The following is a 125,436-nucleotide window of genomic DNA, read 5'->3' as shown; positions in this document are numbered from 1 at the left end:
TTAAGTGGATAAACGTCTGCGAAAGCGAATTGTGGGGGAGACGCTTTCCAGACAAAGGAGACCTCATCAAAGCAGATGGCGTGGGCGTGTGTCAAATGTCAAATGCAGTCAAACGTTTGACAGGCGAGAGAAAAGAGAAGATCATAAAAGCAATCATCGGCTGGGATCGGGGTTGGTCGGCTCTTGGTTCCACTTCACAGAACGAAAAACCGCCTATCTTTAAGCTAAATATCAAAGGAATACTTTGGAAAATTTAGAACAACCAGGTGCAATCCCTCAGCTATGAAGGGAATGTTCTTTTAAATGAAATCCCCTTAAAAAATATATTATTTTTATCGTATATCAGAACTGGGTTCAAATCCCACCTATGAATAAAAAAACTTTTTTTTCTGTTCCTACTTATCAATTTTTTCAAGTCCTGACTACAAGTTAGGTAGTTATTTCAAAGTCTTGTATTTAATCACAAAATGGATCATATCACATCATCACATTCTTTCTGTGTAGCATAGATCGCCGCAAAAGCTCAGTCTCATCCGTCACTCGTTCTGCAATCTGATCTCGGTTCGGTCTCGGCATTCAGTAGCTCTTCTCCAGCCGCTCAGTTCAGTTCGCAACCCTCGAAAAAGCGCCGCAACACAGCCGTCGTATAATACTATACCTATACTATACCCGCACTATACCTGAACGGAACTGCGCACAAAGATATAGTACACAACGGATCGGGTTTCGTGCGCCTTAGAAAATCCGAATTCCGCGAGAGAGCTCCGCTTCGCTTAGAGCCAATTGACCTGATTTCGGGTTGGGGTTTTTAATTTGATTTTGCGCATTCTGGCAACGCGGAAACATTATGCAAGACACCGCGCGTGAGTGACCGAGTGCAAGTGCAGTACCCACAAGAAGCAAGAAAGTATCTGAATAAAATGCCAGCGAAACGCAGCAGAACACTCCGGCAGAGCGGCTCTTCCGGGTCTTCACTGCTGGCTCTTCTGGGGATTCTTTTCCTAGCGAGCATATCCTGGGCGAGCGGTGCCCGCGATCACAGGCGACAGACCAACCTGGAGGCCAAGGTGGGCTCCCACGTGGTCTTCAACTGCTACATCGACTTTCCCTTCGATGCCCCCATTCCGTACTTGGTGCACTGGAGCAAGGATGTAAGATACTGAGAAAAGCTATGACTTAAAAAGTTTACAAAGCAAATATAGTTCCAAGTTTATTTTTTTAAGTGCTCTGAATTTTCTTCTTTTTAGTTGAAATATTTTAAGTAAACCGATTATTTTAATATAACTATTTACCAAACAAAACGACGCGAAAAATGTAAATATCAGCGAACTTTTGTATCTGTGCTGGCCCACTCACTTATTTATGGCTCACGCCGACGCGCACGCAGTTCTTAAATGAAATTGTCGAAATTATTAATTTATCAGACACGTAGGTGGCCCAGACCCCGACCCCTGGACCCCGGAACCCGGGATTCTACAGAACCCCCCCTCCGGCTGGCTGACTGACTGACCAGGGCCAGTCCGGAATGCTTGGTTAGCCTTAATTGCGTCTGCTGGATGCTGTTGGTGCAGCGCAGCGTGGAACGCGGCTCCCACATTCATTAAAAGGGTCGCACTTTACGACCGCACTGCAAGAATCCCGGTGGCCAAAAAGGGTTATAAGTAAACTAGATACTTATAAGTCCACCTGATTACTCATCACAAAAATAGAGCTGTCCCTCTGGGTTTAATAATAAGGTTCTTTAAGTTTAATGAATGCCAAAGGTGTCAGAAAATATTTTAAGGTTGATTGTCATCTTACTCTTATCAGTCAAGTTCAATGTGTAAGGATATTTTAAGGACTTTTTCAGACTGGCGAATTTTGATTGGTTGTAATCCTTCTCTTATCAGCCAAGTTGAAGCTGTGAGGGTTCACTTTTTAATCCAAAATTTGTTGCGACTTATGAGTTGATCATAAGTAGAGAGAGATAATGAACATTACTATTCTTAGGTGATTTTTCTTTTTCATATATGGTTCGATTTATCAGGTGCAAAATAGATGTATAATATTATCTAACAGCCTTAATGATTATAAAGAAAACGATCTATTATTTTTTCTCAAGCCAAATTAAAGTTCTATAAAATCGTTAGTATTGTCTGTATTTTTTACAAGTGCAGTCAGCCATTGCATCGCAGAAAATGCAATCGCCGTGCCAGTGGGGTGGCTCCCCATCCGCATCATTCCCAACCCCATCCCATCGTCCCCGTCCCCATGGAGCACCACCAAGGTGGTTGTGTTGGTGGTTCGGCGGACTGGTGGGCTGGTGGATCCCCGCCCTTGGCTACTAATTAAAGCGCAACCACATGCAGTCGATCGGGTCGCATCCTGGCTACATCGCTGCATTCCTGGCCGGCTCCTCCTCCTCGCTTCCGCTTCCGCCTCGCCATTCGCCATTTTCCATATAAAATTAAATTTAATTTGACGCGCCGAGGAGTGATTTCAGTATGGCAAACACTTTAAATTACCAACACATCACGTCGGGGCAAAAACAAATCGCGGAAAGCGAAATGCGAAGAGTGTCAGTGTGAAGTGTGACATCAAAGACAGCGGGTTAAGTGAACCAGTTGAAATCAATTTCAATTGGATTCAATCGAATTGAATGGCTGGCATTTTGTTGACAACTGTGAGTAATGCAATTTAATTCAATTGCAAATTCATTGCAATCCTCGCAGACAATCAGAGCGATTTCAGCGATTTTCAGACAGAGCAATATGTTCCGGCGTGCGTTAGTATTTAAATCGAGTGAATTACCATTCATCGCACACGCCCGTCATCAGTGGCCATCAGATGTCCACTCCGGACCCCCTTAACCCCTTAACCCCTATGCTGCCTTTGATTCAGATCACATCGCATTCCCATCGGTAATCGGGGGTCTGTCCCGCTTATGTTTTTACCTATTTAGCTGGCTGCTTAATTTGCTTTTTTCCCGCTGGTCACTCCCCTTTCCCATTGTGTTTCCATGCTTTTTGTCCACTCGGTCAGCGGGTCATGATGTCATTTTGATAGATACACTTTAATTGCGCTCGAAAAAATGGGTTTTTCTCGGCTATAATTAAACAAACTCGTACGCGCGATTTGGAGTCCACGGGCACATGCATAATCTGCCTGATTTATGGCCTTCCCTAATCTATTTTAGTGTTTGTCTGCAAATGTATTCCATGTTCTAGGTATTCTATATTGTAGAGCGACTTTCACGGCCACCGCGAGGCTGGGTTGCAAATTTTCGCGCCACAACGACGGCAAAATTACCGGATAAATCAAGTTACGTTTGTAATTTGTTAGATAATGCTGATAAATGTGTGTGCGGCGGCAGACGACACTTGACACACAGTTGGGTGTACATAATCATAGTTATGGGTTAGGACGGGCGGATCTTGAGTGCACCATAATCTACTCAAGGCGGTTTCGCTTTGGGTTCCATCCAATCCCGTCCCATAAAACGGTGATGCGATGTGGGTGACATTGATGCCGGGCGGTGCATCTTTCCCGATCTCAATTAAAGCACAAACCTAATGTCAATAGATCAACTGACACCCACTGCATCCGATGTAGAAACAGCACACAATTAAACGTATCCCATATACCATATCCGATATCCCATGGCACAGCTGCTTTTTTTGCGGTCGGAGGCTATCAATAACCGGGAAAACAGAATCCCTAGCATGCGGTTTATGGGGTGTGACAGTCCTAGCCCGGCAAATAAAGTGCAGTGTACTATATGGCGAATACTATACTATAGGGTATGGCACATATAGACGAAAGTCAAGTGCGCAAACAAAGCGAGCATAAAAATGTGTGTGCCAGAGCAATTAGAACAGCGGCCAGCGACCGCAGCCGATTCAATTGCATTTAAATAATTTAAGCCTAACGCAGTTTTTTCCGACTCTTTGCCATATGATGCAACGCAAACACATTCTGTTTACCCGCATGCCATTATTATTTTTTCGCTTTTTTCGCCTTTCGGTTTTTCTTGTTTTGCCTATGCACATGTATAATTGCCAGGCCATATATTTAATAAATATTGACAAATATTTTCAGCATTAATTAAAACAAAAATAATTTAATATGCCACCAGGCAGAGAACCGCAAAAACAGCAAAGAAGAAAAAACCGCTTTCGAATTGAATTATTATCCGCCTATAAAGCGATAATCTATTACCCAGATTAGATCTTTTTATGGGCGAGTAAATGTTTTTAGCCTTTGAAAGCCGCAAGCCAAGCCATTTTTGTACGATTTTCTCTGATAGATAGTTGATTGATCTAAAACACAAACGCATTTCAGGGTATCAAATTAATTTATAATTTTCTCTATCACCATTAGTGCGAACGATAAGCACACTAATCAAACTGGACAGTTTAATGCATTTAATGGCTGTCACAATGATATTACAAATCCAGAATGCTACGTTGTCAAAATAATAAATTGAATCATTGTTTCGCCATCAAATTAATTGTTTAAGCTAGCCATCCAAACAGGAAGAGTAACCCATTCGAAAGGGTCATATGTGTATGATAACATAGGTCCCTCTTTCTGTAGACGTTACGCATCTTGGTAACCTAGAATCTCTTTGGCTTGAATAGTGTGGTGCGTCAGAATTTAATTCAAGTCCATTTTCAAAAGTCCACTTATCAAAGTGGACAGTTTATTGCATTTAATGGCCACCACAATGGCATTACAAATCCAGAATGGAACGCTGTCCAAATAATAAATTGAATCATTATTTCCCCATCAACCTAATTATTTAAGGCACCCATTAAAAGGGGAAAAGAAATCCATTCGCTACCATCATAAATATGACGTTACGCATCTTGGTAAACTATATTCTCGTTGGTCTTGAATAGTACGGTTGCGAATTAAACTCAAATCCTATTTCAGGGGCGGGCTAGCATTGAGCACTTCAAGTGCGCCGCGCCACGTGAGCCCATTTAAATTTGTCAACAAAGTAGCGGCATGGGTCCTCACCCCCCAATCACCCTTCCCTGGTTATTGTTATATTCTTGTGGGGTTTTGGGGGCCTTTGAAAGCCGTTGGCCACCGCTGCGCTACGTCACAATCATGGTCGGGCACCCGAAAGGGGGCCTCAAAAAGGGGGGACTGCTGTTGTTGGGCTCAGCGGGAGTTTGCGAAAATTATAATGGCGCATGGGGAGAAATCGGGGGCATAAACAATCGCACACACACGGCTGACACAAACTGTTACACAGCGAGTGTGTGTGGGCGTGTTCTCTATATAGATTCCGCATTGCTCATGATTTATAACTGCAATTGCAGCCCCGAGATGGCGGAGCCAAATCATAACCAAGCAGGGGAAATTTGTATCTAGGTATTTCGTACTCGAGAGTTGCAATTCTCATTGTCATTTCATGGTTCAGCTGGCGTTTACAACAAATATGCACTTAAATGTGTACTTTTCTTGGGAGAGATAAATGTTATTACTCAAAGTTTGGTATGTAACTTAAGGAATCTGGATATGGAAGATTTTAGATTTAATATTTATTAAAAAATATGCATACAGTAAGTATATTTATGGTTGTACTCTACCCACAGAGCAAGAAAATCTTCACCTGGTATGAGCAGGAGACCTCCACCAACGAGCTCTTCAATGGCCGACTGCACCTGGTGGAGAACCATCCGGAGTTCGGAAGAGCCTCCGTCAATCTGACTGCCATCCGCGAATCTGACCAGGGCTGGTACCACTGCCAAGTAAGCTTCCCCAACCGCTCGCCCTCGGTCCGCAACAATGGAACCGCCTACCATCTGGCGGTCCAGGGTGGATCCCTCATCCGAATCCCGCCCGTGAACCAGACCATCCAGGAGGGCCAGACCGCCTTCTTCCACTGCGTGATGAAGTACCCGGATAACTCGCAGGCCTCCTGGTACAAGGACGGAGTGCTGCTGCAGGAGGTCCAGGATCTGGTGAGGAGATCCTACATCGGTCCCGACGGCAGCTTGAGCATCGATCCCACCATGATGAGCGACCTGGGCGAGTACGAGTGCAAGGTGCGCAACCACGACGGCGAACTGCAGACGGCCAAGGCCTTTCTCAACATACAATGTGAGTGGATCTTGATTTTTCTACAAAGTATTATAATCTTTAAGAGCTGTTGAAGAAATAATAACATAATTTCATATCTAAGGAATCAGGATTCTCTAAGGTTTTGAAATCATTAAAAAAGACGTATAGAAGTATGCATTAAAAAAAGAATTCTCTTAAATGCCTGAAATGTATTGTTGCATACTTTTAGACGCCACAGCAAATTCACTCCAAACAAAAAGCACTCTACAGATAGTTTTGGGTTGGTTTTCAAATTCAATCATAAATTGGTAATGACAATATCCACTTCTCTGCCCCAGATAAGGCCAAAGTGATTTACGCCCCGCCGGAGGTTTACCTGCCGTACGGCCAGCCCGCCGTGCTCGACTGCCACTTCCGGGCAAATCCGCCGCTGAAGAATCTGCGCTGGGAGAAGGATGGCCTCCTGTTCGACTCGTACAACGTGCCCGGGGTGTTCTACAAGATGAACGGCAGCCTGTTCTTCGCCAAGGTGGACGAGAACCACGCCGGCAGCTACACGTGCACGCCCTACAACGACCTCGGCACGGACGGACCATCGCCGGTCATCAGCGTGATTGTGCTCCGGCCGCCCATCTTCAGCGTCACGCCCAAGGCCATCTACATCCAGAAGCTGGGCGAGGCGGCTGAGCTGCCCTGCGAAGCCATCGACCGGGACGGAAACAATCGGCCCTCCATTGTCTGGAGCAGGGTGAGTCCATATTGTCCGCATTGTCCGTATTGTCCGTACTGTCTGTTCTGTCCGTATGGTCATTGTCATCTGGGACTGCCTAAAATGGCGAAAGGCAGCTGCCGAATGGTAATGCCAAAAGGGGAGCGCATGCAGTTTCACTTGATTGCATTTTTAATTATGCATACTGGCAGTTCCACCTGACCAGGCACTGCGAGAAAAAACGGTTTCATTTTGATGATGACAGTAACATTTAAACACCGAATAATAAAAAGCTTGAAGTGCCACATAAATTATAAGGAATGTAAAGTTACTAAATTATAAAGCAATTTTAAATATTTTTCTAAACCACTAAATAAGATATTTATATGTGTGGCTAAAAGTATGCAAAGAATAACAAAGAGTGACATTTACTATAAATTGTGACATACTTTTTGACATCTTCATAAAAACCGTGGTTTCATGTGCAAACCGACACTTAGGATCAGTTAATAAACCCTTTCAATCTCTTTTTTATCGGTGTAACTCTGATTTGGGATCCGCTTCCCTGACTCTCGTTCCGCACCCAACCAATTTGCAGAAGGACGGGACGCCACTGCCGGCGGACAGGTTCAGTCTCAGCGGCGGCAACCTGACCATCACGGGTCTGGTGGAGGGGGACCGTGGAATATACGAGTGCTCGGCCACCAACGAGGCGGCCACCATCACGGCGGAGGCCGAGCTGATGATTGAGAACATCGCGCCCCGGGCGCCGTACAATCTCACGGCCAACAGCACGGAGACCTGCATCACCATACGCTGGCAGCCAGGTGAGAAAATGGGTGTAATTGGGTGTGGAAGTGGACGGGGGGCATCTTTCGGGGCTCCGCGCTGAATTCGAAATGCAGTATGGAGGTCTTTCGCTGAAAGGATCAGAGGTGTGCATGAAGCACTAATTTAATGTTCAACCTATGCTCTTATAATACCTCCTATCTTAAAGGGACTTTCACAACGAAATATGTCTGTTTCATATTGTTAGCAGCGGCATTTCACCGGCAGATACTTTTTTAATATATGGTTGGAATATTTTCACTTTAGGATACCTTCGCCCCCACTTGGAGTACACCGTGTGGTACCGACTCATGGAGGCTCCCGAGTGGCGGACCCTTCGCGTGCTGGACAAGAAGGTGATGGAGGCCACTGTACAGCACCTGCAGCCTGGCAAGGAATACGAATTCATGGTGCTCAGCCAAGACAAGTACGGAGACGGGATGTTCAGCAAGCAGTTCCGCTTCCAAACGCAGCGTAAGATTATATACAGCCCACTTACCTGAAAATAAGGATAATAGAAAACCCATATCCCTTGCAGCCTCGCCCATCAGAGCGGAGGACGTTGATGCCCAGCAGCTGCAACATGATCTGGGACAGGTCACTGCTCCCGCTGGGGGACTGGGAGCTCCCTGGAACCTCACTGCCATTAGCAACCAGCAGGGCTGGCTCCTCCACTGGGAGCATCCCACCCAGGGACTGGAGGGCCTGCGACTGTACGCCGTGCGCTGGTGGAAGGAGCCGGAGCACTTCCTCATCGGCCACGCGGAGACCTTCGACAACTACTACCAGCTGCGCCACCTCAAGGAGGACACCCTGTTCAAGGTGCAGGTCCTAGCGGTGGGCACCAACACCCAGCAGTCGGTGCCCAGCCACGAGCTCCTCATAGACGTGCCCTCCCAGCGGAAGGTTCGCGCCCTGATCATCGGCAGTTCCGTGGGGGTGATCTTCCTGCTCTGCGCCCTGTGCGCTTTTTTATACGTGAAGCGGAGCTGCCTACGGCACCTGTTCGCCAAGGATAGCTCCGCTGGCGAAGATGAGGACACCGCCGAGAGCGGCGACTGCGACAGCGACGAGCAGGACCAGCGGGATCGGGACAGCATCAAGATCCGCCAGTCCACCTGAGGATTGCTCCAGATCCGCTGGCGATTTGACAGCAACTAGGTTGGCCAGTGTAACCAAGGGAGGGGTGGAAGGAGGAGGATTAAGATGAAGATGAAGGTGGTTCACCGTGCACCAGTCCGTGGGAATCTGACTTTTAATATACGTCTAGCTGCTATCTGTACAATAAACTCTACTAATTGTAACGCCAAACTAACCGAATTCGAGAATTAAATAAAACAGAAAAGACATTTTTAATGTGTATTTGAATGGGTTTTAAAATAAACCGCAGTAGTTTTTATTATATTTAGTAAGAGGCAAATATACGGAATGGGTCATAGGTGATAGTTTTTTGGCACATGAATATGAGATAGGATTGCACATCTCATGAATTAATATTTTAGACAACTTTGTTTCAACCCAACCAATTCAATTGAAGCGCCTTATGGGCAGCACTTTTCGAACAGAGCTTTTTCGACCTTATTCTCTCGGGCTTGAAAATAATTCCGAGGTAGCTTTCGAGTGGGTGAGCTTTTTCCGTTACGGCTGGGTGCATTTAAATATTAGTCACCAAGTGATTCCAGAGACTGGGTTCTGCAACAGCCCCTGATCACTATTCCACCCACTGACGTCGCGTTCGTTAAGATCCAATTAACCATTACGATCCGAGGCACTCGGCTGTGCACTGACAGTTAGCAATTGTTTTGGGAAGCCACTGCATTGCAGTTCCAGACTTTATGTCCCGAAAAAAACACCTGAAAGTACTTTAAATGCACCCAACTTGGCTTGATTACCCAATGTACCTGGCAGATTCGCATTAAGCAAAGTGCAGCTGCACCTGAAGCGAAATGAAAGGCAAGCCCAGTCCCCGAACTGATAACACTCGATGACACTCCAGCCTAATAGGGCATTCCCATTTGATTCCCGTTCCCATTGAAACCGAAACTGAAATCGAATCTGGCTATCGTCCATACGCACTTCCATTTAACTTCAATTGAATTTTCCGCACAGTTCCACAAGCTATCATAATTATTATTACATAGGTTCGGCCAAGGCTGACGGACAATTTAAATAGCAGCTATAAACAATGTGCGGCTGATATGAAAATAAACTATTATTAAGGTCGATGTGATTAGAAGTACCCCGACTGCGCATTTTCCCCGAGAGTTACAAAGTCGGTTGGAATGGGGGATATAGCTCACGTTTTACCTTTGTTTGAGATATTCAGTCGCTAAGGGGAGAAGTGAGGGGGGATTACTCATACTATTTTCAGTCCCCCTTCTCTATTTACCCCCTCCTGTTTTCTTCAAAGAAATCGCAATTGTTTTTGCTTGGTTTCAGCGCTTTGTTCTGCGATCGTGAGGTTCAAAGTTCGCTATCATTCAGACAAATATTGTAAGTGTGTTTCTCTTCGGGATATCTATTCATTACAGGGGAAGAAATAAAGTTTATCTACTTGTTTAGTATATGCAATACTAATAAACGCAACATAATAATAATACTAATAATGTTCAAGAAACATTATATGGTATACACTTAACCCTTATCAATGGTATATACCGTATGTTACTATTCCATATACCTGCACCCATCTATGCTTTTCCGTCTAGAGTCTGAAAGGGGCAAGTACTGCCACCTGGCCTTTGGGCACCGAAAGTGCCCAATTTAATTACGACATACCCGATTTTTTCGCCGTGTACTCTCGCTCTCTCTCTCTCTGTGTCTTTATCCGCTTCTCTGGGGAGTTTCGCTCCATCAAATCCAAGTGCAGCTGAACCCAAATCGCACTGAATTTCCCACTGGGCCGCCGCTCTTTGTGTGTGTTTACAGTCAGCTGTTTTCAGAGCAGCGGAACCCCCACGCACACTTATGCGCCATGCGCACTACCGCTCACAGACACTCGGGTTAATTTAAGTGTATGCCAGCGTTTGAATTAAACGTCGGACAAGCGAGAGAGCCAAGACTTCCCCATTGACGAAACCCAAATAGTAGCGGAGAGTGCTGAGAAGGTACTCTGTACCCACGTGAGGTAGAAGCTGTGGGTATAAATAGTACCTAGGTCACTTTTTGCGATAACAGAACTCCAAAACATATCAGTACAGCTAAGGAAGAACGGCAAACATACTATTAAATGCCTTCACATACTGATTTTTAAATATTTCGTACCTTTTTCGCAGTTCTTTATCTCTTAGTAGACTTACTTTTTATGTTTTATATACAATCAATGTGTTTTAAAATGTTTTAAAAATACTATATTTCTGGTGTCCTCTCGTTCGCCAAGTTCCATGCCAAATTTTGTAGACCTAATGTTGGAATTTCGCAAAAAGTAGTTTCTGTTATTGTTATTTAAATGCCATTATATTTTACAATTATATATTTAAATATTTTAGTGTACATTAAGACGTTGGGAAGTAAAGATATAACTTATAAGTTATAAGATATAAGTAAGCATTTACATTTGGCTAACTAAAACAGTGTGACATGATGCTAATATGATATGGTTATGATATGTTATTTTAGTATTTCAGAACCCAGAACAATTCCTGTTCTTCCAGATACATACATACAGAATATGTGATATAGCTATGATATATTGTTATAAATTCCAGTATCCAGCTCACTTCTTACTCTCCAAGGTACTTTTATCAAAATCCCTACCTATTGGTAACATTGACGACTTGTACCTATTGTTTACCTTGGTCCACATCTAGGTACAAGAGGCCTAGTCAAGCCCCATCTCTGGTGGTAGCCGAGAGCCTGCTCCGCCTCACACAGATACAGGTACCCAAATACCAGAGTGCCAGACTACCAAAGTATCTGAAGCGGGAGCGAAAGCGCTCTCAGCTGGCAGCTGGTAGCTTAGCAGCCGCCGCAGTCTCGCTTCTCAGTTTCGGTGGCTGTTTCTGTTTCTGGTTCAGTTCAGTCAGTTCGTCGTCGTCCGCGCTGCCTGAATGTTGTTGCTCCTGCGATCGAGCGGGAATCTCCGGGATTTAGGAATCGAGTCCAATCGAAACGGATAGGATCGCGCTGAATAAAACACGTTTTGCCCCGGAACAAGATACACTTTTGCGTATTCCTGGAGTGCCTCGCATACCATCTGGTGTTTCGGTTTCTGGCTCGGCTCTCCCGTAGAAGCGCCATGCCCTTGTGGCGCATTTGAATAGCTGTCGTTGTTTGTTTGTTTGCTGGCTGCCTCAACCATAACAAAAAAAAAGAAATAACAAAGAATTCAAGAGCACGAGTGCGAGTATCTCAGTATCTCGGTGTAAAAAGACCTCTACAAAGTAGAAAAAGTATCTAACGTGCTAGGCAGCGGGACTGCGGACCATCTCTTCTGGCAGCGGCCAAAAAAGATATAATGCTAACAAACCAAAAACACGTTTTAAGCCGTTTGTGTTTTGCTCTTCTCGGAAAAAAGTCTCATCTTAATCGAAATCCAAAGGTGAGCATGAGCACTACTAAAAAACCTTTATGCGAGTGAAGTTATTGCGTCGTTCTGAGGCCTTTTCCTCTGCAGTCTGCAGTCGCAGTTCCACCATCCCGAAGAACTTTCCAACTTCCCAACCGGAGTTACATAGGCATACCTCCCCCTTAGGTAGACCCATATGTATCTTTAATGTTTTTCTGCCTTTTGTATCTGCAAAGAGCGCCTGCGCTCTCTCGGGAAGGTGGAAATTTTGCAATGTTCTCCGGCGGTGGCTGCAGTTTTTCAAATGTTTATGCCCCTCGCGCCATTTGTTAATAGCATATGACACATCTGAAATCTGGCAGGCTATAGTCGGGCCGTTTGCAAAATAATAGAACATGTCGGGCCAGAAGGAAAATAATCTTAGGGGTCGGAGGTTTGAGGGGGTTTCCAAAACTGACCTACTTTTAGGGCTTTGGTTAGGGTAGGACCTCATCTCGGGTCATCCACCCACGAAAACTGCGAGAGAAGTGCGAGTTTGCGAGAACCCAAAAATCGAAACTCCCTTCGTCCGGTGGATTGATTCCCAGATTAGAAATACGCAGCTGTGCGTGGCCAGTTTCGAGTGCCGGTGGCACTTCCACTTCCAAGATAAGAAGTCGATGGTCACCAACAGCTGGCAGCCATATAACTAACTAGTGTGTGACTACGCGCCTTACGTCTTCGGCAATTGCGATTAGCGAAAAGGAAGCCCGCGCCCAGTAGCAGGAAGCCTATCGGCCTGCCCATCTAATCGCTAATCGAACTGCAAACAAATCTTTCATAAAAACTCGTGTGCACTGGGAAAAACTTACTGACTTTGTCAAAACAAAGTGGCGATGCGATAAACATTGTCCGCAAAATGCATGTGTCATCCTCTAAATATAAACACGATATCTGTAAAACCATTTATACTATTAAATAGTAAACTTCCTCTTAAAATGTTTATGGGCTTAATTTATAGATGTGTGGAAACTATGTCCCATCCCATAAGCAAATCAACACAATTGGTGATTCTAAGTATATGACATTGCTTTGGGTTCTTAGAAGACAACTTCTGAATAATCGTCTTATCGAAGATTGAATATATCATCCCTCTATTGTCTGTAAGTTTTGTAGGGAAGACAAAGTTCCTAAAACCCTTCGAACTTTCCTTCGAGTGTACGAGTAAGTCGGAAATCTCATCGCTAAACGGGAAACGTAGAAATCTTATCAGACGGCCACCTGCAAAATCGCTTCCCAGTGCAGGCAAACCCAGCTCGGAACTCCCGATGCAATGGACTTTGCGAGTGTTACGAGCTCTATAGATGAGTGTATCTCTCTGAGGGGGATGGGTATGGCTATGGGTTCGTGTGCCTGGGTACCAGTGCACTGGGCACTGGTTCTTGGCCGGACTGCCACTAACAGCTGTTTATGAAGCCCATTCCCCGAGCCCTCGAGTGTCTGGCATTGAATTCGGCGTTTATCGGGTGTCGTCGTTTCTCAACTGGGTCTGTATTTGTAAATACGAGTCTGGGTCTATGGGCATTGTTCAGTAATTAGAAATTTATGCTGCTAGCTGCCATGGGGCAACCTCCAAGCCGGAGGCCTCGTGAACCACGAGGGGGTTGTGGGTGGTACTTCCTGGGCTGTGATGTAATATATGCTCTGTTCGAGAGTGCTCGATACACTCGTATGTGTATCTGTGCGACTCGTCAAATCAATAGAGGCAACACCTCCATTTAAATTATGCTTAATTTGCATCGCTTTCCCATTTCCCTTTCATTCCAGAGCTGAACTGAGAGGAACCACCTACATTTACATGTACTTCCAATGCAGATGCCAATCCTCAGTGTATTCAATTAAATAGGAGCAAGCGAGGGCCACAAATAAAGATCACAAACCAAATGCTGACGCCATATGCCAATAACAAAGCCAAGAACTAAACGGATTCACAAAGGAAACCCCACAAACTAGAGCCATGAACGAGCTGCAGGCCTCCAGTGTCCCGCTGGTGGACAAGTGCTCCTCCCAAGCCGTCATCCTGCCGGCGGCCAAGAGTCCCAACAAGGTCTCCGATTCGGCAGCCACAACAGCACCCAATGCGGTCCTCTACACGAGCGGGAATATGTCCCTATCTACGCTCTCCACGGGCAGCAATCCGCATCCCAATCCCCGTCAGGAGCCAGTGCCGCTCCTCAGCCAACTTAAGCTGACCAACGACCTCAAGCAGAACAACCACGGGTGAGTCTTTATGAACTGAGAATATTATATAGTCTTATCTTTATGGTGGGTAAATATAATCAATAAGATATACGTGTAAACACCTCTCGTCGAAGTTTCTTTGGAATCGTAAATTCGTATGCATAGCATATTTGAATACTTCTTACTAGTATATTTGGTCATATATGTTGATAAAATTCCTTGTTATAATATTGACAATATTATTAACAGACTTACAATGATATGAGAATCCCTCATCTATTCGTTTCTGCGTAGCATACGATAATTGCATTAGTCGGGATTAGGCTGGAATAGTGGGATAGCTGGGTTTTAGGTTACCCGGGGAACTGTCACTCCAGCTGTGGGGATTATAAGCTGGAATGAATTGAATTATGTCCTCTGACCCTGAACTGCTGTATAGTATTGCATTATTTCCTGCGGACCCTCTGCAATTTCCGCTCGTGGAAGCCAAGGACTAAGGTTTTCCTGTGGGGGCTGTGGGTTTTGCGGCTTAGTGGAAAGGTGGTCGAGTATCAGCTCACTAATCACACTGTCACAAGTCACTTTTCCTCTGAGGCGACACTTCTATTTTTAGCAGCTGCCCGCATAAAGCCATTAAAAAAATCAAAGCAAAGGAGTCGAGTGGGAATTCGAGGGGGAACTATTAATAAGACCGTCGAGTCAAAATTAGCACGCATCTGCAATGCTCGTATCTTCCTTCCGTTTTTGGAACATGCCACCTGCCAGGACATTTGAGGTGTGTCGCGGAACAGGAACAGGAAACGGAAAAGAAAGAGGGAGCAAGTGCCCTGGAAAATCGATGGCTCGACTCCGTCTCACAAATCGCGTGTCGGCCTGGAAATGGTGCCAGCCACGCCCCCTAAATTATGCCTCATTGTGGAAATAAGTTTAAAGCCACTTTCCAAGAACTGAAAACTTTGGCTCTTAGCTTGCATTAGAGTTGCGAAACGTACGACCCGGTCATTTTACCAACCTTGAACTTTTTTCTAGAGACTTAATTAAAATGCAAATTGAAAATCTATTGGTAAAACGCCCACGAACCAATCAATGCAGGTACACCAAACTAATTAAACTTGTGGGCAGGCGGGGCCTTGTTGTAAAGGACAGCCTTTCGAATGCTGCACAATCCTGGCAATCAGGTTGGTGGGGCCCCAGGTCCAAGGATTCGATGGGAAACGAACAGGAAAGCTGCTATAAAGAGCTCCTTAAATGCCAACCTATTCTACGTGTCCTTTCGACCCGGTACGCCCCCTTTTCTCCCGCCCTGTCGGCACTGCCATAAATAATAAGCCACAAACAAACGCACATATGTGCGGAGGAAGAAAGCCAGAGAGAAAAAAACATGTAACACTGAATGAAACGCCGCCAGAAGGCAAAAAGCCGTAAAAGCCATAAGACCAAGCAAAACAATACAAGGCGGGCAGACAAAAGGGGTCCTGCGGCTACTGAAAGTAGCAACGAATGGGGGTTTCCCTTTCTGGGTGATTTATTATAGAAAATAATAGGAAATGCTGTGCGTGTCGCAGGCAGACCACCGGCAGAAAATCAAATTCTGTCCTCATGAGATGGGCGCTTTTTGGAAACTAATCTTGATATCTTAAAAGTAAAAACGCAATAATAACAGTGATTCTAAAGTGTCAATAAAAATATTAAGACATAATGAAAATATACTAAAGTTTTTAGAGGGTTCCTAACTGACAAGAAGGCATATGTAAACTTAACTTGGCAAACTTCTGGCCCTTTTCAATCCTAAAACAACTTGACCCTTGTCCAAGTTGAAAAACATGTCTAAGAATTCATTCATTCACACCATTTCCAACTCAAACGTCTTGGCGTAGCCGATAGACCCCTTTCACAAGGCAGGAGGACAGGGGAGGACCTCGCGGCGCCGCGTGCCTGGAAAAATCGAACAAGCCGCCAAGCTGTCCAAAGTCGTGCCGCAGTCAGCAGTTGGACTCCGTTCGGCTTTTCAGCTTTTTAGTCCTGCGGCAACATCGCGTCTGTGTGCGGCACTCCGTCAGTTGGGTTTTCTTTTTTGAAATATTTATGTGCTTATTAGAAAAAGGCTCCCACAAATAGGGGGAGAAAGTGGAAAACAACCCATGGTGCTCCACGTGGCTGCTATTTACGTGTGATTTTCGGTTTTGGCAAGCGCACAAAAAGACTACGAATACGACGTGTACGCCGGTCGGTTATGTAATGTGAAGTTGCCGCAAACTCAAAAGCGATAAAAGTCCGAGTGCTGTGCCAGACTTGGAGGCGTCATTTCTTCCCAAAGTTTTCCCTAGTCGAGTGACAACCTGTGCATCCTTGAGGCAAAAGTCACCCAGCCAACACACTCGAGGCATGTTGACCTTCTCCCCCGCTTCGAGGGCACAGCGGTCCTGGACAGGACCTTCTCCTACGCTCAGGAGCAGTCCACCTTCACCTTCTCCACCCCCAAGAAAGCCACCCAGCCAACCCACATCCGTTTCCATATTTGATTGGCCTTGCCGCGCGTCCTTAATAGCTAGAATATGCCAGGAATTAAAGCCAGATGATGGTTCTCATGCATAAGGTTTGAATAAATGCGTAGATTTTTAGACTTCTTGGAGGAATAATTGGCACAATACCATTGCTAAGTAATTTTAATTTACTGAGAATGATTCATACATGTACAATATGTTTAATTAAATCCACATGGTGACTCCCAGACAATTACCATGGTCACATATTTAATTGAGTTCTCCCTGACAGCATTTTAAAGTGACTTCTTGGCATTTCAAAGACAGGATCACCATAGTTCAAAGAAATTCTTCTGCAATAGCTTGGAATTCATCAGCCTTAATTGAAGCTTTTTCAAAGGCGACTCTCCTGCACTGTTTAAGATACCATCGTTGGCACACTTGCTTTTATTAATACTTTTATTAATCGCAATGAATTGCACCGCCCCGCTCTTGCTGACATCTATGAATCGCTTAATTGTCGTTAAGCGGGGATGATCTAATGCCAGCTGATATTTCCGGTTGTGCCTAATCAGTGCGAACACAATGTAACTGGTCCCGTGGCCCCAAGGTTCAGAAACTCAGAGCCAGAAAGTCAGAACTAAAAGTGGAAGTATGTAGTTCACTAGTTGGCTGACAGATATATATTGGGTTACCAGCAGCAGCTGCTTTATGACCGGCTATCAATCAATTAAGTAGGGCCCCAATCGAAGCCTTCGAACCTGGCAACAATTACCACGCATTAAGATTGATAAGCATTCGAAGAAACCCGGAAGGGATTGCGTGACCGACTCCATTTGAATCCAATTGAACGGGTGAATTTATAAGAAGACAACGTGGAGTTCATATGCCCCCCTTTTTCCTCTCAAGAGGGGAACTGTCTGTATTCTGAGTGCATTTCGCAAGACAAAGCGAATTAAACTTCGTCGAGTCTTCGTTCAGTTGGGAATGGCATGGCATGAGATACGTAGTGGATACTGAGTACAGGGTTATGCACTCTGGGTGCATGCGCACTTGAAATGTACTCGCTCTGGGTGCTCGTGCACCGAGATATTCGCGGGAAATGATTCGCAATACGAGTTCTCACACAGATACAACGAATACCCGATACTGGGGCCGCAGAGAGCTGTATTTATCGTAACTGAAAGAGGCCAAAGCAAAGCAAAGCAAAAGCACAAAGCAAAACAAAGCAAAGTGTGTCTTGCTGCTTGTCTCCCAATTGTATCTGTATTCACTTAGCATGGCCCACAGCCAACAACAGCTGACTTTCCCCTCCGCCTTGCCACCAATCTTATTTTAATATCTTGCAATTACGCTCGCCTCAAAATTATAGAAATTATATCGAAGCGGAATCCAGAAGGTAATTGGTTACACTGTAATTGGAGAAGTGAACATATGTGGACGGCGAAGTGCGTGCTGAGGGAATGTGGAAAAAAGTACTACATATAGGTAGGAGAAACAAAGGAGACTCTGTGATTTGGTACCTCTTTATGAATTTATAGGCAGCTTTATCTTTAAGTGCAGTAGGTCTATCTGGTGGGTTTAAAACAAACCCCTTTTAGATCATTTACTACTTATAAGATTCTGCAAATCATTCTCTTGAAATTCATTCATAGTTTTTAAACATTTTATAATGTTATATCTTTATAACACTAAAATGGTCCTCTGCATATAGTTCTCTTAAAAAATAGTTGATTTATTTAAAATAACCAACCCCTGGCAACCCTCACTGTACAGCTTTATATTGTCATTCCTGAGTTAACGACACGCCAGTGATAAGTTGTTCAGCTGGATACACTGACCTTTAATCCCTCACGCTGGACTCCCCAGCTACCTACTAATTACTAGCCGCCTTTGCACATTGAGAGGCTTCCCAATCAATCAATTTCGACCAACTAGCTCAACCAACTTGCACCCAAAAAGATGTAATGTTAATTGGCATTTGCCCGCTGCAGTCGGCGTCGGCGGACTTATCAATCGAAGTCGCCACTAATGAAAACGCACTCGGCTCTTTGGCTTTGGCTCCGGGCCAAGGAATGAGGTATGCGACAGAGGTTTCATGAATGAAACAAAAACCAGAGCGAACTTTGGCCTTTCCAGTGTGGGAAGTGGGTGAACGATGGGTGGCGGTGGGCTGACATCTGTGAGTCAATGGAAATCATTGAAGTGGGCACGAAGGGGGCATTAAATGACTGACGCTGCTGATTGATCCATTGATTGACGATTTAGGTCGATTTGGGGGCGGCACCATGAACCGCTAAAGAGTGTGCTTCAGGTTTTTGCAAATAATTATGGAACTGACGCTGACCCGCTGCGTCAGCGCGGAAAGTGGGGGCATTCGGAACTCTAGTTTCGAGATACCTGCATCTCAATCTCAATCACAATCGCAATCCCAGGAGGATGTCAATCGCCGGAGATCCGCCGCCTATGCCGCGGCCTACGCTGAAATGCTGCAGGATGCAGGACGCAGGGAACAGCAGCGCTCCATGTCCTTGGTGCAGACCAAGCTGACTAAGAATGGCTGCTGTATAAGTGCCCTGCAGAAAGAGCCCAAGTAGGAATCGAATAAGCCCCTGGAGATACCCTGCAAATTAACCACAACTAATCCGAATCCCTTCTGCGTTCTTTCAGGTCCCAGAACAACCTTTGCAATGGCGGCTTGGGCGGCAACAACCATGCCTTGGCCCCCAAGGTGGCCAACAACAGCGGCGGAAGTCCCAATGGCCAGAAGAAGGGCACCATCGCCTTGTCCCATCTGCCCCAGAGGCCGCCGGTGGACATTGAGTTCTGTGATATATCCTACTCGGTCACCGACAGCCATCGGCGTGGATTCAAGACCATACTCAAGAGCGTCTCCGGAAAGTTCCGGAATGGCGAGATCACTGCCATCATGGGACCCTCCGGAGCCGGAAAGAGCACGCTGATGAACATCCTGGCGGGCTACAAGTGAGTTACCTTACCTATCTTTAAAGGTTTTAGTTGGTTTTTGTGAAATACGAAGTATAGTTAGAGGAATTTTTGCACGCGACCCATCACGAAGGACCAACGAAGTTAAATAAATTTATAAGGAACCAACGAAACCCATTTCAACTTGTCGGACTCACTGACTAATTTATTTACCTTTCCCAGGACTTCCCAACTGAGTGGATCTGTGCTGATCAACAGCAAGGAGCGGAATCTCCGCCGCTTCCGCAAGCTCTCCTGCTACATCATGCAGGACGATGTGCTGATCGGCAACCTAACCGTTCGCGAGGCCATGATGGTGGCCGCCAACCTCAAGCTGGGCAAGAACATGATCAGCTACGCCAAGGTGGTGGTCGTGGAGGAGATCCTCGAGACGATAGGCCTCAAGGAGTCGGTGAACACGCTGACCTGCAATCTGTCTGGCGGCCAAAGGAAGCGGCTGTCCATTGCCCTGGAACTGGTCAACAATCCCCCCGTGATGTTCTTCGACGAGCCCACCTCGGGACTGGACAGCTCCACCTGCTTCCAGCTCATATCGCTGCTGAGATCGTTGGCCAGAGGAGGGCGCACCATCGTGTGTACGATCCATCAGCCGTCGGCGCGACTCTTCGAGAAGTTCGATCACCTGTATTTGCTGGCCCAGGGACAGTGTGTTTACGAGGGCAGAGTGAGGGGTTTGGTGCCGTACCTCTCTTCGCTGGGCTACGAGTGCCCCTCGTACCACAATCCCGCTGACTACGTGCTCGAGGTGGCCTCGGGGGAGTACGGCGATGCTGTGCCCAAGCTGGTGGAGGCGGTGAAGAGTGGGGCCTGCAAGAAGTACTCGCACAAGGATTACGGACTGGCCCAGAAGGTGGGCAACAACGACATTATCAAAGGCAGCGGCAGTGGGGCGGAGAACACGGCGGCCACCCTGACCCTTGAGGATGAGAAGCCACCATTGGAGGATAAAGGGCAGCTGGAACCCTCGATCCTGGTTGGGGATCCCGCGGAGGAGCTGAAACCACCGAAGACGCTGGAGACGCAGCAGTCCCAAAACTCCGACTGCAGCGTGGTCAATATGCCAACCACTGCCGTGGACGACAGCTGCAGCTTCAGCTCCTCGAAGGGCACCCACAATGCGGTGGGTTCGGGCTCAGGGGGTGCCGTGGTGGGATGCATGACCTCGCTGCTGGACTCCCACGAGAGTGTGGTGACCCTGCCCAACAAAACGGGATTCCCCACCTCCGGCTGGACGCAGTTCTGGATCCTGCTCAAGCGGTCATTCCGCACCATCCTGCGTGACAAGATGCTCACCCACATGCGACTCTTCTCCCATGTCATCGTGGGGGCCATCATCGGGATGATCTACTACGATGTGGGCAACGAGGCCAGCAAGATCATGAGCAACGCAGGGTGCATCTTCTTCGTCTCCCTGTTCACCACCTTCACGGCCATGATGCCGACCATCCTGACCTGTGAGTTGATCGATTTCGAGGTTTTTTGGATCTTTACAATAATCTGGAATCTTTAATTCGCAGTTCCCACCGAAATGTCGGTGTTCGTGAGGGAGCACCTCAACTACTGGTACTCCCTGAAGGCCTTCTACTTTGCCAAGACATTAGCGGACATGCCGTTTCAGGTGAATAATAGTTAGGAAAAATCTTTAAGTTATAACTATTTTTTACCAATTATGAAATCTAGTAGCTTTAAGACCTTTACTTACTTTACCATTATATAATCCTATATACTCTCTTGCAGATCGTCTTCTCCAGCGTCTACGTTCTGGTGGTGTACTATCTAACTTCACAGCCAATGGAATTGGAGCGGGTCTCGATGTTTGTGCTAATCTGCGTGCTGAACTCTCTGGTGGCTCAATCGCTGGGGCTGCTGATCGGGGCGGGGATGAACATCGAAACGGGGGTATTCCTCGGCCCCGTGACGACCATACCCACGATATTATTCTCCGGGTTCTTTGTGAACTTTGACACCATTCCGGGCTACCTGCAGTGGGTCACGTACGTCAGCTATGTGCGCTATGGTTTCGAAGGTGAGTTGGGATCGGATCTCGTTATATATATCATATTATATAATATCATATCTATCATTCTTCCAGGTGCCATGGTGGCCATCTACGGAATGGACCGGCCCAAGATGCACTGCAACCAGATGTACTGTCACTACCGCATGCCCAAGAAGTTCCTCGAGGAGATGTCGATGGATAATGCTCTGTTCTGGGTGGACGCCGTTGCCCTCATCGGAATCTTCTTCGCCCTGCGCATCATCGCGTACTTCGTGCTGCGATGGAAACTGCACATGATCCGCTAAGCGGACACTTCGTGGGATTTATTCATAGTCTAGGGTTATCATTATTACCATACGTTAGAGATCACCTGTACATAGAAAAGGTTGGGGGCTTGTAGGCAAGTAGGAAGAGTGGGATCCCTGGATTGCAGCTAGATGTAGCTTTACCGCATTATCCAACTTCTCCCGTCGGGCTTTTTACGTTTATACAGACATACTCACAGACAGAAAGTAAAAAGCAAGCATTGCATCGGTATCTAGAAGACGATTTTAAGTATATACCCATGGATATATATAGGCACCACCCATACAGTAGCTGTTCTGCATACCAAACATATGGAATTACCTTAGATCTATATATAACTAGGAGTACCCACGTAGAGCCCCACTTCGACACTCACTTAAACTGAGGTATAATTCTTGTGACCAAGCAGAAAAGAGTCTGAACTTAAGTAGGTTGAAACATAACAAATTGTAAACAAGATCAAGATCCTTTGGAGCGGTAGCCGAATCGAAGCGGGATTCAGGACACGACTTTTTCCCAACGTTCTTCACTCCGTCCCTAAGTTGTACTCTCAAACATTCTCTTTCTGCGAGGGAAGAAGTAACCTTCCTCAACTCTCCACTTTTTTGGAAATCAGTTTTGAACCCAGAAAGGATCCAGCGTGCAACGAACGGAAGTTAGGCGAGTGTGGAAAGCGGAAGCGGAAATAGAAATAGAAACCATTCCCTTGTGATAGAAAGCGGTGCAGTCCGGGTTGGGGAATTCATTTCCCGGACAGGGGAGGTAGAAAATCAAGAGGAGAAGGGAACCTGGCCAACTGGTGATATAAAGCAATTACTATTATTACGGTGGGATGCAATCGGATTTGTGTTAGCTACGCGTATTTGTGATTATTACATTTTAATTTAGTACATGTTTAGTTTAATTTTATACGTCTACATTTATCATGCCAAAATAAATGCAATTTTCCTTTAAATCGCACACTTTCCTTCCTTCTGAACTCCCTACCCAATTCCTTTTTAGCTTTCCTTTTGGATTCGGAGTGATATACAGAAACAAAGATTATCTCTGTTTGAAATCAAATCGAAGGCAACACATTAGGGCTCCTTTGAGGAGGACATTGAAGCATTGTAATTTTGGAATAAGAGATCCCCAGGATATATATGTTGTATATGGCGTACTGCATATTTCGGTAGTTCGTAGCGCATGTTGTACATTAAGTTTAAAGAATGGTCATTATTGTACACAAAACCATCTTGATTACTGTCAAAATCTGGTAGAGTATTTTTAATAAAGAGCCCAAATATCATCAAGTCAATAACCGAAGGCAAAATATTTTTTTTTTAACTTTAATGATATTTATATAAGTTAAGAAAATAAAGTCACATTAAATATAAGATCTGCAGAGGTTTTATATTGTTATAAAAAAGGAGAAGAGTTAAGGCCACCCACCCAAAATATCATCTTCACAAAGTGCACAGATCCAGGAGACAAAGTATCTAAATAATACACTTTTTAATTTTATTTCGAATATATTGCTTACATTGATATGTAAATATACATGTATATAACATGTTAATGGTTCTTGCCTCGGACACACCGATGAGACATCTATTGAGGAATTTGCTTTTGAGTAGCAAGGACAAAAACCTCTCGACAGTCTACAGACGGTAAACAGTTTTGTAGATAAAGCATATTTTAGTCTACACTTTTTTACATTTTGTAAAGTAGACTTTATGGTGACCCCGATCATTTTCTTGTTTAATATTACTGATCAGCATGAAATTGAGCATTAAAATGTCAACGCTTTGTCCGAAAAAGGAAAAACTTGTTTAAATATGAAAAAAGGAACCCTTTATTTGCCATAAATCCTTAGTACGAACTTTCCACCAAAAAAATCGGTATTTTGACCAAAAAAAAGAATTTAATTGTTCAAATATGGAATGCCATACCTCGTTAAGTTCGTATTAAAATTCCCTATCGAACGACATCAAAACCTAAAAACCTAATTTTTTGGTGATTTTTGGCAAAAATTGTGATGTTACCCCTTATAAAAAATTTAAAAATGTTGAATTTTTTTTTTTTTAATTTTTTTATGTGGGTGGATTGCTTAGGTTAAAAAGAGCATAAAACTGTGTTCCCATAAGGTTGGGCACCTGTTTTAACTGAATTACGACACGCAAACTAACAAACAACTCCAAAAAACACAAAAAGTTCAATTTTTCGTAAATTCCTAGTTTCAATACTAATGTCCAAATATGGAATTGCATTCAATCCAGAAAAGTGTAATTTTTACGACTTCTTGCCAAAACTATATTTAGCTGCCATTTGACATTTGTTAGGGGGCGGAAAAGGTCAAATAAGCCCACTTGGGAGGGAGGTGGAGCCAAGAGTCAGATGGAACAGATTGGAATGAGGAAATGGAATGGCAGTCGCAATGTCACCGGTCAAACGGAGTGATTTTTATTGGCTTGTTGCTTTTTCGATTCACTGATAAATTGTTAATGTCCCCAACACAGACGAACACAATCATGCAGGTCTAGCCATAGAAACACACTCACACACAAGAGCTGGTAAAATGCAAACGTTGCAAATTTATTATTTATGTCCCGCTAAGCTTTGTGCGCATAGACGTAGAATGCAGAGGGGAAAAGGGGTGTAAAAGGGTATCAGGACTAACACCCCGCGACAATTTCAGCGTTGCAGATGCGCCAGAACAGAAAAAAACATAGAAAGTACATAGAAAAATATTTTTTACCCAGTCGTATAACAATTTTAAAAATGACTAACTGGCTGGATTTTTTTTTTAAAGTCAAGGCAACCTAGAAAAAAAAGGGTGTGTCAGTAAGTCAGAAATATTTCACAGTTAAAGTATAATATTTGGAATGTTCTGTGAAAATTTTTGAAGTGCATTCCCCGCAGGAAAATGATATTATTTCGGGCCAAAAGTTTCGGCGCGCCGTATAAAATTGCATTTTATGTGAGTGTGCATAGAAAATTTGTCCATTTTTGGGAGGAAAGGCAGGGAGATCGGACCCAGCAGCAATTTCAATAAATCAAACAAATCATTTGGGTATATATCTGGCTGGCGGAGGGCAGGGGGTCGAAGGTTGAAACATGTTTACTGCCATGCGCCCGGCAATTAATGCCCGCTGCCAAATCGAGGAGCCCAACAATGAGCAAAGTGCAGTTCGCACTTTAATTAATTAGACATTCATTTGCAGCATTCCCCGAGGCCTGCATATCTGGCTCCCTGTCCCTGCGTCGCTGCAGTTCAGTCGTTATCCTTTGCCGATTTGTAATGTGGCAGTTTCAGCGGCACTCGGTTCCCATCGGCGCAAAATTGCAAGGGGGCGCAAAGGTGGCAGGTGGCAGATGGCAGGAGGCATTATGCTTCGCAGGCGTAATAAATTAGCACAAACATGCCACTAAAATGGCACCACGCCCACCTGCTGCCCCCGAAGGCGCTGCCGAGTGACCCACTCTAAAATGCTGTCAATGCAGTCCGCATGCCAATGCAAAGCCCACACTGAAAACAACGTTGTTGCTCTCTATGTACAAAACTCTCCAAAATGTTTTGAGAATCAATGCAGAGAAAAAAACAGTAGGTTTTAATCTTCCAAACTTTAGGAAAACGTTCTTACCTTAGAGTACATTACTCATAATAAATGATTTTTATATTGCTAATGATAACGATCTAATAAAATAAAACACCATAATCAACAGTATTCAGACCTGTTCAATATATAATGTTTGATTTCCGATTGCCTTCGAAGAAGATAAGGATAACTCTTTAAAGATATACAATCTATAGAAATATCTTTTCTACCTACGAATATCCAGTACTTTTCTATCGGTGCATCCTCATCACTCGCATCCATTTCGATGCAGCCCGGCAGGCAGAATAGCACGTCTGGGATTTGGCTTGGGATTTGCGCACAATGTGTTTAGTGGCAGCAACACCAGCTCTCTGGGTCCGGTTTGGACCAGCACCACCACCTGGAGGTGGAGCCCATCCACCGGTGACGAGGACAACTAAATCAAATGAAATGGATGCAATGCATAGCCAAGTAAAGGGCCAGTTGCCTTTGTTGCTCGGGGAGCATGTATTAATTGCAAAGGCAACTTTAAACTTCCCAGTTATATTACTTTAATACAAGAACAGACAATATTTTGAGGAACAAATATATAGATAATATATTTAATAGATAAACATATAGGATATTAGAAAACTGAAACGTTTTTCGAGGTAGTTTCGATCAGCGATGGAAAATAGCTGGCCACTTCTTTGTCCTGCTTTCTCCTCCGAGATGCAGCTCGCGTTCAAGTTTTCCCCACCACCGCCTCCGACTTCTCGCTGCATTCGGAATTTATGGGTTTTATTGTGTGATTTATGCATCGCTCGCCGAAAGTCCGAGTGGCGGAATGGCGATGGAAACGGGAATATGGCCATTCGACTCCGGAGCACGCAACTTCAAGAGGGAACGGCGCGGAGGATATTTTTACGCCGGAAATGCGCCCATCGACTGCGTGTTAAGTCTCGCACACACTCGCACGCACTGTCATGGTCATCAGTATGTAGGGGGTTTACCAGGGGGTGAAACTTTTTTATTGCCGTCAGTTTTTATTGCTGGCCAGTGCAAGTGAGAAGGAGACCGCTCGTGTTTTACTTATTTAATTTCTCAGCTCTGGATGTCCGTGTCCATGTCGCGGGGTGTTTGGCCAGGAAGAGGGGCGAAGGACTCAGGACCCAGGACCCAGAACCCAGCAGGATCCCACCCAACCCGGTAATTGACAGCGGAAGGAGCACGTGTGAGGTCATTGATATGGCTCTCTCCCCGGCCCGCTAATGTGTCAGCAAAGCCCAATCCCAATCCCAAACCCCGCCAAGAGCACAATGGCCATGCTGGGGAGCCGAGAACGTGCCATAAATCCCAATCAGGAGGTGGCGGTACCAGGCCATTTCCATCTCACTGCCAGTCCAGCAAACAATGTGGCACATTACGCATACGCCCCGTTTGCCAGTCACAGATCATCACAGATCCATCAAGTAGGAACGGCTGTATTGCTAAACCAACTGTAAGGATACATTGTATAAAGTAAATGAAATTAAGTATATTCAAATAAATTTATTTTATTATGGGATCATAGAATTAATGACATAGAATGAAGTTGCAAAAATAAATGTTTGCAAATTCAAAATAACAGAGTTACTAATTTGTTTTATATTCTTGAATAAATTTTTTTAAATATTAAAATAAAAGTTTAAAGTAATTTAGTTAACTATAATAGGTAAATTTAATATTTTTATTTTTTTGCTTATCGTTTTTTTTTTAAACAAATATTTTAAGCTCAGAAAGTATATATTTAAATTAAATGTAAATTTTGTTTTAAGTTTATAATTGTAATAGATGTCTAATCAGCAAAGTTGTTTCTTGTAAATTCGCAAAACCCATTAACTTTTCTCATATGGTAACGACACATTCGTGTGTGCCTTAGAGTCCCTGAAATCGACCCAGGTGCATGGAAATGGGTGTGAAATACAATACACTTGACCCCCGGCCTAGCGGCTTTTTATTGCCCCCGACTTTGAGTTTAAACCCAGAAATAAAAGAAATTTATTGCACTTTTGCAATTATTGCAAACCAAAGCAATAACCCGGCCGAAGTTCCAGTTCCAGTGCCACTTTGAGACCCATGTGCTTGACATTGCCTCGGGGCAAGCGTTTCACGCCTCGCTAACTTGTTGGCCCGCCTCTTCGGGCCTAAAGGCTCGAGTTGCGACTGAAATTCCACTTTTATTGGGCTCGACACTTAACTTTATTAATTTTCCAACCAATGACGATTGCGGGGTGCGTATGGCGTATGCCGCATGCCGCATGGCAGAGCCGTGCTTTAGTAATCCATTACCGCAGGTGCCGTAAAAATGCTTAGTTTACGATTTGCGATTAACGCGAAACAAGTGCGCCATAAAACCCACGGAGTCGAGTCACTCTCACAGCCCGGGAATCCGAACCTTCTGTCCTCCGTTGCTTAGCCCTCTTCGATTCTCCGGCTGGCATCTGGCCATTATTCGATTAATTTCAATAAAACGAATCGAAATTTTAACAGCCAGACACACAGTTGACAGTCTGCAGCTTGGCGGACATAAAAATCCTTGTAGCAGCAACAAATTCCGGCTACGAAAGTGACACTAAATCCCTTCAAGCTCCTTTAATTAAAACTTGCAACTCGTGAGTCAAGTTTTACGAGGGCGCCCCCTGGGGGTCCCTGGCAATCGTGGGAGCTCCTCTGCTCCTCTGACCAAAATTAGGCTGACAAATTATGCAAAAAGCATAAGTGCAAAAAGCGGCCCACTTAATCACTCAACTTCCACTTCCTGGGCCATCTTTTCCCACTGCCGCTCGGCCAAAAGAAATTAAAGTGAAGTATGCCCAAAAAACTTTGGCTGCCTTTCAAATGGCTTCTCCACCGGATGGCGGCCAAAACTAGACGACAACGTTGAATGGCTCCTTCGAAAGCACATAAATTTTAATAATTTATCCCATATTATTCCACTTAAGTCGTTTAGATTTTCATAATAAATTAATAACGACAAGCGCTGCGACCTTGCCGGAACCCATATCCCGCCCCTTCAATTTTTACAGGGAGAGAAAATGTTGTGTATGAACTTTACTTTAGATCACACTAAGCTATATGATACTTTCAGAGTAATACAATTGCTATGCAAATAAGTATCCGGCTTGAAGGACCAACATTCATATTGTGTGCCCGTATCTTATAAGCGTTAGGAATGTATTTTTCAGTGCACTCCAGGGTCCATTTCTAGACCCATTTGAGTCACAGAACGGTGGCCACATCAATTGCCAAAACACAAAGTTCCAAGATTCCGCAGGGGCGGGGCGACTATTAAAATGCCATGGCAACGTGCAGACCAAAAAACAGAAATGATGCCGATGATGATGAGCGAGGCCTTGTCCCAGGAAATCCTGGGATCGGGGCAACCACTGGGCCTCCGGATGTGCGTCGCCCCCTTCGCCCCCTTTTTGCCCACGCCCATGACCACGTGCGCCGGGCGATGTTCGTGGCTTATTTATACGCTTAATTTGCGCCACAATTTTATTTACAGATTGTTGTTGGGACGCACCCAGCGAGCGGCAAGGCCAAGAGTTGTCTTGTGGTCTTGGTCTCTAGGCTGTTTGGTTGTTGGCCCGACTGAGATTTGCGGCATTTCGGTTTATGAGACAAAGGCAAAAATTTATTGTTGCGAGGGGGTTGCGGCCGGAATTTATTGGCTCCCGCCCCAGCGACAAAAACAGCCTGCTGAAGTGGCTTCCGTTCGGAGGTGCAACGCCTCGTTGATTAGCCTTCAGATTTATTTTTAAGCCAAGTAGGAGAAAACAAGGGGCTGCAATGGGAAATCGTTCTATTAACAACTCGTCAGGGCTTTGCCTTTTCCTGCCTTCAAGAAAACCAATGATATCGGATCTACATTTGAAGTTTTACTGTTCAATTTAGTTTTAATTTCCTTGTCCTTTCGAGCCGGATGTTTTTGGTCCTTAAAGCCGTACTATTTGGCATAAGCAATTTTAATGTCGTTGCTATCTAGATTATTTGTAAAATTTTATTTGAAGCTCCATTGTTAAATTTAGTTTTTCTTTCATTGTGAGTATTGGTCCTTCAAGCCGGATGTTTTTTTCATTTAAGCCACATTGTCTTGCATAAGAATTTCAAATATAGCTGTCATCGAGATTCTTTCTAAAATTTATTTATTCCTTTTCTTTTTCCCCACTTTTTTATATTATCCTCAGTGCATCTATTTTCTGCTGTCCACCTATCATAGCTGTTTATCGAATTCCGGCTGTTACAGCTAAAGTTGAAACCGAATTGAGGGACTGGAAAAACACACTAGGCAATCACGAAACGTTTTATTATAAAAGATGTGCTGGCCACTCGAACAGGACGGTCCGGGCCCACTACCACTTGCATATTTACAACATTTATCAGGCTGCCTTCAGCTTTCGAAGTTGACTCAAGCGGTCAACTGGCTGCTTGACATGCCTCCCTCTGTCTGGTGTTTTTCCAGGGGGATAAAGCCATCGAAGCTGTCATTATAGATTTGCTATGATGGAAGGCCCGAACAAAAGTTGTTGATGTGCGTCTGCCTGGTTTTGTCTGCTCCGAAGTCCTGATGGCTGAGCAATACAATTTTCCTTTGCCTTCTGCCAGCTGGACACGAAACCAGAGCGCTCAGCATCAGGTATGTGTGTGGTTTCTGGTTTCCACCTGGCATCTCCATCCGCATCCCCACCACGATCCCCAGGCCAATCCTCTCCAGCCCCCGTGCTGTCATGCACTAAATATTGTGGCTGCCAGTGTCTTCCCCTTTTCATTACGGGCTCTTCTTGTGTGTGTTCATTTGGACCCTCTTAAATTTGAATGGCATGCTGCTCTGTGTGTCGCTATCTCGCATCTATGGCATATGTATCTGTATCTTCGGCAACGCATCTGTGCGGAGAGTGTGTGCCTGGTTTCAAGTACCATTGAATTGATTGATGTTTGATGCACTCAACCACAACGATATGCAGCAAACCGCATCGCTGCTGCGGCAGCTCCTTGCAGTCCCGCCCCCTGCAAATCCCACCCCTTGTCACTGCGCATTTGAGTTGCATACTTTTTGGAGTGCCCCAGGCTGGCGAGCACACAGATAAAAAAACAGCTCATTTTGCTGGAAAAATACGTTCAAAGAGACATCTCACCTGGCAAAGAAAGTCAAAAGGAAAAGGGCTAGATACAAAGTTCGTATACCATTTTACTTGTATTTATAATTTTCCTGTTAAAAAGATTTGCCTAACCTATATTCTTCTCACATCATATTGATATTCTTGTAATTTATCAGCATGCTTCAAACTTTATTTTAAAATTTCAATTGTCGCTTAAATGGTCGCCTAAAAACTTGTTTTCCTTAAAAACTATGTTTCTTATTGCTTTCTATCCAAGCTCAAGACCTATTTAATCCACTATTCGGTTCAAAAAACCTTAAAGAAATCACTTAGTTTCCCCAAAATGATATGGGTTTTATTGCTGTGTAGGCTGCTCTGTCCGCAAATGCGAGAGCAAATGAATTTTGAAGTTGTTCGCCGTCGAAGATGAGAACATCCATGGGTTACACAACGGTCCTGCCCCTCAATTCCGAGTGCAGTAATCTGACCGCACATAAATTCTCGTTTCCCAAGCTTCCTCTACACATTCGCACATAATACTTTATATGTGGCCGAGAGGATGAGAGAAATTGGGGATTTTGCGAGCTGTATCGAATAATAAATGTGCAAAAACGTTTTGATTTACACCACGACTACGCTTTTTTAATCATATTTAAATAAATTAAACATTTATTATAGAAATGCAGCCATAAATAAATTGAGTAAATACACGGAAAACCGAGAAAAACAAAAAGCTGGCTGGAGCAGCAGTAGCACCCGGGTATTCCGGGTATTCCATGGCCAAGTTGTTTGGATGTGGATGCGGAATTGGCCATCAGTGGCCGCTTAGCCGCAGATGCCATGAAATTGAATTGCCGGCAAACAAAATGCAATACGACCTCATGCAGAATGCTCTACAATGGGCCAATTTATCATGAAATATTCGAGAGATTTTTAATCGGGCTATCATATCTTTCAGCTTCATTCTAGGGTATTTAAAATGTATCACTAATGGACTGCGTTTTGTGTACAGTTTTTTCCAGCTCAGTTTATTCAAATGACATTTGGTTAAGCATTAAATTGATTTTCATGACTTGTTTACTCAAGGCTTAATCAGGAGTTACCCCCGCCCACCCGACATTTGCATAATTGCCACCCAGCTGTTGAAATTAACCGCATTTATCACAAATCGCAATGAAGCGTTCGACAAAAAAGCTTCCAAGTTGGCAACTTTTTGCCGCCTTTGTGCCGAGTGCGATGTGCAATGTGCACAACTATTTTCGCATTTTGCACTTCCGCTATAAATTCAGGAATTTATGGTGCGTATCACTCGCCCGAATGTTTTACATGCGATTCTTGGCCTGCCCCGCAACAACTCAACTTGCAACTCCAGTGAACAGCAGACGTGAAACACCCTTAAAAATAAGATTGTAAAAGGTCCTTGGATATCCTTTTCTTATAGATAAAGATGAAGAGTATCTTGAGACCATAAAATAAGAAAGAAAGCGATTGACATGTATTTCATAATATTCCTTAGTATATATTCTTATTCTTATATAAATTAAAGAAGAAAATTTTAAAATTCCATCTGATGAGAACAAAACGTGTGATACCATTTTTCCAAACTGTAAGCCCTTCGAGTGGCTAAATTCCCTTCGGATTTGGGATAGGGCAGCTCAAGAGTTATGCGTCTCCAACTGATGCCGAAAAACTTTAACGTCTTGGAGTTTTTGGCCACAGAAAAAGGGAAAAATCGTAAGGAGCTGTAAAAGGACTCAGAACCGTCTGCTTCTCGATTTAGCGTAGTTCACTCTGCCTGGATAAAATATGAGAGCCCGGCTGGCGTTTTGGCTCCGTTTAATGAGCTCTACGCAGTTGCCTTCAAAAACAGGGGAAGCCTCAGTATCCCAGTAACCCAGCATTCCAATATCCCAGCTTCCCGGTTTCCCAGTTGGGACAAGTTTAAGCCACAGATGGCTTGGCGACGCGTCGCTGCAGCTGACTGCTCCTCAATTCGCTGCCGCATTGCGATTTGCGCTAATTCACGTGTTTCCGCTTGCTCAAGTTCGGGTTGCACTGCCCTTCAAAGTCGGAGCCCTCCTCCACTTTCTGGATCCTTCTGACTTTGGCCACTCCTCTTTGCCACATCACCACACGGAGAGAAATTCGAAATATTTGTGGCATAACTAGCTGGAATATCGAACCCATATCAAATAAAAAGGATCTACATCTTATTTCTCTTATCCTTGAAAACCACATAATACTATATACTATTCAGTTAAATGTTCTTTAAATATGCATGGTTATGAACTTGTCAGTCCGATTAATATTAGTAGTTTAAGGACTTTTTCAAAAGAAAATTCTTTTATAATTACATAAGACAGTGTCATAAAGTGTGTGTGCTTTAATAAATCTATTTAGAAAATGATTTTACTAAAAATACAATTTGTTTATAAACAGGCATATTTTTATGGTGCTTGTGATTGTATTCAACACCCCATTTTCCACCGTGTAGAGGTCCCTTCTCCTGTGGCTCTTGTGGCTGGTCAAGGACTCACTTGCAGAGATGCTGCGGCATTCGGTGCAAATGTAGCCGTGGTCGTGGATTAGCGCTCAGTAACTCCCTTTTTGGCCAGGTGGAAAGTTTAGTGCTGTTGCCACGGTTGTGATTTCAGTCAAGTTGCGATGAATTACCATTAGCCCAACTTGCCAGCGGATTGCAGTTCGCAATGCAGCAGCAGATGGAATCCCGAGTTAATTGTTCCCGGCATTTCAAACACAATTACGAAAACTTTGTGGATTTGCACTGGCTCCGGGTACGAAGGACATTTAACGAGCTGTCTCTGGATTTTGAGTAGCGTATCAATGGCTGTCCGAGTTGCAAAACTTTCCGAGCAGATCGAACTTGCGTCAACTCTGTCCTGAAATGATTCGGAATTCAGAGCCCAGAGAATCCCATTCTGCCGCCTTCCATCTCATTTCCATCTGCATTGGCTCCTCTGCTCGCTCAGCATCATTATTTATCCGAAATTTGCTTACAAGGTGCTTACAATTTTTCCAAATATGCCAGCCAGAACAGACAGAAATAGCCGCACTCAAAGTGTTATTAGTTGGCTAGGAAAAGGAACCAGAGAAGGGGGCACTATTGACAGCCAATGCATCGATAGCAACTCCGAAAGGGGCCAAAATGCACTGAAAACAATTATATTGACATTCCATTTGATGTCCTGATTATTGCCATTTGAATTTTGAATTTCACTTTTACTTAAACTGGGGTTAGGGAATGTTCCTGCATATAAAAACCTTCGTAACTATTAAAATTGACTGCAATATGTTATTTTAGGCGGAAGTGTTACCCAACAGCGTAATAAATTGTATATTATGAGCCACAGTTTATTTTGCAGTGCACCCAAGCGAGGCCATTTGCATGGGAGCATTTGAATCATATAAAAAATGAATTGCCATTGCCTTGCCGGGTCGGGCGGTATCCATTTGATTTCATTTGCCTGTGGCCTGGCACCTGGATGGCCATCGATTTGAGCATCCTGCCCCCTCCCCGCGATCGTGGGATAGATTTTATTCACCCGCCAAGTGGACGTCACTTTAAAGTGGCTTAAAGTCTTCGAGGTATTAGCAATCAGCTCCTGATGAATTGCTGGCGATGCGGGAAATGTCGATGCCCGTACTGCGAATACAGATGCGCAATCGGACGTCGATGCAGCTTCGATATATTGAAATTCCGGCGTGGTCGGAGCTGTCGAGTCCTGCGGTCCAGCAGCTGAAGGATGCGCGCATCCGCTGGATCCGAAAAAGGGAAAGAAAAATAAACAAAATTAACGGCGTTTGCCGCTGCTCCTTTTCCTGTAGTGCCATCGCGTTTTTCGGCCCTAGTCCGGGCCGCTTTTGGTCATTAGAAGTGACGGTGCCGCAAAGCCACGCACTGGGCACCGCCCCTTCTGCAGCACCCCCTCCACGCCACCCATGTCACAGTGAATGGTCAGCGGCCCATTGTCCCCCGTCGGTCATTTGTCGTGCCTCAGTTTTTGGCCTGAGTTCAATTTTCTGGTCATGCACATGGCAGCCGCTGCTGCATCTACGTCGAATTTTGTTCATTAGGCACGCACACACACGGCTGCCGCCCTTCAGCCAGCAGCCACGCCCCCCGCAGGACCAGGATGAGGATGAGGATGAGGATGAGGATGACCTGGCCATGGCGATGGCGATGGTGACTAGAATTGTTCCGCAGGGAGGAGCACAGCCGGGATCCGCAATGTAATCAACGAAATCGCTCGAATCGCCAGAAATCGGCGTTTTGTCTAGGAGGCAGCAGCAACAATGGAAAAACAACGAGGCAGCGGCAGCAGAGGATCCGGATTCGGATCCGGGTCCAAAAGCCCGGACCCGTATCCGCACCCGCCTGAAGCAACACGAGTGGAAAAACACGAGAGGCGGGTTGCAAAGCGGTCTCGACACTGCGCATACCCTAAGGTACACCAAGTTAAAAACTGGGTGTAAACGATGCAGCAGTCACCTAGCAGCAGATCAGAACCTCTTTTCTAAACGTAGTTACCACTATAACTGGTATTCATTATTATAATATATATTCTATAGTATATTGAAGGTATTATGCATAGTAACATAATTCAGTTTTCTGAGAACGCCGTTTACTGAGGATGCATCGTTTACAACACCCCATATACTTGGTGCGGTTTTGCTCTATTGCTCTCTGATTATATTCAATTACTCTTTCATAGTTTTACCTGGGTTAAAGTGAAATAAATGAATAAGGAAAGTACAGAATTGCTATTATATATTTAGGTTATAAAATTCCGCGTGCAGCCGCTTCATCGTTTACAGCTTGCTAAATACTCGTTTATGATCCTAAATGGTCCTTATAAACAGAACTAAATTTTGCTTCCCGAAGTCAAAATCATAATACCCTTTACAAGGATATAAACAATGGGGGGCACTGTTGCTCTTGCAACTGCAACTGCGACCATTAACGGTAATTCCGGCAGCGCTTTTAATTGCGCATACAAAGAGGCAATAGCATGGAAAATGAGTTGCGGCCCAGGATTTTGAACCAGCTATTGCAACGGGCCGAAATCAACAGATTATGATTGCCAACAAAGGAGGTTCTCTTCCTTGAAGTGCTGACAAGGCAAGGTTGAAAATACCATCGAACGACAGGTTTATTAAGACCCGCAGGCCAAATCACACCGAACTAAACAAATTTAATTTAAATCCACTTTTAATAAAAATCAATTTAATTGGTATTGTATAAATATTGATTTAATGCTTAAATTAAAATCTTTTGAACCCGAATTCCTAACAAATTAAAAGCGTTCCAATGCTCAGAGCTCTATAGAGGTATAAAATATTTATTTGTTTGTTGAAAACTAAAATACATAAATCAGTTGTGTAAATTCCATTAAGGCTAATCATGTTCTCCATACATCATGCAGTATTTTTAACAACATTATACTGATATTTCCCACTAATCTCCCGTTCGAAATGCAACAGTGTGAGCCGAAAATTATTCAGTCAGTTCATCAAGGCAGACACTTTCAATAAACTGCAGACTAATTCGTGGAATTACGAATTGGTGGCCTGCCAAGGGACCCGGAACTAAACAAAAATCGCATAACAGTAGGGCTAGATGGTGCGGATACGGAAAGAGGGGCCTCCATTTCCACGATGGCAATGTAATGAAAAACTCATAACCTGTGGCTTTTTGTCATGCGGTCACACGCACAGACAGACAGACAAAATCCATGCCAGGACACGCAATTCTGCCAAGGATGTGGATAAGAAGCCCGAGCATACGGAGAACTTTTCCTTTGGCCTTTTGCCTCTGGCCTCGACTTCGGACTCACATTTCCCCGCGCCTCCGCTACTTTTACTGTTTCTGTTTCACATTTCATTGCCAACTCTGAGGTCCCCAAACGAGTTCACGAGAAATTGAAACCCAGAACCAAGAACCGGGAGCCCAACCACCCCGATTCCCAGCTTGACATACTGAAAACGCAACGAAAACTTCTGTGCCGCGCTGACAACTAAATTCGATATCGATTTGATTTAGTTAAACGCTGAAACGTCTCCTCAACGGCCCGTCGATGGGAAATGGAGGACACACTTTTCCCCGAATCGCCCTGGGCAATGAAATTCCGCATGATTGTCGCCTTATGCTGTGAAAATAAACAAACAAACGGACGCAGGCCCAAAGCAAATAGAAGGACACTCAGATAAGCAACTGCGATTGAAATTGGAACAGGGATTGGGTTGGTTTTGGGATAGCACTGGGGAAAAAGGTGTTGGGAAACAGTTTATATGGGTGTTGAAGCCTTTTTGATATTCCAGTAGGATTCCTAAAAACTATATATTTTATAGGACCAACGTTATCTTGAACTGTTTGGGGTTACTTGGGACTACAGTAACTCTTAGCAGAGATCCACAATCCATAACAAATTTTGGTTAAAAGTCGGGGTGCTTTAGCTTTACTGGCTTGGTCTCTGCCTTGATTCTTCATTTTTAATGATTTGTTTCATATATATAGTATAATACTTATATTTTAACTGTGACCCCGAAATGTTTATATAAGTTACTTCTACTTTCTTTTAAGACAACATGGTCAAATTTATTATTTATAAATTGTTAAGCCATGACTTCCATGGATTTTTTCTAGTGTAGCGTCAATAACTGACATTGGTTTTGGAGTGTGGGACCAATAGACCATCAGCTTAGGCGCGCGAAAATGACTTGAGGGTCGAATGGAGTGGTTCGGAGTGGAGTGGAGTGGAGTGCTGTGGGCCAAGGAGGAGGAGGGGCTCCTTTGATGACCCGCCCGATAGCCGCCGAGCTGAGATAGCAGAGGCAGAGGGCGTGGCTCCGATCCTGGAGCTCCGTGTGCGTCTGTGTGGTCATATGCAAATTAGTGCAGCTCCTGCATGTGGCCACAGGCATTACCATTGCCCGCTGGCTCATGTGAATTTCAAATGTGCGCCATGTTCCGCCCGAGACCGCTTCTTCTGCTGCTCCTTGGGCTTCTGGTTTACTTCTGGGCCAGAATGGATTAAGTTGCCGGCCGCAAAAGATGCGGGGAGGGTGGGGTCATCCTGGACTGCCGAGAGAGATCCCTTTATCTGGCATTTTTATCTACATTTCTTTCACATTTCCACCGACTGCATCATAAACAACAACGAGTGCGAGTGTGTGGCAACAAAGCGAGCATGAACAGAGCCAAAAATTAACATACAACACTATTCCCAGTCCGAGTTCCGAAGGACGAACATGCTGCCACAAACGTTTTGGCCAGGACACAGGGGATGGCCAAGAGGGAGAGGGCCAACAAACGCCATCAAGCGAATTAAAACCAAATCACTTACAAGCGGCCAAAAGTGTTAACGTGTAAATTTCCATTTACCAAGATCGAAGCGCTCTGATAGGACCAGACACTATAAACATGCAGGGGGCGGGCCAGGTGGCAAAAGTGGGTGGGGGAGGGAGAGGGGCTCACCACCCGAGTGGGAGTTAAAAATAAAACTACTGGCCAGGCTCAAAGCGCTTGGCCAAAAGGATATTTAGAGGTGGAAGTAACACGTTGTGTACAGAGAAAGAAAAATTGGTAAATTCTTTTTCAATTATTTATATTCGCACCATAGACCAGAACATAATTTTGTCTTCGAGAAAATAAATGAGAATTGGAAAGACTGTTAAAAAACCTAAGAGATTGCAGTGGTATTCCAGCAAGAGCACAAAAATATAAGTAAATTGTTATTTTGTTTTAGGTATTCAACACAAAAAACTAACACAAAATTAAAAACACAGCAAAAATACCTCTTTTTACACAAGTCCTTGAACCATTTTTTTCACAAAAAATACCTAGTATTTTGATCAAAACAAAGCAACAAATTATCCAAATGTGGAATGTCATACCGCGTTGAATTCGTATTGATATTTCCTATCGATTGGCATTCAAATCTGAAAATTGAATTTTTGAAGTTTTTTTTTGCAAAAAATGTGATGTTACCCCTTATCAAAAACTCAAAAATTTGAAATTTTTAAAAAAAAATTGATTATACCGAAAAATGATGTGGGTCCTTAGCTAGGGTTATAAAAAGCGTAAAGCTGCGATCCCTTTAGCTAGGTCACCCATTTTAACAGAATTACGACAAAACAGGCACAGAAAAAACTGTCTATTTTGCCATAAATCCTAATTTTCACCAATTTTGTCCGTGTTCGTGTTAAAATTTTCCATCCATTGGCATTTAAGCCTACAATCTTAAATTTTTGACAATTTTTGGCCAAATATTGTGATTATAGGAAAAGTGAAAAATTTTGCCAGCTTTTCAGCTGGGGAACCTATTTGAAAAGACAAGTTTTAACAAAAAGAGAAAAGAAAAGTATCTTTTTTGTCAAAAGTCCCTAATCCTAATTTTCAGAATCAAAATAAAGTTGTCCAAATATGGAATGGGCTATCGTATTAAGAGTTCCAAACTTTGAATTGTGCTGTTTTTTTCCGTGTATGAGGCTTTCTCAGAGGGGCAGAGGCGTGGGCGGGATAGGGGAAAAGGGAGCAGTTAAGGCGCACACACACATTTACATGCATAAATAAGCAAGGAGCCCGGACTTCTTAACTCAATGAATTCTCCTGCAATTTCGTAAATTAACACTTTGGACGTGGGAAGGAATCGAGCTGTGAAAATCACACAGGGGCGTTGGCAGCAGGGACTGGGAAGGGGGTTGAGTGGAAATGTGGCATAGACATTCTCGCACTTACTTCCGAGTCATTGGAGCTATCTCGCTCCCTCTCCTTCGGGGCTCTGGGCCCTGTACTCTGTTGCCAAAAAGTCTACAACAGCGGAAACAATCTGTTCGCTGCGCGTCGAGGCAGCAGCCCATAAACAGTGAGCCACCCCCCTGGAAAACCCCCGATTCTTTCCGCTCCGAATTTGCATTTTTGTTGAAATTGATATTTTTATGCTATAGCTTCCATGGCGCAGTATATCGGGTATCCCAAAAGAGGCATTTTCGAAGAGCGTGTAAATTACGGGCGCCTGGGAAATTCGATAGCAAGGAGATTGGCTGAACTGACTGTATGGGAAGTAGTTTTCGATCTGATCTGAATGCATTTGTGGTCTTTCTTTATTTTTATTTTGTCTTAAAAATACAGTCAAGTTGTAAACAAGATGGGATAAGTGGAGTTGTAAGGGTTCTGCCAAAATACACTTTCTTTCAACTAGAAAACGTAAGAAAAAGTAAAAGTATTTTAATCAAAATTTAAAAACATTTAATTATTAAGGACCTAACTGTTATCGTTAAAAAGCAATTTATTCTTTTTTTAGCTATTTGTTATATGTAAATTTTAACATCACTTAATTTTTTAGTAAGGTCTTAATCATAATATACTCCCCCCTATATAAGTATACATAAATGGCCTTTAAAATTAAAAAAAGAGTACTGAGTATTAGCATAATAGAATGTTTAAGCATTAAAAAGAAAAAAATGCCATGTACCTAAATAAAAAAATATTTTTTAATTTAGTGTAAGTGTAATTTTAAATTTTAAACTGTGAAAACCTTAACACCTCACCCAAAATGGCGGTTTCTCTCGTTTGAAAGTGACGAAACCCGCTCATATTGGCACTTCATTGCCGAACCATCACCCCCTTTCCTTTTCGAGGATTCGCATTGAATCCAGAGACCCCTTCCCCCTCCCCTTCGTCCTTGTCGCCTGATATCGAAATCTGTTTTATCAGCCCACGTTATTGCTTTTGTTGCTGTATGACCCCCAACCCCAACCCTTTTTCGGTCCCACTCGTACATAAATTTATTCGCGATTTTGTAATTCCCTTTTTGGTTATAAATTTCGCTACTGTTTCGGTTTCGGTTGAATGCATCGCATGCCACCCCCTCTCAACCCCCATTCCCCGCCCCTGTGTCACATCCCCGTGTGGTTGCAATCAGTTTATCAGTTTATTTGTACACTGGTGTGGGTGAGGGTGAGGGGGTGGCTTGGTGAGTGTGCCTGCGAGTGTGTTTATTTGTTGTATGCAAATAGGGGTGGCCGCCAAAAGGGAGTGGGCGCGAAAGGGGTGGTACTGCACATCCTTGTCACCTCCGAATCCGAAGGGTTTGGGGCAAGGAAGAGGAAGAGCAGCCCTATCCCTGCCACTGTGTGCGCTAAAAATTACGCCAGTCCAAGTCAATTTCGATTTCGGATGGGACTCAAAGTGGGTAAGTCTCAGTCAATAATGGCAAGGTGGGATAATATTCACTTCTTAAATACCCCTTCTTTTAAACTATATTTATTGGAATTATTTTTATTGTACATACAACATCTATATCAAGTAACATCTATAAATCAATGGTCCTTTGATCAACCATGAATAGTTACAAGGAATAATTTCAACTGAAAAATGCGCAGCTAATGCGATAAGCAATGCAATTTGAGCCGCTGGGCCGAGGCCAATTTTCAACGACAATTTATTAAAGTCCCCCTGTTTCCGATTTGGGTGCCCCCTCAACCCCTGCGACCCTCCACAACCACCCACTGCCCGATTTTCACTTTCGCTCAACTCGCCCGAGAAATCTCGACGGGCTCCAAGATATTGTGTTAATTTGCCGCAGTCATGAGCCTCTGAGGTTGCGAGTTGCAACGGCAAATTTGTTGCCGTTTTAATTTTTCTGTCAGCTTGCGCTCGAGCGCCTCCCCTACCGCTGCCCCACCCCCTGACCTCTGACCCCTTCAGCTTTGCATGCCACATGCGAGGACTTTTAATTGTTGCAGCTGCAGCGAGAAGGCAGCCACAACTTAACAAGAACGCGTCCAGTTGAGGAGTCAGTGCATAAATTAGAAATTGGCGACCTGCACGGGCGCGCCTGAAGAGTTTTCCCATCCCTCGACTCCCCGACCCCTCGAATTTTCCGCTTTCCCGCTTGAAGTGCCTCTTTGCATGTGTTGTTGCGTTTTGCCACTCGACGGGCCTTGTGTACACACACAAATTACTGGCAACACAGCAACATACAGAGGAGCCCCTCCCCCTCATTTTCCAGCATTTTCCTCCCGCTTGCATGTCCTGAGTAAGGGTTAACCAAAGAGTAAGCATTGTTAACAGGACTAGGCTTAAATGGCACACTCGGGGAAATCATTAAACATATTTGAAGATCGAATTTGCAGGGAAGAGCTGTGGCTTGAGTTTAGACCACATATTTTATCTCTGAGATGCAGGTCTAGACAGAAAGTTCTTACTGTCAATTTATTATTCTTTTTAATATTGATCAATTATTCATTAATAACATCTTTATACCATCCATAGAAAAAAATCCGTACGGAACCAACTAGGTTATAGCATTATTTGTTTTATTTATTCATAATACATTGGTACTTATCAGTTTTTTTTAAAAGTGAAAATATACAATTTAGTTTACATCCTTAAAGTTAATTAAAGTGTGTGCTTTCTTGCAGTGCACTCACTTTCTCTTTCCCTATTCAGGGAACGGCTTACCTAGTTCGTTTAATTAATAAACACATTTTGATTAGCGTGTCAGCACCCGCCCCCTTCCGCCCAGGCTTAAGCCACCTGCCGCCCCCTTTTGCCATCATTTCCCCCCCTCGCCCACTCCAATCAGACACGACTTGACCTCCTGCCTTCGACCTTCGACCTGACTTACTAACCCGATTCGCTATCCCCTATTATTTTGTTCCGTTTTGTTTGCCATCATCATTAGTCACTCTCTCTCCTTCTTCTCCCACTCACCCACGCTTCTCCTCTCCCAATAAGAATCCCCGTTATTTGTTTTGCTGTCAGATTAGACTCACTTGTTGATGTGCTCTCTTACTTATACATGGATATGTACATTCCAATAGGAATCACTGTTCGTCTCTTTTTTCGCATTTGCTTTGCACTCACCTTCTGTTTCTTATTCTCTTTCTTTTATATTATGATTTTGTACTTAGAGATAAAGATAGAAATATTCTAATTTTGTAGAGTTAGGAATTTTGAAAACGATTTAAATAATCTCGAAAAAAAAATTGATTAAATTGGTTATACTTTAATCTATTTAAAATTAACCTTTTTAAATTGCATATTTTCCCTAATTGCGTTCGTAATCCTTGTTCTCTCGAAAGAATTTGTAATTAGTGGGGATTGTTTCGCTCCATAAATAAGCCTCATTTTGCACTCCTGATTTTGCAGCACATGTGCAAGAGAGCTATTGTAATTGAAATTCCTGCTACATTTTTGGCTTGTAATTTGATTTTAATGTGGGTCAAATGGTTGCCAGAGCCCGCCTTGTTAAACAAAAAACACAAAAAAAAGATAATACACTTAAAAAATCATTTTGAAATAATAATAACATATGTAGGTCTGACAAGCCCCTAAATATTTTTAAAATATGCCTCATTAATTTTTTTTTTGTTTTTATTATAAAACTTTTATTTTATAAAGCCCCCTAAAATTACTAGTATTTTTGAAGTGTTCCCCTGGGAACAGCCGTAACATGTGTGGAATTGGCTAATGGTCCTAAAAGCCGCTCCCCGTTGATTGCAGGGGCGTAGTGCATGGAGGGGGCTAACACACTTTGTGCAATTTAGCTTTTGGCCAAAGTCATTAAGTTTGATGTTAAAGCCACTGCCTTGCCGAATCCCTGGCTGCGCTTCCTGCTCCTGTTTCTCTTCCAGGTCCTCGGATCCGGGTCCTTCTTTCGAGAGACGGTTGCCATGTCAACCGGCGCTGCTCTGCTGCAGGCAGATTTACAGTCAGTTGCTTTTTCACTCCGTCCGTCAGTTATTCCGTAGAACGTCCGTCCGTCTGTCCGTCCGCCGAAAGCGGATGCATTACAAAGGACATCAAGTCGGGATATTGAGTTTTGTGTGCAACAAAGAAAAGCGCATACAAAGCCGGGCGCAAAATAAATGCTTCTTTGTTGGATTGTTTCGGCGGCGGGGGGCAGTGGGCGTGGCTGGTCGGTAGATGGCAGCGGGAAAAAATTGAATTACATGCGAGCCAGCAGCTTCTATGCCCCCCCTCCGCCGCCTTTGAATCCGTATCCGTCCGAGTTTACCGCAGGCGCAAAACTACTGTGATTGCGTGGCGAACACTGCGAGAAAATTCATTCAAAAAGGATAATATTTATTTTGGAAATGAAAATGTTTTTATGACTGAGGAACCAAACAAATTGTGGGGGAAAAGTCCTTAAAACACACTTAGCACTAAGAAAATTAGACATGTCTCACACATTTAAAATAAGATCTATTATATGTATGTTTAAATTCTTAAGTTTCGTTTTAATAATTTTTATTAAACAGTCAAAATTACTTATAAATTTCAAGTTAGAAGTAATAAAGATATTTTTAAATCGGTATAATTAAATTGTCTAAGCTTCAAAGATATAATTGAAGCTCATACTTTGTTTTTTCACATGAATAAAATACCTTACTATATTATTTATTAAATAGTTATATTATATATTATAATTTGTATTCTCTGCTAAAACTACTTTCTTAAAACCCTTTGAACGCCTATTTCTCCCAGTGCAGGGGCTTGTGGGCGTGGTCGCGAACTGAGGCGGATATGATGAAGCAGCGGCATAAAAATAAGTACAAAAGCAACGCAGCAAAAGGAAAATGCTTTCTCCTCGACTGCCGGTGATGCCTCATCCCGTGCCCCCGCCCACGCCCACTTTTCCAGCGCCTCCTTCTTCGGCTGCCTGCTTTTTTGTAGCTTCATAAAAAATTTCCCAAGCGGAAATGCAATTTAATTAAAAATGTCCTGCTGCTGGCGAAGGAGTCTTCTGCAGTCCGCACTCCTTTTGAGCCCCCAGACCCGTCGGAACTGAAAATTCAGCTGGAGCGCCACGCTTTCTCCACATTTTGCTGCGTTTGTCTGCGGAGCAACTACTTGGACACTGAGTTGTAGGCAAACATGATGAATCTCTTCTACAGATTTCCCGCTGGACTCGCGCCCTTTTCCCTTTAGCCTCGCCCTACCCCACCTTCCCCTCGCTTTTCCGCTTTCCCTGCCAACAAAATCGTTTAAGATTAACAGCTAGCGATAAACAGGCGGCCACTGAAAATGCAGCAAAATTAAATGGCCAGGCTGACCGAAGACCTCGATCCCGGATTTTCCCTTCTCCGGCTTTGGTTAAGTGAATTACCATACTCAATTAACGTTATGCTTATTACGCCCTAGCTTCTAATCCAATTCGACTCTGAATGCAGTGGAAATAGTTGGGCAGCTGGTGGGGGGGAAAATGGAGGCCTTGGGGACGGAAAAGCGAGCCATTGGACTCCACGGAGGCTGAAAGACGGCATTCACCGAATGCGAAGGCCCAGCCAGGGGCATTTTCCGAATGCCAAACAAAATTAGCCCACCATTTATGGCGACAGAACAATGCACGAATGAATGGCCGGCTGCGACTCAAACCTCGGCTAATCTTTGAAAATTCCTGTTTCAATGGGTCCAAATCACGCAGAAAGGCAGGCTGCCATTGAGAACGAATTCCTTTCTTCTCCATCTGGGTCTTACATAATTCTTAAGGTTCCCAATGAACTGAAATAACTTTAAGGGCTGTATATATCTTTATAATATTTGCAAACATTCTGTATTATCGAACCTTAGTTTTATAAAATTGATGAAAATACTACAATGAGCAGCTTGTGGATAGTTTTCGTTTAGTTTTAATTTTTCCAAAACTACTTTAGAATTTGAAGTGCAATAAATTACAGTTGCAAAGTAAGCATTCTTTAAGTTTAATGGCAATTTTGTTATTAGCAATCCTTTGGTATCTGATAGTTTGATTAATTTAGCCCTCTTTGTGGCTAAACCTCTACCAAAATCTGTGGGAAAAACCTTTCCCTCCCAAAGTTAGTCTCTATTTCAGTGGCAATTTTTCAACCGTCACCTGTGGCGTCCATGTAAATTCGCATGTTTACAATGAAGTTTTACACGCTGCTGGTTGCCAACCGAGTTTTGGATAAATATTTTTTAGCTGTACCAGCTGCGGTGTCTGTGCTGCAAAATCAACAGCAACAACAACAACAGCATAAGCCACAAAGTGACATTGGCAGTGCCACGCCCACAACGGCTGCTTGCGGTTGCGCCCTAAACCGAGGATTCTCCGCAGAATCGGAATTTATCTTTTGCCAACCGAGGTCCTCGGTAGCTGTTTGCTGTCAATTAAATTATGCCATTACTTTGGGGTCAAGTGTGGCCAGCTGCCGTCAGCCACGCCCCCTTTGCGACAGCCACCGCCCACTCGAAGTTTATTTGTTTGCACAGTTTTCGTTGATTGTTAATCGAATTAGGACGCCCGGACGAACGGAAGGACCCGCAGAAGGACACTTCGTTCGATCTCCGCAGCGAGTCCTCCTGACTTTAATTAAATTTAGGCCTGTGCCATGGTTTCAGATTTGCACAGAGAATAAGAATCTAGAACAACATTTTAGGAACAAGTAATATTTATTTGAAAAATTAAATTCCTATCAAAAATATTGGAGACGGTTTAAAAAAACCTTTTCTTCATATTCTTTCATTCTTAACTATAACACTAAAAGGGGACCAAGCTTAAATATTGTAGTTATCCTTATACTTGTAGGCTTAAATTTTTTTTATAATGTTGTAGTATTACTTTTATAACTAAATATATTTTATATTCTTTTATAAATCAGCATAATGTGGTTCAGCTTTTTTCTTCCAATACACCATTTCGCACATCTGTGCGTTCGCGACGGCATATGGCGCTCATTATGCAGCTGGATCGTGTAAATGAGGCAGCCATGAGCCCGACTGGCCACGCCCACCTACAGCCTCCGTCCACGAACCCTCTCCCCGCCCCCTGCCCCTTCCTCATCGCTATCTGCGGCTGCCGCAAGCGCACTTTCGTTAATTACGCAACAACAACGGCGGCCAAGAACAAGAGCATCGGAAAGAGGCAACTTACAAATCCTCCGCGCCATGCTCCATCAACGGATGCGTTGCATCACTTTATTGAACTTAATTGCATGCAATAAACCGGGCGCAGAGGATTCGAGGTGTCCGGGAGGATCTAGAGATGGCCCCGTGAGGGGTGGTGCATCCTGGAGACCTGTGCGATAGTTGAGATAACTAGATGAAAACGTGAGGTTCTAAAGAATTCACGTTTTCTCGTTTTGTTAGAAAAAGCATAAGCTGGAAAGCTCAAAATATCGTCTGTTTCCCGAGGCTGTAGAGACCTCCACATAAAAGAAAAGTAAGGGACTGAAGAATTCGCGTTTTATCAATTTAGGTAGAAAGTACATAATAAGCTAAAAACTGCCACCAACGATTTGGTATAGAAGATACTTCCTTCTTAGACCTCTTAGATATAGTTTTCAACAAAATAAAAACGCGAATTCTTCAGTTCCTTATATTTTACTATATTGTGTTTAGCAGAAATGAAAGCCCACAACTAAGTTGCATTTATCAATGTTAATTGAAAATGCCCAATTTGAAGATCCAGCTTTAAGAAGATACTCACGCTGGCCTCACTATTCGATGGTGTACATTCAATTACTTGGCTATTTTGGCTGCATTTCATTTGCATTCAAAGGTTTTTTACGTGACTTTCGTGCGATGCAACTGCACCGCTGCAAATTGAATTACCACCCTGCTTTCCTCCATTAATAGATATACGTATATGTATAAATTTATACATATGGAGTTGCAATTGTAATTTAAGTGGGCGGCAGGGGCGGGCTATCATTCATCAGCCATTCATGGATGATCACCATTTCGGGTAGAGGGAGGGTGGAAAAGTATCGGGTTGGAGGCACTCATTTGTTGCGCTGCTTTGTCCTCGACTTTTGTGCGTTGGCAGTGCGACGTTTCCGTTTCCGGCCTTTGTCCGGACCTCATTGTTGTCCGTCCGGAAGATCGAGCGGCCAGCACGTGCCCGTCTCGAGCGGCTTTTTGTCGTCACGGGCCATATTTTATTATAGCATTTATGATATACATTTGAATTATCGCATTAAATGCACTTTGATTCGCAGTCGTGCTGGATTATTAAAACTTTTGTGTAAAATTTAATCAACTTGGGAGTTCCGCGCTCTCTGCCATTTTCGCCTGCAGCTAGTAACTAAATTATGGACTATTTTTGTTGCATTATTAAATGCAATTTTCGACTATAAATGCAATTTGCAATATTCACAGGTTTTTTTATGACTCTCTCAGCGGTCTTTGTTTTTGTTTTAATTGCATTAAAAATGCGCCAACGTTGCGGAACAAAATCAACAGCAACAATCGCGATAGCGATAACGCCAACGAAAAATCAAATCAATTTGCAAAGTTGAAAAGGTGAAACATTTAATAGATAAGAGAGAAAACATTTTTAGACACTTAAACTATTGACAATTGCAAATTGATTTTTTGATTTAAAAACATTTAGAAGTGTGGTATATTTTATCCAGTATCCGGCTTGAAGGACCATTTACCTATCCTATATTGTCTACTGCTACTGTTATACACCTTATTTTTTTTGGTTTGCAGGCACACCATACCAGAAAGTCACCTTATATTATTATTGTCATTTGCTGACAGAATTAATTGCCATTCGATATTCTGGACAATCGATTGGCAGACAAATGCAGCCAAGGGAGCAGAGCCCATCAATTTATATGAAAATTGCGTCAGCACACATGGCTCAGAAGTCAGGAGTTGGATGTGGATGAGGACGAGGATGAGGATGCTGATGGAGTTGGAGAGGAGGAGCAGGGCCAAATGTCAAAGGGAAATGAGGACAACAACATGGGTTCGGAGGCCTTTATGGATATATGGCGAGCTTCAATGCAATTTCCGTAATATGGAGGAGCTGGGATCACGGCTGGAGGACGAGATTGAATGAGATGCAAGCGGCAGCGCATGAATTTAATTACCAGGCGCAAGGAGCCAGCGAGCTGTTGCCGTCCCGCTTCCGCCCCACTGTCTCTATCCCCGTCCCTGTCTCTGCCCGGGCGTCATGTTCGTGTTGTTGTCACTCCTGGCTGCAATGTTAATCAACTTCATTACCACAAATTGCTATTAGCATATGTTAGTGTGTTCCTTCCCAGGAGCGAGCAGGAAGTGCCGTACAAGCACTGCGAATTTCTGGATTCAAAAGTCAAGAAGGAGAGATTTTAAAAGACTGAATGATCCGATACAATTGCTTTTTAATGGGGTTTCTTTTGATTATACTGGAATAACCTTCTTAATTGATGAGCTGCACACTTAGACTTATTTATTGTGATTTTTCTGGCTTAGAAAACTGTTTCGTTGCGCTATTTTTCTCTCAGTGGATGAAATGCTGCGGAAACACACACGCAGACACTGGGACAAATGCACTTGTCTCGGCTGTCAAGGCGGCAGCCCAGCAAACAACATCAAATGATGCAATTATTGCGACAGGCAGATGGAACAGAAAGGGATATTAGGCGGCATGGTCTGCAAGTCACGTGGTGGCGGCTCATTGCCCCCAATTTTCGCCATCCTCGGACGCACAAAATCGGAATCGACCGCCGCTAATATAATTAAAAAGCCATTAAGCGCCAAACAGACAACCTTGAGACGACGGAGGAGGGGTCTTAACTTGGTGTACCCCAACCGAAGGAATCAATCATGGCAGCTTGCAGCTCGGGATAATCGAATCAAAATTAAAGTCCCCTTTTTATTTTTCGCTAATAGAATGTGGGGTGCATCCCTTTAAATTACGTTTTTTTCAGGCCAGAGTGTCTGTAACTCTGTCCACTGGCCTTGGAGCTCTTTTTATACTTTTTGTGCACCAAATGACGGCAATGGGGATGACTCCTTGGTGGGGGAAACTTCAGACATCGCCTGCCATCGCCATAAATTATAAGTCATTGGCTGGACTCGTCGGAAAATGCGGATAGGGATGAATGCGGGCGTGGCGGATGTGGACGGGCATTAATATCCCCAACATGACTATGACTTTGAGTGAATGCCTCAAATTAAAAAGAAATTTACCATTTACCGCAGTCGGGACTTGGATTAAAGGCAGCGCAGCCACAGCCATGACCATGGCGTATACGTAATGTATCAAAAGTTGAGCGCGTGTGTTGAAGGTCTCTTTGGTCCTTCGAGCAGCAACAAAATGATTACAGCCAACTAATGACGCTGTCTAAAATGATTTATCTCGTTATGGCCATAAGAGGGCGGGTGGTTTTGGCTCTGTTTGGGTCCAAGCTCTGGTTGAGTGGGAGTTTGAGCAAGAGGCATCGGCATCTCTTAGCAAAAGTCATATAAAAAAGCGGCCATAACTCAAACGTGTTTATGATGTACACAGCCGATTTGGTGCGTACATAAGCTACGCAGGAATTGCGACACAAATCCCGAAAAGAACAAGAAATAGCTGGGCCAATCCGCGTTTCAGGACAACTATGAATGGAGTATGGTCTGTGGTACATAGAGTACAATTCTCAACGGTTTAGTGCCAGTCGAGCACTGTTTAATGCGAAATTCGGAGAACTGCTGGCCAGGAAAACCGTATTAACATGCTGGCCAAATAGCACAAATGCTTGCCTCATACAAATCCAAGCTCCCTACAAGACATGGGTGTATCCTGACAGGTATCTGTTTTGCTACACTATTTTACCATACTTTTTTACAGGAATAAAAAATATTTCGTGTGCTTAGCCATAGCAAAAATGTAATCTAGAATTTGGGCGAAATATAAGTTAGTTCTTTAAGTGCAGGTCCCTTAACCGTATCACTATGAAATGTTTAACAGTTTTCTATTTTCAAAAAGTGATTAATGAGAAGAAAAAAATTACCAGAGTTTTGAAAATATTTTTTAAGGTAATCAAAAGTATGCTACAATAAATTTTATATTCTGAAATCAGAAAGACGACATTCCCTTTTTAGTGCATACTTTTCGGCACCTTTACAATAGATTTCAGTAACCCCTATATTTCAAGAACATTTCCCAGAACATTTTTAAGATAGTGCATCTCAGTCTCCTCCTGGCGAGAATTCCTCTCTGTTCTTCCAGTTTTCTCATATGCATGGGTATTTGTTGTGCTCAAATCGTACATATAAACGATGGCATCGTGCATAGATGCCATTTGAATGTGGATCTACAAATGGTACGGAGACTGGGACTCCGAGTGGAACTCAGACTGAGACTGGGACTCTGGTAGTGGCAGTAGCATCTGTTACTAATGGATAGTAGCAGAAAACAAATGGACAAGCGCACAGATTCGCATACACTCAGATACACACCCACACTTTTAGAAGGACGTCAACAGCTCGTGCAAACATCTTTGTAGATTTTATTTCTAAATCTCATTACCAAATGGTGTCCCTTTGGGGGCCAAGAGGGGGCGGGGGGCTTTACGTGCGTGGGTGCCAGTGTGTGTGTGAAGGACTTACTTACCCACACAGACGCACGGCTATAAATGCAATAAACTGTAAGTGTGTTACGGCTTTCCGTCCTGCGAATTGTTCTTGTTCTCGGACTCGGGACAACTTCAGCTTTCCGAACTAAATTTCGTTGCTTTTCTGTGTGTGAGCACCCGGTACACCCATCAATTTGAGCAGATATCAGCTGTTGCAAATGTTTTTATAATCGCAACAAAAGCGAGACGATATAAATTGTCTCAAAGTTCCCTAAGTGCTCGGCCAAAATACGGCTAAAGTTGAATGGAAATTCTGGCTCGAAATTAAACTAAGAACTTAGGTTTTTCCTTAACTAAATGATAGCTTTGTTTTGCTGAATTCTGGTGTTCTAGTATTTCAATTCAAGATTTCCAAATTCTGGGACCCATTTCTAAGTTTTCCTTCTAGTTTCCTCAGCTTCTTATCGTCAATTAAAAAATTAGCAATTTAATAGAAAATTAATTCTTATGTCCCTCCCTGGAAAACAACTAGAAACGAACACAACATCTAGAAATAGCTGCAAAAACACAAACAGAAAACGAAAAATTGTTTCAAAAACACACGACAAAAACTTAATCGCTCGTGTAATGACTACATTCGACTTTTGTAATTAGCAGCCCGTCGCTGGGCAGGCACTTTTCTCTATTTTCCTGCATCCCCCATTTTCCATGTTGCCCCGTTTGCCAGAGAATAAATATTAATTTGCCAGGGCCCCAATTTCGCCCATCTGCCCCCCTTTTCCCAGCCAATGCAGCACGAAATTTATGTGCAACGTACAACAAATTTTCACTTATTGCCACACGGAAAAACAAGCAATGACTGCTAAATTGAAAGCAAATGGATTTTGATTCACTATTAACTAAAATATTATAAATGAAAAGGACCTTTATTCTAAAAGATATTTAGGCGTTCTTTTGATATTGAAAATTCCTTCCTGACATTAAGTTCTGTTTTTTTTTCTCAGTGCAGATCCGGGGGACGAAAGGAACGGAACGGAATGGAATGTGTCGTGGCACGGATCCGGAAGCGGGTCTAACTGTACTTTGCAGTGGGTTGTTTGTCCGGCGCTGCTGCTCCGTGACAAGAACCCGCGCGAATGCAATAAATTGTGTATTTAATTTTCAATTCGTTTTGCTTTCATTTGGAGTCCTCCGGTCCCGGAGACCTCGAGTCCTCGAGTTCTCGAGTCGTTTTGGCCGGACGCCAGCTCTCACGGAGCGTGGCTGTAACTTCCGGTCGGAGGACGGAGGAGTCCGCAGCCCCAGAGTCCGGGTGCTATCGTTTTTAATGGTGCACGTCCAATTTGATTACGACTGTCATCTGTTCGGGCAAGTGCGAGGCACGGCCAGGAATTGGCCAAAAAAGGGCAAAACACAAACGGAGCCACCGTCTAATGAAGTAATTTCAATTAGAGGCCGGCGGGGGGTGACCATGCCCGAAAATAACAACCACTTAGGGGTGACCAGAAACCACTAGAAAATCTATTAAATTCATTGTCCAACGTTTTTTATAGCTTTCAAGGAAATAAATAACAAAAATGCTAGGACTAACTGTAATTCTTTGATATCTTGTAAAAATATGCTTGCTTTTCTTTCCTGAATCAAATTAAGAATCTTGAATTTAAATACCTTAGGATGACTTTAAAAGACCTTTCCGGCATGTTGCCCCATTAACTCAAATGACTTACATAAGTTGACCCAAATCAAGGGGATTCCCAGCTTGGCAGCTGCGTTTCCTTTGACCACGCCCCCTGGCAGTTCCTAATTATGCTAATTCTCCCGCAGAATCGGAACTCGTTAGGGAAACAAGTCGGTCTTTCGTTTTGGTTTATGAGAAGGTGTCGCCAGCTAATTTCTGCACACCCCATCGATTCCACAGATCCAGCCAAGCCTTCTTTTCGTTATAAGCAGCTAAATGCATTTATCAGCACTTATCTTTCTGACTTCCAGCCAAAGCCAAAGTCAGAGAAGGCAGCCACCGAAAGCCAAAAGTGAAAATTTGCTTTTATCACGCAAACAGCAGCCATTCCCCAGCACCAGCAACAGTTTAAGAGTTTGTGTGGGAAATATATATTTTTGCCAGTTTGGAAATTGGTGTGGGTGAAGACCGAGGAGAAAAATCTATCCACGGGGGCACAACGACAAAACGCAGTCAACTTCATTAAAGACGGATGAGCGACAAAAGTCCAAGGATCGACTGCAGAAATGAGCAAAGAGACCTAAAAACTGAGAGCCGAGCAGGGAAATGGAGAACAAGGAACAAGGAAAGCCAGCGGTGGGCGAAAAGTTTACATGAAGGATTTAAGGAGCTTAGCGAGTCAAAGACGAGCTCCAAAGTCTGCACATCGAAAAAATTCGAAAAACTTTTGAATAGTTCCATTACCAAGACATTAAATCTACAGGAGCTTAAGGTCATCGATAAGGATGAGTAACGCACCATAAAAAAAAAACAATAAATCGTATCCATAGTTGATTTAATTATAGAATTTAAGGCCATACAATGGTATTTTCTATGGGCAATCATAATTTCTATATATATATTTTTACACACTTTCTATCCTGTTCAAAATACTCCCATAGTTTATCCTCAGTGTCGCATTCCCAAGCTCTATTTCTCCCATTCTCCAGCTACTTTACTCCGGCTTTCTACGACAGCAATCGAGGTAAAAGTTTTGTCGCTGGCTTAAAAACGTTTTCTCCAAAAGTACTTGGGAACATATTTGCTATCAGTTGGCGTCCAGTTGCTGCCTCAGTATCCCAGTATCCCAGTGCCCCTGCCCCACCTTTGTTCGCGACTCCCTCTGTTTGTCTCCCTCTCTATCTGCCTGTCTGTTTGTTTGTTTGTCTGTCTGTTTGTTTGTTGCCACTTTCGGCAAGTTTTTCCAGCAATTTTTCAGCCACGTCGTGTCTGGCTATAATTTTGTGCTGCCTGCGTCTACGCACAGTGGGTGGAAGGGTCCTTATAAGTATCACAACTAGTAAACTGGGAATCCTTTGTGGTAAATAATATTATACCAATTTTTCTTCTTATTTTAATCTTTTACAGTTTTCGAAATAAAGCAAACAATTTGATTTAAACAATTTTAAAGTTGATATACATACTTGACCATCCAAAACTGAAGAATTCGCGTTTTAAATATGCTTTAAAAGCAAAATCTCTTCAAATGAACACCAAAATCCTTAAATCACACGAAAAATAACTACTCTCCACCTTTGTGAGAATTATTTCGGTGCTCTGGAGATAAATAAAAAAGGAATCCTAATGGTCAGTGTGCGGAGGGTTCGACGTCGTCGTGCGGTTGGCAGCGCTGCCAAGTGTTGCATCCGTTTCCTGTTGATAGTCAGTGGCGTGTAAATAGAATGTTCTCGTACTTGAATTTATTTGCCCCACATCTGCCACCCTCTGTGCGGGGTTCACGTTTCGGTCCCCTTTCGCTTTGGCTCCACTCGATCTTTCTGTTTAACAAAGTCAAACAATTTCATGCAATTAAAACCGTTTTTCATTAAAAATGCAAATTTCAAATGCAAAACGAACTCGAGTCACGTCAAGCATCAACATTCGCCCCCAAACCAGCCCCCAACCACCCTCCATCCACCAAGTGTTTGTACTCATGCAAGTTGGCTTGGATCCTGGGCCCAGGTACTTAACTTGATGTCACCAAACAAAAGCACTTTGTTTCAACATGTGCCTGACACTCCACCCCCTTTTGGCCACCCCTGCTTGGGGTTAGAGGTTGCAATGCAGCGTGCTTAAAAGCCGCTTGTCTTGTAAACAATCATAAAAAATAATAAAATGCCATAAAGTCGAGAATGTGGGAGGGTTGTGGATTGGTGGGTTGGTGGGTGGTCGAGTCCTGTCTCTAGAAGTGTGACGATTTAATTTAAACACGTCTCGGGTCCTTTTGCACGGAGGAAAATATAATCAGGGCTTGATTTAATATTTCAGAAGAGAATTTGAACCTTATGGAGAAATAAAAAGAGAAAACCTTGCCATTCCCATTTAAGTAGGATTTCTTAACAACAAAGTTACGATAAATTCTTCTGAGAAAGTAAACTTGTTGGATATCTAAACTGAAATAAGTTTAAGTTCGTACTCCATTTTTATTTAAAGTGTAATACCCCTTCCCCGTGTCTCTGGATCCAAGGATCATTGTCTTTCTGCTCTTTGGCTGAGTCTGGAGTAAAAGGGAAGTTTCTTTGTTTTCGCCGAGTGCTTTGAATTTCCATACACCCCCACTCACATGTCTGCTGCAGATGACAGTGTCATGCTTTTGGATTCTTGCATTGTTGTTCGCTAATGTCCTCCCCAAACCCTATTACCCCATCAGCCCATCATGCCCCATCCCATCGTCACGTAGGACATTGTTACATTTGACAATTTTAAGCGGATTTTGGACAAGGGAATGCAACGATAGGAAAGGGATGTCTGGTCAGCTGACAAAGGGCGGTTTTAGGTCTTTATCAATATTAAATAATTGAGTTTAATTTCTGACATTAAATACTTAAGTTTTATTCTCCATTTCCATGTGTATATTATAAGAATGCATATATATTTTGTTTATCTCTATGATGTAGCTAAATGATCTTCCCATCTTCACAGACAATTGAATCTCCTTCAGAACCATTGACTTTCCTCGTTCTTATCGGATCAATACTACCTCTCTTAAAGAGGACACCCATGCACCCCCTACTTTCCTTCCCTTCTGAGCTATTTCGTTGACACTCGCTTCATTTTGAGCAGTTTAGCTTGTTTGTAAAGTGGCTTATGAACTGTGTGTGCCATCTGCCTCTTTCTCTGTGCTTAAGCCTTACTTGCCATTTAGCCCGGCTCCCGAAGAGGAGCCAAAGTTTCTGCCAAGGTAAGCCCTGGAGTTTTTTGGCCAATTGGAGGCGCTTGTTATGAGTGGGTGGGAAAACTTCACCTGGCCCACGCTTCATTGGAAAGCGTTTAGGAAAGTTTCTCAACGCAACAAGGCAACTTTAATAAACGCCTCGCAGAGGATGCGTCGTGAATTTAATTTTCAACTTGTCTGACATTCCGTAATTGAAAGCACAGACATTGACACTTGACACAAACACCCGGAGCAGTCAGTCGATGGGTTGAAAGGACGAAAGGACGAGAGGGCCGGGTTTTTGGACTGCGTCTGCAGCGATGCTGCGTATGGCGCATTACTAATACGCAGTGTGTGACAACCACAAGAGACAATTTGGCAGCTGCCAAAGGGTTGGCGGCAGAAACACAGGCTGCCACACACAGACACACGAGGGGGTGGCCAAGGGGGCACAAAAAGGGAAAGCTGAACATAGGCGGCAACCGGAAAGGCTGCTGCCGTTGCAGTTAAACATTCTGCACTGTCAGACACACACGCACTATGGGGTCAATGCCCAATTCATTTTCTAAAACTTTCTGAAAACAAAATTAACGGAAAAACTATAACAAAAGGGGTAAAATTAAGACCAGCAGAGTCCAACGAAAGTATGGAACAAAGAAGGATTTTAAATTAATGCTTTTAAGGTATCATTTTTAAAAGCATCAACAAATATCTGGGATAAAGTGGTCCGTACCGAACGATTTAAACACTAGAGGATTATTAACCAAAGTTAAAAATGGTTTTAATTCAATATCCTTACTGGTTCCATAGTACAATGGCTGCGCTAAATCGAGCAAAGTCACGCACACATGGATACGAGATGAGGGCGTGACGGGCTCTGGGTTCCATATCTTTTCTCTGGGGATAACACCAATATTTATACGCTTATATGCTTTTGGCCAAACTAAGCAGAAAGAAATCAACCAACAAATATTTCTTATAAGATGTTAAATGTTTATTTTGATAAAGTTAAGTTGTCAGATACTAATTATTATTAGAAGGGTTGTACACTTCTTCAAACATGTAACATGATTAAAATGTCTAAAGTTGATCAAGATTAGTTAAGTATTAAATACTTTAGGGCCTTATATTCTGCAGAAAATTGCTGAAATCCATTAGGTTTCACTTCATATATCCCATTGAAAATCCAGATAGCCCATTTCAGTAGGTGCGTTTCCACTCACGCTGCCATCTCTTAGGCAGATCCAAATCCAGATCCAGCGGCATCCACAGGCGCGCAGGCATTGTGGCTGTCTCGAAAAACCGAAAATCGTGAGGATTTGGCTGCTGTGGGCGGGAGTGGGTGGAGTGGGCAGCACAGTGGGCGGATGGGAGGGCAGTGGGAGGTGGTAGCTGGTGTGGCCTTCCTTTCCTGGCCGTCCATTCGCTCGCCCGATGCTCGAGTGGCCGCAGGGCAATTGGATATAATTTCTAATTACACGCTTGGACGGACTTTTTACTGTCAGCTTAGTTTACTGATGTCTCTATATTTTGCTCCTTGTGCGCTCCACACACACACATTCGGGTGTGCAAGGATGTGTGTCCGTGTGTGCTGTGTAATTTGGTGAATGTACAAGTGTAATTTGGCATTTTGATTTTTAATTGTTTGCCCATACAGCTGGCAGGCATGGAAAAATAATTTCCACAACAAGTTTCTCGGTTCTTTAATTAAGACAGGACAGTTGCTGCGCAGGGTAATTGTGGAACAATTACAAAACCCACACATGAAATTTGCATATTATAATTCCGGATGTAGTTGCTGTGTAGTTGCAAAGTGCAGCTGGAATAGTGCAATGTACATCCAGTGACAGACGACCCTCATCTTGTCCTGCTTCTTGGCCATAAATTGCTGCTGCAATTGCAATTGTCGTAGCTTTCCTGCTTTTTCTGCTGGCGATGTCAACACTTGAACACGCGCGCGCAAAAGCCACACAGCAAAAAAGCTGAAAAAAGCTGAAAAAGCTGAAATTATGCAACAGATTCGGAAATTTTTGGCTCACAAGCCGGGGGAGTTTATTTTTGCGCAATTACAAAAAGCGGCAAAAGAGTAAAAAACTGACATCGCCAGCTTCAACTGTCAACTGTCGCAGACATTTTTCAGTCCTGCGAGTGGCGTCCTTTTTGTCCCTGTTTCTGCTGCTGCTGCTGTTGCTTTTGCTTTTGCTGTTGCTGTGTATCTCAGATGTTGCTGTTTCACGCCATTATATTGCAATATGATTATTATGCGAGCGCCAGAGTGTTGACGTTGTCACGTTTTTCCAGCATGTCAAGTGCAACTTTTCGCGGTGCGGGGGCCCAGATTCGAGGCTTACGAAAGTGTTGCGTACTTTCGCTAATTAGCCCATTTCCCTTTGCACAGGCTGCACATCAAAAGTCGCAATTGTCTCGTATTTCAAAGCTGGGCAGAAAATGAGAATTATTAAAATATCTGTAGAGATGGCCTAGGGTATTGTAGAGATTATGTTTCCAGGTTTCAAAAAAAATTATGGCATTTGGAATATGCTTTTTATAATCAAGTATATATAAGTACACCAGTATTTATCGAATTAGATTCCATTAGGTGCCAGTCATAATATAGCAATTTAGAGGAATTCTCATATGCACATATCTTTTGTAGAGTAAATTTGTGTGAAAACTTCCCAACTTGGAGCACACATGCTGTATGAGCCACTACTGAAACTCTGGCCTTGGGCTGCACCAGCATTGTCCGCTCCCCACAATAGTTAAACTTTTGGAGTTGACCGAAGTGGTCAGGCGGGAGCATTTGCAGGTCTCCCTGCGAACCCCTGACCTTCCTCGCCTGACCCCCCGCAACCACCCCCTGCCTATTCTATCCTGTATTCCCATGGCGACCCTCATCAAAAACGATTTAGAAGCTAGAGCGGCCGGCAAAGTTTTTCCTACTTTTGGCAAATGTGCAAATAACAAATGATTTCGGATCTGCCATCACCCACTTGTAAATAAAAGTGCTCCTCCTCCTCGCAACACCACCACCACCCGTATGTTTGTTTGCCTTTGTTTTTTGCGCCTGTCATGGCCGTTGTGTTTTGTGAGCATTTGCCCTTTGGCCAAATCAAACGTAAGCCACAATTAAAACATAAAAATACCAAAGCGACTTTGCTTTTGTTGTCCAGTGGGAGCGGCATGACCACTCCCCCATCTTTACACATATCAAACATTGTGTAAGTTTTTTTGTCGGCTGTCGTCTTCAGTTCACACAGCCCCAGGCCATAATTAGCTCGAATTAGCTGCGTCTGTTACTGCACTTGGCAGGTGGGGTCCCTCTGTCCTTTTCCCCTCGGCAGCCCACACTCCTGAGATCCTAAGCAACCTTTTTCTCCATAAAACAGGTCCAAGCCATTGTCCAGCAAAGCCTTTAATTACCCTGTAGCTATATTAAAGAAGGGCATTTGGAGAAAAAGAGGATTTACTGAAATATCACTTAATAACTATTGAACTCGGTGTTGGTTTTTAGAACAGAAATGATTCAGTTTTAATAACAACCAAGTAATGAAGATTTGAAAATATATGTTCCGAAATCGGCATTTTTATACTACATAGCTTAGCTCATCAGATCCTGATCTTAACTTTTTATAACTCTACAGTTTCCTTACTTTTTTTTATTAAAAAAGTACAAGTTGGATAATAAGAAAGGTTTTTGAAAGGTGTCCATGCAGGGTAGGACCTTGTCGGGAACTGGTCACTGCTTAAGCAGTCTGGTCGATGCCCACTCAGACGTAACCTAACCGGCAATGCCTGGGATCTGGTACATTCTCTGGCCTAAGTGGCCAGTGGAGCCATCGACGCTGACGATGTCTTGTCATAAATCCGAGCACTCGCCGCCGAGGCTGTCAGTAATTAGCGCACTGAACGCCAGTTCTTGCCACCCAGCTAACGAGTCACTTTGTAAGAAGCCCAGATGATAGGTGCTGACTGGAGAAGGAGGGACGGAGAAGGAGGAGGAGGAGGAGGGAACTGGAGCAGTCGGAGGCGTCTGCAATTAGTGAGCAGCTCTCAGGAACGAGCGCATTTAGTGGCAGTAGTAGTCGTCCCCCTGCAACAAAGTGGCTCCGGCAACATGACACTCTTTTGGAGGAGGATGCTTCGTCCTCGTTACCCACAGGAGTGACGGGTTGACGGTTTGACGGGCAACTGACTGGGTGACGGACAAAGTGACTCCGACTGTCTGATACATTCATTTATTCGCTCTTGGGCACGTTCTGCGCCCGCCAGCGGCAACAAGCCGCCACTCGACTTGCCAAACCAATTGGTGGTGCTCTCTGAAGTGCACTTGCTCCTCCCGGATGTCAAAAGTCATCACCTTTATCGGTCGGCAGCATCTCGCAGGGCGGGCCGGAGGAATTCGAATCCGGACTGCTTGCCAAGCCGGCCATTTAAACGTGGCATTAGCTGTGGCAATATTATGACTGCAGCAAGGAGCACTCGGGTATATTGTAATTCATAATCCTGCGATTTGCTTGCCAGAAGACACAGCGCCTTACTTCCTGTTGTGGTTGCCCACGGCTTAAGTGGCGCCCTTGCCGTCTTCGTCTTCGACTTGGGTCGAAAATTCTGACATTGATTGTGTTTGTACTTGGGCTCATCTCGGAGAAGGACCAGTCGAGTAGATGGGGACAGTAGGATGCAGCGGGGAGAAGTTGGATCTAAGCCGTTGAGCACTGAAAATATTTCCCTTGGCTGCTTAAATGTCCTGCAAGTGGAGCTTAGCTAGAGTGCATTGGCCAAAGCGGTTGTAATTATGGAAGGAATGTGCCACTGAGCAGGCTTACGGGTTATGACTCCTCCGGAATTTATATAACTTACACCTCCCAAGCCCAGTAAAATCTTCACTTTAATCATTTCACTTCAATTCATTTGGTTTTATTATATATATTCTCCTTGCCATATCTTTATACAATCCATACATTTCTTTATTGGTATCTTTATTTGCTTAACTAAAATGTACACACAACGGACAAAACAATCTCGAGAAGCCAAGTCATATCGTATATATATAGTCAATAATATGACCCAAGCACTTGCCGTGCGGGTGCCTCGTATTTACAGTAATTTACACGGATATTTTTAAGCACATTACGAGTAGTTACCCAATCATCGTTCCCACGGATCCAACCTGCTTCTATAGCTGTACAGTAACTCGTTCCCTTAACAGTTAGATATTTTAATTATTGTTCTCTCTGTCGCTTCTCCACTGATTCCATCTGTATCTGTAGCTCAATCTTTGTCTGCTCCGTTTCGGTATCTCGGTATCTCTATCTATATTTTGTGACATTCTTTGGTCGCTGCTTGGATATTTACACGGCTGCCAGCTGCTAAATGATATACATATGTATCGAAGTCCTTTGTATAAATTCTGTAGAGTTATCTAACGCCTTGTTCAGCCCCGGTTTCCTATATAAAAATATCTCTGCTCTGTGGCTTATTAACTTAATCATTAGCTGGTTGGCTATAGTGACCACTACAATTGCTAGACATTCGTAACGCCCAGCTTGGCCAGATTGCCCAGCGTGATGGCATCTCCGGGCTGAAGTCGCAGGGCCGCCTTATAACTGGCAGCCGCATGATTCGTCCGTCCCAGCAGATGCAGAATGGCCCCCAGATTGGTGTGAGCATGGGCATCGTCCGGTCGCAGAGCCACAGCCTGGAATGTACAAACATTTGGCTTAAAAAACAGTTCTTTTGGGAAGTGTTTTTTCGATCAGTAGACGTACCTTTCTGTACCAAAGCTCCGCCTCCACTTTCCTGTCCAACAGTCGCATAGCGGTGGCAGCTGCCACCACCAGGGCATAGTCGTTGGGCGCCAATTCAGCGGCTCTTCTATGGTAGATGGCGGACTCATGATGTCGCGACTGCAGCGACAGGAATTCGGCTAAAAATAGGGGTGAAAACCATTAATGCTTGAATTTAAAATTAAAGCTTATATATGGTTATGTAAAATGTTCGTCCGATCCTTTGTTTTGGTCAAAAGGGTAAATAAAAAGAAACCGCGAATTCTTCAGAAATATGTTTTTTGGTTATATGGTTAGGGTTCTTTTGTACACAATAGAGCAAGAATGCGACTATTGTTGGAAATGGCAAATGACAAATAAACGTTACTTTGGTGACTTATCTCTTGGTTAATAATGTGCTTTCAAATATTATAAGTTCTATAAAATATTCAGTGCTCACCATAATGATGGTAGACGCTGGCCTGCTCGGGCGCCAGTTGCAAGGCTCGCTTGAACCACATCTCTGCCTCCGAGGCTCGGCTGCTCTGCAAGGATAAAGGATACGAGGTTAGAAAAACTCCCTAGTAGTTCGTAGCTCATAGACGGTACACCTACATTTCTGGCCAGTGTGATGCCGTAGGAGAGATGGGCGGCCACCTGGTTGGGCTGCAATTCGAGGGCTGCTCGATGGTGCCGCTCCGCTTCGTCCCACTGCTGCAGGCGGCCAAGGACATCCCCGATTCGCTGGTAAAGGACCTCCCGCTGCTGCGGCAACCCTGGCAGCGAGGACAGGGCCTCCCGATAGATGGCCAGAGCTCGCTGCAGTTTTCCCTGCTCCACGTAGAGCGCGCCCAACTGCAAGTAGGCCGAGCTGCGGGCCTGATCATGGGCACCTCGATCTCTAACCGAGGCCCCATCCAAATTGGAGCCCGCCTGCAGAATTTCAATGGCCTGCTGGCGTTTTCCCAGCGCTATGAATGATATGCCCAGGTTGAGGTAGGCCACTACAGGGTGGGTAATATCATCAGTAAGCCACGCCACTGCCAAAGGGACAAACTCGAAAACTCACCTGCCAGATTTGGTCGAAACTTGATGGCGCGCTGAAAGCACTCGACAGCTGCGGGATAGACCTGCTGATTCTGGTGCAGGATGCCCCTGAAGCGAGAGTGAAAGTGTTGACATTAATAGACTGAACTTGTCCGGCCCTCATGGTCTAATTAGAGCGCCTAAATCGGAGAGACTGGCCCCTTTTGGATTCCCCGGGGCCTGACAAGTCGAGTGCCTGGGGGGTTGAAGGGTTGCTACTCAGGCGAGCAACTACTATTTCACTGAACAAAATTGTAACATTTTATAACAGGCTTTAACCTCTAGAAATATTTAGTTTAAAAGGCAACTCTACTGTAAGTTCGCTGAGTTATTAAATAGTTCGACTTTAAGTTCAGTATATGCATACAAAACTTATACACTACTTTCACCACCTTTTCCTTAGGTGCACTTGGATTTATGTAATTAGTTTGCCACTGCCAAGCAGCTGGCTCTTAAAGCAGCAACTACCTTGCACTTTTCGCAACCAATCCGAGGGTGAAAGGAAAGCACAGAGAATCCTTTTCACTTTTCCCATTCGAATGCGAACCACAACAAGTGCAGCAACAAGACCAAACCAACAATAAAATCACGAATGTTTGACGTTGGGTAAAGTAAAAAATCAAATTATACAGCTCAGTGATTTGCTGGTATCGGTGTTTGCCGGTTCTGGAGGACATGTGGGAATGTGTGGGGACTCGGGACTTTGGGGAGATGGCAATCAGTCAAGCAAGCGACAGCGCCGCGAGCATTGCAATTGATGATTTGATCGCAGTAAATAATGTATGTACGGGGATGTATATCCGCAGGATTGCTGCGAAAACTGGGGGAAACTGGCTGCTGCGGTTGAGGCCGCCAACATTGATTTTCGATTAGCGCTTCGGTTCGCAGGCAGCCTGTTGAAGGGTTTCCACACAGGATACAGAACACAGGACACACATAATGGCAGCCTTAGCAGTTGTGACCTGGTTCTGAACCATTGACTTGAGGACCGTGGCATTAGCCTGGGCGAAAGGAGTTGGCAATCGGGGTTAGTACAAGCAATAATCTGGCTTGCGACAAGCCGCCTGACGTTGACAGACAGGCGGTAAAAAGGAAAACCCGAAATGACGCACTGAATATTCAAAGCGCAACTCCGCGCTCACTTTTCTTTCCTCGCTCGCTTTTTTCCCAGCTTTGTGTTTTGTATTTCCGCTTTTCCACTCCTGCTTCTGGCTTTTCCTTCTGTTCTGTCCCGTTTTATGTCGCATCGCGTCGCTTCTGTGAAATATGCGCAATGAGCAAAAATGCAATGCGAACAGACAACAGACAAAACACAGAGTACTATACCAAACAGGGGGATCTGAGGAGAACAGAGCACGCTTACAGACTTTGTCAGACGTTGACAGAGGGACGGAAGGACGGACAATCGGACGGAGAGAGTGTGAAAGCTAAGGACTTTTGTCGAGCATCCTGGATGATACACAAGAAACAACATATTAAACTTAATATACATCAAGGTCAATTTAAAGTTCATAGAAATGATATATACATTTACGTATCATGATTATCTTTCAATAAGCTTATATTCTTCGAATCCGGAAAAGATGTTTTTATTGCCATAAAAAAGTTAAATTCATAAAGCATTTTATCATAATACCTTATGATTATGTTGTATCGCTGTACCTAAAACCTTTTATAGCCAATTTATCCATCTCAAAACACCTTCTTTCCTTTCTCCCAGTGCATGCATCACGAAATGCGCATAGTTTCTGCAGCGGCACGCAAATGCCCTGAGCAGGATATAAATGGGAAAACGAGACGAAGGATGCAGTCGCATGGCGACTTGGAGGATTGGTGCGTGTCTCGGGTAGCGCGAAAGGGAAAAAAGGGAAATGGGCTTCATTTGACAGCTTGTTCGGCATTGTATTGCCATCTCGGGGACGGAGTCTCATAACTGGGATGCTGCGCTGCATAAAATGGCCGTGCTAAATGCGCACCCAACCGAAGGGTTTTCAGGGGGCTGGGGACATAGTGCCTGCTGAGGGTGGTGAACGCATGGAAAGATAATGAAAATGGCTGCCATTTATCGCATCGCTTTTGCCTGTCACATGTGGGTGGGCAACATAATGAGGCCAGTTCCGGTTTACACTTTAGCAAAAAGTCACCCTAACAGTTTTATGAGAATCGAGAAACACGCATTACACTACTTTAATACAGGTTTGTCTTCTAAATTTTATTTTAAAGTTTTAAATCAAATAATAATTTAAGAAAAAGCAACTTCATGGCAAATAGGGATTCTTATTTGCCTTCCCCAAAAGCGCCTATTTCTACTGACCCTATAAAAAGGCACTCTAACTGTTCACAAAATGGTCGCTAAGTGCTCCAAGCTATGTGTTATTGGTTACTCACAGATTAAAGTGCACATCCGCCATGTTGGGCCTGTACCGAATGGCCTCCTGCAGGACCTGTTTGGCCTCCTCATATCGCCCCTGCGAGCTGAGTACGCTGCCCAGATTGCCCAACGCTAAAAAGCCAAATGAAATTAGCTGGGGATTCGGCTGGAAGGGATTTAGTAGGAGCACTTACCCTTTGGCGGATTGATGGCAATGGCGCTACGGTACAGGCTCTCCTCGTCCCGCCAATCGGCATTCCTTCTCAAGGTCCGCAGGCTCATGGCGGCCAAAAGGACACTGAAGCTCAGTAGTAGGGTAATGCGGGTTCTCCGATTGCTGGCCATCAGTTTTGAGACCCCATAGCCCACCAGTAGACAAAATCCCACGCTGGGAAGGTATAGAAGTCGTTCCGCGACAACAAATCCCACGTAGAACAGAAGATTACTGGCAGGCAGGAAGGGCAGGGCCAGGAAGCTAAGCGACATGATGAGCACGCAGGCATGCCGATTTCCTGGTGACATCCCCTCCAGCGCGTAATCTTTTGAGGAGCACCGAAAGCTGCCACTCGAACTGGAACTACTAGAACTCGAACTGGAGGAGGAACTCGAGCTGGAACTGGAGCTATTTGTGCTATTGCTGCAACTGCTGCTGCTGCGGGAGCCGCGGAAGGCGGAAGACACGAGGTGAGGGCCTTGGGTTGGGGTTTGGTTCGAAACGGGGGAGCTCCCCTCGTAGACATAGCCACTGCTATTATTGTTATTGCAATCGCGACATGGAAGCGATCCATCCTGCTGATGGTGATAGGCTGCCTCAAAGGCTTGGTACTTGCTGCTATTGTTGGCCATTCGCTTGCGCTTGGAGCGGGACTTGCGACTGGCCACCTTTTGGATGTGGTACTGCGGAAAGGAGGACACTCCACTGGTGGTAACCTCCTTGCTTGGCCCGCTTAGCAGTTGCCTACAGCTACGCCACGCCACGCCCACCAACACCGAGTAGAAACAGCCTGACTGGGCATTACGGCGATCCCACAGAGAAGTGACCCTGGGCAGGGCATCCATGCCCCAGTCGAAACTAAGCACATTCGGCTGGAGCAGCAGGCGCAGATTGAAGACGGGCAGGTAGAGGAAGGTCAGCAATCTCGTCCAGGCGGAGGGAGTCCTCGCGATCGGGTTGTCCGCACTGGAGAAGGCCGTTTGCGGTCCTGGAACAATTACCAGGCGGCAGTAGGCCCCGCAGCACAGAGCTCCAATCACTATGCACACGGATCGTAGGCGTTGCTGTAGAAGAAGAATCACCAATTTAGGAAACTCATTAAACACATGCAAAATGTTAAGGGGTTACAGCCTTTATATGGAAAAAATTTTATAAACAATGGAACTAGTAAAGTCGCTTCTGATACTACTAAAAATAAAAATGGTAACTCACCTTGTCCACCGTTCCGCTGAGTCCGCGCATCACGTCAAAGAGGGCGCAGACCAGGAGCGCCGTGATAGCTGTCTCCTTGCAGAGTAGACCGGCCAGGGCCAGGAGCAAGGTGGCTCCCAGGGCCAGCCACTGGCGCGGATCCCCGGACTCGCGCCACCTCATGTGTCGCAGGTAGCTGAGGTACGTGAGCAGGTAGCAGACGCAGGCAGCCACGTCCGCCCTACCCACCACTCCGGCCACCGCTTCCGTGTGAATTGGGTGGGCGGCGAAGAGGGCGCCGGCGGCCAGAACCGCCCACACGGAGGCCAGAAGCGTTCGGGCCACTCGCACCACCAAGGCGGTGGCCACACAATGGAGCAGATTGTTGACCAGGTGGAAGCCCCACGGCGCGAATCCCCCGCCGATGAGATAGTTCAGCCGGAAGCTGAGCACGCACAGCGGTCGCCACGAGCCGTGGGATCCGCTGTCCGTCAGCGGAGTGCCCCAGAAGTCGTTCGAGAAGCTCCGCTGCCAGGGAGTTCCGCCGGCGACATCCGCATTCGCCAGGATGGCGCGTCTGCAAAGGGAAAGGAGATTTAAGGAACTCAGTACAGACCAACAGACAATATCCGGTCAAATGGACGCTCTTCTGTGCTTGGCTTGAGGACTAAGTTCTTTAGTCAAAAAATGTCATCTATGCTTTTTAGGATACATTCCTCTTCAGCACTTCGCGATTTTTCAATCTTAAAGTTCAATTACTACAATTAAAAGCGAACTCGCACAACTTAAAGTAGGAACTTTTGCGGGACCTTTTTGCAAAGTGAAAATAAAGCTGAAGTGAAAGTCTTTTGCCCAGCAACTTTTGTTCAGTCATTAAGGCTTTTACCCACAACTGCCCATGCATTTATTTTGCACATTTTGTGCCGAAGTCGAGCCAAGGTAAAGCCAAACGGGCTGCGTCTCGATGTTGTCATTGATGGCATCATCGGCATCCGCACACAAGGCATCTGGAAATGCACTACTCAAAAACCCCAAGTCCCCTTAAAAATATAAAAAATGATCTACCTGCCACTTTTCTTCTAAAGAATTCGCGTTTTCATTGACTCCCCAGTTCAACGCATTTAAAATCTTTCAATGTAATATGGACGCCTAAAGAATCTGCGTTTTATTTTAACATTAGAATTGAATCCTTTTTTTGTAATCAAACTTCTTTGCCTTTTTTAAAGTTCCCAGTGCATGAGAATAGAGGCAGCTAGCGTTCTGAGAACGACTTCTACTACATTGCCAACATCATCGAGTGGTATCCTGTTGGCTTTTCCCACACCAACACACTTTGCCTCGTACCAGGACTTGCATTTTGCTCTTTGGCGGGAGTCCTGCTCCGCTGGAGCCCCTGCTCCTCCATTGCTCCTCCGGTATTTCTACTCCAACACCTGTGCACTCTCTACACGCACGGCAGGCGGACTTTTGTAGGATTTTGGCCGGGTGTTCGTGACAACGGCGACGGCGGTGCCAGCAGCTCGTATATCATGGCAAAGGCCGATGAGGCGCCACCGAACCACCCCAAAGCCGCCTGTCCCGCCTTTCCACCTGTCCCACCGCCAGTGGTTCACATAAACAAATGCCACTCTAATGCCGCATAAAGTCGGTGGAGCAGCCTGGTCTCTGTGTGTGTGTGTGGGCTGAAATTCGATTTTAAGCACCACTGGAATTCCATTGCAGCATCAAGGCATGCCGCAGGCAACTTTCCCCCGCCCACTTTCCCTCTTCCTCCCCCTAGTTTTTTGTAATGTAACGCAATTCAGGGTATGCTATCGCAACTTTAATAAATTTGCCTGGAAGGTTGAACGTTTTCCTCCCCGATTTCTCAGGCATAATGACTCTTACCTGTCGTCGTAGACGAAGCCAGCGTTCAGGGTGTTCAGATATAGGACGAAGGCCAGGCTGCAGCAGAACAGACACGTGAAGTCCATGCTGGAATTGTAAAAGAAGGGGAGAGGCTATCGATTAGTTTTCCGCTTATCCATAAGCTATTACGGAAACTATCTTAAAATAAAGAGCTTTGGCCAACTCAAGGTCTTATCGGTTGGCTTACAAATTAGGTTTGTTTCGACCCAAGTATATAATATTACAAAGAAAGGAAGCTGGGGAGTTGGAAACTAAAGAGGCATAAGGATTATATTTACTCTCCTAGTTAGGGTGTTCTAATCTTAGGTAATCCTTTATAAACATCGAGCTTAGAGTAGAAGACTCAAGAATTCACGTTTGAGATATTTTCAGTGCTAGAGAGTTGTTAGCCTTGATAAATAAACGAGACCCGCGAGGTAAAGATATAACACACAAGAATTCGAATTTTATTATCTACCGATTTTTATCAAAAACACACAAACATTTCTTTTTAGTGTATGTCTGGTATAATGAGCTCGGGGACGAGCAAAAGTTGTGACATTCATCCGAGATCCTTTCGCAGCCATGTTCTGCAACTCTGGATCATATTTCCCATTACGGGTATTCGTTGCCGGCCTTTGTTGTTGCCACTGCTGCTGCCAGCGGCAGTAAGTAACTGCTGGCAGCAGCTTTTCCTCTGCTTTTCCTTTGCTTTCCGCTGGCTTTTCATTCCTTTCGGAATCGGGCGGCAACGTGCAGGTAGATTGCATTCATGACTTCCTCCTTTTTGGCGCATTGTTGTCATTTCGGACTCCCTGACAGCAGTTGTTGTCGTTGTTGCTGCTGTTGTGCCGCCTTTGTTGTTGTTTACTGGCCGTTGATGATGTTGCAACAGCCATTACACATAATGAGAGCCAGCAGTCTGTTGCTGTTGCATTTGCTTATCCCGCCCGCCTCCTTGCAGCCACCCCCAGCTGCTGACTCTATGCACATTTGTTGCTGCGGTTGCCAACGTCAACAAGCCGGACCCCCTCCCCTTGGAGGCCAGGCCCCCAACCTGAGTTGCCAACCCCTTTTCCACACCGAACATCGTTGACATTAAGAGTCGCAGCAGTTGCAGACAATAAAGGCTATCAACAAGCCTCGACGGCGATGTTTGTCCGTAAGCCAGCTTGTGCGTGGGTACCAGGAGTCCTTCTTCTCCACCGAATAATGGACACACGAGATCCTGGAAACCGCAGCCCCATTACGCCATTCCCAATCCCTTGCATGTCCTGCTGTATCCTAAATGTGTTACCATGTGGCATCTTACGTGCACAAATTTCAATGTGGACTAATAGAAAACATCACCGGTTCAACAAATTTTAGGAATTGTAACTAGTTTTAATTAAGCTCCATATTATATTCCATTAACTTTTCATTATTACATTTTCCATATCATCACCAAGCACATATATCATTCAAAATCTTATATTTAGATAGCCCCAATCCTCTGTATATAACCCCATTCTGATTTGTGTTGTCAATTATCAGAATGAACTAGTTCAGAACAGTCGTACCAAATTGCGCAACTCCGGCACTTTTCCTGGCCCTTTCCCATTTTCGACCCAAAATCTTGTACATGCGAGCAATAAGCAGTTGGCTTTGGCTTCGCTAAGTCTTATAGAGGGGATGGCCAAGTGGGCGGCATAGTTTTGTCGACGTTGACACACTGAGAGATTTGGCTTTATGCACGAGGTCCGGGCCTTGAGCGGCTTATGGCCAAATTAGCAGCATTCAATATGCGAGTAAGCCGCAAAGGGAAAATGCGAGAAAAGCGAAAACGGGGGCCTCAGAACATTTACTACACACACCCGCTAAAATTGCTTTGCTAATGAGCCATAATGATGAGCTCGGCCCCGAGTTCTTTTCCTTTTCCTTTGTTTGGGTGTTTGCCTGATTGATTTGCCTGCAGTTTGTTTCCGAGCCATTGACTTGGGGCCATCTCATCTCAGGACTATCATTCGCAACTTGTCAACTCATTTGGCGAGCGACTCGCATACCAATTATCCACAAATAATAGCCCACAACTCGAAGACCTCTTTATGAGGAAGAAGGCCCTTTGTTTGCCGCTCCATACATTTCCTCTTCTTGCTTCCGCTCAATCTAGCTTTTCCCAAAACTCCACCCACAGACACACATCATTTGGCTCGTTTGGGCCATAAATCATGTTTTATTTTCGTAATTAGCCCGGCCACCGCATAAATAACGGGCTTTCATTGTCTCAATTTTCGTGGGCCCCTGTGTTTGCCCATTTAACAGTTTCAGGTTTATTGTTGATTAAATTTCCACTTTGTCTTATTACTTGCCACCATCGTCGCACTTTAAACTGTTTGCACACAAGTTCGAGTCTCTGGCACTTGCCATTTTCCTTGCCTTTCCACTTGGCTCATGCCAGTTGGCACTTTTGTTTTTATTGCCCTGCCACCTGCCATCCTTTGCTGCTGACCTAGTAAATTGTGTCGTCTAATGGTTTTTTCTTTTTCTTTTTTTTGCCTGCCACCACTCCCCCATGCTCTCGGCGTTTTTTCATCGCTGCGTTTGTTTGTTGTGCCTTTGACAGTTTCCGCTTCCGTTCGGGCAGGTGTTTCTCAGGCCCCGCCAAAGGTGCCCCCTAATGTTCAGCCACCGAAGGTCGCTTAACCCTTGGTTTTCCCCGGATGCAGGTGGAATTCGAGCCGCCCTTTTAAAGTAAGAATCGATCTTCATGGAGTGGCATGTGCACTGTGCGAAACAGTAGTTGATTTGTTGAAAGGCAAGTGATTTTCGAAAGTCCCACCCCAATACGGCGAGTTTATGCCGGAATTTCATCGCTCTCAAAATGAATAGAAAAGTGTAAAATACATTATGAACTCATAACTAAAATATCGCCTTTTTCATCGGTGTAGTGTAGTCGAAGGTCCCACCAGGCCAGGGTCACTCTGCAGCCCACAATTAGCCAGCAGCGGCGACTTTGGGTATTAAAATTCTAAATTAATTGCCCGGCGAGTGGCGTTGGAGGGCCCAAATGCCGAAATGCCAAAAACAGCAGCAGCAGTATGGAAATTAGAAAATGGCGTAGGTCTCCGGAGACTAATAGACGTGAAATTTAAGCGCATTGAATTAATTTCCCCGCTTTCCACACACACATACACCGAGCAGCGAACACCGAACGCCGAACACGAATAAAGTTATTTAGGGCTGGCAGCAAAAACTATAATTAATAGGCGTTTTTATTTCACTTTGCTTGATTATGCATAAAATTAATTATATGCCGACACCTGCGGCCGGCGTTGACCCTCCTTTGCAAAGGGGTTAAAGCCACCCACAGATACTTAACCGCCCTTTTTTTACTTAACTTTTTTACTCCCCAGAGAGGCAAGCAATCATTTGCCGCTCAAACTGCTGTCGAATAAAGCTGAAAAAGGCAGACTACAGTTGAGTAAGCCTGCCAAAAGTGAAAGTTTATTATTATGCGGTATGCAGCGTTGCCTTGTGAGCCCCACACACATTGCATTTTAAATAGGCAGCAGTAGTTTTCGGGGGCCATCCACTCTCTCCCGCCCAACCGGACATCAAAATAGTGAACGGAAAGGCAGCCATTTTGGGAAAGTACCGTAAAAATGCCGAAAACGTTTTAAAAATGAAACGATTACACCATTGCGGCTTGCAAACGACCAAGTTATGATAATGTTTGGCCAACTAAACTCGTTTAGCTTGCCAAATACGAATGCCCAAAACCCTTTTTCCTCTATTTCCACCAAAAAAAATACCACACCCATGTGTGAGTGCGGATGTGCAAGGTAAGCCTCACAGCAAGTGCGCAACACATGCAAACAAGTCGAAATCCGAGTGGAGAGGTTGGAGTCAGGAGTCAGGAGTCGGGAGTACGGAGTTCGGAGTTCGGAGTCCGGAGCTCTTGTCCGGAGTCCCAAGTCCGGGCCATTGGGCACATTGTGGATGCAGCCGGTCTGACTTTCCGGTCAGTTTTCGTTGGGAACGGACTGGCCCTGCTACTGCCAATATTTTTTGAGGTATTTAGCAGCCGAGCTGAGCTCAGTGGGTGTCTTTGGGAGCAGAGTGCAAGTATAAATGTTTATTGGCTCTGAATGCACTGACAGAAAATAAAAGATTTATCAAAAATAAGCATGTTTAATAAACAAATCGTATTACCAACAGATCTAGAAACGAGAGTTTTTATCAAAGAAAACATGGGGCTTTATATTTTTAAGTTTGGAGGAAAACAGTGGTTAAGTACTGGTTAAGAGCAAGTCATTTTAACTGTTAAGAATAAAATGAAAATGGAATATATATGGGGTCTTTGTTATTTGTAACTTCGATCTAAAGAAGCTTTGCGGTTAAATTAAACAGTTAAGTACTGGTTTAGTGCAAGTCAATTTAGCTGTTAAAAATAAAATATACCTTTCCAAAAACAAATGTAATATTTCTCCAAGTGTATGAGTCGGATTTCAACCAAAGCCAGCGACAGACTCAGACTTTTTGGCAGTTTTATGCTAATCACAAAAAGGCAGATTTCCCGCCCCCACACACACACATGCACACGTGCATACCATCGCCTTTCGGGGGCGTGGCTGTTTGAAGGAAAACTTTTCATATTTTGGCCCTGCAGTAAAGTTTTCGTTCGCTTTTGGGGGTTTCCTCGAGTTTCGGTTTTATAACTCGTTGAACATTTGCCCAACGGTTCGTACAATTGCAACAGCACCCCCATTTTCCTGTGAAAACCTGTCTGAGCGGCTTTTGGCGAATTATGGAAGTGCCGCAGTTCCGCTTCGAGGCTTAAATTGTGACGAAATTTGAATACCAATATGGCTTCGATCGAAGGATTTTCAAGGCAATTCGAAAATACCAGATATTCGTTAGAAAAGTCTGACGTTTTCAGTAATAGATTAAGATTGAGATTGAGATACTATTTTTCAAGAGAATTAATAATCAACCTACTCTTAGGATCACGCCTACAACTCTTGGTTATTTTGCTGTGTACCATGACATATTTATTTCGATTTCCCAATTAATTTAGTTTTCTTTATTTGATATAAGTGCCTGGAAAACACCACTATTTAAGGCTTTCCCGACAGACAGCTCCTTCAGCCGCACATAAATAATAATTAGGTAATAATTAGCATCTGTCAATTAACAGAGCTCGATACGCTCTCGAGTTTCGCTGGGCACTTTCCCCACTTTCCCACTTTCCCCGCTCAACACTTCACAGCCATAATTTAATTTAAATGCCCAAAACTGTGAATCGTTTAATTATGTATTCGCTGGCGAGCACACATACTGAATGGGTGGGAAAACACTTAATGGAGGGCGTTCGGCGAGGAAGGATGCTACGGATTTACTATGCCAAAATGTTTTGGCGCCCCGAAAAACAACGCCAGGGCCCAAAAAGCGGAATCCGAAGAGTCTCGATAATCGCGCGTTGGGCTGGGAAATTGGGGGGCGCTTGGGAAAATGCGGCGGAAAATGAGAAGCTGCGGCCTAGTTACGAATTGTATTATAGTGTGCGTAAGTGAGCGTGTGTATTTGAGCTGCGTTAATTGAATGCGCAACTGTCGTGCGTGGCCCCCTCCCACTCCCCCTCACCGCCCACTAAGCCCCCTCCCCTTCATTTGCGTAAGCCTGTTGAACAATTATAACTGGGATGTCCAAATGCCAAGTGCCTTGAAATTGAGTCCGACGACCAACGTGGCGTATGCGTGTTGCTCTATATGCTAATTAAAATGACATGTGTCCGTGTGTGTGTGCGTTTCCCTCTGTCTGTGTGTCTGTCTCCCTGTGTGTTTGTCTGTGTGTGTGCGCTTTGTGCTGTTTGCATTACATAATTATAATTACGCATACGCCATGTTGGCGCGCATTTGATTTGACCGCTTTTCTTCACTTACGAAAAGGTTGGCAAGCTTTGAAAACAAAATATATTATTTTTGGAAAATAGCTTGTATTAAACTGATATACTACTAGTACAAACTAGATCTAGTACATTACTAAAACTGTCAGTCTAGAAAATGTTATCAATAGATCTCAAAAATATTTTGAACAAGCCCCAGCAATTTTCTCAGTGTACGAGTGCAGAATTTTTACATTTCTTCCTACTGTATGTATGCGGTAAATATTTACGATACTGTTGCATTTGCACCACCAGTTTCCAACCGGGCTCCCATTTTTTTCGTAACATTTAAATAGTCGGCATGGAATATTTAACGTTTTGACGCGTTGGCCAAACAACCCGGAGGAAGCGCTCTGAATGGATTGCAAAAAAAACTGCGCAAATCGAAACATTAACTGGTTGAAAAATATGTATATTTGCACATATAGTATATGGCATGATTCGTATGAAATAATTAAGCGGCATCCCGTGTTTGTGCCCATCAGGTGTCCTGTGCGTCCTGTGGATTCCCCTGTGTGTATGGGCTGGGGGTCCAGGAAAGAAATCCAATTGCTAACCGCAAACATAATTAAAAACTTTGCGCAACCACAATCGATGGCGAATGCGATTGGGTTCCGATTTTCGGACATTACACAAGTCACGTGGATGTGGGAGTGTGGGCCAAAACGGAGTTGCAGCTGCAATAAAATTGAGCGGAAATGCTCACGAACTGCAATTTTCCCTACTTTCCCACGGATCGTACGTGGGCATAAATCCAATTAAATCACAATTTACGCAATGTGATAAGTCACGTTGTTTATTGTTTCAGCGCACACGGTGCCAGGGTGGGGAATATGGGGCACTCGTACACCGCAATTTATGCACAACCGACAGGCAAACACAACGGAGCAAACAAACAACTCACGCGCCGGCAAAATAAAATAAAATAAAATAAAAAACCCCAAAAGAACAGCAGCCACACGCTCAAATGAAGCCCCATAAAATACTGCACAACTAAACGCAGTCTGCGGATTTGGCAAACGTATATCAGCCGCGAACACGCAGAAACCGCGATGCAATACTAGTAGTTCCCATAAATGGATAATCCCCTGAAATAAATGATCCCAAGCTGAACTAATGCGGCAGTTAATATGTCTTGGGTATTAAAGTGAATTAAAGGGTTACTTAATTTAAGGAGCCTTTACAACGTCATTACTATCTGGAGGGAGGCTTAAAGTCTCTTTTAAGGGTGCCTGAAAGTAAGCACCAAAATCTATTGAATTCATTTTCAATTTCACTGCATACTTTTAGACTGCTTTGAATGTAATAATGAAAATATCATGTCCAATTAATGCAGCTGGAAAATCCTCGAAAAGTGCCTTTTTTCTAAATAATTTTTCTAAAAGATTTTGGACTTAAAAGTTTGGGCTTCACATAAAACTAATGACGCTTACGTGATCCTAGTTAGACCATAAAAAAGCTTTATTTTCTAGTTTAAAAAGTCGAACTCGTTTGCCCAATAAAATCCATGTCAGTCATTAAGTTCAACTTCAACGAATCTCCTTCGATTTTTTGTTGGTCTTTAATAAGAGTCCCTCCATCCACTGCTCCCAAGTCGACCAACCAGTTTGCAGGTTGACCAACTTCACATTTCCAATCCCCAAAACCTTGCGGTTTGTATCTTACTCATTATTTACTTTTGGACAACTCTCTTTCAGGTCCAAGGAGCGGCCAGAAAAAAGGCTCGAATACGGGAGAAATATGAGCTGAAAGGAGGGAACTGCCAAACAATTTTTGAAGTGCGTTTTGGAGCACATTGAAGTTTTTGTGTGGCTTTCAGCGCGCCGCTGTGCAAACTTGATTATTTCTGGTGTGCGGAATCGGAGTCCCAAAAGGTAAGCTGGCCCCAGGTTTATTGAAGCATCAATTTTTTCTGCTGGCCAAATTATTTATTAAGTCCCCGAAAAGGGCCAGCCGCAGATTCGAGAAGAGGACCGCAAGAAAAGGGTTTTCCCCGAGCAAACTTTTAATGCCCTGCAAGAAAGTGGAAATGGGAGTGGTTAGGGAAGGAAAGGCAAAGGCGAAAGCAGCTTTAAGGCAGCCCCACATCAAAGTCGCGATTCCTTTTATGGTTTTTTAATGCTGCAGCATTATTAGGTGGCTTCTATGTTGCGCCATTCGCCTTCCGGCGGCATAAAACCAAAACGAGCGGCGCGTCGGAGCGTTAAAATTTGTCACGCGCTCCTCCGCACATGGGGCGTATGTGTAATTTTTTCGCAACTCCGCCCAAGGCGAACTGCCATTCCACATCGATCGATGTGCGCTGCCAGTGAGCCAGCTGGCAAATGTATACGGCAAACATTTCTATCAATCATTCAAAGCGATTGATTCGCAATGCAAACGGAGCGGGCTTCTGACCTCACTGCACTGCAGAAATATCTTTTTTTAACTTATATGACCATTTTTGGTAGGGCCAAGAGTCTAGATTTGTTATACAAACTTTTATTGAAATAGAAATATTTTATTTCAATACATATTATTTAACTTTGGGCTTAAAAATTACATTAGCAATTTAAGTTTCTTAAAAAAAGTACTTTAAGCTTGCAGAACTATCACAAGTTTTTGTTTTGAGTGTACAGAATGTGCACAGCACCTGCAGCTGCCGGTTTCCACTGCCAAAATAATGCACATTGCAATATCGTCCTAGCTCACACACTTGCAAATTGACAACCGACAGATTTTTAGCCATTGTGCAAAAATGCTCGTCATGTGCGGGCTAAACCAGGACAGAGATACGGATGCAGATTCAGATTCAGATACAGATACATGTGGCGCAGGGCGGTCGAATAAACAGGAATGGCTGAGGGGAGGAGCAGCTGCCAAATGCTGGTAGCCAGCAGTTTGCTGTTGCAAATTTGTATCTGCTATGAAATGTAAGAATGTAATTGATGTGCCATTTGCGGCGAAGTGGTGATCGAGGAGGCTGCATTCGCCGAAACCCCTTCGAATGCATTGCAGGTGGTGGTGACCCCGACATTTTGCAAGATATAAAAGGCTGCATGGTCGATGCACTGAAAAGTAATACGTATTTGCATTTCCGGGTTATATGTATACTATTTACATAGCAAACAATTTAGAACGATGAGATTAAATTAGCATATTTGTTTGCACTGCATTTGCAAATGTGGCTGATAATTAGGTTTAGCCACGCATGGGTGTTTGCAAATATAAATATACAACTTTTTCTCTGTGTGTAATTTCTTTCGGTTGCTGGATGCCAAACACAGCATTTTAAGTGAATGAAATGAAAACAAATATTGCAAATTTACACAATATAGAGCGCACACACACAAGTGCACTGGGGCCTGCGATTGTTGTGCGCGTGTGTATCTGTGTGTCTGTGGGGATGGATTGGCATATCTGTGGTGGTCCTGCGGTTGTGGCCAACTGTCCATTATGCGGCTGCATCACTCGCGGATCCAGGGCTCTTATTTGAGTTGGGCTGCATTTGCGCTCCCTAACGTTATTTAATCGATGATTTAACCAGTCGAAAGCGGCAGGGAATCGAAAATATCAATCTGTTTTTACAGGGGTGCCCTGTAATCCCAACGAAAGCAAATTCCAATCCAAACTTTAACTTTTGTTCCTTAAAAATTACTGCAGTTTTGAAGTCATTTATAAAGGCGTCTACAAGTATGCAGTATAAAACAAAAAGTCGTCTTGTATTCATACAAAATATGATTGCATACTTTTAGGCAAACTAATTCGAGATTTTATATCTTTCAAAGCACAGATGAATTTCAATCACGAAAATCTTTAGACTTTTCCAGAAAACCCCCACTAATTGCCGATTGACCAGCCACTCCGACTCCCACTTTTCCCCTTGCTCACCGGCTTCTTCCCCTCGATTTTCCTGACCATGTTTGAGCTGGGCAAATACAACTTACTGATTTTATTGCAAATTGATTTTATGTGCACCTGCCACGCCCACAAGCCCAAACGCCCACATGGCGTACCTACAGCCATCCTTTTGCTGACTGACTGCCAGCAGTTTAATTCAAACAAATTTTTCATGTTTACATTGTAGGGCGATAGTGGAAACTTTTTAATCAAAGTTAATTGGAAAGTTTTGCTTTGTCATTGCACACACACACATGCAGGGACACGCAGACAGAGACAGATGGCTCTATAGTCTGGCCAGCACACACACACACACACACACACACGTGCATAAAAAGGCAAACTAAAAACTGAAAAGTAAAATGTAGGTTATCCTTCAGCGCACACAAAATGGTTCTCGATTCTCTGTGGGTTACTCCCCTCTCGCTCCATCTGTCTATCTGTCTCTATCTCTGACCTATCCCCGTCCCTTTCGCCCCACCACCCACCTATCTCTATTTCTATCCATATACCTGTCTCTATCTCTGGCCGTTGTTGGCCCACCTTTGATGATAAAATGTCATTTTGCTCGTTTACGTGTTCGTCCTGTGTTCGGCCTTCTCTGCTTCTTCTGCTGCCATTGCCAGGGCTGACATTCAACGCTCTTGATTAAATTTTATGCAGTTTAACTATTTCTTTTTCGGCCCAGAGACAGAGGGGGAAAGAGATGGAGCAGTCTCTGCACCGCTCTTTTTATTACGTTTGAAGGCTGACGGACGCATTCAACACTTGAGCGTGCACGGAGAGAAAAAATCACCAGGGTTTCATATGGTGTCTAAAAGTATGCAACAATAAAGTTTGGATGCAGAATCACTGCATAGTTTTAGGCATTCTATTAATTGTTTGGTTATTCTGCATAACAATCTGAATTAGTTAGGAATCTCTGAATGAATTCATTGGGTCTCAAAACTTTATATTTTTCTTAACCTTTCGATTAAATAGAAGATTTAAGAGCAGGCTTAATTTAATGTATTACTGATATAATATTATTATTATATTACATCAAAAATCAATCAACCATTTAAAATCAAACTGATATCAAGCTGCTTGTCGCCGTGTAGTCCTTCCGTATCCTTTCATGCCCTTCTGTGTCTTCTCTGTAAGCTTCAGTTTATGCTGCAACCGGAAAATTAATCCTAATGAGTGCTGACACACACACACGCAAGCAGGGCAGGGAGGAGAGGAAAAGCCGGTGGAAAAGCGGTGGAAAAGGGCAAGAGGAAACGATGCAGGCAGTTTGTTTGCGCATGTGAAGCGATTTATGCTTTTTATGCCCTTTCTTTCCTGAGAGGTATATTCCTGGTTCCTGGATAAATCGCTAAAGGCTCTTCAAGTATCTATTATATCCTGGGTAGAACTTTAAACGGGGTTTTCGTGCCTTCTTTTTGGATTCTGATTTTGTTTTAGATTCGGCAGATTCAGCAAACGAATTCTGCTCAACACTTGTATAGATTTAAAAGACACCCTTAGATATGTCTTCAAAACGAACTAGTAGGCCCATTTATCTTCTTAAAAATATATTTTAGAATACTCTTAATATTAAAAAAAGGGTATTTTCACCATGGTTTTCCGCTTATCTCTCAGTCCCGGATTTCTCTACCTCTGTTGCTCCGGGCAGAGTTGGTTTTTGTTGGCTCTGTTGTTGCACACGTGCGTCACATGTAAAATGCAATTCCCACACACACACACACTCACAGTCACACACACAGAGTGCCTTTGTGTGAGTGAGAGTGCTGTGTGCGCTTGAAGGGGATTCTCATATAAAACAACATTTTGTAAGCATTTTATAGGGCCATAGTGTGGCTGACTCACAGTGAATGGTTGGCTGGTCAGGTGGTGGAGGTTTGAGGGGGCTGGAAAAATATATGAGCATTGGAGGGGGCAGTAAAAAAGAAGGTTGCCCGCTTCCTTTCAAAAGTGTTAAATGCCGCGTTTTGCATTAACTTGCATTGCAACCCCCTGCGAAAACCCTTGGATGCTGTCTTTTATGGGGCTGCCATTGAAAAGCGACCGTTTGCCGCGGGCTGCAATGAAATCAGTGTCAATGTGGAGGCAGGAAATTCGTTTTGCGATGCGTCAGCTTTAAACCGAAGGCATGGGAAATTAGCTTGGGGCAGGAAGGGATTTATCCGAGCTGAAATTGCACTGCCAAACGATATGCTTCGATTCCAAGGCATTCGTGGGTTTTTCTCCAACCATAAATGCCCCGCGCTGATGTCGCCAAGTCACGTAAAAGTGTATTTAGCCAGGCCATGTGTGGGTGTCCGTGCCTGGCACCCCAGCTAAATCCACCTAGTAGCCCGGCTAACCCACCTGTCCCACCATCGACAACAATGGGCGCAAAGTAAACAAATTAAAATGTATGCACAAGCACTGGCATATGCGCTGGGGTGTCGTCAATTAGGCAGAGGAAACAAAAAAGCGCCGTCGAAAAAAAGATGATTGCATAGCTCGGGGGCAGGAAAGCAGGGGTGCAGGGGTGCCGGGACAGGGGGTTCGTGGACAAATCATTTTGCCAGCGATTTCAGCGATTTTCGAGTGCGCAAATTGTTCCCCCCGTGTGTGTCCTCGATTTTGGCCCACTTGCTCACTTTGCCAGCCAAACGGGCCATCAACAATTGCGGCAGCCCCCCTTTCGACCCCCTCTTACCACACCCCTCCTGGCCAACAGCTCGCATCACATATTTGGTTCATGGCAGATTACGTATACGCCCAGTTTGAAAATCGTTTGCATTGCTTGGGAAAAGGATTGGGTTGGTTTGGACCGGGCCCTACTCGTACTGTGCAGCCTCTGCGTTCCAGTTTCAGTTATTTGGGCGGCTTTTGTGTCGACGATGTTTTGGTAACAAAAGAGCAGCACGTTTCAACTTTTTGTGCCCATTACCTGTACACCCAAAGCTGCCGAAGGAGTGCACATTAATTGCAACGCTAAAACTACATCTTTTCACTAACTTTCATTGAGAAGAAGAACAAAACGTGTATTAAATAATCTTGAGATGGGTTCAGGCTAAGTGAATATCTATAACATTTTAAAAAAAATTAATCTGAATAAAATAATATTTTAATTCCACAAAACTTATTCAGATCCCAATGTCGCTTGTGTTTTTGTGAAGCATGACAATTTCACGAAAAATATATAGGATCTGCATCTGTTTAAAATATACTGTATGGTCCAAAACTAACCTTTTTAATGATATACGATTTTTTGTAAGAAATATTTGAATATATGATGATATATTTAGAAGTTATATTTGAGTAAGAGCAGAGAGATGTAATAGAAATGTTTGTATATAAGATGAGGCTATTTAGACAAATACTTATCGCACTTATTTACTTTATCGTTAGGAATAACCTTTTTTAAATCCAGATTTTCAGAGGTACTAATCCCTTGAGCATACCCCGTACCTTGCAGCATACACACGTGATTGTTTTTTTCGGGTTTTGTTTCTGTTCCTTTTTGCGCATGTTTGACATCAATATAACTTTATTCCATATAGCAACCCCCTCCCCACAAACCTCTGCAAACCCTCGCCCCACCACCCATCTCAATTCACTTGTTCCAAATATGCAAGAGTTGCATTTTTCGTAGGTTCTCCATACGATTCATTCTCGTTTTGTGCTGTTTGCTTTGTTTGCCTATAGTGCTTTGTTGAAATTGTCATTTGTTACTGTTGCTCTTGTTGCTGCAACTTGCAAGCACATATGGTAATGCGTTCTGTTTGTTTCGTCGCTTGTGGCTGGGAAAACATTTTCATGGTTTATTCGACTGCTGGCGAAGATTCGTACTACCCACCCACCCTTGAAGCCCGGAAAACCCTGAAAACCCGCTTGATTCATTCCCATTTCACCCAGCACTTGCAATTTAAACCGCAACCAAAGTTCGCCTGGAGTTGCGTTTAATTATTTATCGTGTTTGAAGTGTGCAAAAAACAATAATCAACAAATTTACTTTTATCTGTCACGCCCATTTCCCCCCCCCGGAGCCCCCTTTTCGCCACCCCTGCCTACCAACTGACTCGTGACATTTGCAAATAAATAGGCAACAGTAACAGTAGCAACAATAACAAACCAAATATAAATAAACCCGTAAAAATGGGAGCAACAACTTTTCACATGCGCGCAATTTATGGTCGAAAATGAAATTGCATTGTGTACATGTGTGTATTTGGTTTGCAGTTTAATTTAAATATTTTACACTCGCACATCGCACTCCCCCTCACGTTTTTTGAAAGCGCTGTGTTTTCCTTTCCCCTTCCTGTGTTCTCTGGGTCTTTAAAGTTTGCCAGTGGCTTTGCCCCACCGCCTTTCTCCAATATTTAAAATATGAAGACCATTAGCTAAATATTGGCTTTGGCACGCTCACGCACACGCCAAAAAAATAAGGAAAGGCGGGGAGAAAGTCGACTAAGAACATCCCAGGAAAGCAGTCAATAATATTAACTCGGAACTGGGAGCGGGAAAGGCAGTGGAATCGGAATCTGCCCCGTGCTGTGCATACTTATTTGGAGCTCAAGGCGCCCAGGGGTGCTGGGTATTCACCATTCGGGGGGGCACTTTGTTTCCTCGGGGGTGTGAGTGCATAAAATAAAAATAAATGTTCACAATGGCAGAAAGGCGCTCGGACTGGATGTTGGAGTTCCTTTCGTTGGCGGTGTCAGGCGGTTTCATGCGGCGCAGCACGAAATGCCGGGAAAACACAGCACAGTACACAAAAAGACAGTGGCGGTCCCTTTCCCCCAGAGGGGTACGCTTTCTCTAAAGACTACCGCACAGGTAAAGAAAAGGTTGAAAAATTTCTAATAGAAAAGAAGCAAAGTCTTCGCTAGACTATCTACGCTTACCAAAAACGCGAGTTCTTCAGGTTCTAAAACTATAACAGAAGTCTACTATGTGGTTATGGTTACTCTAATCCGCTTAGTAGAACCTCACAATCCCATTAATATGGTAACTTTAACATATTCATTCAAGAACCTGAAGACTTCGCGTTTCTGTTAAGGACAGGGTATCTATACCATTACTGCGCCTATAGGCATTCCGATTTTCTTCTACTACCGTTTTTGCAAAGCCTTTTGAAAATCCAAAGTAATCAGACATTACCCCCATCACAAACTTGAGCCTACACCCCTGGGAGAAAAGAGGCGTTTTCAGAGGGCGGCAATTTGTTGTTTCCTCTGCCTGTACTTATGCTAAGTAAAGCGATGATGTAAAAGACAATAACTGGGGAATTAGGAAAGAGGAAAAGCGGCAGAGACCACAAATTCAGCCTCCGTCCGTCTTTCGGGTTCGGTTTGGCATTTCATAAAGTGCGTAACAATTTGTTTACATATACTTCTGTGTGTATATCCGTGATTTCTTATGCAAACAACTGTGGCCAAGTTAATAGCGTTGAATCCAGTTTGTTTCCATTAACTTAAACAGTAATATTACTTTAAAAGCCGTATTTGTTCGCAAATGTATATTTTTAAGAATTCTAGTACTGGTACTGGTAAGGAAAGAATCTTTTAAAACCCCTTACTTTAAGTCATCATCTACTTAAATGCTTATGTTTAATATTGATACACTGCTACTTAAACCGATAAAAGAGACCTAAAATTTTGTCCATTGTTGTACTGCTTTTCCATTTGTATCCTTATATATGCAAATTTATATATGTGTATTTGGCTTACACTTTTGCGGTTCATCCGTTTTGATATTGCTGGCATTTATGTTTTAATACTTTGTTGTCTGGCGAGTCGGGGCAATTTGTTGCCGCCCTGCCGGAGATAACTCCCCTGGATCGCCCCGAATATTCCTGACACTTGCTGAAAGCTCCTGTCCCCACCCCGCCACGCCACGCCCACTGCCGTGCCGCCCCATTTTGGCTCTGGCTCTGCCAGAAGACCTGACCACAGACGCAGTCCCTCCACAATGTCATTAGGCAGCTGTGCGAAAGTTTTTGCTCACCTGTGCGACCACATCGAGCACTGAGATTGAAGGGGAGTGGCAAGTGGAGGGGGCGGGAGGTGGAAAAGTGGATGGAAAAGCGAGTTAGCAGAGGAAACTGAAACAGAAGTGGAAGCAGGTTTGGCCGCTCAGCCTGCAGGCTTTAAAATTAAATAAACTAACACACAGCCGCACACTGCACTGAGAAAAAGCACAATATCAAACAACAAGTTTTGAAAAATCACTTTTACATCTGTCCAAAAGTATGCAACAATATTTTTCAGTCCGGAAGTCATATGGATTCATTCCTATAAACGACATTCTCTTCTTTATTGCATACTTTTAGACACTTTGTGACACTAGTGAATTTTATGACACTCAAATATTTCAATTAAATATTTAAAAACATATCATATTTATCATATGAGTACTTCTTTCTGTGTATATATATAAAGTGAAAGAGCGGAAGAGAAGCACAGACACAAGGACACCCACGGAAATGTAACTAACACACACACACACAGACAGACAGACACAGACTCGCAGAAGGAATCTCTCGCACACACATATATTTTAATGCAAATTGAGCAGAATTAATTTAGTGCTGTCTGTGTTTATCTCTGGTGCGCTTAATATCAAGCCGTCGTCGGTCTCCGTTCGCTATCTCTTTCCCAGCTGCTATCTCTCTTTCTATCTCCCTCTCTTTCTGTCCCTGTCAACCGCTCTAGTGCCCTCTCCCTCTCCGGGCTGGGGCATATGTTAAACGCTTGCCAGACCCTGGCTTTATTTTATTAAAAAGTGGGCTTCTGCTGCTCCGCTTTCTTGGGAGCAGCTTGAGGCTGTCTGTCACTGCTCTATTCCTGTCTCCCTCCCTATCGCCGTCCCCCTCTTATGGCAAAATATGTTGCCTACATTCGGGCATCGCTCATACATTTACTGCGTAGGAACGCAGGACAGACAATTTGACAATTTTGTGGCACACCCAAAGAAATATTTGGGTAATTCCTGAGACTGATAATTCAAGGCTGTCAACTAGATCCCCAGAGAGTTCAAACTGTCTCTTCATAGTGTCTAAAAGTATGCTTTAAAAAATAGAAAACAAAATTTGTTGCATACTTATCAGCACCATTTAAAATTACTTCAAACCTTTAGTGATTTCTGCGCATCGTTCATCTTTTTTCCCCGTGTACATTCATATGTAAAAATTCTTTCTTGTCAGGCTCAATTCCAGGGGCCCCTACCTCCTGCGGTTAGTCGTTCGCCTTTGTTCGGGACTTCCGTTGGCCTCCGTTCGCATTAGACACGCATCATTTGCGCGTTTGTAATCAGGCGAAAGTGTTTCGACTTTCGACTCAGCCCCAGCCCATCCCGCCCCGCCCCCTTTCTCCTTCTCTTTCCCGGCTCTTTTGTCTCAATTGTTCGCCCAAACACACAGGAAAACACAACAATGCGTACGTTTCTAGTTTAAAGTAAAAGTTTTTCAATTTCGAGTTTTATGGGCGACAAGTTCGCAGCGTCCGCTCATCTTGAGCCTTGGGTGTTAGCACCCTGCTCCTTCTCAAAAATATATATTTCTGGAGTGGGTGGAAAATGGGAATTTGCCTTATTTCGTTTTATTTCCCCGGCCGTACGTGCTCACAATTTCTGATGCAGCGAGCCGAGGACTTTAAACACAGCTTCCCCTTGAAAACCACCGTAAAAGCCACGTGTAAAAGGTGAGCAACAAGTTGTCCTGGCCAACAGTTTTGGGCTCCGCTCAGCTGGCCAGGATTCGGGCTCTGATTTCAGTTGGCCATCGTTTAATTTTACGCTTCAGGTGCTGGCCAAAATCGCAGCAGACAATTAAATTCCATTTGAGAGCTCTTGCTGCAACAAATTCGCGCCCCATTCGGTGGCCATTTTCTTTGTTTCCGTCTACTTCTACAGTTATTGCTGAATTTTAGGTGCTCCTCGTTTTGTTTCTCTTGTTGGAACCGTGTCCTTGTCTTATGGAAATTTCAACAAAGTTTGGAGCTGCAACAAATTCAGGTCTTTTCTCAGACGTTTCCATTTTTCCCTCACCCACTTTTTAGTTCTGTTACGTAAACTTATTGTTTAGAAAAATTAGTTATAAAGGTGTTTAAAAGTATGCAGTAAAAAATGAACATAGCATTTCGGATATTATCTGTCGTACTTAAAATATATTGTTGCATACTTTTAAGCACTTTTATGGGGGTTTCAAAACAAAATCCCAAGAAATCCTCTTTTATACTGGTTCTTTCTCAAATTTGCACACTTTTTGGCAACTTAAGGTGGCCAAATAAGCCGAGATTCTAGAGTATCCTCACAATAAATATGCAAGTTCCGATTTCATGTGAAGAATAAATGGGAAAAAGGAACTTTGCAATACTGCTCGGCATTGTTCTGTGCTCGGCATAAGTTTCCTCCTCCGTTTTTCGAACTTTTGCCTGCTCTTGCAGGAAGCAGAAATGCCGAAGGATTTTATGAAAATAGCTGAAATAATTTTCCATTAAATTCTTGCGCATGAAATTATCGCATTAAAACGAAACAAAAGCCGCTTTTTTCGCACTCGAGTGGAACCCCTGCCACGCCCCCTCCTTGGAGCCCCCTAACGCCCCGTAACCCCCTCGTTACACTACGTCCATTGTTTGCTTAAATTTTGTACAGTTCCTCGGCGTCATCATCAGCGTGCTCTTCCCGCTTTCTCCGTAGAACTCTTCTGCTATTTGCCTGGTGTTTTACTGTTTGCATTCATCTTCATTATTTGTTTGCTCTGCCCCAAGTGGGCGTGGCAGTCCTCAGCAGGGGAGAGAGGAGAAAGGGGGCGGCGGGAAGAAAGTTGGCTCTACCGTTGAGCACTTGGCAGCGAAAGTTTTTGACACAGTTGATTTGCATTTGAAATCCTCGCTCGGGAAACCCCCTTCCAGTCAACCCACTCAGCCACCCACCGCCCAACAATCCCATCTCAACTCCGCCGAGAGGGCTGCCCCACGATGATTTATGGATTTTCATCATATTCTGTTGATTCAGGGAATATTTATGATTTGCCAGTACTCCATTTTCTCCTCTTCGCCGTGGCTCGTCCTTGGAAATCTGCTCTCGGTTCTCTCGCATGGTATTCATATTTTTCGGGCAGCGTTTTTGTTATAAATTTTTTGAAAAAAAATTGGTACTTGCTGCGGCAATAGAACAACAAGGACAACAAATGAAAACAAAAATAAAAATAAAAATAAAAACAGAGGCAGAAAACGAAAGAGAAACAAAAGGACAGCGGAAAAATGCTGAATATGCGCAAATTGAATTTGATTTTTAAGCACTGATTGCTTTTATTGTTCTGGTCGCCGGGTCCGGTGCGAGAATCCGGGTTGGACTACGGCGGAATTTAAATAAAATATTCTAAAAAAGATAACCAAAGCCATGGGGAGAGGGAAAGTGGAAGCGGGGATGACCAGTAGCGAGCCTCATCTAGTACCAAATTAGAGACTTTAACTATTCAAGAAAGTCAGAATATAAGACCGATAAATGGGGTTAGCTATCCTGAAAACAACAAAATTTTAGATAACTTAATAAAGTAAAAGTATGCAGTGAAACAACGATTGAATCCATTGTTCTTCTGAATTTACTATATATTGGTGCATACTTTTAGGCAACCATACAAAAATTCAATTTTTAAAATGCTATTTGTATCTTAAACCATAATCTTTAACCGCCAAATTGGTCTTTAAATGAACTCAAATATAACTTTAAAATACGTTTTTCAGGTCCCTAAAACTATGCAGTAAGAAATTATATGAGTCCATCGTTCTTTTGAACTCACTGTTCAGTATAATGTTGCATACTTTTAGATACTTTTATAAAAATTGTATTTTTAATATCGTAGCTATAACGGAAGTATGGCCTATCCGTAGTAAACTTAAATCTTCCATCAAATTCGAAATATCCCTATCGATGGTTAGAACTTCCTGACACCTCTAGGGTATCAAAAAAAGGGATGACAATAAAGGGCTCCTGACAGCACATCTATATTAATTTATTGATATTAAGCTTTTGTGTTCTGCGAATTTGCATTTTTTGCAGCGGAAACTGGGAATAGTTTTTGTCCGCGAAACGATATGAAATTGAAATAACCGAATTGCAGCAACAATTAGCCGAACATTTCTGGGCTCAAATTGATTTTCGCCTCGTCCCCGGAAAGTTGCTGCCCCGACGAAATTGCATTTTCATCGCGCCCGCCCGCAAAAAACACATTAGCACCGGAATGTGCGCAAATAAATACTTAATAACCCGCCGACAAAATAAAACCCCCTTGCACAAATGCAAGTCAGGGGCAGGCACATTAGCATGAGAATAAAACGAAATTACAGTCTTTAAAATAAATGTATGCGGAATTTCCAAGCCGAATGCCAGAAAGTATTCAACTAAATGCGAAATAAATTTGCCAGAAGACAAAGCCATGGGTGGGTGGCTTTTCCAGCGGGTTTTTAGGGGGCTTTCAGGGGATCTTCCTGCAGGGCGGGAATGTCAATTCCCTGGGCGTTTGGAATGTGCCGCCGCCGCCGCCAGGAGACGCAGAAAATCAATTTCGGCTACAAGTTTTCAATAAAGTGAAAATAATGTCGCCAGCCAAGAAGCTCCGCTCCGGTTCGCCATTATCCTGCGGAGATAAGAGTGGGTGGTCCGTGGTCCTGGTCCTCGGTTCCTGGCTCCCGATATCGAAGATATGGCGGGCACAGTGCCTGCGAAAATCAACGCCGAGTGTCAAACAATGAGGGTCGTTAGAGGCAGCAAATCGCAGCCAGTCGATTCGAAGGAGACTCCGAAGTCAAGTGCACAAAGCGTCAAATGAAAAGGAAACTGGTGGAGTGGGGATTGGGGAGCCAGGGTCCTCCGGTTGGGGACCCGGGATAAGTCTAGTGATGCGTAAAGCAACGCACTGTCAAAAAATACACCCGGAAGGGAGTGGGGCAGCCGGGGAAAGTATCAGCAAATCCGACTCCGTCTCCGATGGCTGCTGGTGTTTATTTATGTGCCTTGTGCCTTGTGATAAATCACTGACATTGATGCCCGCAGACGGGTGAGGGGAAAAGGATCCCCCGTCCTTAACCCATTTGGACCCACACCTAGGGTCTGTAGCACGGGCTGATACAATTGGAGGTATATATTTAACGGTTCCGAACCTTTAAAATGCTTTTTTCTGAGAAAGTTAAGTAGGCTGCTTCCGAACATATTTAAAGATTTTAAAGTGAATGTTTATACAAATTTTACCAAACTCCTTTATAAGCTCAAATAAGTATTCTTTAAGAAGTGAGTTTAAAATACATACCTCTTTTCAATTATTTGATTATAGTGAGAGATGAATTAGCATTTTTAAAGAGTACTTTACCAACTGAAGTAATTTTATTCCTGTTACCCACCAAAAATAATTCCGAATATATTTTTCTCAATAAATCAAAGATTATTTATTTTTAGGAATTAAATTTTGTTAAAATATCTAGACCAAAGTTAGATACAGATTAAATAAAATTAAAATGCGAGAAGATACAATTATCCTTTTCAAAGCCAAAGGGATATTAGGTAAACAAATAATCTGTGTCGAAATGGGTTAACCACCCTCTGATTTCCAAAACCCTCCTCCCACAGTCAGAACTTTAAAGCACTCGAAATGGGGAGACCTAACCAGTAAATCCCCCTGCATACACCCCTCAGTAAAACTGCCTTTAAAGGGTGTATAATAAGTTTATCAGAAGTCAAACAGGCGGTGGCGGGCGGGATGCAGGAGGCAGAAACCAGGAGGACGTTTCTAGGAGTGTCCTTGTGGTCCTCGGTGGCGCCGCCCCGCAGGAAATAAAGCGGCGCTCAATCACGGCGCACGCCGGAAATCGGAAGTTAGCAGGCTCACGATATCGAAGCACAACAGCAACACAAGGAGTGAAAAAATATATAATAAGAGCAAGGAAAACTCAAGTGAAACCCCGAAACTGAGACACAAACTCTGCCGCAAAAGTTGGAAACTGTTTGGCAGCGCCAGATAAAATGTTGTTGATTGCGACGCAGTTGAGCGTTAATAATTATTATTTCTGGGCCATAGAAACGCCGTTCTCCACCCATTTTATCCTGCAACTGGAACGTGATTTTTGATGGCCAGCAATTTGTGGCAGATTTATTTGTGCATTAACCTCGAATTTGCACCATTTCTCTGGGTTTTCTAGTAGCAGTGATTATCGATGGATGCTTTCTGCCTGTGTGTGGGTGTCAATAAATCCGGGGCAGGACAGGAATTCCAAGAAGAGGACCAGCTGTTTGTCCCAGAATCTTCTGGGGCAGCCAACTTATTGATGCTGGTCATGTACTTTCGGGCTTGGGAAAATTCCGGGGGCTGGGGCCCAGCCAACAGCTGGCAGCATTGATTTTTCGACTGGGTCGCACTTTTATGGCTTTTCATTTATGAAATTCTTGACAGCCACTTTCCCCCAAAATCCATTCCTAATTATAACATTCAGCTCTGAGGGCTTTCCATTAAAGCGGACTCTCCAAATCGATAGTAATAAAAGTGCCCCAAACGAATGTTTTGGGGGATCCCAAACAGACCTTTGTAACGAACACACTCTATGAGCGTTGTCCACCCTAACACCTCTGTCTACGCTTTGACCGGCCTGCTCAGGGAGATGGGTGTGGGTTTGTGTTAAGATGAAACAAGAGTGTCACAGAACTAACAATAGTAGACAGAGAGACGGTAACGATAAGGATTTTTAACCCATCGGCTAAGATTCGGACGAGAGACTGTACCTATCGAAGACGGAGGCCCAGATGTTATTGGCCACCTTCTATACCCACCCTACCTGTGAAGTCTCATTAGACTCCACCCTTAAAACAACCGCTGCGCTACATCCTCTAAGGTGCCCTCAAAAGATCACAACTTAGATCATCTTAAATTTCATTTAATACGGCAAACACGATAATATGGTTCATGGTTCTTAATACTACAAATCCTAACACTAAAGCCTTAAGACTAAGCGTTCTTTACGCCAAAAGACTCTCTATATGATCGAGTGTCAGTACAAGATTATCAAATAGGAAAAGAAATGGATATTTTGTTTACGTTAAATTATTACAAAACTGATTACATATTTTATCGATACGCGGCAAGCTTATTCAAAAATTACAGGAAATCACTTAGGCGGATTACGTTAAATTATATAAGTGCAAACGATTCTTATTTAATATTTATATCAATACGCGAATGTGGAAAAATTACATGTATATATTGGTACCAAAAGTGCGCGGGCTCAGACAAGAATGAATATATATGTAGGAATGTAAATGATTTACGGCTATGCCGTACTTACGAACTCTCCAACGAAGTCAGCAGGCCTGATGACGATCGATGTGCGCTGTAGGATAATTTAATTTAAGTGTATATATGTCATACTATGTCGTAAGCACACACGCAAGTATAAAAGCTAAATAGGAATCGTAAATTAAATTAGAAACTTGTCGTACAAATATTTAGAATAAGAAAATTAAACTACAATCGCTTTAGCGATACAAAAACGAGTTGGCAGTCCCGGCCAAAATTAACTGGAAGCAGAATTGGAACTGAAATTCCAATTGGGATGCGGCGTCCGCCTCCGCTGTCTTGCCCGAATTACGCCGAATCGGCGCCGGTGCGTTTTTCGCCCGAACTGCAACTTGATCTGACTTGTAGATCGTCGTGCGGACTTGGCAAGGTCAAAACCTCACGGGGGTTCACTGCGGCGATCCTTAAAGCCGCTTATGGTTTGCCGATGATGAAATTAATCCAGGTGTGGCAAAGAAGACAGATTCCTTTCACGCGGTGTGCGGTATAAGAATCCCAAATGGCGATTATGGCCTGGCGCTGAAGAAATGTATGGTTCCGCTGATGAATCGCTGCACGCGGCACCTGCTCCTTGCTGTGCGCAGAGGGAGGACTGTAAAACTTCTGTCAATTCCGAGAATTTGCACGTGGGTCTGGTCACTGCTGTTTTCCGGGAATTACAATTAGATTTTTCCAATATATCGTCGAATAATCTTACCACCAATATTGGGAGTGATAACAGGTCGTACTGCTCAACCAAAATTCCTAGAATTTCACACGCGGATGTGTGGATGCGAACGGGTTTGAAAATTATAGCACTTTTTGCAGGGAACGAACCAATCTCGGGAGAAGCTTTCGATAAAGAGGAGGAAATCATGGCGTCTAGAGTGGATGTAGGATGCACAAAATCCCCAAAATCCATAAAAATGGTATTTTTGGTATTCTAGCGAGGATCGGATTCTTGCTACTGAAGGGTTGCATCTGGGCTATTTATGTTAATTACCATGGGTAATGTCTTAACTAGTAATGCCAACTTAGCCGAAAATACTGACTCCCACAACCACAGTTTTGATTTTTAGTCCCTGTGACTAATAATAAAAACTGAAAAAGGAGTCAGGAGAAGTCAACGCTTTAAAACTTAGTGCCGCGATAAAATTCTTCGTGGCGGTTACACGCCTTACGCAAAGCTTCCAAAGAAGGGGTGTCAACATGCAGTAACTCAAGTTTCAAGTCTGGCTTAAGATTGTGGCGCACTTCGCTGGCTAACTCACTATCATGCATGGGCTCTCGGAGGGAATTAGCTATGATAAGCATTGCGTCAAGAAAGTCGTCAAAACTTTCGTTTGAACCCTGCTTACGACGACGCATGGCACTTTTTATTTCACGGTCTGATCTCTGATCTGAGTATCTCTCCTTTAAGCGTCTGCATAATACCTGCCAGTTCATGTCATCTACCGACCTATGAACACGCCAGTAAAAAGATAGAGCAGGACCTGCAAATAGCAAATTTGCAAACTGCGACAACAAATCGAAATTTCCGTTTAGGCTTTGTGTAGTGAGACAGTTTACTCGGTATATAAAATCCTCAACTGCGATGTCGTCAGCTGACCCACTGAATTTGATTCGCCAGTTGGAAATCACATTTGAAATTCTGTCAGGACGATCCAAAGAAAGATCGCTGCGATCGCTTCGCACATCCGGAGAGTTCCTAACTCGCTGACTGTTTTGACCCTGATTGTTCTGGAAACCGACTTGTCCTGAATTGTTACGGAATTCGTGCTGCGTATTGTTATCCACAAACGTAGACCTATTCAATTGGCTAAACATCTGAGTCATTTTTTCTGTGATTGTATCTGTCATGGTTACTTGAAATGTTCTCTGGTTCTCTAACATGCTTTTTTGAAATGCTCGCATTTGATTCGCAAGACTTTGCTGATCTGGGTCTTCGGTTACATCTGAGTCAATAGTTTGCCTATTGTCTTGCTGGGGATTCAAGTTGCCATTCTGAGGGACGATAATAATGTTCTGATTATCGGCGTTACGAGACCTAGATCTGGTCATCATTCGATTTTGCATACCGGAATTCGGATTAGATACCGTCTGGGACTGAGAACATGGTTGAGAGCATGTTGGACAAGTGTTGCTATCCTGCAGCCAGTTTTGTAGACAAGCCTTATGAAAGCAATGTTTACAAGCAGTTTCAATTAAATCCAATTCGAAAACTACTGCGTTGCAGAGGGTGCAAATCACTGAGTCATCATCACCTAGAGAAACTAAGTTCTCGTTGCTGTGCCTAACCGACATTTTTAAAACCTAACTAAACAACCAACTAATCTCAAAAACTTAAAAAAAGAAATGGAAGATATACGATATGCGATAGAAATATACGATATGCGATAGATATGTACGATATGCGATAGAAGTATACGATAATCATTCAACAATGACAAGACGAGAAAGATCCTTGAGAAATTCGGAATGCGGTAGTATCATAAAAATATGAGGGGCTTATCCTGAGGAGTAATGTAGCAGCAGGTTGATTTTCGTTCGATAGGTACTAATTATTAACTGAAAATGTTTGCGGAATTAATTATATAAAAATAGTATTTTGAGGTCTAACCAATCAAAAGAGGGACTAGCCGAATTTTTCCAGCTAGAACAAATCTCGATTTTAATTGGATAGAAGATGTGGTTTGAAAACTGAAAACTTGGTAAAGAACCGACCTTAAATCAGAACTAAAATTCCGAAGTATCAAATAATCAAAATGGAATGTTTTTAACTATAATGTCCGAGTATGACCGAACTGATAGAAAAACATGTAACAAAAGTATAACATTTCTGCTGGTATGGCTCCGAATCTATCCAGAGTACCATCAAATCCAAGTCAAAAATGAAATACTAACTGAAACTACAATTTTACAACATTGGATGGATTGAAATATTTTCGGGAAGCTCGGCTGTCAAACGACAGATGCCTGACCAGGCATCGGGCTTGCTCCATTGTTGGGCGCCATTTAATTCTGTAACGAACACACTCTATGAGCGTTGTCCACCCTAACACCTCTGTCTACGCTTTGACCGGCCTGCTCAGGGAGATGGGTGTGGGTTTGTGTTAAGATGAAACAAGAGTGTCACAGAACTAACAATAGTAGACAGAGAGACGGTAACGATAAGGATTTTTAACCCATCGGCTAAGATTCGGACGAGAGACTGTACCTATCGAAGACGGAGGCCCAGATGTTATTGGCCACCTTCTATACCCACCCTACCTGTGAAGTCTCATTAGACTCCACCCTTAAAACAACCGCTGCGCTACATCCTCTAAGGTGCCCTCAAAAGATCACAACTTAGATCATCTTAAATTTCATTTAATACGGCAAACACGATAATATGGTTCATGGTTCTTAATACTACAAATCCTAACACTAAAGCCTTAAGACTAAGCGTTCTTTACGCCAAAAGACTCTCTATATGATCGAGTGTCAGTACAAGATTATCAAATAGGAAAAGAAATGGATATTTTGTTTACGTTAAATTATTACAAAACTGATTACATATTTTATCGATACGCGGCAAGCTTATTCAAAAATTACAGGAAATCACTTAGGCGGATTACGTTAAATTATATAAGTGCAAACGATTCTTATTTAATATTTATATCAATACGCGAATGTGGAAAAATTACATGTATATATTGGTACCAAAAGTGCGCGGGCTCAGACAAGAATGAATATATATGTAGGAATGTAAATGATTTACGGCTATGCCGTACTTACGAACTCTCCAACGAAGTCAGCAGGCCTGATGACGATCGATGTGCGCTGTAGGATAATTTAATTTAAGTGTATATATGTCATACTATGTCGTAAGCACACACGCAAGTATAAAAGCTAAATAGGAATCGTAAATTAAATTAGAAACTTGTCGTACAAATATTTAGAATAAGAAAATTAAACTACAATCGCTTTAGCGATACAAAAACGAGTTGGCAGTCCCGGCCAAAATTAACTGGAAGCAGAATTGGAACTGAAATTCCAATTGGGATGCGGCGTCCGCCTCCGCTGTCTTGCCCGAATTACGCCGAATCGGCGCCGGTGCGTTTTTCGCCCGAACTGCAACTTGATCTGACTTGTAGATCGTCGTGCGGACTTGGCAAGGTCAAAACCTCACGGGGGTTCACTGCGGCGATCCTTAAAGCCGCTTATGGTTTGCCGATGATGAAATTAATCCAGGTGTGGCAAAGAAGACAGATTCCTTTCACGCGGTGTGCGGTATAAGAATCCCAAATGGCGATTATGGCCTGGCGCTGAAGAAATGTATGGTTCCGCTGATGAATCGCTGCACGCGGCACCTGCTCCTTGCTGTGCGCAGAGGGAGGACTGTAAAACTTCTGTCAATTCCGAGAATTTGCACGTGGGTCTGGTCACTGCTGTTTTCCGGGAATTACAATTAGATTTTTCCAATATATCGTCGAATAATCTTACCACCAATATTGGGAGTGATAACAGGTCGTACTGCTCAACCAAAATTCCTAGAATTTCACACGCGGATGTGTGGATGCGAACGGGTTTGAAAATTATAGCACTTTTTGCAGGGAACGAACCAATCTCGGGAGAAGCTTTCGATAAAGAGGAGGAAATCATGGCGTCTAGAGTGGATGTAGGATGCACAAAATCCCCAAAATCCATAAAAATGGTATTTTTGGTATTCTAGCGAGGATCGGATTCTTGCTACTGAAGGGTTGCATCTGGGCTATTTATGTTAATTACCATGGGTAATGTCTTAACTAGTAATGCCAACTTAGCCGAAAATACTGACTCCCACACCTTTCTGGGCACTCGTTTTTAAGGCCATTTTCGAAATGGAAACCCTCGTCAGGTTGAAGGTAGGGGGTTCTGCTATTGCAAAATATTATAAATAGCCGGGCAGCAGAAATAACTTTGCCCACTGAGACTTTTATTATGCTCGGCATTCTTTTGTTGTGTGAGTCTGCCAATTTATTGAAAAACTTGCGCTAAATTTAACAAGAGAAGTTTATAACAAGTTCGGAATTAATTTGATTTCTCGCAGAGACCGTACATAAACAAATAACAAGATAGGGGCAGTGCAGCCAACTCACTTTGATTTATGCAGCCGGAGCCGCAGCATCCCCAGCCAGGAACAGGAATCGCCCCCCAGCCAGGGTTCCAGTGACGGCATCTCTCCAGGATCCGGTGCGAAGGACCAAGACCAGGACTTATCGGGGTTATGGCTTCCTTATGAATTGCCGGTCTTGAGTGAGCTCACTTAGCCCGAGTACTGTATGCTTGCCAGGCTGTTGTTTAATGCATTCTGCAGATTTCGTCGCATTTTATGTGATTTTATTTCGGACATGTGTGTGCATTGTTCTGTGGCTTCTGTTTGCTCTGGCCAATCTATTTCGGTTCTATTTGCCTTCTTCTCGAGCAAAAGTGCCGGCTGCAAGTGCAAAAAAATCAATAACCAAGTTAGTCATGGGATATCTTTAGTTGTGGTGCATAAATATGGATATAATAAATGGGGGGATGTCGGAAAAACTGTGTACACAAATTTAGAGCGATGACAGCCAGCGATTTTGGGCCAATTACAAACGCATGGACAGGATGTGGAGGTCCCAGTGTCATGGCAAATAATTCCCATTTTATTTTCCCCTAATTAATTTCTGTTGTTTCTGCAGCGCGGCGCCTAAAACGTGATTATTTGATCTACATTCGTCGATAATTACGGATTATTGAAAGTTTTGTTTGAATTAATATTGAAATAATTTCCTGAGCCGGGTCGCGTCGGCATAAATAATTACCGAAAAAAGCGGGGGCGGGAAAAACAAAATAATCAACATAAAAATAAATGGCCTGGTTGGTTTCCATTTGTTTGGCCCGTGGTTTATCGCCCCATCTGTCGGCCATATAGGGTATTGGATTGGATTGGTTTCGGATCTGGATTCGAACCACCTACGCTCGCTTTTTCAGTGTGATTGCCGGCTAGAAATTAGGTTAATTAGTGGTCAGTTGTTGTGTAACTGCCGTGTCCTTTGATTGCTGTCGTTTTGTTATTATTTTCCCTGTTTTCTCTGTGGTTCGGGTAAATAGATAAGGTGGTTTTTGTAATGGCCTGGCCCTGTGTGATATACACATGTGATATCAGAACGTGTCTGAAATGGGATTCCCCATTGTCCCATCTTCCGCAACTCCTTCCCCTCACAAATGCACAATTGCGGCATATCTTTTCCCATTCCAGGTCCCTTGAATTGCCAGTTGTTTGTGTGTCTGGCAGTAATGAACTTTTATGCATTGTCATTAACTTTTATTGTATATATCTGCCATTCATCCTGGCACACACAGACGGAGGTATATGCAGAGGAAATACACCTCTCCGCTGTGTTTTTGCTGGCATTATAATAAATTTAAATCATTTGTTGCATTTATTTTAATTATGCGCAATTTAAAATGCATTATGGCTGCAACTTTAAGGGGCTTTAAAGTGGCAGGGCGCTTAGGTCGGGCGTAATTTAATTTCGTTGACAGAAATTCAATTATTTGCGTTTTCCCGAGCCGCCGACTAGCGCACGGAAAATGTTTTGTCAAAATGTTCGGTAAAAATGCCTCACGCATGCAAAAGCCGGGCGCATGCTGCGTATACGTGCTTTCATTAAATTTTTATTTATTCCCCCGCTCATATTTCCGTTTCCCCCGGCAAGTACATATGTATGAGTGTGTCTGGCCGACGCCGACAAATTCTTCTGGTGTAATTTCATTACTTCAATGTTTTACTTTACTGAATTATAAATGAGCCCTTCAGTTTTGTGTGACGCGGCGTACCCTCCCGTTTTATAGCTAGTCATGTGTACCCAAAGCCCAGATGTTCGGCTGTAAATTCGAGGGGGAGGTCGCCCATCCACCCATACACCCACTCGCCCATCTGCCTTCTCCATGACTTTCAAAGGGGCGTTGGTGTCAAAGTTCGCCGCCCCCCTCTCGAGGACAAACGGTTCCAATGAGCCGTTGACCCACCTCCCTGTCGCTCCATTAATATTTGATAATGTGTGGCTGTCAGTTAGCCGTCCAATTGAGTGATTTCCCTGGCTCTGGCCCACCTGGGCTGCTATTCTATTACCGTTTTTGGTTTCGATTCGTTTCCTCTTGTAATTTTTCACCAGCTGCACCTTTTCCCACAGTGCAACTGGCCCCAAACTGAAGTGCCTGGCAGTTTGAGAACCTATACCCATACCTATCTTCTTTTTTATTCGTCGTCTGGCCCCGTGACAGTTTGACATCTGTTGTTGTTTGGTTGCCGGTTGACATTTCGACAAAACGCTGAGCAGGCAGCCCCATTGAAATTGAATATTATTAGCTCATTTCCCTATAATTGCTCTACGAGTCTCTGTGGCCGTAAGTACGGCTCCAAATTACACATATCACACATACGCCGCGTGGCACACAATCCGTAGGGCCAATCTATTTGCGGGGGCGGTGCCACCACTCCACTCACTATCTGCCCCATCGAAGTCATTAGATCCACTTAAGTGTGGCAACGCATGTGGTGAAATAGGGTTAGACTGGGCCAAGTCCATGCTTCGAAATTAGTAATGAAAATGCAAACAATTAAATGAACGTATTGAAATCCTTGACTAAGTAGGAATTTTATATTAAATGGTTCTTCTCATTATTATAAAAATGAAACAACAAAAGTGGAATATATTTTATGAGGTATTTTAGTGCTGAACAATTTCTGGCCTTCAGCATTTATAATTTCCTTTGTTTTAAAAAGGTCAATCGCTATTGTTATTTTTATAGAAAAGCAGTTAACATATGTTAAATATAATAAAACTAAACAAAGCTGACCTTTAGGAGAAAAATAAATATGTTTCTAAAACTAGAAAAGAAGGTGTATTTTTCTGGAGAATCACAGTGCAGTGAAAACGAATTGACATACAAATCTATAATCAAAAACCGAAATTCGGAAGTAAATTGAATGGGCAGACTAAATAATTAATCCTATTGTTTTTGTGATTTAAAGTAAATGTACATCGATATAGGGTTGCTTCTATCCACTTGTTTCTTAGTGTCACCTCAGCGCCCAGGGTGAGATGCAATTTTAGGCCTGTCGAGTGGAATGCCTGGTCTTCAACTCAGTCTTATGTAACGTACTTCCATGAAGCGTCTCGGGAATCGAGGGCGGGCTTACGACGCGTATGCGCAATCTGGGGAGAGGCTGCCAGCAGCTGCACTCTGATTAGACAAAGTTGGCCCGGCAAATTAAGGGGCAGCAGGAGCAGCACACAGACAATCACAGAGTGCAAACGGCAGACTGCAGCTGCTGGCCAAGGAGACTGCCACAATGGCCAGGAGTAGTCGGCAAAGTTTCCAGGAGCAAACAAAGCAGCGAAAGGACCTCCTCCTCCTCTTCCTCGGCACCAAGGACTTTAATTTTGCGGCGGCTGGGCAAACTTTGCGACAAACAGCAACAAATGCTGGTAACCGCCTGCGCTTAACACTTTCTGCCGAAGCAGTTTTAATATATTTTTAATAACTCATGGTGGGGCAGCACCCAATTTAATTAGAAAGTTCAACTTTCGCTGCGTCAATGTGCCAGATGGATTCTCAATTTGAAATTCCCATTTCGAACTTCCCAAGGAGAATTGCATATAGTTTTGATAGAAACATGGCTGATGTGACATTAGTTCTTCAAAGTAAATATAAATTACATTGTTCACATCAAAAGTGCGTCATTTAATCTAAGAAAATCTAATATTGATTATATCACAGGTTATTTATTTAACTCTCATGGCTGGTCAGCTCTTTTTTCAACCATAAGAGAATGCAATTTCGGGGAGTCCAGAAAGTTAAGAGCTTTCCCGGCTTTTATGACCTTAAAGGAGTGCCCATTTGTGTCGAATAAAAGTATTTTGATTTGGATCTAGTTCTGTGTTTGCCTTTCTCGTTCGATTGCATTTCTGTGTTGTGGGTTGGAATTTCCCCATTTTTGTTTGTTCGTTCGCCAACAAAAAAGAGTTTGCCAAAATAACATTTATCAATGTCGTCTGTGCTCCCCATACTTTCCCCAAGCCGTATCTGGGATTTGTCTCTAGCAACGAATTGAAGTGCATCAAATAAGTTGTGTGTGCATGCGAGTTGGAAATTTGTTTGCCCAATGTATACTAAAAGTGTCTGCAGGGAAAATTGGGAAACTCTGTAGCTCTCTCGCTCTGTCTAAGTATTTTATCAATAATTCAAAGTTGCCTCGGAAAACTTTTTAGGAATTTTCGACCGCATTCAGACGGAGATTTTCGTGAGAGTGCAACCCGGGAAAAGCCAGGAAATCCGAAAAATTAGCTGCACTCGAACTGGAGCAGCGATTTTCCTGAGCTACCCAATTTTCCGGCTTGATTAGCGCTCGGCTTGGAAACTTTCGCCGGCATTTTACACGGCTTGTTGTCTGTGTATTCGAGTATCTGTGTGTGCCTTTCTCTGTGTCGCGGCAATTTGTTCGCTGTCACTTTGCACGCGGCTGCGACATAAATTTCCCTTTTGCCGACCCAATTTTCGGAGGCGGCATCGGCTGCTGCTGCTTTTCCTGCTGCTGCACAACCGAAAAGAGAAGCGTTGTCAAAACTTTGCAGTTGGCTTTTATTTACATGGCGGGGCTCGGCTTTGGGTTGGGGTAACTAACCAAAAAATACAAAAAAATGAAAACAAAAATAGACCATAAATAAAAACCACAAGCAGCACCAGAAGCAAAAGCAAAAGCAGCAGCGGCGGCAGCACACAGAAAATAATGGAAAAAGTTAGTTTTGCATAACGCGCAGATCCGGAGCACACTTGAAAGTCGGGCGATGCGGGTGCCTGGTGGTCAGGGAAGGGTTAAAGTGGGCGAGGGGCTGCTGGGCGTGTGTGAACTGCAAGTTGGGCAAGAACAACAGCTGCTGTGGCCTCCACCCACACCGACCAACAGACAAAAGGGTTACACAGGAAGAAACAAGCCTCAGCTAAGAAGAGTGGTCAGCAAGTCGTATTTTAAGGATCAAGCAAGTTAAATCTTCTTAATGTAAAACAATTAATACTTAAAATAAGGAAAGGAGATACATTGTGTTCCTCTTAAGTTAAGAAGGAGTCAATAATACCGCAAAAGTTGAATTCAAAAATCGCACTTAAGGTAGATTTGGTAACATTCTTTATTCATTTTTCAAAAATTTATGAGAAACCATCAAGAATATTCAAGAATGCTTTTTATAGAAAGTGTAACTATTTTATAGCAATCCATGAATTGAACTAAAAATGTGCCTAAAAGTAGGCAATAAAAAATGACGAAATACAGGGGTTTTACCAATAATGAAAATTGTAGCATACTTTTAAACACCTTCATAGTAATGCTCGATAAAATTGAAAAGATTAAATGACTCTTTGTTTATTAGAATGAAATGAATTCGTTATAGAGCCAGAAGTTTGTTTATAGACCTTAGGTTTTCCTCAGTGCCCAACTAAAAAGGACCAACGAAGGATGAGGGTGAGATTGCAACCACATATACACAGTTGTACTTTTGAAACTGCCAAGGTTAGAGGGGGGAACAGGGGGAAATAGAGGACCCCAAGCTGGAGTTTGCATATTTACTGCAGCTGCAGACAAAGTTGCACTTTTACTACCAGCCAAGCAACTCGGAATGAGCTGACGATGCTCACCGAACTTGCCACCACCCACAACTACAGCCCCCTAACACCATAAACTGGTCCAAAATCGAAAGTTCCATTGAACTTGCCGCCTCCGTATTTACCAATCTCAGCCGTATTTTCGTATTTTGCTGCGCAAATTGAAACCGGAGTCGCAATCGATGGGAAAGCCCCAGCAAATGTTGCACTTAAATTCGAAATTATTCTACTAATTGAGCCACATTAGCTGCTTGAGCTGATTTTCAAGGGGAGGGAAACTTGAAACTCGAGTAAACACAATGAAAGCATTTTCAATTTTGTACAACGCAAAGCACTGAGCTTGAAATTCGGATTATTTTTGGCCCAAAAGCAAGCAGCTTACTAGTGGATTAAGGTTTGGAAATAATCAAAATGGCCTTATTTTTTGGGATGGTTATTTATGTACTTTTGGAGCAGTAACTGAGTATAAATAAACATGGTTTCAAAATGTTAATTTGGAGGATAAATTCAAGTTTGATATTTTACTTTAAGCTGGGAATTTTAAGGAAGTTGGATGAGGCATTTACATTTTAAAGGATATAAAATTTTGTACTAATTCGCCTCTTATTTTTAATTTACCAAATCTCTAATCTAAGTCTCTAAATTCCTAATTCCAGACACTAATTGATGAGCTAATGGCTCCAAAATGCCACAGATTTTCTTTCACTTATGCACAGAGACTTCTCGCAAATTTATTTAAATCTTTCACCAAATCTCTCACTTGGCAGGCGGCATTTGCAACTTGTTTAATTATTTCCAAAGCGAATTACACAAAAATAATGTATTTATGGGATTTCCTCGACAAAAAAGTTCTGTGTGGAATTCCTAAGCACAAACTTTTCACTTTTCAGAGAGTAAGGGGAGTCCAGCTAATTGAATCCCACATTCCACACAATAATTCTACTGCTGCCGCACTTATTCACTTCACTTTATTCATTACCAGAAAACTAATTTGCATGTCGCCAGTGTCCGCACTCACATAATCTCTCAAATCAGTGGATGACTGACAGTTTGGGAACTTTCTGGGGTTACAGGACTATTTTAAAAGAGAGCTTTTCAAAAAAACAGAGTGTACTGAAATTTTACCACAAGTGCGTGGGTTGAAAATAAAAGTTAGAAACCAGATTTATGAGTTGAAAATAAAAAAGTCAAGCTCGTATTACTTTATTAATTCTGTTATGGAAATCACCAAAATTATAAAATCACATAAAGGTGTTCAAAAGTATGCCACAATATATTATTAATACAAAATTCCGATGAATTTTATTCAATGTGCCCTGAATTTCTCTGCATAATTTAAGACACTTTTAAAATTTCTTTTAAGTTTACTCATGTTAATATAAGTTAAATCAGCACTCCCAACTTGGTTTATACTTAATTTAAAAAAAACCAAATGTATTAAATCTTTTTATGGCGAAGTCATCTGAGCCCCCTTATCTTTACCCATTTTAATCTGATAAAAATAGCTGATTTGGGTTTTTCCCTTGCTCTTCGCCTGCCGAATTAAAAATTAAATAAATACCACCGACTGGGGCCAAATGGCAGGACTTTAGTAAAAAGTTATGTCTACATTCAGCCGGGCTGTGCCTTTCTGGCTGACTTCGAGGGCAGGAAGCGCGGCTACACGAATTGCCACTTAAAAATTCAAAAGTTTTGCGGCTGGCGCATATGGCAGCCAGTTCGCCTCGACTTCAGATCCGCTCAGCTGGCATAAGCAGGCAAAGCGGAAGCGGAAGTGGCAGAGGCAGGGATTTTGGCTAGGACGCCTGGCAAAACAATAACAAAATCCAGCCCAATCCGCGGTTTTTGTTAACCTTAACCCGGTTTCGGGGATTGGGATTCACCAGCAGGCAGGCAGCAAATCTAATTTCAATTGTTGAGGCATTTGCATGGGAAATACCATAAACTGGCACGCACTTGAAGCGTGATGGAAATATTTGCGCTGGTTTGCAGGCATGAAAAATGAATAGGTTAAAAATAAAGCTGGGCTCTCTGCGAAAAATGTATAAATAAATGAATAAATGCATGATTGCTGTGGGCGAGGATTTAACACACAAATTTTATAATGACTATTAAGAGATGGCCGACGAGTTAAATGAATTTGCTTTGAAAGCTCCATCAAGAGAGAAATTTTAAATTGAAATGATATTTAGTTGGATGGCAGTTTCAGCTTAAATCAGTTTTTTGATGAGTTGGTCTTGGTTGAACTTCTAAACTAAAATGTTTTAAGAGCATTGCAAGTATCTGAAGACATATTCTCCAAGCTGCGCTTAGACTTAGTTTACTATGCGGCTCGAAGGACCAGAAGCAATGTTTACAGCGGAAAACATTATAAACTCGAGAGATGGAAAGCAACCGAGAAAAGCGAGGAAAAACATGAAAAGTCGGGGGGAAAGTTGCAAACAAGTGGGAGCCGCAAATTGACTTGGATCTGGGAGACAGTGCACGAAATGCACTCCATGCCGCAGAAAGTCAAAAGCTGCGACCGCAGAAATTGTCTGCTCGCCCGCGCCCTCGTTTTCCCCCTCGTCTTGGCATTTTCTTGGTTTTCCTGTGGGCTTCCACTGGGGGTTTTCTACGGGCTTTGCTACGGGTTTTCCACTTGCCTGCTGTGTGTCACTTGAGTTGCTGTTTCTGCAGCAGTACGACTACTACGGAAATGTATCCCGATTTTCGCCCGGAGAGCAGCGACAATGCCACACGCACACAGCGGCACACTCACCCACACACTGGCACATACACACACACACACGGCGCCGACACGAAAACAAAAACGGAAACGAGCGCACGAAAATTCCGCAGCTTTAAGAGCCCTACTTTAAAAACTGACTTTCCAGCCGGGATTTGGAATTTTCTTAGCCCTATCCTTTTGCTATCTGTATTTACTGGATATATTTTGGTATTCTAATCGAATCGGTATCTGAATCGGTAGCGAAATGATAATGATTGCAGCCACATCGCGGCCGAGGCAGCACTTGCCACTCTATTTTGGCCAGTTTTAGTTTCCGTTTCCGGTTTTAACTGCTGACCGCACGACTCGGAGGCAAAACGAAGACTGAAATCAGCCAGTTGGCGCACTCGTTGTTATATACGCGAAGTCCCCCGACGGAATCGGACGACCGCCGAGTGGTGAGTTTCCACAGGACTCCAAAAGGACCTCAGCAGCAGCAGGATTTCATGAGCTCTTCGGGCTGCCCGCGATTGAGTTGTTTGCCAGTCACAGTTAATGGTTACTTTTCGTGAGCGGAGGGCCACGAATGCAACAGTTTTCTGTTAGCCAGCCAGGGTTTAATTACTCGGCGAAAATTGGGCAAAATGAAAGCCATCAATTGGCTCACATTTTGTTTTTAAGTTTGCATAGGTCCCGCAATTAAAAGGGGTTTCTTAAGAAAACAAAAGGCAATGAATCTTCTTTAAATATATGCAGAAAGTCGTCGTTTTACGTCAAAAACATACTTTAGACTTACTTTTCGGGGAACTAATTATACTTAAATTTAGTTGTAGATTGCCTACAAAATGTTAGTTCAAGAAAATAAATATTATAGAAAAGTATATGTTTAACAAGAACTCCTTACTTTATATATTGCAATATTTATTTTCCACATAAGAAAAGAATTTATCCAGATTTCTTAACCACAACATCTGTTAAATAAAGTAGGGGTGACTTTGCTATACAGTCAGGCTAACATTGCCATAAACATTTATCCGATCGCCTTTTAAATGTGTACTGTTAATTTTAGCCTACAGTTTTCCACCCTCTTTGAATTGTCCACCCCGCAATACCACCCTCAAAAATACAGTATGTTACAGACCTACGTCAACAGGATGTTAAAAACTGTACTATTTACATCGAGGGGGCAAAAATAACAGTAGAACACTTTGGACGCCGAAACGGTTAAAATTCTTAAGGGTAACATGCTGCATAACACTTCTGTTAGGGTTTACAGAACGTGGGAATATGGTTTACATTGATGTTGAAAAGTAATATTGACTTTGAAGATTGAAACATATTAAAATTATTTCGCTTGGGACTTAAATTCAAAATTTTTATGTTTAAAATAAATGCTATTTAAATTTTTAAAAATGCATGCCAAGGACACCATTACTCAATATTAAAAGTTTTAAATTAGACTCTTTATGAAGTTCTTCAAATAAGTCTGAAAATTGCTAAGATTGTTCTATAATATTAATAGATTTTATTCAGGGTACTCATGGCACACTTTCACAAGTACATCTAAGGACACGGAAGTCCTAGCCTCTTACAATCGGAAATGATTTTATTGCAGCTTTGGCCATTTCCCGTGCGACTGCAAAGGTGATTTAAAAACACAATCAAATATCGCAGAGCATTTCGAAAACTATTTTAAACCGCATAAATATTGTATCGAAGACATAGTACTCAGGACGAAGGAAAAACAACTGCAGGGCGGTGGAAAAATGCTGAGAGGAGCGCATAAATAACACTAGGGGGTCATGGGTGGAGGTGAAGACGGAGTGAAGAGGGTTTCCAGGGGGCGTTGGGCACATATAAAATACACGGGTCACCAGCGACGACGAGAAATAAATTGTATTTAGTTGTACAATTTATGGTCCCTATGCAGGGGGCGGAAAAGGGGGCGGGGAGGCGGTGGTCACATACTTACACACATGTATAATTCAATGCAAGATGCGAAGGGGGCGTGGGAAAAGGGGGCTGGGCGGGCATGTCTATCGATGGTTGCATCGCCCGGGGCGACGTTGATTTTGCTGTAGCGCACTTTGGCGGCGTGTCCTTTGTTTCACTTTGTTATTTTGTTATTTTCAAATTATTTATTGGCCAACGAGCGGCGGAAAAGCAGCCACAGCGTCAGGAGCTTCACATCCAGCTACTAGTCTACACGGAAAGAAAATAGAGGACTTACAATGGGGTTTATTTTTTAGAAATGCCAAATTCCAGGCGAAACCACTTATAAAGGTGTCGAAAAGTATGAAACAGTTTATTTTCCTTGTTCCAGTAGACCTTTTTTTACTGCATACTGTTAGACACCTTTATCAATATTTTAAAATAAATGTTGGGCTGATAATTGTAAACATTCTTTCAGGGAAGTCAGTTCCCTAATTAGTTCAGAAGTTCGGTGTTTGATGTTATCTTGCCGCAGTTATCCTGTTAAAAAGTTCTCAAGCCCCTAGTGACTTCTGAGTACGTTTTTTTTTCCAGTGCACTTCCAGCTGCCTCCGCCAGTTGAGCCGGGGCTAATGTGTAATTCAATAGAGTAAGTAATGTGCATCAATTTTCAGCTCAATAACGCATGGAATACAAATGCGAAACATGTGCAAATATGTGCGCGCTTCCACACAGACAGCGACACAGCAAACATCCGCAGAAATAAATATCTAATAGCGAATAAGGGCGAGGGTTGCCAGAGGGGTGGGGGGGAGGTCCTGCAAGGACGAGTGCGATTTCGACACTGTGTGACGCGTTTCCGTTTCCGTCTTGCGGTTCGCTGCTGTTTGCTCTTTGCCCTCTGCTCCTGGCCCCTACTCTCTACTCCACTTTTGTCTGCGTTTATTTGTTTTTCGCTGTTGTCTTTGCCCCTCCGAAGGAAAAATTGCAATTGTTTTTCCTTTTAAATGTGTGCAACCAGCGATCGTGCGCGAACTTCGCCCTGAGTAATGCGAGACCTTCAATTGTGCGGAAAATTGAATTCTGCGGCGAAAATGCCTGAATTTATGAGAATGGGTCGGTGGGCGGCAGAGATGCCATCATTTGCATAACCATGCTTTATTTGTCCACCAAATGCCAACACAACTGCTGGCCACTTGGCGCAAAAACAAACAGGCAAAACAGGACATTCCGGATGCCAAGATGCCAGCCTGCAGTCAAGTGCATTGTGGCAGGCAAATAAACAAACAAAGCTACGGGAAACTGCAGACAGGACCTGTTCCCAGGACATGCAAATAACTGGACACTCACTGTGTACCGAGTCCAGCAAGGATGAGGGGCTGTGGGTGGTACACTTTGACCCATAAGCTAGCCCCTTTTACCAGAACTCTGCCTGGGCTAACTAGGTTTATGGGGTTTCCTTTACAGCCTTAGTTTTTGTTAAAAATATTAATAAAGTTTTTAGTTGCATTATTGGTTTAAAAAACACACATCTAAGGACCAAAATATATTTATTATGGGAAAAAAGTTCCTTTTAAGTTGAGTTTATTATACTTCTGGATTTAAAATTTATTGCATACTTTTGGATACCTTTTAGTAATTTCGAAACCCTGGTGATTTTATTGTGGCTACCCACATATGTTTTCCTGTTATTGAGTTATTCAATTCAAAGGCTTTTAAATATATTTTTCGGCTAAGGGCCCGGGAAAGTATCTGCAAGATACAATGCTGCTTTGCAATAAGCTACAATTTCTACAGATTTAACCACACATGGTGCTTAAAAAAATTGCCGAGTCTCCTGCCAAATCGCGTAAATCGCAATTGCCACTATATATCGTTGCCTTCTCCCAGCTGTTAATTAAAAATGTTGCCTGCAATTTCCCATACAAGTTAGACACCGAGTGCATGAGCATACGGGGATTGCCCAGATAGTCGGCCAAGATTTATACCGGCTAATAGAGGTTACGTCCCCGTACCTCACCTCCATTTTGCCGGGGAAAACGGAAACGAGCACAAGAATTTCAATTTGCTCAAGAAATTGCGGCCGCAAAGTGAGTGCCGAAGTGCAGTGAAGCCCATGAAGTCCACACGTGTGTCTGGATGGCCAGGACGGCCTGTCAGGGAGCCAAAAGGGTCGAAGTCGAACGATTGCCCCACGGACTTGGCAGCTTATCCGAATCCGACTTCGTCCTGGGCCGCAATTTACACCACGGCTGCAGCTCATAAATTTTCCCAAGTGGAAAATTGCTCAATTTATAACTGTGTGGCGAGGTGTTGATTGCACTTGGTTGGGCGCCAGTTTTACACTTTAAATTTGCCACCTGATTGGATTTGGATTGGGCTTGGGATCAGCCACTTATTAATTTGTTTATGCGACTCAAATCACTCACACCCCATCGTGAGCCCCAAAAACCGCAGATCAACTGGGTAACCAACTTAAGATTCAGTTCATGAGCTGTGTCCCCTTTCTTTCCTCAGTCAACAACAAATGTTCGAAAAATTTGTTAACATCAAAAAGTACATTAAAGGCTCAAGGAATGCGCTTTCGTGCGGAAATTGCTTACGTGCGTGGCATTAACAAATGGCATCCGCGCCTTCCGTATAAGACTCGTCCGCAGTCCGTGGTCCTTCGTCCTTGGAGCACATCCCACCCCCTTTCGAAGGCTGTGGAACATGTCGCTTTGTAGCCGCCGACTCAGCCATTGGCCATCGGTGGTGGATTTGGGCCCTCTGGACGCCACTGCGCATGCCGACAAATGATTGTGGCCTCAACAAGTGTGTTGGATTCTCCACAGAGCCCGCGAAATTCAGCGGATTTGTGGAGACTTCTGCCGCGGTGGTAACTTCATCCTCCGCATCCGACTTCCCTTTTCCCAGTTGACAACTACTCGAACGGCTCACGTAACTTGGCAGGCGAAGCTGCAGCCACTTCACTACAAAATAATTAAAAATTGAACACACAGAACTGCGGAGCAGACAAACAAACGGCTAGCAAATGACACTCGCCACGGAAAGGAATGGAATGCAATGCGATCTGCCGGCAGGCGACACTCCAGATACAAATACACTTGGCGAAATGGGCTGGAAAATGGAGAACGATCAAACTAAGCTGAGGAAAACTAAATATTGCTCCATATAATGTACCTAGAAAAATAGATAATTAAGACACATGCTTGCTGAAATAAAATTTCAGAACTGGAATTGATGTGTTGTCATCAAAAAGTCTTTTAAAAACTGGCTATAAAATGGTTTATTTTTCATACAATTCAAAATTAGTAACTTTTTAGGGCAGACAAAAACGTAAACGATTACGCCATTACGATTGAGAGATATATTACATTTGAAAACGAAGCCAAGAGCTTGGAGCTCAACATATAAGGAAAAGTCGGGGTCACCAAAAATTTATTTTTTTAATTTTAAAGCAAAGAAAAGCCATAAAATATTTTCCATCATTTGTTTTAGATGATACCGCCTAAGTTGGTTAGCTCAAAAATTCATAAAACAAGTCGAAAACAATATCAACATTTTTTTATTTCACTTAGTTTTTTGTTCTGTGCACAGCACTCCATATTGTCAGTTGGAATCATCTTGTTGTTGTTTTTTGGTGCTGGCTGCCGTTGTCATTGCTGCTCATTTTACACAAACCAACAAGGGCCAAAGGCGAACCAGCACGAACACGGCAATCTCCCCCAGCAGGAGCTCGTGCTCCTTGGTCCTTGCTGCTTGGTCCTTGGTCCTTGCCCCCCGCTGATGCTCCTGTTTCCCGCCCCTCTCATCGCCTGCAGCTGCTTAAATAATTTTCGCGATGGGGAGCGAGCTTCGTGTTCGTCAGTTGCCGGATATAAAATGTCAATAAGCTCCAATAACGCAATTGACAAGCTGAGACAGCCTCCCACGCTTCACCGAAACGCTGAACTGCGGCAACAATAAACGGAAAATGGTTGCCCCGGATGGGGGCAAGGGTTAATGCAGTTGGCCAGCGAGGCGTGCACTAACTTCCAGCATCGACATCTCCGGTTGCCCGCGGGATCAGAAAGGAACCCCCGCCAAGTAATTTCAGGCTTAAAGAAGCTCCAAATTGATTACGGTTCAAATGATGGGCTTAGCTTTCATTGAATCTCAATTCAACGAGCATCGAGGGAAAATTTTCAACCCCTTGAGATGAGATACGAAACTTGTTGATTTAAGACGTTGAATTTTATACATTTAATGACTTTCTTTAATCATTAACTAACATAACATCGAAATCAAGAACCCACGTATTTTTCATGACTTTAAATCTCGGTTTTCTGTGCAAAGCTATTAAAGTCAACAAGAAATATTCAAAGTCGAGCCTCCTTGTGTTTCACTTTCGTATTGTTAGAGCCCGACGATGAGCCAGAATTAGATCCTTGGGGCATTTCTCGCATTTCTTCCGAAGAACGCCCTATAACAATTCGACGACTTGATTTGGGGGTACGTTCCAAGGACTTATCCAGGGATCTCCGAGGTGTAGTCCTCAAACTGGAAACTGGGGTGCCAGCCACGATAGGTTTCTTGTTGTTCCACACGCAAAGCACAAACCGGATCTCCTTTTTGAAAGCTGCCTTAAAAGTAAGCTATGGAATAAAACATTTGAAATGGTTCAAATTAATCAAAATTCGATGCATTCTGGTTACAACAATTCAACAATTTGTAAATCCCGAATAATTACTGATCTTGTATGGTTAATACAAGTAAAAGATTACCGACTATTTTAAAAAGATTCATCGTAACTTTAGAAACCTATCGAAAATTAATCACATTTTCGATTATTTCGATAGTTTGCAAGTTATATAGTGCTCACCCTTTCTTCCAACGCTACTTGCTGTACGAAGACCAGGAACTCCGTAATGCCGATGAGAAAAGCAATCAGGATGCCCGCGTAGAGCGTGTAGAAGATGCCGCGCAGCTCCTCGAAGTTCATGTCTTGAGTGGCATCCGGATCGGGTTCCTCGAAGCAGTTGGAGTTTGTTTGCTTCCACCACCTCATTTTCATATTGTAAAGGGTACCCCGTTCACTTAACTTCAGGATGGCCACACTCAAGTTTGATCTATACTCAGCGCCAAAGGGAACTGCAATTGCGTAGTGTTTTTCCCCGAACTTTTCGCCCACGGAGCGCAGGTCGCAGTTCTGCTCGCGATGGTATTCCAGGGTGGTGGTCTCCATGAGAAACATATAGTCTCCTCTATTTTTCAGCACGCGTTCTACTCCCTCGAGATTGTCCTTTGTGTAGGCAGATGGGTCATCGTTGTTCATCAGGTTAAAGGCCAGGCGGTAGATGGTCTCGTTGGATTCGGCCAGCAGATTATACGTACTACCGCCGTAGATGGTGCCAAACTTGACCTTCTTCTGGCCACCCAGATCCTTCAAGTTGCCTATGCTGCCTTCCATATTGGAACTGGTCAAAAACGCAGCTAAATTGGCCGTATAAGAGTTGGCAATGATGATGGCGAAAATCCACCAGGTGGCCTCAAACATACGCACCTGAATAACGCTTTAGTAATATAGTTAACAAGTAATTGGGTTAGTAATCTCACCTGTGGACTTTTTGGAAGGATGTCGCATCCTGCCGTCATAATGGAGGCCACAGTCAGCCAACCAGTGTTGTGGATGTGCCACTGATTCTCGAGCACTTCTGGATCACGGTTGCATGGATGCGGATTCTCCCAGTCCATTTTCGATATCCTCGCAACTATGGTCTTGAGAATGGTCACCACGAACACCGATATAAGGATCCAGATCCAGACTTCTCCTCCGAAGGGCTCCAGGTAAGCATCGAGTGGCTTCTCCTTATGAGGAGTCTTGTAGGCGAGGATACTGACACCCAATTGCATGAAGGGAACCGTGAAGTCCACGGCGGTTTTTCGAGCTTGTGTGATGGTCAAGTCGCAAATTCCCATGTGAGCATCCTAAAGAGTTCAGGAAATTTAAAATTTTTAATTAAATAATTAATCAATAAATTATTAAAATTAGAACGTGAATTCTTCAGATCAAATTAAAGCCCTAAACAAATTCTTAACAGCGCATTCATTAGAGTTTTGGCTTACGATCTTTATCAGATCGAATTTAACTACTCACGTTATTAATTATTTCGCCGATGATGCCATTCCACTGCTTGGTGTCCTTGTCCTGCTTTCCGTACTGCTGATCGGCAACTGGAACAAAGACGTACTCGAATCCCACTTGTTCGGCAATCGCGCCGATAAGGTCGACGGCATATCCCTGATATAAGGCGTTTCCCGTAAGATTCAACTCCCTAGCAGTTTCGTTGTACACAAAGTATGGCGGACCTATTCTGGTGGCCACTCGGTAGATGATCTTCTTTTGCACCTTGGCGTCCACATTGAGCTGTGTTATCTGACCCCGCGGGTCCCAGATGGCTATGCCAATGCCGTCCAAGGGGTCGTACACCTCAATGTTGAAGGTAATCCGCTGACCATCCTCGTCGAACTGCAGGCTACTCGTCCGGAAGTTCGAGTTGTTCACGCCGGAAGTCTGAAAAAGCACACCTCGGAGATTAACGGGTTGTTTCAGCCGGACCTACGTACTTACCCCTTTCATGAGGCGCGCGAGGTAGCGACCCATGGCCCAGGTGCGACCTCCGGATGCGGCAAAGTCGCAGGTTATCCGCGGCACCACCATCCTGTCCGGGTAAAAGAAGCTGGCATTCCGCCAGGATTGCGCAAAGAGCTGCAGTGCATCATGAATGAGGTCGTGGAGGAGGGTGCGTGGCGGTTCATTGCTTTCATAGACGATGTTGTCCCTCTGAGTAATATAGCCATCAGGCAGGGAGTACTACAAATTTGGAATATGTATAAAAAATCTTTTAAAATGTGAAACTTACTCACCGCTGGTGGATCCGGATTGACCAAAAGACGAGCAGCTGTTATATTCACGGCAAAGGTTTCGTTATCTGCCGAGAGTTCCTCCAGATGGTCGGTGTAGGTCTCCAAATTTGTCAGAAATATGTGCTATTTTTTATTAGTTTAAATTAGTCAACCAAAACAAAAAATTTTCTTTTGTTAACTCACATTGTACTGCCCAGTCAAACCAAACTCTGTAGAGGAGTTCAGGAGATCCACCAACATGCCAGGAGAACAGTCCAAAACCACTCGTCGTTCGCCTCGGATGCTTTTCCACATCACCCGGAAGTCATCGTCCTTTTGGAACTTCCTCACCCTCACCACATCATTGTGAACCTCACGCAACTGCAAAAGATCCTGCAAGCGAGCTGCAGCCTTAGCTGTAGAAATTAAGATAATTCAATAGATTAAGTAGAAATAAATTCCTATTATTTTTAAGATAAATAGTCCCAGTATACAAGACAAAAACAAAAATCCCAAATATCCTCAGTTAATTTGAACCATTTTTAACAAAAATCCATTTCCTTTAGGAGCTCGAAAATTTATTCTGGATGTGTTTACTCACCATCATCTGCATCGTAGACAATCGTAAACTTGCGCCACCCGAAATTCTGCACAATATCCGCATAGGCCTTGGATAAAATAACCTGGGATGGATAGAGATTTAGGGTCAGCTGATGGTTGGGCTTTTCCTCTTGATGCTCCTCGTCCGAAACATCAAACTCAATGTGCGGTATGCCGGTATTATTGCATACCAATGCTACGATGTCTGCAAAGAGAGGGAAATAGAGCTATAATACCTATAAAGTATATACACCACAGAGATCCCAGCACTCATCCGCTCTGTTGACAAACAAATCCGGCAGATGTTGGCAAAGTTTTCCGTGATTTTCCTTTGATCCAAAATTTTTCTTGTTCTATTTTGCTTTCGTCTTCTACACAAGATTCTCCCTGCACTCTCTTACCGCTCGCCGCCTTTGAACTTGGTCCGAAAATAGCCGCGACACCATTATCGATGAGATCGCAGGCTGAAAGCGAGAACTCATTCAGAATTTTGGATATTTTAGACTGAATATATGATAGATTTACCCTCTTCCTGCATCTTCACACTTCCATCCTCGGGCTTCAGGCGCTTGATTAGTGGATAAAAGCGCAGGGTTTGCTCCGATTCTGGTCCATTGATGGCATTGACCACCGCCATGAACTCTTTTTCCAGCTCCAGTTCATCGTCGTAGAAGAAGGCCCCTGCAGGTGGGAAAAAAGTGGTATAGATAGTGGGTTAGATAGCTACTTCTCCCCACAGCTGACCACATCTCACCAATGTTGATTTGTTGCCCCTGGCTGTGGCACACGAAAAATGCACTCCACATGCAGCAGAGAAAAACTATGCGATGCCACATGCCTGCTCCTCTGGAATTCCCACAGAACATTTGTGGCCAACGGACTGGGCTATTTCCGAAATATTTTTTTCGCTTTTCATGCGAGCACACCGGCTGGCGATTCCACGGTAACTGGGAAAGCTTTTTTGGACATTGGAGATCGAATGCGACCAGTGAGGAGCGGAGATCAGCTGGATGGAAAAGCTCTTTCAGCTGATTTCACTCCGTAAAAAAATGAGTAGAAAAAATATTAACTTAACTTATAAAGGGTACACAAAATGCATATCAAATAGTATTATAAAGTGGTAACAAAAATAATCTTTCTTGCTCTTCCCATTCTTATGAAAAATGCTGGTTATTAAGTAAACCTGTAATAATAATTTAGTCCCGCCGAAAGTCATATAAACTATGGCCGATTCCTCCCTGGTACTTAAGTTTTAAACTTTTGCCAACAGTGTAAAATAAATAAATAAATAAAAAATAATCTTTTTGACTAATTGGTTTATGATGAGACGAAAATTTAAGTCAATTCTAAAATATAGAGACAACTTTCTGATTTTATTTTCAAAAAACAGAGGAAACACCCTTGAACTAGAGGAGAAGACAGATCAGCTTTGCTAAAAAGCACGCAATACTGATTTAACTGGGTCAATTAAACACAAATTTTACTTGTTACTTTGATACTTCGAAATACATTTTGTTAAAGTCCAGATCCTATACCAAACTATGTTTGGGAAAAGGATCCGCGTTTGGCTCCCCTGGGAGCACCACCCATTAAAGCAGGACACGGTTCAATCAGCCACAGTGTTTCCCACAAAAAGGACCTCCCTGTTCCAGGTGCTCCATTGAAAAGCGATGAGGTGTCAATTTTTCGTGGCAACAAGACGACGGCAAAGGCCTTCCAGCCATCATCGTTTGGTGGATTTGCATAAAAGGGAACATTCGGCATTCAGTCAAGCGTACTTTTAATGGCTGGGGAGAACATACAACAATATAGCCGCTGGTGTCATTTTAGCCTTTGCCCCTGTGTGTTTGCTCAAAGGATTTTGGGAATGCCGAACACGTTTCGTGTTTTAGCCCAAGCCACCTTTTGTCGAAATTTGAATAATTCCCACCCAATTCCGGCTGGAGGCAGCCGTTAATATTCATTACGGAGTAGGCAAAAAAACAAAATATTCAATATACCCGAAGTCAACCTGCTGATGATGATAAATGCCCTGCTGGCCAGGGCAACTATTCTATCCGTGGAATTTCCCGATCTGCTTTTCTTGTGTTTTTCCTCGATTAAACTTTTCCCGGAATTTTCCGCTGGCCGTAATCAAGCCAAAGCCAAGAAGTGAGCACAAAAAATGGTCAGGGAAAAGCACTTGCAAAACATTTTCTATTACACGAAATATTTATGGTTATCATGCGGAGGCAGCGGCAAAAACGGGGCCACCTATGAATGGAATGCCCCGCAGCTGGCCAAGAGGAGCCAAAGGAACCAGGGCAACCAGAGCCACCAGAACAACCGAAACCCACACCAAATCCCCACCTCAGGTCCCCAGCAAAGCTCACCGAACAGAAAACAGAGCACAACAAATCCAAATCCTGGCCACAACAGCAGAAGAATCTGCAAAACTTTTGTAGAGGTAATAAGACCTCCAGGAAGCAGGGGCTAAAGGGGGATGAGGAATGATGATGCCCCCCTTCGGCTAGTGCAAAAAAGTTTTAATACTTGCCATAATGTTGCCAAAAGGATTATCCAAAAGAATGACTTTTAATGGAGACAGGAAGTAAGCGCATAACAGACAGAAGTATTAACTGTTTCCTTCCGTTTTCCTGGGGAGTCGGAGTTAGGAACTCCTCCTTCTCCTTTTCCTTTTTCCTCCAGGAGGAGGACGGCGAACCTCTGCACACATATTTACAAAACTGTCAGTTCCTAAGCGCTCCTTTCTGGAATCCCTTAGTGCGTGTTCTTATGTGTTTTTCTGTGTGTGGGTTTGTTTGGCTGGGTTTGTGGCACGTAAGCTGTGCGGAAATATTGCAACATCCTCATAACGGGAGTCTGAGTCGCAGTCTGAAGCCCAGGCTGCGGCTAAGGCTGAAGGGCTTACCACGATTACTTCTCCATTCCGGAGGGTATTACCATTTCCTCCAGTAGTTTGCCATCACCTGTGGAAACATTTTAAAACCCCCAAAAAGTGTTCAACTAGGTATTATAAACTTTTTTTATATCGCGTTCATGAGTCAATTTAGCACAAAAGCTAGGGTATGCATCATCTATATAAATATTTCTTTTCTAAGATCGTAGACCATTTTTGTATTTTACTTATATTTACGCTATTAATTTTTAAAGTATATACAGTTATGCCTCAATTCTCAAAGGTTTATTATAAATTGATCATCGAAAGAAGGGCTGAAATAATTTCTAATTTACTGCTACCTACATAAGAATTTCTTTTACATTTAATGCACTGCTGATAAAAATATTTTAAACATTTCGTTCTTTTATCAGATTATTAGATAAATATTTATTTAAGTGTGGGGGTGATTAAAAGTATTTAAATTATATGTTTCAAATTTAAAAAAGATTGTTTTTATTCCCAAACATTTATTATAAATTTATTTTATTGTATGCTAGAGTATTATATTTTCCCACAACTGTGGGCCTTCGAGTGCGGAGAGCACATATGTATCTTAGCTGGGATTTGAGATCTGAAGTGGCAGTTGCCTTGGACAATGATTGGCACTCGGTGTCCTAAGACCAAGATATTCAAGCTAGTAGCTTTAACCTATCCTCCGCGAGTTTTCCAATATACTTTACTTTGGTCTCATTTTGCATTTTAATGACTTAGCCTGAAATATGAGATGCCATGGGGAAAAACCTAAAGGGGGGCTGAGAAAAATAAGGAGCGGTGATGACAACAGCGGGCGCCATAATTTTGCATCCTTCGCCCGGCTTGTTTTTCTCCGCACTCCTTTTCCCTCTCCCTGGGCCGTATTTTCCGCGGGAAGTGTCCTAAGTCGGCTTCATCGTCGTGTCCTGGCTGCAGGATATTGCTTTAATTGAAATTTATGCTAAATAGATTGACACTAATGAGCAATGGCTCCTGCTTTCCTGCTTTTCCAGCTGCCGGCCAGGTAATTCCCGGCAAGACTATCTGCATAATTAAATTGCTTCTCAGCGTCTTCGCCCCGGCTAATGTCAACCGAATTATTATTATTATTTTAGCATTTTTATCCGAGCCGATCCCCCGATCCCAATCCCATCCCATTTGCATACCAGTTCAGGCGAAAGCCAAAGCCGAGGGAGAAGCCAAGTGCCACCAGCTGACAAATGGCTCAAGTTGTGGCATTTCCGCTGCTGCTGAGTGCTCCACTTCCGCTCCGGATGCGACTTCTGCGACATGTGTAGCTGAGAGCCAAGAGTCCCAATCGCCACCTAGATTCATGCCCGGATCGACGCCTTATAGACAGGGAACAATTTTAACCATACTTTGATGCCCGATTACCATTTTTTGGCAATTGTTAGACTGGAGTATAGAGATATCATTAAACAACCTATTCAGAAATCATTTAAATAAATTTGTTATCATGTCTTGAAACTCAATTCCTGATAGTCGAATTGTGTACTCTTCAACTCTAAAAATTTCATCAGATCGCTTCCCAAATATTTTGTTTAAATAACAATTAGGACTGTCTTAGATCAATCAAATGAAGGGAATGGTCTGATTTTATTATTAATATATTTAATTGTTTTTTTTGGGTCTTTTAAATGGCACACAAAATGTTAAAAATATGTACTTTAATGGAAAAGTAGAATTATTATAAACAAATGTTAGTGTGTGTAACTTTTAAAGTGGATACAACCGCATATGGATTTTTTCCTGTGGACTTCCCCTCACATTTATCGCTTTGCTTTGGTGACGGAAATGAGTTTTTGTCGTAAACTTTTATGGCAATAAACGTCGCTTGTTAGTCCGGGGTTTCGCCAGCCCCCGAAAACCCCCTCTGCCCCGTCCCCCTTGGCAGTTACGCACTTGGCACAGAAATCATAGCCGGGGCTCGTGGAGAATAAACATATAAATAGCTGCAGAGCCAAGAATGGTGTCGTTGTTTCCAACGGCGCGTTACACATTGCCAGGCTGCATAAAAATAGTTGGCCAAGAGCATCAGGATGAGGTGGATTCCAGATCCTGTGACCATTTTCCATTACATTTGCCACGTCACGGCACATTTCTCTCGCATGTTCCACTCTAACCGGAGTCTATGGCAGCTCCCTTCCGTTTCCGGTCCACGGTCCTTGGTCCTGGGTCCTCGGTCCTCTGGCTGTTATCATATCTCTGGCTTTTGTTTTACCCCGACTCTTTCAGCTGCTGTCTTTTAATTCTTTTAACAATTGCGCTAAAAGTTGTGCATTGAACACTTGGCTGCCTTTCAGCCAACAATAAAAATGGGCACGGAAACGAAGCTGTAAAGTATACGTATACCATGGCACACCACCCTGGTGCCCAGATAACAGAAATATTGTTTACCGCAATGCAATTGTTGCCAAAGAAAGGAGCCAGCGGGAAAGCCTTTTCATTTGTTTTACTTTATTCACACCAAAGTTGGCCAGGAGAATCTGGCGAGCGGGAGGTGGAGGAAAATCGAGGGACGTGTACAGCTTCCGTTTCCGCTGAAAAGTTTCATTTCCCATACGCCGCTGACTGAGTCGATGATAAAGTGCGAAATTAACTTTTGAAATAAACAAGAAAGGCAACCACGGCGTGGTAGCTTCTTCCCGGGGCAATGATATACTACGGGGGAGAACCCTACATGTTCCCTGCATGTAAAACAGGCCGGAGAAAATGATGAGGTGGCGCAAGAACAACGGATATCATTCACCTGCCTCGATTACGATGCCAATCGAAGTCCGGGCTCCATTTGGTTTTTAGGCACGTAGAAAATATGAAAAATTTCGCATAAGCAGCAGCGAAGTTCATAACTCTGCAGAAATCTCGACCTATCGGATAGGCATGCATATTTAATAGGTGGGCGGGCCGTAAAGCCACGCCCCTCGATCCACTGCGACCATGAATGCAGTAAAAGAAACCAAGTTTTACTTTACTAATGATAAAAAAACCAAGTTAAATTTAAAAGATTTTGTAATCTTTTTATAATCTCTGAGTATTCAATACTTTAGATTGTATTGTAGATAAGAAGTCACTGAATTTTATCGGAAGTTAACCCAATTAATTTTAAAATTTAACGAAGAAAGGAAAGTCAATTCAAATTTTTCAAAAAATTTCACTGAAAAAAAATTTACAAAAATGTTCCAATGTAATTCTTGCAATAAAGTTGTATATAAGTTAAAGAAACGATGGTTATATCGTTTGAACTGTTTATTGCTTTAGACCTATAACCTTATAAAAATATATATCAAAGAAATAAATTTTTGATTCTACCTAATGGTTGCGGAATATTATAATAACTCAACGTTTTTTCTGTCAGTGTCTGGTGTTCACGCCATCAACACGAAAAGCAATCAAATTGCAAAAATTTGTTTCATTTTCTGCGATAACATGACTTGAATTTGATGAATGCCTTGGCAAGAGCTCGCCATGAACCAAATGGAATGGAGATGGAGCAGGAAGGGGACCAGGAAGGGGACCAGGAAGGGGTTCAGGAAGGGGTCCAGGAAGGGACGCGAAGGATATTGGCAACGAAAGCCAAATGCCAATCTCGGCGCGCTTTTTACGAGGCCAGCCTTCGGTGGGTGGCTGTGGGTGGGATCCTGGCCGGGAATGGGTGCTCAGCATGGAAAAAATGTGCAGATATGGCCGAATGAAAGAGTTATGAATCCGCAACTTTGTTGCTCCCCAGGCGCTTCTGGCTCTGAATCTGGGCTCCAGCTCCAATGTCCGCCCGCCCTGCCCCGATTACTAATACGCCCCGTGGTCCCCGGCCATCACATCCACATCCTGTGCGCCGCGCTCGTCCTTCCTGGCCAAGGATTAAAATAAATGCGGCGCATTTGTATGTGTTGCACGATTCGACGGGGGGAAAAGTGGATTCTCGATTCTGGATTCCCTATTTCCGATAACCGCTATTTATGGTTAGCTGCATTGGCCATCCGCTCCTCCACATCTACATCCATATCCACATCATCATCAGTGCCCGCGGGCTAGTGAGAATCAAATGCAAAATATTTCCCCATTTCTTTGTGATTTTCTGTGGAAAAACCCCGAGGTCCCAAAGTCCTGGGCGTGTCATCATTTTGACGGAGTCCGCTCAGGGAAACGCACCGAAATTTTTGTAATTACGACCACGTCAAAAGCACTCGCCGCACAAACAAAAGCCGCCGACCAAGAAATAAATGACCAGAAAAAGCTCAGAGCACCACCCTTGCCAAAATGGAAAATTAAATTTCAGAAATTAGGCTTTTTAACATTTCGGGGGAAAATAGTATTTTAAAGGGCATTTTGCAAGGGTGGCTTTCTGAGTTAAATCGTTATGGAGGGTTATCCACGATTAAAAACGGACTACTGAAATATAAAATTTTACATTTATTTAATAAAATAGTTTTAATGTTTCTAGAAAGCTTTGCGACTTAATATAACATAAGTTAACTAATGATTAGGGTTTTCCAAAAATGTTCTAAACTGATTTTTCTTAGACCTTCTTTAAGACCTTTAAGACCTTTGTTAAAAAAAACTATGTGATTGTACTTATATACTCGTACCTACAATTTATGCTTCATTAATTTTATAAATCAAATGATTCCATAACACTTACCCACCTGTGTAAGGGGAATGCCACAGCTGTTTATACTTATTTATTTGCATCACATCTGGCTTTCGATGCCAATGAGCTGTTCGTTAGTTTGATGTAAGCCGCTTTCCCAGCTCCGGATTTCCATTTCCATTGTGGATGCTCCACATATTCTAAGCATATGCAGGCAGGTATCGCAGGTTGTCAACGAAACCAATCCCCCAGGTTCTCCGCCCCCAAATGTTCCGACATAAAAGTCAATTTATGGCATATAAACCGCTTTGTTGTCAAGGGAACTCAATTACGGGGAACGCCCATGCCATTTCCACCAGCTCTCAGTCAAAGGAACATTGCATAAATCCCCCATCCCATCCATCCATCGCATTACCGAAATATTTTAATGAATCAAAGCGGAGCTGCCTTTTGGCTCGTTTTCGTCTAGGATTTCAATCGTGCGATATGACACATCATCAAAGTTGGCATATTTCATTATTTGCCCCTCCAGTTTCGATACAGTATCGTTTGCATGTTGCGTGTCAGAGTTCAATATGGAAAATCGCTGGGAAAACAAAAGAAAACAAGGAAGAACGCTATAGTCGAGTACCTCGACTATCAGATACCCGTTACTCAGCTAAATGGAGATATGCAAGCAGCAAAGCGAAATTAAAATGCGCCACCTACCGGCGGTAGACAGATTTAAGCGTTATGGGCGTTAGAGTGGGCGTGGCAAATTTATTTTTGGATCAATCGATAGGTATTGACGACACCAATACATTTCAGTTCAAATTTTTCATCTAGCATCCAAATTGTGGGCGTCACAGGTTTTCGCGGTTTGTGGGCGTTTAAGTGGGCGTGGCAAACTTTTTTTTAGATCAATCGATAGGTATTGATGAGAACAATACATTTCAGTTAAAATTTTCTATCTAGCATCAAAACTGTAGGAGTTTCAGTTTTGGGCGGTTTGTGGGCGTTAGAGTGGGCGTGGCAGTCTACTGAAACAAACTTGCGCTGCGTAAGAAGCTCAGGAATCTGTACGCCAAATCTCAATAGCCTAACTCTCATAGTTTCCGAGATCTCAGCGTTCATACGGACAGACGGACAGACGGACAGACGGACATGGCTAGATCGACTCGGCTAGTGATCCTGATCAAGAATATATATACTTTATGGGGTCGGAAACGCTTCCTTCTGCCTGTTACATACTTTCCGACGAATCTAGTATACCCTTTTACTCTACGAGTAACGGGTATAACAACAGAAATCGAAACACAAACAACAATTCAAGTGTTACACTTTAGTTTTCCTAGTCCGAAGGGTGGGAAAAATGGGGAAATTTTCATTTCATTTCGCGCGTCATTTGAGGCGGCGCCGCTTCGAATTGTTGGAACCTTTTCCCATCGAAATGGTTCGAGTTCCTCGAGTTCCTTGATTGAAATCGCATAAAAACAAGGCCCGAGTGGGTGGGGATTTTTCCCCGAGGTGCCCAAACAAAATATTTGCGATTGTGTGCGTCGCCCGGTTCGAATTTGTTCCTCCAGTTTTTGCCACGGCTTTCTTTTATTAAAAGTTTTGATTGTTTTTCGCGTTTCAATTCGTAGCTTTCGCGCCTAATGACAGCCGAACATGCCATGAAATATGAGTTGATTGCCAGCTGAAGGGCAGTGTGCTGGGGCATTGAAGGGTTATAAATCCACTCCAAGCAGCGGCAAATTGCCCCACCTTCTGGAAGCGGAGACCAGACCGACCAACAAACAAGCTCATTAGGCCGCACCAATTACTTCTAATTAATGTCTTTGAGACGCATAAAATTTTGTCAAGTTTCCCGCTGCCTTTTTTCTTCTCTTGCACGCCAATTAACTCTGAACGCTCATTACAGGTCGCGATGGAAAAGCTGACAGTTTGAGCCAGGTCTTCTAGGTCCAGGAAAATACTGCCACTACAGTGCCACTCCCACTTTCCGCCCTCTTTTCTGTGGTGCAGCGGCGCGTATTAATTAGCTGCTCGAAGCCACCTCCCAACGCCCATCACCTGTCTAGGGTTCAACTACACTCATAAAAAGAACTGCTTTAAATCAATATTTTAAAAATATTTAATTAAAAAAGATTATTTCTAAAATTAATGATACACTCATAAAAAAAATCATTCTGAACGTAAAACATATATTACAAATGATGTACACCCCTAAAGAACACATTATTTTAAAAGATAAGGAAATATTACACAAATGTAATACATAAGCAATGGACAACTTTTTCAACTCAGAGCAAATTATTTTTAGCTGTACCTTCTTTCTATTTTAATATACGTTTTACAAATAATCAGTCTTATAAATATACAGGTATATATTATGCATATTATATGCTCAATATTTTATATGCAAGGCCTCTAACCTACAAGACTTTGTTCTAGAGCTTTTGGTCAAAATTTTTTCGAAATTTATGACAAATTGATTGGCATTAATAAACTATCTTAATAATAAATTACTAAAATAATAATATCAAGCTATTTCCGATTTTTCCCAGTGCACCTTCGTCGTCATGACTCGGCTTGAAATGTTTCCATTTGCAGGCAATTCAAAAAGTTTCTGCTCCTCTTCCCCAATTTATAGTAGCACCTGCAGTGGGTCCCCGGCTCCTCCAGCCAGCATCCTCCATCCTCGTGATTGTCGTTAACATTACGTCAACTAATTGGCTTCATTTGGGGTTGTCCTGTGGCTGCTGCGTGGCGTCAGGACCTTCTAATTGGCAATGAAAGGAGCATAATTTATGAATATGTCGCGCACTCATTTCATGCAACACTTGTCAAGCGAGGGGCCTCCTTCTCTTCCGCTTCCCCATCAATAGAACGGAGTTCTTTGATGCATTAATTATGGGTATTTGAATAAAGAGGAAAAAAGAAACGATTGATTAAAACTCGCAGCCATATTTCGCAACCCAGAAGGGGAAAAACTGCGACAACGGAAGCTTACACGCTTCTGCACTCCGCCGTCGAGCTGGAAAGACAACCCATTAGACCGCAATTCACTTGGCTCCGCACCAATGTTTCATGTTTCGCCTTTTTATGCATCGCCCACATTTTGGACATGGACCTGGGAAAAGTGAAAAGTGAACAGCATAAAGTCAGAAATTGCATTTCCCCATCTGCGAGATAGTCCACCCACACAGACAGAACGACTCTATGCAAGGAACAGTGCGTTTGGTAAGTGTAAGACCATTTCTGAAATGCTTAACTTTTTTCAAGAAAGGGAATTCTTTAGTTAAGAATTTGTTATATATAAACGATGTTATTAAGAAAAAGACGTGGGGAAACTTACCACCTCCCTGAAACCCTCAAATAAAATGTCCTACAGAATTCATTAGTCCTATAAAAAAAAGTAAGGCAATAGTCTTTCAATGTTGAGGGGAAATGGAAAATTTTTTTTATATGTTTTATTTACTGTATTATTATTTTAATTTAATTTTATTTTAAAAAC

General features: G+C 43.3%; 4 protein-coding genes and 1 long non-coding RNA gene across 6 annotated transcripts; 2 read left to right on the top strand and 3 right to left on the bottom strand.

Annotated features, from left to right (window-relative positions):
- Window positions 1-584: 584 nt before the first annotated feature.
- Window positions 585-8,953, top strand: bdl (borderless). Its single transcript, XM_017089784.4, has 6 exons — window positions 585-1,151; window positions 5,586-6,093; window positions 6,393-6,802; window positions 7,362-7,590; window positions 7,859-8,065; window positions 8,130-8,953. Exons 1-6 carry the CDS (start codon window positions 921-923, stop codon window positions 8,711-8,713), a joined length of 2,169 nt encoding a protein of 722 aa, XP_016945273.1. The 5' UTR covers window positions 585-920; the 3' UTR covers window positions 8,714-8,953.
- A 2,660-nt stretch (window positions 8,954-11,613) lies between these two features.
- Atet (ABC transporter expressed in trachea) lies at window positions 11,614-23,067 on the top strand. 2 transcript variants are annotated; one of them, XM_017089428.4, is made up of 7 exons: window positions 11,614-12,131; window positions 13,905-14,357; window positions 19,472-19,786; window positions 19,970-21,261; window positions 21,325-21,425; window positions 21,545-21,833; window positions 21,900-23,067. In XM_017089428.4, the coding sequence occupies exons 2-7, from the start codon at window positions 14,095-14,097 to the stop codon at window positions 22,109-22,111; spliced, it is 2,472 nt and encodes an 823-aa protein (XP_016944917.2). In that variant the 5' UTR covers window positions 11,614-12,131; window positions 13,905-14,094; the 3' UTR covers window positions 22,112-23,067. The 2 variants fall into 2 exon arrangements, with proteins under 2 accessions (XP_016944917.2, XP_016944919.2); XM_017089430.4 differs by lacking the exons at window positions 11,614-12,131; window positions 13,905-14,357 and adding exons at window positions 16,373-16,701; window positions 19,070-19,394.
- Window positions 17,219-17,934, bottom strand: LOC136116510 (uncharacterized). Its single transcript, XR_010653478.2, has 2 exons — window positions 17,497-17,934; window positions 17,219-17,441 (listed from the first exon to the last, which is right to left on the bottom strand). It is a non-coding gene; the product is annotated as an uncharacterized lncRNA (long non-coding RNA).
- A 37,837-nt stretch (window positions 23,068-60,904) lies between the features above and the next one.
- On the bottom strand, window positions 60,905-105,362 carry Tmtc2 (Transmembrane O-mannosyltransferase targeting cadherins 2). Its single transcript, XM_017089873.4, has 11 exons — window positions 104,930-105,362; window positions 96,743-97,080; window positions 68,524-68,610; window positions 66,658-67,213; window positions 65,426-66,509; window positions 65,249-65,363; window positions 62,844-62,929; window positions 62,390-62,778; window positions 62,235-62,319; window positions 61,778-61,935; window positions 60,905-61,707 (listed from the first exon to the last, which is right to left on the bottom strand). Exons 2-11 carry the CDS (start codon window positions 96,820-96,822, stop codon window positions 61,534-61,536), a joined length of 2,814 nt encoding a protein of 937 aa, XP_016945362.2. The 5' UTR covers window positions 96,823-97,080; window positions 104,930-105,362; the 3' UTR covers window positions 60,905-61,533.
- A 5,794-nt stretch (window positions 105,363-111,156) lies between these two features.
- GluRIIC (Glutamate receptor IIC) lies at window positions 111,157-115,325 on the bottom strand. The gene is made up of 11 exons (XM_017071021.4): window positions 115,169-115,325; window positions 114,940-115,095; window positions 114,816-114,878; window positions 114,416-114,619; window positions 114,019-114,230; window positions 113,836-113,958; window positions 113,540-113,782; window positions 113,066-113,482; window positions 112,525-112,896; window positions 111,791-112,471; window positions 111,157-111,563 (listed from the first exon to the last, which is right to left on the bottom strand). The coding sequence occupies exons 1-11, from the start codon at window positions 115,278-115,280 to the stop codon at window positions 111,288-111,290; spliced, it is 2,859 nt and encodes a 952-aa protein (XP_016926510.2). The 5' UTR covers window positions 115,281-115,325; the 3' UTR covers window positions 111,157-111,287.
- Window positions 115,326-125,436: the final 10,111 nt, after the last annotated feature.

This window comes from Drosophila suzukii, chromosome 2L (genome assembly GCF_043229965.1).
Source record: "Drosophila suzukii chromosome 2L, CBGP_Dsuzu_IsoJpt1.0, whole genome shotgun sequence".
In the NCBI taxonomy this organism is placed as follows: Eukaryota; Metazoa; Arthropoda; class Insecta; order Diptera; family Drosophilidae; genus Drosophila; species Drosophila suzukii.
Note: the sequence above shows the minus strand (reverse complement) of the source record. Positions and strands in the feature narration are given on the sequence as shown.

Excerpts from the sequence above, each read along its gene's own strand:
- bdl (XM_017089784.4), top strand. The coding sequence starts at position 921 with ATGCCAGCGAAACGCAGCAGAACACTCCGGCAGAGCGGCTCTTCCGGG. Across the intron at positions 6,094-6,392 it reads GGCCTTTCTCAACATACAAT|ATAAGGCCAAAGTGATTTAC; the intron begins GTGAGTGGATCT and ends TCTCTGCCCCAG. Across the intron at positions 6,803-7,361 it reads CCTCCATTGTCTGGAGCAGG|AAGGACGGGACGCCACTGCC; the intron begins GTGAGTCCATAT and ends ACCAATTTGCAG.
- GluRIIC (XM_017071021.4), bottom strand. The coding sequence starts at position 115,280 with ATGTTCTGTGGGAATTCCAGAGGAGCAGGCATGTGGCATCGCATAGTT. Across the intron at positions 115,096-115,168 it reads GGGGCAACAAATCAACATTG|GGGCCTTCTTCTACGACGAT; the intron begins GTGAGATGTGGT and ends TCCCACCTGCAG. Across the intron at positions 112,472-112,524 it reads TCCTTCCAAAAAGTCCACAG|GTGCGTATGTTTGAGGCCAC; the intron begins GTGAGATTACTA and ends AGCGTTATTCAG.
- Atet (XM_017089428.4), top strand. The coding sequence starts at position 14,095 with ATGAACGAGCTGCAGGCCTCCAGTGTCCCGCTGGTGGACAAGTGCTCC. Across the intron at positions 21,426-21,544 it reads TAGCGGACATGCCGTTTCAG|ATCGTCTTCTCCAGCGTCTA; the intron begins GTGAATAATAGT and ends ACTCTCTTGCAG. Across the intron at positions 21,834-21,899 it reads TGTGCGCTATGGTTTCGAAG|GTGCCATGGTGGCCATCTAC; the intron begins GTGAGTTGGGAT and ends TCATTCTTCCAG.
- Tmtc2 (XM_017089873.4), bottom strand. The coding sequence starts at position 96,822 with ATGCCGTCACTGGAACCCTGGCTGGGGGGCGATTCCTGTTCCTGGCTG. Across the intron at positions 67,214-68,523 it reads GGCTTCGTCTACGACGACAG|ACGCGCCATCCTGGCGAATG; the intron begins GTAAGAGTCATT and ends TTCCCTTTGCAG. Across the intron at positions 62,320-62,389 it reads GCATCACACTGGCCAGAAAT|AGCAGCCGAGCCTCGGAGGC; the intron begins GTAGGTGTACCG and ends TTATCCTTGCAG.